The sequence below is a fragment of the Balaenoptera musculus genome, chromosome 18 (genome assembly GCF_009873245.2).
Source record: "Balaenoptera musculus isolate JJ_BM4_2016_0621 chromosome 18, mBalMus1.pri.v3, whole genome shotgun sequence".
Classification (NCBI taxonomy): Eukaryota; Metazoa; Chordata; class Mammalia; order Artiodactyla; family Balaenopteridae; genus Balaenoptera; species Balaenoptera musculus.
In genome coordinates, this window is record NC_045802.1 from 35,171,823 (window position 1) to 35,316,001 (window position 144,179).

The following is a 144,179-nucleotide window of genomic DNA, read 5'->3' on the forward strand; positions in this document are numbered from 1 at the left end:
CATTCAGTGGGTGTTCTATAGGAGCAGTTCCACGTCTAGATGTATTTCTGATGTATCTATGGGGAGGAAGGTGATCTACATGTCTTACTCTTCCACCATCTTCTCCTCTCTCCTCTTCTGATATTTTTAATAAGGAATAGAATATAATAGCTTATTAGAATTCCTACATTCAGCAAATCAAAGAGCCTCTGTGTCCCTAAGTTGAGTTGCACCTCTTAAGGTTAATCTAAAAGACTTTCTTTCTCCATAACAAAGACATGATTGATTCAGCTTCAGTTTGAGAAATGATTAAGAGTTCACAGCACCAATATATGGCTTGATTGTTATATAATTTTTCTTGCTTGCTTGCTTTGTCACTTTCTCTTTCTTGTAATGAAAAAGAAAAAGGAAAGTTAAAATATTATTTAGCTGCTCAAGGATTTCACATTTCAAAAGTAATTTGTTCGTTCAGGGATATCAGCAATATGGCTTTTTCATATCTAGCTTTACCTTTGACTCAGCAGTCTTGTTTTATAACGTGTTCACACAAATTCTACCTGGGAGGAAAAAGTGTTTCTAGATTTCTAGTAGGGAGTCATTCATTTTCTCAGTTGTTGAGTATTATCCTGAATCATTTTCCAAACACCATTTACAGAGACTATACTGATGTTTTTGTTCATTTTATTTAAGTTTTTATATGTTTCTAATAACATCTTACATTTTTCAAAATGGTAGAATTTTTTCAATGCTGCAGTTTATAAATGGCCTCAGTTTTTTTTTTTTAATTCTGATTTGTGACTCTACTTTTTTGTAAAAATAAAAGATTGCAGATATTAAATTATGAGTCCATACAATTTAGAATTTATTAAGCATTCTTTTAAAAATATACCCTCTTATTATAGTGTAAATTTAAGCATTATATTGACTTAGTCCTTTTTCTTAACCATCTAGAAAGCCATGGAGAAACAATCATTATTTCTCCAATGTTTTCTTTTCTGTTTGGATATTTTTCTATTTCTTGACAGTCCATAATTCATTATGAACTGTGGAATTTTAAAATATTTTATTCCCTAGTAAGTTGTTTTCTCACCCTATATTTGTGAATGTTTTTATTCTATTTGTCAGTTATAATGCTGTTCTTGAGTATTGTGTCACTTCTGCTGGGTGCTATTCAGCATTTATCATCCCCTCTGTTAACCTCAAGGTAGTATTCCTTGGAGGCATGTAAAATAACAAAAAGCTACTGGTTTGCATCAATATTTGACAAAGAAAGCCTTATTTTGCCAAGCATTTTTGCCCAGAGGCAGATAAAATGGATTTATTGAATATTTATTTTAAGTCTACGAGGACTGAAAATAAAACGTAAATTCATTGTAAAGTAGGCAAAAGAGAACTGCATTTCCAGTGTGCTTCAATTCAACAAATAGTATATCAAGTACAATGGAACTGACAATTTTACATGTGAAAATATACTGTTTAAAATTTTTTTTGAAAATTTAGCACTGGTATTATAAATGCAAAAAATAGAACTAAGCAGTGTAATACTAACAGTGGATTTTAAAATTATCTAGAATCAGATTTCTCATGTAAAAATGACATAAATCTCAATTCATAAATATATAATGTTCATTTAAATGATGCCTCAGGCAACCCTATTATTATTTAAAGATTCAACAGTTTAGTTTTAAATCACTATAATTAAAAAGAGTTGTTTTAACTGAAATTAACTTTTCTTCTCTTACTATATACTAAATAGTTATACTGTTTCAGCTTTTTACAACCACCAAGTAGTATTAGCAATTCTGCTCATGTGGATAAAGCAATGTTATGCTGGTTTATGAGCATCAACTGTTTAATAATTAAATCCCTACTTTTAACTAAAAATATGTCCTTGCTTATTATCAGATATATAAACTCAAAATATGTGTGTGTGCATGTGTGTTGCTCTAAAAATAAGACATCTGAATTTAGGTTTCTGGTAAGTTGTATAATCAAAGTTTGCTGGACACTTCTACCAAAATAGTAAAGTGGAATGTTAAATTCTTTTTGTTCAAAACAGAGTGTTTCTTCTTATATATCAAGGCTCCCACCATTCTAATTTTACTTTTAGAGCACAATATAATTATATACGTATATTCAATCCAAACTCATAAGTAGTCAAAACACCTCCTTCTTATTTATTCGTACTTCTTACTTATTTACTTTCACTCATTCATCAAGTCACCAGACTTAACTAGCTTAACTATCAATATTCTACCACTTGAAATGTACAAAATTTTTTTAGTCTCCACTCAGTTAGTTTAATTGTTGTTTCATCAGTCTCTTTAATATTTGCTATCTATCAGTTTAGAGTCTTGGTTGAAACTCCTATTTTAACATCACTTTATACATATTACATGATGTGTATGTGAATTCATGAATGTGTGAAATGCACAAATATTAATATTACAATTTTGATTAATAGATGAACTTGTTTGTTCCACACCTTATGAAGTTTTCAAGCCAGGAAATTCCATCATGTAACTTTCTTCATACCTTCAGAGGCTATGGTTAAATATATGTGTGTAGCAGTTATATATGTATGTATGTATGTATGATCTATCTATCACTTATCTATCTACCTATCTTTTGCCTGCTCTAGAAATTTATATAAATAGAATCATATAATATATCTTCGGTGTCTGGCTTCTTTAGTTCAATATATTTGTAAAATTTGCCCACGTTGTTTCACGTAACAGTCTTTTTTGTTTGTTTTTACCCCTGAGTGTGTATCATTGTGTGAATATGGCAGAGTCTATTTTCCTATAGATGGACTTTTTGGTTGTTTCTAGTATTAGCCATTATAAATAAAGTTGTTATTTTCATTTCTCTCAGGTACATACCAACACATGGTGTCATTGATCAAAGTATAGGGATGTATTTCAGTTTCTAAGGAACTGACAAAATATGTTCCTAAGCATTTGTAAAATTTTACATTCTCACTAGCAATATATAAGAGTTCTGGTGACTCTACACATTCACTAGCATTTGCTGTTATGTGTATTTTTAATTTTTGTATTTCTAAAGGATGTATAATAATACAACATTGCTTGAATTTTTATTTCCCTAATGACTAATGATTTTAGCATTTTTATATATCTTTATTTGCCATTGATACATCTTTTTAAAGTGCTTATTAAAGTCTTTGGCTCATTACACTGAAACCAAACAGAACCCTGCAGCCCACTCCCCCCCAAAACACACTCAAGTATAAAGGCCCCTCCATGTCTCCTGCCTCTTGTTTGTAGAAAAGCTGAAGTCTCCCAATCCTCTCAGAGTCATGAAAGAGCAGGCTCAAGCAGTTAATGATTAACACAATAGAGTCACAGAATCTTTCAGGATCTGATGCACATTCCTGAGTCATTTTACAGATACTATAATATAACTGCCACCAGAGGCAAAAAGCTAACTGCATGATGACCAGACTGCAGCCATGACATAACCTGCTCCATCTTGAGCAGTACTGAATCTATGGCTAGCACATTTCTTAGAACTGGCCTTAAGAAAATGGGATTAACACTACTGTTCATGAAAATCTGTATCATTGTGGGAATGAAAATAATCATAGCTTGTTCTGCCTGTACGTAAATGAACAACTAAAATTGTTAGCAAAGAGATGCTACAGACCCATGTCAACATCTTCCACTCTGAGAATATGGCACTCTGTCAGCATGAAGAAGTTACAGAAAATGGACATTTGCCCATAATCCCATAGAAACGGAATGATGTTCTGTTAAGTAGGGATTTGTAAGCAGCTTTTGGCAAGAAAAAGCTCACTGCAGGAGACCCCATTTATCTTCTTACTTTAGCAAAGCTATACTGTAACTCACCTTAAACCAGGCACCCCCATGCTCTACTCATCCCTTGCCCAAGAACAATTTTCAAATTTTTTTATCACACAATACCTTGCCTAATCTGTTGGTTCTTTCCTTAGATCAAAGAAATAGAAATGAAGAATAATAATTAACAGATAATTAGATCTATTCCCTAGCTTCCCCTTCAGTAATCTTGTGAACACACTGTGTGAACAAGATAGCATTTACAGAAGGAATCACAGAGTCTACAAGCCTGCATGCAGTGGGATATGGCGATGAATCTGACTCCACATCTCAATGATTAATTGAGATTACGTCCCCTTTTTCTCTTTAAAAACATTCATGGCCAAGCAGAATCTTCAGAGTTGGTTTTAGGACATGAGTCTGTCTTGTCCCCAGATTGCTGGCTTTCTGATTAAAGCAAACTTTTCTGTTTCTACCAATAGTTGTCTCATATTGACATTTGAGCTGTGTGCAGTGGGACCTGAGTTTGGTAACAATACTTCTAAAAACCTTTTGTCTTTTTGTTAACAGCTCATAGACTCTGATACCAGACGTTGCCAGACATAAGTTTTACAAGTATGTTCCTTCAGCCTGAGGCATGCCTCTTAATTTTCTTAAGTGTATTTTGATGAGCACAATCTCTCAGTCTCTCTCTCTCTATCTCTCTCTCTCTTAGTCTTCTAAAGACATTATCAAATTTAATAATATTTTCAAAAAATATAATTATATTCTATTTCATTTGTTTTTCTCTCTTCCATATTATTTATTTCATTGTAATAATGGGATTTTTATTTGAACGTCCTTCCAGAATTTTAAAACATAAATTTAAATAATTTATATTAAGCCTTTACTTAAGGATGCAATTTTTGTTTAATTAGAACTTCAGTTTCATCCCACAAATTTAAAAGTATATTTTCTTTATAATTTAGTTTACCTTTTGATTTCTTCTTTAATATAAGGGTTATTTAGAAGTGTATACATATATATATATATGCACATATATATTTATGCACACGCTTTTTGAGTCAATTAAAAAAAGAAAATTAAAAAAATATAGTCAGAGACTTGAATAGGCAAAAATATGTAAAAGTGCTAAGATCAGTAGTCATTAATTTTAAACAATCCAAACACCAATGTTACACTACTATGCATCCTTTATAATTGCAAAAATTAAATAAACATAACACCAAATGTTAACAAATATGTAAAGCAACCATAACTACCATATATTGCTAGTAAAAATGTAAATATATATAATTGTCCAAATATTTTAAAATTTTCAGGGTTCTATTTTTAGTTTTCACTAAGTACAATATAGTCAAGGGACATAGTTTATATTATTTGAGAGTTTTAAATGTATTCAGATATTAGGACCATAATACAGTTTACTTGGTGTATGTTCATATAAAAATTCTATTCACCTCTTATTTCATTTAGTGTTCTATAGAGAGAAGTTAATTAGGTCAGCTGGTTGATCAAGTTTTCTATGATCTTACTGGTTTTCTACTTTTTCTAACAGTTGTTGGGAGAAGAGTTTTGAAATTTCTAGCTATAATTGTGGATTTCTCAATTTCTTCTTGTAGTTTAATTTATTTAATGCATTTTGAAGTTCTGTAATTAGTCCTTTAAATATTTTGAATTGTTATGACCTGTTAATGAATTGATCCCTTTATCATTATGAAATGGTCCTCTTTATTGCAGGAAATATTTTTTTGCTATGAAATATACTATTATTAATACACATTCCACCTTTCCTTCAATTAGTATTATCATGCTATATCATTTTTTTAATCCTTTTACTTCTAGATATTTGGGTCTTTTATTTAAAATGTTGTTTCCTTTTGTAGAAAATAAATTTGGTTCTTTGTTTTCAACTAATTTTAAACTATCTGCCTTTTAATAGAGAGTATTTTCCATTTTAAAATTAATATGATTTTTATATGATTGAGGTTGTTTGTCTTTTTCCCTCTTTTTCTGACTGATTTTGAGTTATTTGAAATTTTAAAATTATTTTTTATTTCAAGTTTCATTGTGAAAACTTACTTATTAAAAGGGTTAATTTATGAAACTTTACTAACTTATTTTTTTCTACTTTGTTGGCTTATTTACTATATCTATTTGTTGTGTTCTTTTGGTGGTAGATTTAGGGTTTCTAGTCTAGTTTTAATGTATCACAGTCTATCTTCAGGTAACATTATTCTATTTTATCTGGGGTATAATAATTTTGCATATTATGGGTATATTTCATTTCCCCATCTCCTACTCTTTGTGCTAGTATTTCTCATGTATTTTATTTTTACATGTTATAAGCCTATATATGTTTACCAGGTATAAAAGTGTAGTTTGAAGGTTTTTTTTTTCTTTCCAGTACTTTAAATGTATTTCTTCGGTTTCTTCTCATTTTTGTTGGCACCAATGAGAAGTCTGCTGTAATTCTTACCTATTTCTTCTGTACAAAATGTCTTTAATTTCCTGACTGTTGTTACGGTTTTCTCCTTATAAGAGGTCTTCAGCAATTTGATTATGTTTTCATATCATTACTTTTGCTTGGGTTGATTGATCTTCCTGAATTTATGGGTCCTTTTTTAAATCAAATTTTTAATCTTTTGGACCATTATTTCTTCAAATACTATTTATTTCTCCTCTCTCTTCTCCTGTTGGAATGCTAATTGCATGAATCTATTTGACTGCTTGAAGTTGTTCCACAACTCATTGGTCTCTGTTCTTTGTTGTTATTGTCCCACCCCCTTTTTTTCTGCCTCTGTTTCATTTAGATAGTTTCTATCTATGAATTGAGTTCACTCATATTTTACCTGCCATGTCTTATCTTCTGTTAATTCAATATAATGTATATTTTGTCTGAAAAATTATATATTTTTACTTCTAGAATTCAAGTTGAATATTATCGATCTATACCTTATATGCCTCTAATGAATAGGGTTCTGATTTCCTCTATCTTCTTGAACATATGAATATAGTTATAAAAACTATTTTAATGTCTTTGTCTATGAATTTAAACCTGTGTTATTCCTAAGTCTGTTTACATTTATTTTTTTCTTTATGATAGATTATAGTTTTTTGTTTCATTCTGTGCCTTGTAATTTTTGAGTGAATACCATACTTTTCTTCTGTGGACTAGATATTTCTGTAATTCTTTCAATATTCTGGTAGTTTATCTTGGAGATAATTAAGCTACTAGGAAGCAATTTGATTGTTCTGAGGTATGCTTTAAGTTTTGTCACTCAGGACTTAAGCAGTCTTTAAGGCTATTTTTTCCTTTCTACTGAAAAAAAAAGTCCTTCTTTTTATATTACCTGATTCTTCATGTTGTGTGAGGTTTTCTCCCATGTTGCTGATGAGAAGATGAAATTTACTCACGTGTGAGAAGCAAAACAATTTTCTTCTCTTTTAATCTGGTGTGTGTGTGTGTGTGTGTGTGTGTGTGTGTGTGCATGTGGGTCCTTATCTTTGGTTAATTTCTCACACACATGAGATGGTCAATAATCAACTGAACATTTTACAGAAATTATTTGCAGTTCTTCTGAGATCTCTTTTGGTGCAATTTTTTTCAGTAATTTACTTTTTTCTGAGTCTCTTATCCATATATTTTAGCTACTGTGGCCTCCAAGAAACTTTTTTTCTGTTGTTCCAACTTAAGGGGACTCCTAAGATTTTTTGGGCTTTCCAGTCTATGTTGCAGCCTCCCTCCAGGCAATAATATGGAGCAATTGTAGGGCTTACCTAATTTGTTTTCCTTCCTTAGGAGACACTGTCCTTCTCTGTCTGTTTTCCAATACCTGAAAGCTGTTTTTGCTTATTTGTTTCTCTGTTGTCATATGTTTTGTTTTTGTTGTTTATAGCCGGAGGAGAAATCTGGTTTCCATTCTACCATCATAGCTTTAATAGTACTCTCATCTTTAATTTTAAAGGATTGTTTTGCCAGATATAGACTCTGCTTTGGCATATGTTTAAATTTCTCCCTGCATTTAAAACTGCACTTATCTTCTTGCCCCCATTCTTTCTGATATATAATCAGATGTCAAGCATATTTTAGTTTTCCTGAATGTAACGTGTGAATTTTCTCTGAGTACTGTCAAGGTTTTGTCTCCATCTTTCAATTTTCTCAGTGTGATTATATTTGCTTAGGTGGATTTTATTTGTATTTATGTCTCTTTGGGAGATTCATCTCATTGACTTTGCTGAATATCTAAGTTTAAAGTTTTTACTAATTTGGGGATATTTTGAACTATTGATTATGAAAATATTTTATTCTGTTCATTTATTCTATCCCCTTTTTCTGGAACTCCAATTACATGTATGTTTGATATCTTGATATTTTCCCACTTGTCACTGAGTCTTTTTTTTTTTGAATCATTTTTTTCTCTCTAATTTTTTATTGGATTATTTCCAATAATTTATTTTAAAGTCTAATGACTCTAGTATCTGCCATCTTCAATCTGCTGTTAAATACACAAGTGACTTTTATTTTTTTAGTTCTTTTCTTCTAATGGCAACATCTTGGTGCTTGGGCTCATTCCCTTTTGACTTTTTTTTAATCTCAACAATGATCACATTTTTCTGTTTATTTACAGGTTTAGTAAGTTTATAATTCTTAATTGGATATTGTGGATGGTGTCAACTGAAAAAAAATGCACAACCTAAAAGTTGAGAATTATGTTTTATTTGGCGGGCAAAACTGAGGACTTGATCCTGGGACACAGCCTCTCAGATAACTCTAAGGGACTGCTCCCAAGGGGTAAGGGAGTACACCAGTAAATACAGGAGTTTTTGCAACAAAAACTAGAGAGTCAGAACATAAAAAGATTACTGTTAATTAAGGAAAACCAGATATCTCAAGTTAAGGAATTTAACATTTTTCTATGTATGGGAAGATGAAAGATTCTGGGCTCACTGAAATCATCCCCTTCATGTGCACCTCAGCTATCTGGGTCCAGTATGCTGTGCTTTCTCATCCTGAGTCTCCTCAGGGGGTACCACTGGAAGTGGCTGCAGTGACTGACTGCTAGATGGTGGGCATCCTGTTTCTACCCTGAGTTTCCTCAGGGCTTACCACTGGGGCAGTTATAATATGATGGCTTAAAGACTGCAACACCCTTCATTTACTGATATGGCAGGCAACATTTTTTCATTGATAATGGCATATTGCAAAGGTTCTGAATTCTATTATATTCTTCTGAGGAGTATTTATTTTTGTTCTATCAGGTCATTAACTGGTTAAAATCAAATGTGAGACCATGCCTCCCTCAGATGTTTAGCAGCTGAAATATCCACTCAGTGATTTCAGCTTTCTGTTTTTGTTCTTTTTATAGTCCTACTTGTAACTCCCCTACACATTTGTAGTTTAGTAATCAGCCCAATATTTGGTGTTTGTATGCATAAACACTTTCCCACAGCTGTGACTATCTTTCATTACCTCTGTTGATTTGTTCTGCTTGTCCTGACAAGTGTCTCTGACCATTCAAGTCAGTAGGGCTGCAGCTCGCCACTGCCTCTAGCAAGTTTTCTGTGTTGAGAAATGACCTAAATCAAAAAGTGCAAACTGGCAAATCTCACTCATTGCAGTTCGGTGTTTTCAGGGCTAAACTTTTGTTATAGAATGAATGCTTTGTCCCTTCCTCCCACCTTCACCCCTGCAAATTCATATGTTGAAACCTAATCCCCAACGTGATGGTATTTGAGGGTGGGGCTTTTGTGAGGAGATGAGATTAGAGGCTTATGAAAGAGAGCTCCTTCAACTCTTCCCCTATGTGAGTACAGAGAGTAAAGGCAGCCACCAATGAACCAGGTTCTCACCAGAGAGTAAATCTGCCAACACCTAGACCTTTGACTTCCTAGCCTCCAGAGCAACATGAAACAAATTTCTGTTTTTTATAAGCCACCCTGTCTATGGTATTTTTATTATAGCAAGCCCAAATGGACATCTTTCAAGACTAACTCTTTTTTTAGTTCTTGCCTTATATTTGTTACTCCATAGGGCCTTCAAATATTTGTTTTCTTTATCTATCTTTCTATATATTTATCTATCATCTATCTCAAATTCTATAGTTGTTATCTGTGAGAATGTTAGTACAAACAAATCAATGTGCCATAACTAGAAATCAGAACGCCAAACTGAAAAGTACCTCACTTCCTCAAGTTTGCTTTTCTCATGTGTATCTTTCATTCAAGTTCCCAAAATAACTAAAATGCAAATTGTTGCTTCACTTTTCACAGTATTTTAATTAGGTCCCACATTGATTTTGTGAACCATCATATGCTTTAGTCTTATCATAAAATTATTCATGATTTGTTTACTGTTAATTCTATCCTCTCAAATTGTACCATTCCTTTCATTTATACCCTACATTGTAATTGCACTGAAATACTTACAATTTCTTATTCATGTGATAGAGTGATACTCTTCCATACTTCTGCAGATGCTTTGCCCTATTTTAAAAGTCTTTCCTCAATAACCAACTACATTATGACTACATGTTTTTAAAAATAGAACTTAGACCTCACCTTTTTTGGAAACTTTCCTAGGTCATCCCTTCTATTGCCTTTCCTTGGAGGTGCTCTTATGATCTCAGTCATAACATATTTCAGAACATTTAAAACTGTACTCTATTTGTTGATTTACTTGTCAATCTACTCATTCACATTTAAGCTTTATTAAGGCATTATCTGCAGTATCTAATAAATAGGTATTAAGATAATAGATAAATGAGAGAGTATAGATGTGTCTTTGCATTCATGTTTGATATCCAAAGAATTTGCTGAGAATTTTAAATTTACCTCTGAGAAACTTTATTAAGTAACATGTTAGCCAAGGACATGCTTCTTTACTTATTAAGTTTATTCCATAGTGAAGTTAAAGTGCTCAGGACACTGTAAAACTCTTGTGTCATACTCTGTCCTTTAACTCAAAACACAGTCCCTTTTTAGCTGAAGGAATTGCATTCTGAATTGTAAGTGCTGTTTCCTATACATTTTCAGAAATATCACACAGTATTTCCTTTATATTTTCTAAAAAAGAAATATAAAAACAAAACTACATCAAACAAATAAAAATACTATTAAGGCTATATTTACTATGATTTAAGGAATACCCTTAATCATCTATGCAGATGTAGAAAAAAAATCAAATAGTGTGTCAGAAAGGTTTTAATATTCTCATTGTATGACAGAGAAATATTTTCACCATTAATGTCACCGGGTGGACGTGCGTTGTAACAAAATAGCTTTAACTGAGGAGATCAACGGAAGGCCCAGACCAGCAATCTTGGTTCACAATACCAAAGAAAGATTGCAAACTATCATGTTAAGCTTAAGCACAAAGCAAAGTTTATTAAAGCATAGGTATACTCTCAGAGAAGGAGAGAGAGAAAGAGAGAGAGAGCAGGCTGTTTCAGCGAAGTGAAGCAAGCCCAAATCAAAGTTCATCAAAGCAAAAGTACACTCCCAGAGAGAGAGAGAAAGGACTGTTTCTGTGAATTGAAAGCAGCATTCCCATACAGGCTTAAAGGCACTTTTAAGGAGCATTTTCCAGGGAGGCGCGGGTGAGTGACAGGGGATCATTATTTGATTGACAGTCCTGAGCTACGGAACAAGTTTACTGTTGCGCATGCTCTCACCCTTGAATCACTAAGAAATGCCCACTCAGGGGTGCAAAACCACATGTAGATTTTATTATAATTAAGGTATAATGAGTTTGGGTTTACTATAGGTTGTATGCCTGTCTGGTCTGGGCAAGTGCAGCCCAGGGAAGTCCCCTAGTGTTACTGTGCCCCTCTTTATCAGGATAAGCTTCCCACCACATGACCATAGTTTCACCCGTTCTGGGTGTGGTCAAGGGAGAGTCCACAGATGGCTGGTGTGTGACTCGATTTCCTCTTGTCTTTCTCACCACTGTTACTTCCTTGCTGCTAATGTCTGACTAACTACCTAACATTAATACCATTTAATTTTTAATTTACTGCTAACAGTTTGAGCTTCTGTTTTTATTTGATATGCAACTATATTTATACAGAGTCCAACACACACACACACACACAATATCTTCCTTATTGTTTTACATGGAGGAGTTCCCTCTCTTTCTGGTGGGTTTGGAGATGCATGAAGATGAAGATAATAAACCTCATGTTAACTCAGGCTTGGGAAGCAAACAGTCATTATTTTTTAGTGTTTATTCATTTACAAAAGGAGAGTTGCTGTTTTGGCATTCAAGAACATATGCTGTTCTCATTCTGAATTGCACCCTGTTTTCTCGAATAAAAAGTTGGTTTCAAGCAGTTCTTTAATTGAAGAGAGATGCAATTATTTAATACTGAGCTGTTACAAAGAAGTTGAGAAATTAACTTATTGACAAAAGCTAACTTCAACAAATATTTTAAATTACTAATAATATGTTAATTTTGTTTTGTTAAATTACCAGTTTTTACTGGAAAAATAATGAAATACATAGAAAAATATAGAAGAATAAAGCAACTATCTTTATATAGCAGACAATATCTTAGTATCAAAAATGTTTAATTTCTGTTTTTACAGTCAGAGAAAAATAATAACTTCTGGCATAATTTCCTTTTTTTTTTTTACAATTGAGGATATTGAACCATATAATTTTTATAGCTTAAAAAAATCTATGACTCTAGGGTATTAAATCTCAACAGGGGCAATGTAACTCTAAAAGGGAAGGAAATAGGTTCTGGGGAAGAAGCAAAAAAACACTTATACATGATTATAGCCTCCAAAGCTTTACTGCACCAACAAAATCATATTCCTTAAAACTTACTCTTGTTTGGTTTTCTTGGGTTAGACATGGGCATCATTGGCACTGAGTTATGAAAGATACATTAGTATATATATATGACTGTGATCAGACAGACAATTGTGACAGGTGGTCTGCACATGCTATGGGCTACTATTGGATGCTTTGTGGACATTATTTATGTTTGAGCTTCAGTGTTTTTGTGGGTGACTTGGATTTTGATAATTAAATAGAAATAATTTATATGTTATTGTTTAATTCTATAAAATTTATTTACTCCATAATTCATTATGCCAGGTGTTGAAAACAAAAATATGTCAACAGTATCTGAATGAATATCTTGCAGTTAGTTAAGGTATACATTTGTTTCTCATTTTGAGCAAAATTAAAAGCTAAGTGCATTAAAAATATTTTTTTTGGAAATTTACTTACTATTTAATTTTTTTTTTTAGTTTTGCTTGGGAAAATAATTTTGGAACATTTTAAAACTTTACACTGTTATGTATTTATATAATATATTAGCATAATTTTCATAAGTAATTTCATACATTCCAATTTGTATATGCATATAAATTACATTAAAATTACTCAGCAAATACATTTATAAAGTTAAGTTAAATGTTACCACCTTTTAAATTTTAAGTTTACTTTTAACTTGAAAATTTGATTTTGTCATTCTTAATATTATTCTAGTAACTCTTAACCATGTGTTGAATTAAATAATGTAATCTTTTTACTGTGTTTTTTGCATACAAAGCATAGATATACATGCAGTTTTTCATAAACAGATATTCAGTATACCTATTTCAAAATTTCATGGAGGGATATTAGGAAAAAATAGAGCTCAAGAAGCTCTATATACAGCTACCCTAAAAAAAAAATTTAAAAATTGCTACTAAGGCAAAAACAAAAAACACTCATGATTTTTACCAAATTTCTTCATATTAAATTCTCAGAAGGGAACGAACATAAAATGTAATTATTCACAAAGTTCTAAAAAATGGAGGTTTTTTTTTTTAATGAAATTGAATTTGGATTACATGATGAATAGTGAAAACAAAAAACACTTCTGATATGACGATTTGGATTTGTAATAATTTTTCTGGTTGAGATTTTCAAGTCTATTTTTCCCCTGAGATACCATCTTAGTCTCTTTGGGCTTTTATAACAAAATACCATAGACAGGGTGGCTTAAACAGTTCTGGAAGCTGGGAAGTCCAAGATTGAGGTGCCAGCAGATTTAGTGTCTGGTGAAAGCCTGACTATCTTCTCACTGTGTCTTCCATGGTGGAAGGGGCAAGAGAACGCACCGAGGTCTCCTTTATAAGGGCACTAATCTCATTCATGAGAGCTTTGCCCTTATGACTTAGTCACCTTCCAAAAGCCTCACCTCCTAATACTATCATACTAGGGGTTAAGATTTCAAAACATCAATTTTCGGGGGACAGACATCAACCTATAGCAAATACTATGCTTAAAATTTGGAACATTGCCCTCAGATGGACTGTGATACCTAAGTTATATAAGTAGGTCAGAAAGAAATCTTCTATTAATAATTAACTGAGTCGTAGTATATTAACCACTCTTCCAGGTAGTCAGGTCTTTGTTAGAAAATGAATGACATTAAAATAGTTAATCATTAGTATTAATTGTTAATATTGTATAATCTAACCTCTAGGAAGAATTCAAGACTGACTTGCTATAGCTTCTTCTGCCCGTTTCAATCCTGGCATTCTAAATCCCTAGGAAAATGGAGTCTCAGCAAAAATCAAGGAAGCAATATCTCCACAGTCCTCAGAAGTGAAGCTTTAGTTTTGGTGAAGAGGAGAACAACACTGGTTTATCTTTAATATATAATGCCCACCCCTCCCCCTTCCTTTCCCTTCCCTTCCCTTTCCTTTACTCCTTTCCCTTCCTTTTTCTTCCTTCTTTTCCTTTCCCTTCCCTTTCCTCCCTTCCCCTTCCCTTCCTTTCCCTTCCCTTCCCTTCCTTCTCTATCCTGCCTTGCTCTAGCCCTTCTCTCTCTCTCTCCCCACTAATTTTCCTCCATCTTTTCCTTCATTACTTTGCATTCTTTCTAAAGATATCATGTTTTTAAATTCTTTTCTCAAAGAATTTCTTTTCATAACTGGTGAAGTAACATACTCAAGGAACTCTATTCACTTAAGCTGAGAAGCCCTCATCTTCTTAACATTTTCTTTCTATAACTGCCCCTTATTTATTTGGAAATACAAGTATAAACTAGAGAGTGATGCCAGGGTAAGTATTAGAGCTGACTAATTCTAAAAGTTGATTTTAAATTTTAGGCCTTAAGCTAGAAGATCAAAGGAGTATTAAAGGCATGTTTCAACTGAATTCACTAGGAAGCTGACGACAGAGGAGTTGGTGGCCAAGTTTCTCCCTAGGAATGAAGTATCGCATATTCTGTAGTGCCTTCTGTACACTTATCCACCAATAGAGTGACAAGGGTGGCTATAGCCACAGTGTACAGCTAACTGGCAATTCAGAGATTTAAGAAACTGGCCAAATCTTCTCAAGGGATGCCTCTGACATCTGGTGTAGCTTGGCAAACTTAGGTGAGGATATGTGAGGCAGACTCACTCAGGAACTTCAAACTTCAAAAGCAGCTGCATCTCTTAAATGTGCAGCTCCTTACATAGGAGAAAGTACCTAAATTGCTAGATAATATGTATCACTATATCTTTTTATGATCTTCTGTTATTCTAGAGCCAACTCATCTGAGACTCTCAAAATATGAATTAGGGAAGATTTTATAGTAATTCATGTACACAGAAAGTGAGACATGTGTAAAGCTACATCGGGATTAATTTATACTTAAATAGCAAGAATATATGCATGATAATTGGTCATACATGATATCCAGCAAGCAGAATATAATATTAGCAGAGAAATAAAGCTGTGATGTATTCTGTTTAAAATAGGCAAAACTTCATGGTATAAGCATTGCTTCATAGTGTAAACAATCCAGCCCAACTTGATTTTGTTGGGCTCTGGTGGTTCTAGTTCCCTTTTTTTCCCTCTAATTCAGCCAAGGCTCAAAGCCTTGCATTATAAAGAATAAAAGTCATTAATTTCTGTTGGAATATTCATGTCAAACATGTGAGTTCATGTGTTCACTATATTTCAGAGGATTAAAGTAACAAATGGGCAGAAAAGAGAGCAAGGGAACTTTTGGGCAAATGAGGTATCTACTATTGCATATTTCTAGATCTTAAAGGAATTTACATTTTTTTTTTCCCAAGAGAGGCATTAAAAGTTCACCAGGTCCTTATTGCATGTAAGTGAGCCATTCATTAGTGGATTAGATTACATTTGATATATTTCCCTCTTAGGCACATTTTAATATTTGAATTGCTTCTAATTTTTGAATATATATAATATAATAGATACATTAAGATTTATCAGGACCTCTGTCTTTTGGGTGATTCCCTGTCACTATACTTTTTGAATAAGAGAGTCAAGATATTATTTTTCTTACTTAATATTTGGGCCTGAAGCTCAAAACGTAAACACATGGCTTATAGTTTGACCTAAGTAGTGTACCGGTGTAAAAATTTAACCTAGAACACATAGACCAGTTCTTGCAAAATAATAAACTTTGCCCTTTTTAGGCAATATAAATGGTATTATTACCCTCTTTAGAATGCAACTGGATGGGAGAAAAGAAGAGAAGCTTTATTTTATGGCATTGTATGCTGTCATGGGAGCACATGATATTTGTTATTATCTAACTCATCTTACAAATGTGAATGGAAATGTTGGAACACACTGAAGTTGGAAGAGTCGAAATGTGGAGAGCACTAGATACTTGATCACTGAGTCAATAAATCAACATCAGAAGGCCTCCAGATCTTATCTTATTATCTGAGTAAATAAATTACTTCATTGTTTACTGTGACTTTGGTTTGTGTAAAAATAATCTTGATACACCTAGAAAAAAAATATGTTTCAAGACAAAGAGAGTGTTCTACCACATTAAATAATATTGAGAAGTCATTTAAGTAGCCACTCAAGAAGTAAAAACTGTTTTTAGAAAGATGATCATACCAGGAAAGGGGCTAGAGCTCCCAAACACATGAATTCAGAGCTGGCAAGATAGGCCTGGAACCATGAAACTGCTATATCGTGGCGATATTGTGACTTGGTCCCTGTTTATGCTACAGAATGAGTCCATGCTTCCCTAATCTTGCAACTTAAAAGCCACAGAACAAGCATAATAATCCTTCTCCTAGAGTTAGTGTCACCCGCTGTTAGATCTCCATTAATTGCCATAAAAGAAAAGGATGGCCCCATACCTGCTGACTCACATACCAACTGATCCTGTCACAATGAAATATACATATATATGTATGTATATATGTATTATACATATTCATATATATATATTATTATTCTGAAAAAACTTTATTGGAGTATAGTTGATTTACAATGTTTCTGCTATACAGCAAAGTGAATCAGTTATACATATAAATATATCCACGCTTTTTTAGGTTTTTTTCCCAGATAAGCCATTACAGAGTATTCAGTAGACTTCCCTGTGCTATACAGTAGGTTCTTATTAGTTATCTATTTTATATATAGTAGGGTGTATATGTCACTCACAATCTCCCAATTTACCCCTTCCCCCATTTCCCCCTGGTAACCATAGGTTCTTTTCTACATCTATAACTATATTGCTGTTTTGTAAATAGTTCATTTGTACTATTCTTTAGATTGCACATATAAGTGATATCATACAATATTTGTCCTTCTATCTGATTTACTTCATTCAGTATGACAATCTCTAGGTCCATACATGTTACTGCAAATTACATTATTTCATTTTTTTATGGCTGACTAATAGTCCATTGTATATATGTACTACATCTTTACCTATTCCTCTCTCGATGGGCATTTATGTCGCTTCTATGTCCTGGCTATTGTAAATAGTGCTACAATGAACATGTGTCTTTTCAAATTATGGTTTCCTCCAGATGTATGCCCAGGAGAGGGATTGTTGGGTCATATGGTAGTTCTATTTTTAGTTTTTTAAGGAACCTTCATACTGTTTTCCATAGCTGTTGTGTCAATTTACATTCCCACCAACAGTGTAGTAGGGTTCCCTTTTCACAACACCTTTTCCAGCATTTATTGTTTCTAGATTTTTTGATAATGGCCATTCTGACCAGCATAGGTGATATCTCATTGTAGTTTTGATTTGCACTTTTCTAATAATTAGTGATGTTGAGCATATTTTCATGTGCCTCTTCGCCAACTGTATGTCTTCCTTGGTGAAATGTCTACTTAGGTCTTCCACCCATTTTTGGATTGGGTTGTTTGTTTTTTTTGATATTGAGTTCCATGAGCTGCTTGTATATTTTGGAGATTAATCCTTTGTCCATTGATTCATTTGCAAATATTTTCTTCCATTCTGAGGGGTGTCTTTTCATCTTGTTTATGGTTTCCTTTGCTGTGCAAAAGCTTTTAAGTTTCATTAAGTCCCGTTTATTTATATTTCTGTTACTCTAGGAGGTGGGTCAAAAAAGATCTTGCTGTGGTTTATGTCAAGAGTGTTTTTCCTATGTTTTCCTCTAAGTGTTTTATAGTGTCTGTTCTTACATTTAAGTCTTTAATCTGTTTTGAGTTTATTTTTGTGTATGGTGTTAGGTAGTGTTCTAATTTCATTCTTTTACATGTAGCTGTCCAATTTGCCCAGCACCACTTATTGAATAGGCTGTCTTTTCTCCATTGTATATTCTTGCCTCCTTTGTCATAAATTAGGTGCCCATATGTGTGTGGGTTTACCTCTGGGCATTCAATCCTGTACCATTGGTCTATATTTCTGTTTTTGTGCCAGTACCATACTGTCTGGATTACTGTAGCTTTGTGGTATAATTTGAAGTTGGGGAGCCTGATCCCTCCAACTCTATTTTTCTTTCTCAAAATTGCTTTGGCTATTCAGGCTCTTTTTTGTTTCCACATGAATTGTAAAATATTTTGTTCTAATTCTGTGAAGAATGCCATTGGTAGTTTGATAGGGATTGCATTGAATCTGTAGATTGCTTTGAGTAGTATAGTCATTTTCACAATATTGATTCTTCCAATCCAAGAACATGGTATATTTCTCCATCTGTTTATGTCATCTATGATTTCTTTCATCACTGTTTTATAGTTTTCTGAGTACAAACATTTTACCTCCTTAGGCAGTTTTATTACTAGGTATTTTATTCTTTTTGTTGCAGTGGTAAATGAGAGTGTTTCCTTAATTTCTCTTTCTGATTTTTCATTGTTGATGTATAAGAATGCCAAAGATTTCTGTGCATTAATTTTGTATCCTGCAACCTTACCAAATTCATTGATTAGTTCTAGTAGTTTTCTGGTGGCATCTTTAGGATTTTCTATGTATAGTATCATGCCATCTGCAAACAGTGAGAGTTTTACTTCTTCTTTTCCATTTTGTATTCCTTTTAATTATTTTTCTTCTCTGATTGCCATAGCTAGGATGACCAAAACTATGTTGAATAAGAGTGGTGAGAGGGGATATCCTTGTCTTGTTCCTGATCTTAGTGAAAATGCTTTCAGTTTTTCACCATTTAGTATGATGCTTGCTGTGGGTTTGTCATCTATGGCCTTTATTATGTTGAGGTAGGTTCACTCTGTGCCAATTTTCTGGAGAGTTTTTATAATAAATGGGTGTTGAATTTTAGCAAAATCTTTTTCTGCATCTATTGAGATATCATATGGTTTTTATTCTTTAATTTGTTAATGTGGTGTATCCATTGATTGATTTGCATATATTGAAGAATCCTTGCATCCCTGGAATAAATCTCACTTGATCATCATGTATGATCCTTTTAATGTGCTGTTGGATTCTGTTTGCTAGTATTTTGTTCAGGATTTTTGCATCTATATTCAACAGTGATATTGGTCTATAATTTTCCTTTATTGTGATCTTTTTCTGGTTTTGGTATCAGAGTGATGGTGGCTTCATAGAATGCATGTGAGAGTGTTTCTCCTTCTGCAATGTTTTGGAAGATTTTGAGAAGGATCAGTGTTAACTATTCTCTAAATGTTTGACAGAGTTCGCCTGTGAAGCCATCTGGTCTTGGACTTTTGTTTGTTGGAAGATTTTTAATTATGGTTTCAATTACATTACTTGTGATAGGTCTGTTTATATGTTGTAATTCTTCCTGGTTCAGTCTTGGAAAATTGTACCTTTCTAAGAATTTGTCCATTTCTTCGTGGTTGTCCATTTTATTGACATATAGTTGTTTGTAGTAGTTTCTTATAATCCCTTGTATTTCTGCAATGTAAGTTGTGATTTCTCCCTTTTCATTTCTAATTTTTTTTATCTGTGTCCTCTCCCTGTTTTGTTGATGAGGCTGGCTAATGGTTTACCAATTTCGTTTATCTTCTCAAAGAACCAGCTTCTAGTTTTATTAATCTTTGCTATTGTTTCCTTCATTTCTTTTTCATTTATTTCTGCTCTGATGTTTATGATTTCTTTCCATCTACTGACTTTGGGTTTTCTTTGTTCTTCTTTCTCTAGTTGTTTTAAGAGTAGGGTTACATTGTTTATTTGAGATTTTTCTTGTTTCTTGAGGTGAGATTGAATTGCTATAAACTTTCCTCCTAGAACTGCTTTTGCTGCATCCCATAGGTTTTGTGTCATCCTGTTTTTGTTGTCATTTGTTTCTATGTATTTTTTTATTTCTTTAATTTATTCAGTGATCTCTTGGTTGTTTATTAATGCACTGTTTAACCTCCATGTATTTGTATTTTTTACAGTTTTTTTTCCTATAATTGATTTCCAATCTCATAGTGTTGTGGTCAGAAAGATGTTTGATATGATTTCAATTTTCTTAAGTTTTCTGAGGCTTCATTTGTGAGCCAAGATGTGTTCTATCTTGGAGAATGTTCTGTGCACACTTGAAAGATAGTGTATTCTACCACTTTTGGGTGGAATGTTGTATAAATATCAATTAAATCTCTCCGGTCTATTGTGTCATTTAAAGCTTGTGTTTCATTATTTACTTTCTGTTTGGATGATCTGTCCATTGGTGTAAGTGGGGTGTTATAGTTCGCTACTATTATTGTGTTCCTGTCAATTTCTCCTTTCATGGTTGTTAGCATTTGCCTTATGTATTGAGGTGCTCCTATGATGCGTGCATAAACATTTATAATTGTTATATCTTCTTCTTGGGTTGATCCATTGATCATTATGTAGTGTCCCTCCTTATCTCTTGTAACAGTCTTTATTTTAAAGTTTATTTTATCTGATACAAGTATCACTGCTCCAGCTTTCTTTTTGATTTCCATTTGCATGGAATACTCTTTCCATCTCTTCACTTTCAGTCTGTATGTGTTCCTAGGCCTGAAGTGGGTCTCTTGTAGACAGCATATCTCTTGTTTTTGTATCCATTCATCCAGTCTGTGTCTTTTAGTTGGGGTATTTAATCCATTCACATTCAAGATTATTATTGATATGTATGTTCCTATTACCATTTTCTTAATTGTTTTGGGTTTGTTTTTGTGGGTGTTTTTCTTCTCTTGTGTTTCCCGCCTAGAGAAATTTCTTTAGCATTTGTTGTGAAGCGGTTTGTTGGTGCTGAATTCTCTTACCTTTTGCTTGTCTGAAAAGTTTTTGATTTCTCCATCAAATCTGAATGAGATCCTTGCTGGGTAGAGTAATCTTGGTTTTAAGTTTTTTTCTTTCATCACTTTAAGTATATCCTGCCACTCCCCTCTGGCCTGCAGAGTTTCTGTTGAAAAATCTGCTGATAACCTTATGGGGATTTCTTTGTATGTCATTTTTTGTCTTTCCCTTGCTGCTTTTAATATTTTTTTCTTTGAATTTAATTTTTGATAGTTTGATTAATATGTGTCTTGGTGTGTTTTTCCTAGGGTTTATCCTGTATGGGACTCTGTGCTTCCTGGACATGGATGAATATTTCCTTTCCCATGTTAGGGAAGTTTTCCACTATAATCTCTTCAAATATTTTCTCAGACACTTTCTATTTCCCTTCTTCTTCTGCAACCCCTATAATTTGAATATTGGTGCATTTAGTGTTCTCCAAGAGGTCTCTGAGATTGTCTTCAATTCTTTTCATTATTTTTTCTTTCTTCTGCTACTTGGCAGATATTTCCAGCATTTTGTCTTCCAGATCACTTATTCGTTCTTCTGCCTCAGTTATTCTGTTATTGAATCCTTCTAGTGTATTTTTCATTTCAGTTATTGTGTTGTTCATCTCTGTTTGTTTATTCTTGAGTTCTTCTAGGTCTTTGTTAAACATTTCTTGTATTTTCTCAATCTGTGCTTCCATTCTATTTCCGAAATTCTGGATCATCTTTTCTATTATTACTCTGAATTCTTTTTCAGGTAGACTGCCTATTTCCTCTTCATTTATTTGGTCTTGTAGGTTTCTATCTTGCTCCTTCTGTGACATATTTTTTTGCCCTCTCATTTTTTTTTTTTTTAAGTGGGATTGTGTTCCTGTCTTTTGTTTGTTTGGCCTGAGTTTTCCAAAACTGGAGTTTGTAAGCTGTTGGGTAGAGCTGGGTCTTGCTGCTGATGTAAGGACCTCTGTGAGACCTCACTCCGATGAATATTCCCTGGGGTCTGAGGTTCTCTGTTAGTCCAGTGGTTCAGACTTGGAGCTCCCACTGCAGGAGCTATAGCCTGATGCCTGGTTCATGAACCAAGGTCCCACAAGCCATGTGGGGTAGCAAAAAAAAAAAAGAAAAAAGAAAAAGAGTACAATAACAAAGTAAAAAATAAAATTAGACTAGGAAACTAACAGATATGTTAGAAAGAATATAAAAATAAAAATATAGAAGAATCAACAACTGGAATGTACAACAGTACCACAATAGTAAAAGGGAGGAGGAGAGAAAATAATAAAAAAGAAAGAAAGAAAGAAAAAAATGTGGGGAAAGGCCTTAGCTTTGGAGGGTGGGGCCTAAACAAGGGCAAGGTTAGGGTGGTGTGCGGGGCCTTTGCTTAGGACCCACATTGCTGGAAAAGTCCCTGGGTGCTGTGAGGAGTGGGGCTTAGGCTCAAGGAACAGAAAGGGCCCAAGCATGCCCTTCACCCCTGGTCTCAGTGGGTGGGGGACCTCACCTGGCACCCCAGCATGCTTCCTGGCCCTGAGTAGGAGGGACAATCACCCTCCACTCCTCTCCTGCTCCTCCTGGATGGCTCCTCCTACCTGCCTCTCCTGATCTCTCTGGCCTCCCTCTTATGCCTCCAAGGACCCATGTGGCCTGTTGTGGGCTTTTGAGGGCAGGGGCCTGGCCTGGGAGTTCAACAGGCTCTCCGGCCTGAGTGGGACAGCCAATCGTCCTCTGCTCCTCTCTCTCTCTTCCTATAGGGTCCCTTCTGCCTGCCTCTCCTGATCTCCCTGCTTCAGGGGCGCCAATCCTGTCTGACCTCCACTTCTCCTCCCCCCTAAGTACCCCCAAATCCTACAGGTTCACTTCGGGGTTCCTCCCATCTCCTTGAACATCAGGGTCCTCCATCAGCAGCAAGCAGGTGCCCTAGTTGTGGGGAGATGCTAACTCAGTGTCTTCCCACACCGTCATCTTGACTCCACCCCTCTGTAGATTTTTTGATGATGGCCATTGTGACTGGTGTAAGGGGACACCTCACTGTAGACTTGATTGGCATTTCTTTAATAATTAGTGATGTTGAGCATCTTTTATTGTGCTTTTTGTTCATCTGTATGTCTTATTTGGAGAAATGTCCATTTAGATCTTCCACACATTTTTTGATTGGTTTTTTTTTAATTGACCTGCATGGGCTGTTTTTATATTTGGAGATTAATCCCTTGTCTGTTGCTTCTTTTACAAATATTTTCTCTTATTCTGTGGGTGCTTTTCATTTTGTTTATGGTTTCCTTTCCTGTGCAAAAGCTTTTAAGTTTCATTAGGTCCCATTTGTCTATTTCTGTTTTCATTTTCATTATTCAAGGATGTGGGTCAAAAAAAGATCTTACTGTAATTTACATCAGAAAATGTCTGCCTATGTTTTCCTCTAAGAGTTTTAGAGTATTTGGCCTTACATTTAGGTCTTTAATACATTTTGAATTTATTTTTGTGTATAATGTTAGGGAGTGTTCTAATTTCATTCTTTTACATGTAGCTGTCTGGTTTTCCCAGCAACACTTGTTGAAGAGACTGTATTTTCTCTATTGTATATTCTTGCCTCCTTTGTCATAGATTAGGTGACCTTAGGGCTTGGGTTTATCCCTGGACTTTCTATCCTGTTCCATTGATCTATATTTCTTTTTCTCTGCCAGTACCATATTGTTTTGATCACTGTAGTTTTGTAGTATAGTCTGAAGTCAGGGAGACTAGTTCCTCCAGATCTGTTTTTCTTGGTCAAGCTTACTTTGGCTATTTAGGGGCTTTTGTTTTTTCATACAAATTGTAAAATATTTTGTTCTAATTCTGTAAAAATGCTATTAGTAATTTGATAGAGAGTGCATTGAATATGTACATTGCTTTGGGTAGTATAGTCATTTTGATAATATTGATTCTTCCAATCCAGGAACATGGTATATCTTTCCATCTGTGTCATCTATGATTTCTTTCATCAGTATCATAATTTTCTGAGTATAGGTCTTTTGTCTTCTTAGGTAGGCTTATTCCTAGGTATTTATTTCATTTTGATGTAATGGTAAATGGGATTGCTTCTTTAATTTCTCTTTCTGATCTTTTATTGTTAGTTTATATGAATGCAAGAAATTTTTGGTTATTAATCTTGTACCCTACAACTTTACCAAAATCATTGATGAGCTCTAGTAGTTTTCTGGTAGCATCTTTAGGATTTTCTATATATAGTACCATATCATCTGCAAACAGTGACAGTTTAAATTCTTCTTTTCCAATCTGGATTTCTTTTATTTGTTTTTGGTGTCATTTAAGGCCTGTGTTTCCTTACTGATTTTTAGTCCTGATGATATGTCCATTGGTGTAAGTGGGGTGTTAAAGTCCCCCATTATTATTATGTTACTATCGATTTCTCCTTTTATCATTGTTAGCATTTGGCTTATATATTGAGGTGCTCCTATGTTTGGTGCATCTATATTTATAGTTATTATATATTCTTCTGGATTGATCCCTTGATAATTACACAGTGGCCTTCATTGTCTCATGTAAAGGTCTTTATTTCAGTCTATTTTGTCTGATATGAGTATTGCTACTCCAGGTTTGTTTTGGTTTCCATTTACATGGAATATCTTTTTCCATCCTCACGTTTTCAGTCTGTATGTGTCCCTAAATCTGAGGTGGGTCTCTTGTGGACAGCATATATATTGATCGTGTTTTTATCTTTCAGCTAGTCTATGTCTTTTTGTTGGAGCATTTAATCCATTTACATTTAAGATAATTATCAATAAGTATGTTCCTATTGTCATTCTCTTAATTGTTTTGAGTTTGTTTTTGTAGGTGTTTTTTCTTCCCTTCCTCTTTTGTTGTCTTCTCTTGTAGTTTGATGACCACCTTTATTATTGTGTTTGGGTTGCTTTTTCTGTTTTGTGTGTGTATCTATTGTACTTTTGGTGTTTGCTGTTCTTATGAGGTTTTGATATAGCAGTCTATATAAGTACAAGGTTGTTTTAGGTTGCTGGTCTCTTTCCTCCCTAGAGAAGTTCCTTTAGCATTTGTTGTAGAGTTGGTTTTTTGGTGCTGGATTCTCTTTGCTTTTGCTTGTCTGTAAAGCTTTTGATTTCTCCATTGAATCTGAATGAGAGCCTTGCTGGGTAGAGTATTCTTTTTTTTATTTTTAATTAATTAACTAATGATTTTTGGCTGCATTGGGTCTTTGTTGCTGCACACGAGCTTTCTCTATTTGTGGCGAGCGGGCACTACTCTTCATTGCAGTGCACGGGCTTCTCACTGTGGTGGCTTCCCTTGCTGTGGAGCATTGGCTCTAGCAGCACAGGCTTTAGTAGTTGTGGCTTGCAGGCTCTAAAGCACAGGCTCAATAGTTGTGGCACACAGACTTAGTTGCTCTGTGGCATGTGGGATCTTCCTGGACCAGGGCTCAAACCCATGTCCCTTGCATTGTCAGGCGGATTCTTAACCACTGCACCACAGGGGATGTCCCAAGGGTAGAGTATTATTGGTTGTAGGTTTTCCCTTTCATCACTTGAAATATATCATTCCACTCCCTTCTGACCTGCAGAATTTCTGCTGAATAATCAGCTGATAATGTTATGGGCATTCCCTTATATGTTATTTGTTGCTTTCCCTTGTTAATTTTCATATTTTTCTTTGTCTTTAACTTTTATCAGTTTGATTAATATGTATCTCAGCATGTTCCTCCTTGCTTTCATCCTGTCTGGGACTCTCTGAGCTTACAGGACATGAGTGAGTGTTCCCTTTCCCACATAAGGGAAGTTTTTGTCTATAATATCTTCAAATATTTTCTCAGGCCCTTTCTATTTCTCTTTTCCTTCTGGGACCTCTATAATATGTATATTGGTACGTTTAATGTTGTCCCAGTTGTTTCTGAGACTGTTCTAATTTCTTTTCTTTTTTTTTTTTCTTTATTCTGTTCTGTTGCAGTGATTTCCATCAGTCTGTCTTCTAGCTCACTCATTTCTTCTTCTGCCTCAGTTTCTGCTATTGAGTCCTTCTAGTGTGTTTTTTATTTCAGTTATTGTATTGTTCATCTCTGTTTGTTTTTTCTTTAAATCTTCAAGCTCCTTGTTAAATATTTCCTGTGTCTTCTCAATGTGTGCTTCCAGTCTTTTTCCGAGTTTGTGGATCATCCTTACTATCATTATTCTGAATCATTTTCAGGTAGATTGCCTATGTCCTCTTCATTTATTTCTTCTTGTAGGTGTTTATCTTGTTCCATTTTTTGCAACATATTTCTCTATTATCTCACTTTGTCTAAATTTCTGTGTTTGTGGTCTCCTTTCCACAGGCTGCAGTACAGTAGTTCCTCTTGCTTCTAGTGTCTGTCCCCTGGTTGGTGTGGTTGGTCCAGGGGCTTGTGCAGGCTTCCTTTTGGGAAGGACTGGAGCCTGCCCTCTGGGGAGTGGGGCTGGATCTTTTTCCTCTGGTGGGCAGTGCCATGTCAATGGGCTTGTTTTGAGGTGGCTGTAGGCTCAGGATGAATTTAGGCAGCCTGTCTGCTGATGGGTGGGGTTGTTTTCCTGTCTTGCTTGTTGTTTGGCCTGAGGTGTTCCAGCTCTGGAGCCTGTAGGCTGTTGGATGGGGCCTGCTCTTGGTGCTGAAATGGGCAGCTCCGAGAGAGCTCACACCAATCAGTATTTTCTGGGGCCTCTGCCATCAGTGTCCTTGCCCCCACAGTGAGCTACAGCCAACCCCTGCTTCCCCATGACACCCTCCCAGACACCTACTTAGGTCTAGGCCCAGTTCTTATGAAGGTACTGCTTTGTGCTCAGCCCAGGGCATGTGAGTTCTTCTGTGCATCCTCCAGGAGTGGAGCTCTCACACTCAGGCCCCTCTGGCCTTCAAGGCCAAGTGCTCTGCAGCTTATTCCTCACAATGCCTGACCTTCAGACTGTCTTGCAGGGCTATTTTTATGTGAGAACATCCCTGTGTAGTCTCTGTGTGTTTAATATTTTTGCTGTGAGGGCTGTTTTTAGTATGGATGTCTGCCATCTCTTTCCTCAGTGTATGCTTGTCATTATCCCCTTGATAGAAGGTGTGACTTATGTTGTGGTGACCTGAATCTGCACTGATTATTGAGCAGGGCCTCCCTTTTGCTCTGTGGTTATTACTGCCCTGTCATGGGCAGGGTTTGCTCTCTAGTGTTTGGAGTAGAGGCCCCCAGATCTGTTCCTGAACTGTGTTTCTTATCTGCAATGCCAAGTAGGCGGGATTGGAGCACTCTCACTGGGAGAAAAGCTACTGAGTATTCCTCCTATGTAGTTGTTCATCTGTGGGTGTATTCTGTTGTGTCACTTTTCACTCATTGTGCTGGCTTACAAATTACACTATTGTTGGATCTACTCTCAGCTCCACCTTAACCATGGTTATGCCAGCAATTAGGCCCTGGTGTCACTCAGGTGATTTTTTCGCCAAGTCACCAGCATAGATCCACCAAAGTCAAGTCCTAGGACTGCAGTAATTGTGTATCTGAACCCACCATGGGCACTATGGAAGCAGCTCAGATTCTGGCCTGGTCCAATCCCCACGTATATGTGCCCACAAAGTCCACAGCTGTTAAAACTAGACCTGTCTCAGCTGCTGGAGCACTCATCATTTTGGACATTCCACAGGCACTGAGTTCAAATCCATGGTTCCCACAGCTGTGAGGAGAGGTTTCAGATCTTCTTCCTTAGTTGCACAGCTGCTGGGGCTCAGCTGTGGTTTAAGCCCCACCTCTGCATAAGTTTCTCCCACGGTCATCTGCTCCCATGGCTGCCCCAGAGCACACATGTCCACTCAGGTGTGTGGCAGCAGAGGTGGCATTGGGAGGAGCACACAAGATTACCAGAGTCAGTGGGGTCAGAGGAGGTGTTGGTGGGTGGGGAGCATGAGTCCACTGGCACCAGCGGGACCAGAGGAGGCACTGGCAGGAGGGGTGGCAAGCCTACTCAGGTGGGTGTCCCTCCTTGTGCGAACAGAGGCAGGGGTCAGCTCACAGAGTCAGGGGTAAGCTTTTGTGTCACTCAACAATGGTGCCCTGTTTACATGCTGGCCCAAGCTTCTTCCAGGAACATTCCCAGTTGTGGAGCTCCTTACTCCTGCCTCTTCAGGCTATTTCTTCACAGCCAACAGACGTCCCCTCCCTGGGTCCTCTCTCCAAACCCCACATCCCAGCAGTCAGCCCCCCTCCCTACCAGCAGACACATGACTTAGGCTGGGGTGCACAGTGTTGTGGTATGGACAAGTCATGTTGGTCTTACTCTGTGCTGCCTGTCACTGACTGGTTGCTGTGCTCTTCTCCAAGCCCCCGAAGCTCCCTCTCTGTCCCAGCTGATCTCTCCACCAGTGAGGGGGCTTCACTGAGTGCAAGCACCTCTCCTTTGCTTCAGCTCCCCACCAGGGATTCAGGTCCTGTTCCTTTTCCTCTTGTTTTTTTTTTTTTTTTCTTTCTTTCATCCTACCTTGTTTGTGTGGGGATTTTTCTTGCACTTTTAGGTGTCCAAGGTCCTCTGTTAGTGTTCAGCAGCTGCTCTGTGAGAATTGTTCTATTCATAGATGTATTCTTGATGTACTTGTGAGGAGAGGAGAACTCTATGTCCTCCTATTCTGCCATCTTGACCCTGCCCCCTAAATATATTATTCTTAATAATACTCTAATAGATAAGTTTTGAGAACACACCGAGATAAAATATTTGTAAAATAAATATTTGGAAACTAGCTTAACTGACCCATTGATATATTTCAATATATGACAAATAATACCTGGAAAATACTTACTAGAAAATATTTTTTTTTGTTTTTTTGTTTTTTTTTTGGAAGAGGTTGATTCTAAGCCATTTTTTTCTGACAGTGATTAGAGAGATGGGCCCAGTTTTCTGTTAGAGCCACTTTATATTTACAATTAAAAGGACTATTTTTTAATTTCAGTTTTATTGGCATATAATTAAACATACAACATTGTATAATTTTAAAGTGTACAACATAATGATTTTTGACTTACAAAAATCATAGAAGGATTAACACAATAAGTTTAGTGAACGTCTATTTTTTATTTTTTTTAAGATATACATTTTTTCCTCTTTATTTTGTAATTGGGTAGAGAGTTAAAAATATAACCAACTCATTCAGAAATTTTTCAATTTATTAAAATATGAAGAAGGAGCCCCAAAATATATCTGCTTATACACCATTTGCATAGTTCAAATCCAATCTCTCAGAACTCATCAGAGAATCAAAAACACTCAAAAGTTCAATAAAAATTCAAATAAAAGCATAGTTTTCCCCTCATAGTCTTCTCAATACTTATGATTGGTAAACACAATTGTGAACAGAAATAGACTCATTCGCTTATCATATGTAATATTTAGAGTAGAAATTCTTCATTGAAATGTTTCACACACTTATAATTAAGTGCATTGGTATACAATTGAAGACTTCAGTTATTAAATGAATAACTCAAGGAAACATCAATGGCATAGAGAAAAATGAAAAGTAACATATAAGTACTTAAGTTTCAGTGAAAATATTCTCATTTTATAAAATTGTCCTTTTCTTTTCTAACTCTACTCAAAGATTATCTCCTCCCTGAAGTCCTTTCAATGCCCCAAGTACAGATAACTGTTTCACCCATAGGACTTTTACAACATTTAGCTTAATACACTGCATGAACTGTGAAGGAGACAAGTATTATTCAACTGTTCATCCATAGATTCTCTATGCAAGTTTCTTCAGTGTGTTAGTGTGATGAATACATAGCAGATGGATGTATACATATTATGGGGAATGTTTAAGAACTTTATAATCTGAGAGTCACTAAGGAAGCTCCCAAACACTCACATAAAATAAGGAAAGGGATAGCAATTTTGATGTGACGTTTCACAAAGATATCTGCAACAGTCAAAAGATACCATTACTTTAACTGAAATACAGTCACATTATTTTAATACATAATTTTTCTGTTCCAGTAAATGGTGACTCACAGGCAAGTCACATGTATGCAAAGAAGTAAAAAACAAAGTGTCTATAATTCTCTTTGCCAGAAAACTGACAGAATAGAGTGAGGAATTTAAGCTCTACTGTAATTAATTAAATAAAGGTAAGGTAATACTTTTTTTTTTTTTATTGAGGACTTTTATGGAAAGTCAGAAATGTCTAGACCCAAAAGAAGATCCATGCTGACATCTATGGAAATTGGCCTAGAAATTGATATTTTCCTCTCACTCAGCTTCAGGCCTTTGTACACGACTGTTTTTTTGTGCTTCTGGATTTTTCATGGTTACCTACAGTTAGATCTACTTTGTCTAAGAAGGCAACCATCCTGCTTTTAGCATAATTTAACTCCTTATTCTAATTTTAATATCTTATTAACAAATTGAATGTGATTGTGAATATATGCCTTAAAGTTAGAATTATGATATAATCTATTTTCTTTGTGCAAAAACTCCTCAATTTTTAAATTAATTCTTACTACATTCTTTGGTAACTTGTAAACATTATAACAAATATTTCTTGAATTCATAATTTATGAAACAATTACACCAAGTTTTATTGGGGTTACATGAGCAAGTAAACAGAAAATAAATTAGAATTTCATATAAATGATTATGGGTATATATGAACCTAAAAAATGATTTTCAGTTCACATATTAATTTCTTCTCTTTTTCTAGACTGACTTAAATGTTAAATTATTTTAATGTGATAATTTTCCCTTTTAGGAGATATTAGTCAAAACTGTTTCTCATTAGAAATTTATATCATCAACAAATAACAATACTAATTTTTATCTCTAGATATGGTTTCAGGACAATGTTAATTGTATCCCAACTCCAAATAAATACATTTTAATCAATGATGCTCAAAATCCCACTCTCAAAGCCTAACAATGAGGTTTTTGATTCATGTTTAAATACAACTACACATAATAGTACTTTTTTTAAGGTACACAGAGACACTTTAGTACTTAAAATCTTGAAGTATTTAAAAATAGATTCAACTATGATATGGGATTAGTAATGAATAGAAATACTGAATATAAGAAAAGGAAGATGAGGGGGAGGAGAGAAGATGGCGGAAGAGTAAGAGGCAGAGATCACCTTCCTTCACACAGATACAGTAGAAATACATCTACACGTGGAACTGCTCCTACAGAACACCCACTGAACACTGGCAGAAAACGTCAGACCTCCCAAAAGGCAAGAAACTCCCCCCCGTACTTGGGTAGGGCAAAAGAAAAAAGAAATAACAGAGACAAAAGAATAGGGACGGCACCTGCACCAGTGGGAGGGAGCCGTGAAGGAGGAAAGATTTCCACGCACTAGGAAGCCCCTTCGTGGGCAGAGACTGCAGGTGGCAGAGAGGGGAAGCTTCGGAGCCACGGAGGAGAGCGCAACCACAGGGGTGCGGAGGGCAAAGCGGAGAGATTCCCGCACGGAGGCTCGGCGCTGACCAGCACTCACCAGCCTGAGAGGCTTGTCTGCTCAGCCGCCGGGGCGGGTGGGGCTGGGAGCTGAGGCTCGGTCTTCAGTCGGATCGCAGGGAGAGGACTGGGGTTGGCGGCGTGAACACAGCCTGAAGGGGTTAGTGCACCACAGCTAGCCGGGAGGGAGTCTGGGAAATCGGATTGCAGGGAGAGGACTGGGGTTGGCGGCGTGAACACAGCCTGAAGGGGTTAGCGCACCACAGCTGGCTGGGAGGGAGACAGGGAAACAGTCTGCAGCTGCCGAAGAGGCAAGAGACTTTTTCTTGCCTCTTTGTTTCGCGGCGCGCAAGGAGAGGGGATTCAGAGCGCCGCCTAAACGAACTCCAGAGACTGGTGCGAGCCGCAGCTATCAGCGCGGACTCCAGAGACAGGCGTGAGATGCTGGGGCTGCTGCTGCCGCCTCCAAAAAGCCTGTGTGCGAGCACAGGTCACTCTCCACACTGCCCCTCCCGGGAGCCTGTGCAGCCCGCCACTGCCAGGGTCCCGGGATCCAGGGACAACTTCCCCGGGAGAACGCACTGCGCACCTCAGGCTGGTGCAACGTCACGCCGGCCTCTGACGCTGCAGGCTCACCCCGCCTCCTCTGTACCCCTCCGTCCCCGCGGCCTGGGTGAGCCAGAGCCTCCGAAGCAGCTGCTCCTTTAACCCTGTCCTGTCTGGGCGGGGAAGAGACACCCTCAGGCGACCTACATGCAGAGTCGGGTCCAAATCCAAAGCTGAACCCCGGGAGCTGTGCGAACAGAGAAGAGAAGGGGAAATCTCTCCCAGCTGCCTCAGAAGCAGCGGATTAAAACTCCACAAACAACTTGATGTGCCTGCATTTGTTGAATAACTGAATAGACAACAAATCATCCCAAATTCAGGAGGTGGACTTTGGGAGCAGGATATATTAATTTTTCCCCTTTTCCTTTTTTTTTATGAGTGTATATGTATATGCTTCTGGGTGAGATTTTGTCTGTATAGCTTTGCTTTACAATAGCTTTATTTTACTTCACTATATTATAGCCTCTTTCTTTCTTTCTTTCTTTCTATATTTTCTCCCTTTTACTCTGAGCCGTGTGGACGAAAGGCTCTTGGTGCTCCAGCCAGGCATCAGGGCCGTACCTCTGAGGGGGGAGAGCCAACTTCAGGACACTGGTCCACAAGAGACCTCCCAGCTCCACGTAATACCACATGGCAAAAATCTCTCAGAGATCTCCATCTCAACATCAAGACCCAGCATCACTCAATGACCAGCAAGCTACAGTGCTGAACACCCTATGCCAAACAACTAGCAAGACAGGAACACAGCCCCATCCATTAGCAGAGGGGCTGCCTAAAATCATAATAAGGCCACAGACACCCCAAAATACACCACCAGACGTGGACCTGCCCACCAGAAAGAAAGACAAGATCCAGCCTCATCCACCAGAACTCAGGCACTAGTTCCCTCCACCAGGAAGCCTACACAACACACTGAACCAACCTTAGCCACTGGGGACAGATACCAAAAACAACGGGAACTACGAACCTGCAGCCTGTGAAAAGGAGACCCCAAACACAGTAAGATAAGCAAAATGAGATGACAGAAAAACACACAGCAGATGAAGGAGCAGGGTCAAAACACACCAGACTTAACAAATGAAGAGGAAATAGGTAGTCTATCTGAAAAAGAATTCAGAATAATGATAGTAAGGATGATCCAAAATCTTGGAAATAGAATAGACAAAATGCAAGAAATATTTAACAAGGATGTAGAAGAACTAAAGAGGAACCAAGCAATGATGAAAAACACAATAAATGAAATTAAAAATACTCTAGAAGGGATCAATAGCAGAATAACTGAGGCAGAAGAAAGGATAAGTGACCTGGAAGATAAAATGGTGGAAATAACTACTGCAGAGCAGGATAAAGAAAAAAGAATGAAAAGAACAGAGGACAGTCTCAGAGACCTCTGGGACAACATTAAACGCACCAACATTCGAATTATAGGGGTCCCAGAAGAAGAAGAGAAAAAGAAAGGGACTGAGAAAATATTTGAAGAGATTATAGTTGAAAACTTCCCTAATATGGGAAAGGAAATAGTTAATCAAGTCCTGGAAGCACAGAGAGTCCCATACAGGATAAACCCAAGGAGAAACACGCCAAGACACATATTAATCAAACTGTCAAAAATTAAATATAATGAAAACATATTAAAGGCAGCAAGGGAAAACCAACAAATAACACACAAGGGAATCCCCATAAGGTTAACATCTGATCTTTCAGCAGAAACTCTGAAAGCCAGAAGGGAGTGGCAGGATATACTTAAAGTGATGAAGGAGAAAAACCTACAACCAAGTTTACTCTACCCAGCAAGGATCTCATTCAGATTCGATGGAGAAATTAAAACCTTTACAGACAAGCAAAAGCTGAGAGAGTTCAGCACCACCAAACCAGCTTTACAACAAATGCTAAAGGAACTTCTCTAGGCAAGACACACAAGAGAAGGAAAACACCTACAATAACAAACCCAAAACATTTAAGAAAATGGGAATAGGAACATACATATTGATAATTACCTTGAATGTAAATGGATTAAATGCTACCACCAAAAGACACAGGCTGGCTGAATGGATACAAAAACAAGACTCATATATATGCTGTCTACAAGAGACCCACTTCAGACCTAGAGACACATATAGACTGAAAGTGAGGGGATGCAAAAAGATATTCCATGCAAATGGAAATCAAAAGAAAGCTGGAGTAGCAATTCTCATATCAGACAAAATAGACTTTAAAATAAAGACTATTACAAGAGACAAAGAAGGACACTATATAATGATCAAGGGATTGATCCAAGAGGAAGTTATAACAATTGTAAATATTTATGCACCAAACATAGGAGCACCTCAATACATAAGGCAAATACTAACAGCCATAAAAGGGGAAATCGACAGCAACACAATCATAGTAGGGGACTTTAACACCCCACTTTCACCAATGGACAGATCATCCAAAATGAAAATAAATAAGGAAACACAAGCTTTAAATGATACATTAAACAAGATGGACTTAATTGATATTTATAGGACATTCCACCCAAAAACAACAGAATACACATTTTTCTCAAGTGCTCATGGAACATTCTCCAGGATAGATCATATCTTGGGTCACAAATCAAGCTTTGGTAAATTTAAGAAAATTGAAATCGTATCAAGTATCTTTTCCGACCACAACGCTATGAGACTAGATATCAATTACAGGAAAAGATCTGTAAAAAATACAAACACATGGAGGCTACACAATACACTACTTAATAACGAAGTGATCACTGAAGAAATCAAAGGGGAAATCAAAAAATACCTAGAAACAAATGACAATGGAGATACGACGACCCAAAACCTATGGGACGCAGCAAAAGCAGTGCTAAGAGGGAAGTTTATAGCAATACAAGCCTACCTCAAGAAACAGGAAACATCTCGAATAAACAACCTAACCTTGCACCTAAAGCAATTAGAGAAAGGAGAACAAAAAAACCGCAAAGCCAGCAGAAGGAAAGAAATTATAAAGATCAGGTCAGAAATAAATGAGAAAGAAATGAAGGAAACAATAGCAAAAAGCAATGAAACTAAAAGCTGGTTCTTTGAGAAGATAAACAAAATTGATAAACCATTAGCCAGACTCATCAAGAGAAAAAGGGAGAAGACTCAAATCAATAGAATTAGAAATGAAAAAGGAGAAGTAACCACTGACACTGCAGAAATATAAAAGATCATGAGGGATTACTACAAGCAACTCTATGCCAATAAAATGGACAACCTGGAAGAAATGGACAGATTCTTAGAAATGCACAACCTGCCGAGACTGAACCAGGAAGAAATAGAAAATATGAACAGACCAATCACAAGCACTGAAATTGAAACTGTGATTAAAAACCTTCCAACAAACAAAAGCCCAGGACCAGATGGCTTCACAGGTGAATTCTATCAAACATTTAGAGAAGAGCTAACACCTATCCTTCTCAAACTCTTCCAAAATATTGCAGAGGGAGGAACACTCCCAAACTCATTCTACGAGGCCACCATCACCCTGGTACCAAAACCAGACAAAGATGTCACAAAGAAAGAAAACTACAGGCCAATATCACTGATGAACATAGATGCAAAAATCCTCAACAAAATACTAGCAAACAGAATCCTACAGCACATTAAAAGGATCATACACCATGATCAAGTGGGGTTTATCCCAGGAATGCAAGGATTCTTCAATATACGCAAATCAATCAATGTGATACACCATATTAACAAATTGAAGGAGAAAAACCATATGATCATCTCAATAGATGCAGAGAAAGCTTTTGACAAAATTCAACACCCATTTATGATAAAAGCCCTGCAGAAAGTAGGCATAGAGGGAACTTTCCTCAACATAATAAAGGCCATATTTGACAAACCCACAGCCAACATTGTCCTCAATGGTGAAAAACTGAAACCATTTCCACTAAGATCAGGAACAAGACAAGGTTGCCCACTCTCACCACTATTATTCAACATAGTTTTGGAAGTGTTAGCCACAGCAATCAGAGAAGACAAAGAAATAAAAGGAATCCAAATCGGAAAAGAAGAAGTAAAGCTGTCACTATTTGCAGATGACATGATACTATACATAGAGAATCCTAAAGATGCTACCAGAAAACTCCTAGAGTTAATCAATGAATTTGGTAAAGTAGCAGGATACAAAATTAATGCACAGAAATCTCTTGCATTTCTCTACACTAATGACGAAAAATCTGAAAGTGAAATTAAGAAAACACTCACATTCACCATTGCAACAAAAAGAATAAAATATCTAGGAATAAACCTACCTAAGGAGACAAAAGACCTGTATGCAGAAAATTATAAGACACTGATGAAAGAAATTAAAAATGATACAAATAGATGGAGAGATATACCATGTTCCTGGATTGGAAGAATCAACATTGTGAAAATGACTCTACTACCCAAAGCAATCTACAGATTCAATGCAATCCCTATCAAACTACCACTGGCATTTTTCACAGAACTAGAACAAAAAATTTCACAATTTGTATGGAAACACAAAAGACCCCGAATAGCCAAAGCAATCTTGAGAATGAAAAATGGAGCTGGGGGAATCAGGCTCCCTGACTTCAGACTATAGTACAAAGCTTCAGTAATCAAGACAGTTTGGTACTGGCACAAAAACAGAAATATAGATCAATGGAACAGGATAGAAAGCCCAGAGATAAACCCACACACATATGGTCACCTTATCTTTGATAAAGGAGGCAAGCATATACAGTGGAGAAAAGACAGCCTCTTCAACAAGTGGTGCTGGGAAAATTGGACAAGTACATGTAAAAGTATGAAATTAGAACACTCCCTGACACCATGCACAAAAATAAACTCAAAATGGATTAAAGACCTAAGTGTAAGGGCAGACACTATCAAACTTTTAGAGGAAAACATAGGCAGAACACTCTATGACATACATCACAGCAAGATTCTTTTTGACCCAGCTCCCAGAGGAATGGAAATAAGAACACAAATAAACAAATGGGACCTAATGAAACTTAAAAGCTTTTGCACAGCAAAGGAAACCATAAACAAGACCAAAAGACAACCATCAGAATGGGAGAAAATATTTGCCAATGAAGCAACTGACAAAGGATTAATCTCCAAGATTTACAAGCAGCTCATGCAGCTCAATAACAAAAAAACGAACAACCCTATCCAAAAATGGGCAGAAGACCTAAATAGACATTTCTCCAAAGAAGATATACAGATGGCCTACAGACCCATGAAAGAATGCTCAACATCATTAATCATTAGAGAAATGCAAATCAAAACTACAATGAGATATCATCTCACACCGGTCAGAATGGCCATCATCAAAAAATCTAGAAACAATAAATGCTGGAGAGGGTGTGGAGGAAAGGGAACACTCTTGCACTGTTGGTGGTAATGTAAATTGATACAGCCACTATGGAGAACAGTATGGAGGTTCCTTAAAAAACTAAGAATAGAACTACCATACGACCCAGCAATCCCAATACCGGGCATATACCCTGAGAAAACCATAGGTCAAAAAGAGTCATGTACCAAAATGTTCATTGCAGCTCTATTTACAATAGCCAGGACCTGGAAGCAACCTAAATGTCCATCGACAGATGAATGGATAAAGAAGATGTGGCACATATATACAATGGAATATTACTCAGCCATAAAAAGAAATGAAATGGAGGTATTTGTAATGAGGTGGATGGAGTTAGAGTCTGTCATACAGAGTGAAGTAAGTCAGAAAGAGAAAAACAAATACAGTATGCTAACACATATATACGGAATCTAAGGAAAAAAAAAAGGCCAAGAAGAACCTAGTGGCAAGACGGGAATAAAGACACAGACCTACTAGAGAATGGACTTGAGGATATGGGGAGTGGGTGGGGTGAGATGTGACAGGGTAAGAGAGTGTCATGGACATATATACACTACCAAATGTAAAATAGATAACTAGTGGGAAGCAGCCGCATAGCACAGAGAGATCAGCTCGGTGCTTTGTGACCACCTAGAGAGGTGAGATGGGGAGGGTGGGAGGGAGGGAGATGCAAGAGGGGAGAGAAATGGGAACATATTTTATATGTGTAACTGATTCACTTTGTTATAAAGCAGAAATTGTCACACCATTGTAAGTCAATTATGCTTCAATAAAGATATTTAAAAAAAAAAAGAAAAGGAAGATGAGAGAATATATAAATTAGAGGATCTGTCCAATATTACAAGGACGTGGTCTTTATTCTTGCAATCTAGCTATTACTGGGAGTTCTTGACTATGTATTCTGCTGAATACTTCAGAGGCTATTATCCTACTACTCATCATAATCATATATTTGACTGACAGTCTGTTTTTACTATTATTTGTCTGTTACCTCCTTGATGCACCTGGGAACAAAAAGAAATATTTTGAATCTAGGACATAGTTGATTTTGAGTAAATAGTTATAAAATATTTCACTTAGTTATTGCTTATGGTAAGATTTATAGTATTTAAATGTATATACTGCCCTTGCATTTGTGGTCACTGTCCTTGGTACTCAATTTATCTCTTTCGTAGACTATATCCTCAATGAAAGGTGTTGCACTTGGAAATTTTGTGTACCCCTAAAAATCTAGCAAAGTTTTGGTCATATGGTTAATATCCATAAGTATTGCCTGATTGATATATTTATTTAATAGGATACTTTTATAGTTAAAGATGCGTCTGTTTGTATACCTTGTAGGTATATCAAAAACCCCATGATAAACTCCTACCCATATTCACTTAACCATAAATAGTCATCAGTTTTTCTTTAGTAGTCATATAAAACGGAACCATTTTTGAATATTACATTACAATTAAGCTTAAATACTGATAATCCACAGAAAATTGTGTAAAAAGAAGGTTTGAAAAATAACTATTATAGAATCAAAGATTAAATGTGAATGATATTTCATAGTAATATAGCAAATACATCAGTGGAACCAAGAATATGCAATCAGGAGAGAATAGTCTTTTCAATAAATGGTGTTGAGAAAATTGCCTATCAACATGCTAAGAAATGAAACTGGACTCTTATATTACTCCACTCACAAAAATCATCTCAAAATGGACTAACGACCTGAATGTAAGTCCTGAAATCACAAAACTCCTAGAAGAAAACACAGGTGGTAAGCTTCTTGACATTTGTCTTGGCAGTGATTTTTTGACTATGACAAAAAAGCAAAAGCAACAAAAACAAAGATAAGCAAGAGAGACTATATCCAACTATAAAGCTTCTGCACAACAAAGCTAACAATCAACAAAATGAAAAACAACATATGAAATGGTAGAAAATATTTGTAAACCACATAAACAATAAGAAGTTCATATCCAAAATATACAAGAAACTTATACAACTCAATAGTCAAAACAAAAACAAAAATAAAAACCTGATTAAAAAATGGCCAGTGGGTAAATGAAAAAGTCCTCAATATCACTAATCATCATGAAAATGTCAATCAAAACCACAATGACATCACCTCACACCTGTTAGGATGTCTGTTATCAAAAAGACCAAAAAAGACAAGATGTAACAAGTGCTGGTGAAGATATGGAGATGGGAACCCTTTCTCCAGTGTGTTTTTTGTGCACTATTGGTAGTGATGTAACTTGATACAGCCACTATAGAAAACAGGGTGCAGGTTTTTAAAGAAATTAAAAATATAACTAGCATAATGACCCAGCAATCCCACTGTTGATTATATACCAAAAGGAAATGAATTCACTATTTCTAAGAGATATTTTAGAAACAACCTAAGTGTCCACTGATAGGTAAATGGATACAGAAAATATGGGATATATAAATACACAATGAAAAGTTTTCCAGCCTTAAAAAACAAAGAAGTCCTGCCACTTGGTAAAACATAGATAAATTGTAAGGTATTATGCTAAGTGGAAAAAGCCAGACAGAGAAAAACAAATACTATAAGTTATCACTTATATGTGAATCTAAAAAAAAAAAAAATCAGATTCATAAAAACAGAGAGTAGAACTGTGGTTTTTAGGAACTGAGGGGAAGTAGGGAGAGGCTGGTAAAAAGGTATACATTTTCAGTTATAAGATGATTAAGGTCTGAGGATCTAATGTGTAGCATGATGACTATAGTTGATAATACTACACTGTATACTTGAAAGTTGGTAAGAGAGTAGATTTTAAGCTTTTTCATGCATACAAAAAACTAAATATGAGAAGTGACAGATATGTTAAATAACTCATTTGTGGGAGCCCTTTTCACAATGAACATGTACATCAAATTATCACCTTGTACACTCTAACTCTATTTAATTTTGTACGTAAATTATACCTTTATACATCAATAGAGCTAAAAAAGAAAAAAAAAAAAAAAGCTTCCTTCTTTGAATTTTAGCCTTGCTTCCTCTGTATACATAATGATTGTTTTTGGTTGTGTCCATGTTGCCATTTCATAAATGGGCTTTGTTTCAATGACTTGGAACTACACTAAACAGTTCTAGGTGGGATAACGTTCCTCAAACTCAGCACTATTGACATTTTAGGCTTGATAACTTTTTGTTCTGGGAGCTTTCCTGTGTATTGTAGATGTTTAGTAGCATCCTTGGCTTCTACACACTTGTAGAACTTGTATCCTAGTCCCATCACAGTTTTGATAATCAAAAATGTTTCTAAACATTGTGAAATGCCTCCTGGGGGCCAAAATCATCCACAGTTGAGAGACATTCAGGTAATAGAACAGAAATATCCCCATTGGTTTTGTTTTGTTTTGCTTTGTTTTAAGATTAAAGAGATAATGAACTTAGAATTTAGCACAGAGCTTAGTACATAGTAGGTTCAATAAGAGCTAATGTCATTCTTAAATTAACAACTTACAGGTAGTAATTATGGCTTAATATCAGTTGCTCAACTGAACTTATTTTTAAAAGTATTTCCCTAGATACAACAAAAATTGTTTATATTAGCAATTACTCCAACTGTAATTTATTGTGAATTAGAACTCTGAGTAAAGCTGAGAGCAGTCATCTAAAGCCATAGAATATCTCCATTTATCCTTAGCTTATGGTGGCCATCTGAATTTGAGGCAAAATAACAAAACATACAAACCTTTATAGTTCAGGCCTTATCAATTAAAACTTATAGTGATGGCAGATAGAATTTGAATGGTTAATATTTATGGTTTAAGGCTTGGGATGTTTAAATTTATATAGCATATTCCTTCAAAATCCCTTCAGGCCATTGATATATGATATGCTCTATTTTTACATCCCTATTAGATACTTCAGGTCTATAAATTAAAGTACATATCTGAAAATAGTCTATATTTACTAATCAACTTAACAGTCTTGATTGATCAATCCCTCCACAGTTCTACAATAAATAGGATATTTCTTCTTGAAAAAAATACTTATGTTAATATATTTATTATTATTATTAATAAGCACTAAATGAGATCATGAAATCATCATCCAAATAACATAAGGTGACTTGAATGATAATCTCAGTTCAAACAGAAACATTTGTGAATGGTTAAGGGAGTAAGTGGGGGCTAACAATAAGAGGAAAAACTGAGGAGAAATCTGACATCATCCTGTTTAGAAGAGGTAAGAATTGTAAATGTCTTCAGGTTTAAATTTCTTAATCCTAATACAATGAATGCTGATTTTTCATTTGGAATAGATGTTACTATGACTCAGAGGTTTTCACAGGATATTATATTTTATCCACTTTATAAAAATTAGAAAAGTTTTTATCAGTACCAGCATAAATATATTTTGGTAACCTGTCTAGCTGGCAACAATTTGCATATTAAAACAACTCCATACATTTTGTTGGTAAATTTAATTCAATTAAATTTAAGAAAATAATGGGAGGCTTAAAGTGATATCTCAGAAGAAAATAATAATGAATTTCTCCATTTCTTTTTAAAGTTAAAGCTTGAAACAGAAGTTGAAAATTTATAGTTTCATTATTTAGGAAAAAGACAACCTTGGAATTCATAGTAGGAAAAAAAAAAACCTTGTGCTTTATGTTTTTAAATTAAAAATCTACTTAAATATAACATAATTGGTGTATCACAAATAGTAGCAATGTATCACCTTAATGAATTTAATGCAAATAAAATGGAGTTACATATAATCATCTTGTAAACAAAATAATTACATTTTTAAAAGATCTCACAACTTTTATATACTGTATAAGGTGTTGAAAATACCTGTAATTATTTTTAACATGCTGGAGAACTGCAAAATATTTTCAGTCTTCATTGAGTTGAGAAAAAAAAACCCATAGGCCTTCAATCAGATTAATGGCCCTAGAGACTAGATAATAACAGTAGAAATGTTTGATAAAGTCAAAAATGGAAAAATTTCCATCAAGCACCATGCTCTTAAAGTAACCAAGGCAGCCCCAGAACTTAGAACTACAAATAAGCCAGGAAGTAGATAATTAAATAGATCTAAGAAAATGTTGACACCTCATGCAATACCTGGAAAATTATGTGTGTTAAATAAATGAATAATCATAAATATCTCAGGAGATTGGTTGGATCTGAAACTGTGGATGTTAAGATAAAGGTAAGCAATGGGCAATGAGTGTTGAAACTCCTTGAATGAACAGTTTTTTTCCAGATTATACCAAAAGAGGAAATGAGATTTCATTTGCTTCCTTCAATTATATCTAGAGACAATTTTACTAAACTGGAAAACAAATGATGTGTACATTAACTGCTCAAACATTCTGATTTCATAAAAACCAGAATTATGATAGCAGACCCTATGACACCAGATAGCTAGTTGCATGTGTTATATCCTTTTAAAAACTACTTTTGTTTTGAGGTTAGTGTAAAAAGTCATGACTTTTGACATTGGTGATAATGGGCTCAGGGTTTAGAAGATAACCTGGTATAGTGATAAAATATGGGTTTTGGTGTCAGAAAACTTTGGAAGGAGGGAAATTCTGGTTCATTCATTAATCTATTCATTATTTAAGGCTAAGCATCCTTTATATAATAGTGAAAAATGTTAATAGTCTTTGATCTCAAGAAGTATATAATTTTATGGGAAATCCAGATAATCCACAGGTAAATGAAAATAGAGATATTAACTATACATTGTAATGAAAGAAATGAATGGATTTCTATGATGAAAATAATAGAATGCAGCTTTAGATTGGATGGTTTGGAAAGTTCTTGCTAGGAAGGAACATTTAAAATGAGAAAAGAAAAATGAGAGTTAGCCATGGGATGAGTTGAGAGTTTACAATTTCAGGAAGAGAGACATTATGCAAAGTCTGAGTGACCTGCTCATAGAAATCAAGGAAAAATGATGTGTGAGTGTTGAAGAGGTGGGGGGTGTATTTTACTGTAAGTTTTAAAGTAAAATGATTTCAAATCTATGGGAATAAATCTGATAATTGAGAGGATGCAGATAAATCACAAGGCCTAGGAATTCCAGTATTTAGAATTGGGATCAAAGGAAGGATATAGTAGATATCTTAGAAAACTCAAGCTTCAGTAGTATCAGAAAGCAAGAGAAATAAGCATTTTTAAATGATAACATTTGTAACATTTTAGAATAGCAATAAAAGGTCAAGAATGATGACAAATGAAAGGGGTTCAGGATTTCAAGATATTTTTGTTAACATTGGTAAGACTAGAATGAAATAGTAAGAGGGGAAGTTACGTTAGAATAAATTAGATAAATAACAGCATAAGGGAAAATTAAATAAAGACAATGACTTCTAAGTTTTATTTATGAATAGAAGAGGAAGGTTGTGGTAGCTGAAAGAGAATTTGAGATAACAATAGGAAATTTTAAATGCAGGAGGTATTGGACACTGACCACAGGTTTATGGAAAGGAAAGAATAGAGATGAAAATGATGATGATTGAGGAGAGAAGTAATAACCAATGAAGCCCCAGAGAAAGGTGAGATAATTAAAATCAAGGAGAGTCTTTGATAGGAAGTGTGGTACTTCTTCTACATAAAGAAAAAAAAAGGAAGGTGGGTACAGAAAGGTGGAAATTTGCAGATTTTTTTTGATAGGAAAACGAAGATGCTTCAATTAGATGGCTTCTATATTTTCAACCAAGTACCATGAAGATTGTCTGCTAAAAGATGTCTCATGACCCCATATATATGTTGCCTACAAGAGACTCACTTCAGATCTAGAGACACATATAGATTGAAAACAAAGAGATGATAGAAAAAGGTAGTCTACACCAATGGAAATCAAAAGAAAGCCAGAGTAGCAATACTTATATGAGACATAATGACTTTAAAATAAAGACTGGTAGAGAAGACAAAGAAGGACACTACATAATGATCAAGAGATCAATCCAAGAAGAAGATATAGCAATTGTAACTATATATGCACCCAATGTAAGAATACCTCAATATATAAGGCAATGCTAATAGCCATAAAAGGAGAAATCAACAGAAACACAATAAGTGTGTTTAACACACCACTTACATCAATGGACAGATCATCTGGACAGAAAATCAGTAAGAAAACAGAGGCCTTAAAAAACACATTAGACCAAATGGACTTAATTGATATTTATAGAGCATTCCAATTGAAAGCAGCAGAATACCTATTCTTTTCAAGTGTATATGGAATATTCTTCAGGATAGATCATGTGTTAGGTCACAAAACAAGCCTCTGTAAACTGAGGAAAACTGAAATCATATCAAGCACCTTTCTGACCACAGAGTTATGAGACTAGAAATCAACTACAAGAAAAAAAACTGCAAAAAAACACAGAAAGCACGGAGGCTAAGCAGTATGCTACTAAACAACAAATGAATCACTAAAGAAATTAAAGAGGTAATTTAAAAATACCTGGAGACAAATGAAAATGGAAACACGAAGATCCAAAACCCATGGGACAAGACAAAATCAGTTGTAAGAGGGAAGCTTATAGTGACACAAGCTTACCTCAGGAAACAAGAAAAATCTCAACAAAACACCTAAACTTACACCTAAACCAACAAGAGAAAGAAGAACAAACGAAACCCAAAGTTAGCAGAAGGAAAGAAATCATAAAGATCAGAGCAGAAATAAATGAAATAGACACAAAGAAAACAATAGAAAAGATCAATGAAATGAAAAGCTGGTTCTTTGAAAAGATAAAGAAAATTGATAAACCTTTAGTCAGACTCATCAAGAAAAAAAGGTAAAGGGTCCAAATCAATAAAATCTGAAGTGAAAAAAAAAAAAAAAAAAGAAGTTACAAATACCACTTAAATACGAAGGATCATAAGAGACTACTATGAGCAACTATACACCAGTAAAATAATCAATCTAGAAGAACTGGACAAATACTTAGAAAGGTATAATCTCCCAAGACTGAATCAGGAAAAAATAGAAAATATGAGCAGACAAATTACAAGTACAGAAATTAAATTAGCAAATAAATAACTCCCAACAAACCAAAGTTCAGGACCAGATGGCATCAGAGATAGATTCTACCAAACATTTAGAGAAGTGTTAACATCTATTCTTCTGAAACTCTTACAGAAAACTGCAGAGGAAGGAACACTCCAACACTAAATCTACGAGGCTACTATCACCCTGATACCATAGCCAGACCAAGATATCACAAAAAAAGGTAATTACAGGCCAATATCACTGATGAACATAGACACAAAAATCCTCAACAAAATACTAGAAAACAGAATCCAACCATACATTAAAAGGATCATACACCATGACCAAGTGGCATTTGCCCCAGTGCTGCAAGGATTTTTCAATATCTACAAATCAATCAATGTGATACACCACAATAATAAATTGAAGAGGAAAAACCATATGTTCATCTCAATAGATGCAGAAAAAGCTTCTGATGAAATTCAACAACCACTTATGATAAAAACTCTCCAGGCAGGCATAGAGGGAACAAACCTCAACATAATAAAGGTGGTATATGACAAACCCACAGATAACATCATACTTAATGGTGAAAAGCTGAAAGCATTCCCTCTAAAAATAGGAACAAGACAAGGATGCCCTCTGTCACCACTTTTATTCAGCATAGTTTTGGAAGTCCTACCCACAGTAATCAGAGAAGAAAAACAAATAAAAGGAAACCAAATTGGAAAAGAAGAAGTAAAACTATCACTGTTTGCAGATGCCATGATACTATACATAAAACATCCTAAAGACATCACCAGAAAACTACTAGAGCTCATTAATAAATTCAATAAAGTTGCAGTATACAAAATTAATATACAGAAATCTGTTGCATTTCTATACACTAACAATGGACTATCACAAAGAGAAATTAAGGAAATAATCCCAATTACCATCATGTCAAAAAGAATAAAATACCTAAGAATAAATCTACATAAGGAGGCAAATGATCTGCACTTCAAAAACTATAAGATGTTGACACAAAAAATTGAAGACAGCACAAACAATTGGAAAGATATACCAAGTTCTTGGATTGGAAGAACAATATTGTTTAAATGACCATACTATCCAAGGCAATCTACAGATTCAGTGCAATCCTTATCAAATTACCAATGGTATTTTTCACAGATCTGGAACAAAGAACTTTTAAAAACTTATATGGAAACACAACAGAGCCCAAATAGCCAAAACAGTCTTGAGAAAGAAGAAGAGAGCTGGAGGAATCATGCTCTCTGACTTCTGATTATACTATAAAGCTACAGTCATCAAGACAGTATGGTACTGGCACAAAAACACATAGATCAATGAAATAGGATGGAAAGCCCAGAAATAAACTCACACACTTATGGTCAATTAATCTATGACAAAGGAGGCAAGGATATACAATGGAGAAAAGACAGTCTCTTCAATAAGTGATGCTGAGAAAACTGGACTGCTACATGAAATTACATCATTCTCTAAGACCATATACAAAAATAAACTCAAAATGGATTAAAGACCTAAATGTAATTCCTGATACTATAAAGCTTCAAAAAAAAAAAGGCAGAACACTTTTTGACATAAATCTCAGCAATAGCTTTTTGGATCTTCCTCCTGGAGTAATGGAAACAAAAGTAATGAAAAGCAAAAGTAAACAAATGGGACCTAATGAAACTTAAAAACTTTTTCACAACAAAGGAAACCATAAATAAAAAGGCAACCCGCAGAATGGGAGAAATATTTGCAAGCAATGCAACTGACAAGGAATTAATCTCTAAAATATACAAAGAATTCATACAGCTCAATATATATATATAAAAAAAATCAAAAAGGGCAGAAGTCCTGAATAAACATTTCTCCAAAGAAGACATACAGATGCTCAATAGGCCAGGGGTCCCCAAGCCCCGGGAACCAGGTCGTACAGCAAGAGGTGAGCAGCAGGCAAGTGAGCAAAGCCTCATCAGCATTTACAGCTGCTCCCCATCACCCTCATTACCACCTTAGCTCCGCCTCCTGTCAGATCAGTGGCGGCATTAGATTCTCATAGGAGCATGAACCCTACTGTGAACTGCGTGTGCGAGGGATCTAGGTTGCATGATCCTTATGGGAATCTAATGCCTGATCATCTGAGGCAGAGCTGAGGCAGTGATGTTAGCACTGGGGAGCAGCTGCAAATACAGATTATCATTAGCAGAGAGGTTTGGCTGCACAGAGACCATAATAAATCAATTGCTTGCAGATCCATAGCAAAACCCTATCAGTGGGGCTTCCCTGGTGGCGCAGTGGTTGAGAATCTGCCTGCCAATGCAGGGGACACGGGTTCGAGCCCTGGTCTGGGAGGATCCCACATGCCGTGGAGCAACTAGGCCCGTGTGCCACAACTACTGAGCCTGCGCTCTGGAGCCTGTGCTCCACAACGGGAGAGGCCACGATAGTGAGAGGCCCGCGCACCGCGATGAAGAGTGGCCCCCACTCGCCGCAACTGGAGAAAGCCCTCACACAGAAACGAAGACCCAACACAGCCATAAATAAATACATTTAAAAAAAAACAAAAAAAACAAAAAACCCTATCAGTGAGTGACAAGTGACAATTAAGCGCATGTCGTGGCAAGCTTTATAGTGGCAAGTGAGTTGATATAATTCAATTGTACAGCTGCATCTGGTGGCAGGCTTTAAGTCAGAATCTGAGAATTATTTTAGTCCATGCATGGCCTGCCCATTATTTTATTTACCACTTCCGTCTGCTCCCCTTTCCCTCACTGTTCACTTGTCCCAGTCACAGTTTTGGTAAGCCCACAAGCTAACCCGAGCCAAAATGAGTAAAAACCAAATGTCACTGGAGAGCTTCTTTGAAAATGGGTAAGACCCAATCATGAGACAGCAGAAGACTCTAAGACTGCAACAAAAAGAAAGCTGCATTTAAAAGAAAATATCAAGAGTCCCACTTAAATTATGGGTTCATTGAAAGAGGTGATTCACATTCTCCAAGCTCGCTTTGTATAATATGTGGTGACCGGCTATCCAACAAAGCCATGAAACCTTCAATGTTGCTTCACCACAAGGAGACAAAGCACACTGCATTAAAAGATAAGCCTTTGGAGTTTTTCAAAAGAAAAAAACGTGAACAGGAAGAACAGAAGCAATTATTGAAGGCCACCACTTCATCAAATGTGTCTGCACTGAGAGCATCATTCTTAGTGGTTAACCACATTGCTAAAGCTAAGCAGCCCTTTACTATTGGTGAAGAGTTGATCCTGCCAGCTGCTAAGGAAATTTGTTGTGAAATTTTAGGAGAGGTTGCAGTTCAAAAGGTGGCACATATTCCTCTTTCAGCTAACACCATAAGTAGACGAATTAATGAAATAGAGCACACTGAGGCACAATTGTTAGAGGATTAATGAGTCACTGTGGTATGCAATCCAGGTTGACGAGTCTATTGATGTTGACAAGGCAACAATGCTTGTTTTTGTGTGATATATTTTTCAAGAGGATGTGCATGAGGATATGTTATGTGCACTTTTGTTGCCAACCAACACTACAGCTGCAGAACTATTCAAGTCTTTGAATGATTACATATCAGGAAAACTGAATTGGTCATTTTGTGTCAGTATATGCATGGACAGAGTGGCGGCCATGACAGTATGTCTTTCTGGTTTCACTATTTGGTCAAAGAGATAGCTTTTGAATGTGAGTTTATGCAATGCGTCATCCATAGAGAAATGCTGGCTAGACGAAAAAAGTCACCTGAACTTAACAACTTTTTGCAGGATGTGATTAAAATTATCAACCACATTAAAGTACATGCCCTTAACTTAGGTCTGTTCACGCAGCTCTGTGAAGAGATGGACGCGGAGCACATCCACGTCTGTGTATAAGAGAAGACACTTCTGTGTCTTATACACAGAAGTGAGATGGCTTTCTAAAGGTAGATCACTGGCCAGAGTTTTGAGTTACGAGAGTTACGAGAGAGCTGCTCCAGAAACTTCTTTTAGAAAAACAGTCACCACTGGCAGCACATTTCAGTGACATAGAATGGGTCTCAAAACTTATTACTTGTGTGATATATTCAACCTGCTCAATGAATTCAATCTGTCACTTCAGGGGAGAATGACAATTATGTCCAAGTAGGCAGATAAAGTGGCTGTATTCAAAGCCAAACTGGAATTATGAGGAGGACGAGTGAACATTGGGAGTTTTGACATGTTTCAAACATTAGCAGAGGTTTTGAAAGAGACTGAACCAGGGTCTTCTTTCTCCTGGCTGGTGCATGATCACCTATCTTAGCTTTCAAAAAACTTTGAGCATTACTTCCCAACCACAAAAGACCCCCAAACTGGGAAGGAATGGATCTGAGACCCATTTGGGAGTAAGCCAGGTAAATTGACTTTGTCTGTGCTAGAAGAGGATCAACTGCTTGAGACCGCAAATGACAGTGGCCTTAAATGTTTGTTTGAGACAACCTCAAATCTCCATATGTTCTGGATTAAAGTCAAGGCAGAATATCCTGAGATTGCCACAAAAGCACTGAAAAGCCTGCCTCCATTTCCAACATCCTATCTTTGTGAAGTAGGGTTTTCTGCAGTGACAGCAACCAAAATGAAATTACGGAGTAGACTGGACATAAGCAACACACTTTGGGAGTCACTGTCTCCCATCACCCCAAGATGGGACCAACTAGTTGCAAGAAAACAAACTCAGGACTCCCACTGATTCTGCATTATGGTGAGTTATATAATTATTTCTTTATATATTACAGTGTAATAATAATAGAAATAAAGTGCACAGTAAATGTAATGCACTTGAATCATCCCAAAACCATCCCCCACCCCAGTCTGTGGAAAATTGTCTTCCACAAAACCTGTCCCTGGTGCCAAAAAGATCATGGACCACTGCAATAGGCATGTGCAAACATGCTCAACACCACTAATTATTAGAGAAATGCAAATCAAACCACAAGTTATCACCTCATACAAGTCAGAATGACCATCACCAAAAAGTCTACAACTAATAAATGTTGGAGAGCATGTGGAGAAAAGGGAACACTTCTACACTGTTGGTGGTAGTATAAATTGGTGCATCCACTATGGAGATCAGTATTGAGTTTCCTTAAAAAAACAAAAAATCAAGTTACCATATGATCCAGCAACTCCATTCCTGGGCATATATCTGGAAAATATGAAAACTTTAATTCAAAAAGATACACTCCTTGGGGCTTCCCTTGTGGCGCAGTGGTTAAGAATCTGCCTGCTAATGCAGGAGACACAGGTTCGAGCCCTGGTCTGGGAAGTTCCCACATGCTGCGGAGCAACTAAGCCTGTGCACCACAACTACTGAGCCTGCACTCTAGAGCCTGTGAACCACAACTACCAAGCCCACGTGTCACAACTACTGAAGCCCACGTGCCTAGAGTCCATGCTCCACAACAAGAGAAGCCACCACAATGAGAAGCCAGCACTGCAACAAAGAGTAGGCCCTGCTTACCCCAACTAGAGAAAGCCTGTGCAGCAACGAACACCCAAAACAGCCATAAATAAATAAATAAATAAGTTTATTAAAAAAAAAAATACATTCCAATATTCATAGCTGCACTATTTACAATAATGAAGACATGGAAGCAACCTAAATGTCCACCAACAGATGAATAGATAAAGATGTAGTAAATACATACAATGGAATATTACTCAGACATAAAAACGAATTAAATAATGCCATTTGCAGCAACATGGATGGGCCTAGAGATTATCATACGAAGTGAAGTAAGTCAGACAGAGAAAGAAATATCATATGATATAACTTGTATGTGGAATCTAAAAGAATGATACAAAGGAACTTACTTACCAAACAGAAACAGATTCACAGACATAGAAAACAGACTTATTGTTATCAAAGGGGAAAGGGAAGGGAGGAATAAACTCGGAATTTGGGATTAACAGATACACACTACTATATATAAAATAGATAATCTATACCTACTGTATAGCACAGGGAACTATATTCAATATCTTTTAATAACCCGTAATGGAAAATAATCTGAAAAAGAATATATATGTATATACATAACTGAATATACATATATAAGTATAACTGAATCTCTTTGCTGTACACCTGAAACATTGTAAATGAACTATACTTCAATTAAAAAAAAAAAAAAGATTAGGGAGTTCCTTGGTTGCCTAGTGGTTAACATTATGGGCTTTCACTGCCAGGGCCAGGGTTCAATCCCTGGTCAGGGACTGAAATTCTGCAAGCTGCATGGTGCGGCCAAGAAAAAAATGATGGCTCATGAGAAGATGTGAAAATGTGGAATAGATTTAATGTTTATGAACCTTAATTATTTGTTAAACATTGGGCTAATATTAATTACCACTCAAAAATTGGGGGCTGTAAAATGAGACATCATATAAATTCATGCCAAGTAAACTATCCGCCACATAAATAAATCTTAATTTTACTTCTCAGTCCTCCCCAAGCTTCAGGTAGTACAACTGGGTTTCCATTGAGCTCTCTTAAAATCCAGAGATTTTTTATATCATTCTAACATCTCAATTTTATTAGTGGGGAAGTTATGAAACAGGCTAAATTATTTACCCTAAGAATTTACATTAAACCTCGGATGAACTAGAAAATCATTGAACATTTTGTCTATCATTTAATCATTTTATTTCTCTATGGATAATGCCAATAACAAAGGTTAACTGAGAAAAAATTTACAGTAGATAATGGAAAATTAGACAATGTATTTAAATACACTTGGTGTCACCATATTTCATGTAGACTCTATGTTTTAGACATAAATAAATATAGAAAAGATTTGTCTTTTTTCTTAAAGTCTTCAGGTAGTGAAAAGAAATGCTGCAACTAGAATTTAAGACTCCTGATCTCCAGTGCAATGTTTTCATTACAAAACATTAACTTCTAGTTTTAAATTATGTGTTGAGAACTTAAAAGAGATGTAATGTTTCAATATATTTTTTGCCTTTGGAAACAACTGCCAGGTTATTAGTCTATCTGACATATAACCATAAAATAATTGGTACTATTGCCTTGGTTATTTAGTTGATTTTACCTACTAATTCAACAATTGTCAACACATTAATTAATGTATATTAATGATAGTAAGAAATAGAAAAAGTTGCTTAACGAAATTTATAATACTTTAATGTTTAAAATTAAAATACTAATATACTGAAAATCTTTTTAAAGTACATTTTACACCTTCAATGATGAGACGGTTTACATATAATTTTCTGGCTCTTCTTGAACATGTGCAAAAAATAGTCATTCTTTTTCTCAAAATAACACGAGAATGAAATTTACCACCTACACTTGCAATCAAGGCTCAATTTATAAATTGTCATATTGAACTTCAAAAAATATTGCAGTCATAAAGATGATCAAAAGAAGTCTATAGGCCAGAAAGTCAAATTGGTTCAGATGTCAGGGTACATAAAGACTATTAAAAACAAGAGTACCAAAAGTGTGTAGGATTGTATTTTTAGTGCTGATGGAATGCACTCTCCCCACAGTAGAATTATATTAAATTTAATCAAAGTTAATTTTAAGAAACAACTTTAAATAATATGTTAAATAATATTTTGTAAGCTGTATAAGAAGCCAGGAGATCAACAAAGTGATTGTGCTTACAGTTATGAAGGTAGCACTTCCTTAGGTTAACACTTTAAATTTTCTACAAGTAATTTCTATGCAAAGAACAGAGTTTAAGCTAACAATCAATCCAAAAAATCCATTAATATCAGTAACATCAATAACCAGAACATTTTAGATTTTACATATTAGTGTTTTTTAATTTTGCTACCTACAGTATTTTAATTTTTCCAGATGTGTGTATAGCACAAGCATTCACAGATATTTTGTGTGCATGTGTGTGTATGTGCACATGCATATATACTTATTCACATTCATATACCCATACAGGGATCTGGTGTCTGTGAAACATCAGTTCTTGATTTAATTTTTACCTATATTCCATTTTTACAGGCAGTTCTAATACCCCTATTTAAGTTATATCTACAATCTTTGTGACAAGAAAAATGAAATATATGAACAATAAATTCATCTGGCAAAATGGTATGGAACTTGAGGTACTCTACTGATTTCCTTGAAATAACATTCTACGTAACTGCAATTCTATATCCCCAAATCTGCTGAATGAAATTCCAGTCCTATTCACAATGTAGCACATTAACTTACTGCAAAATATGAAGCAAATATCAGGAAGAACATACCTTACTGTCATTGGATTTATAATATCACACTTTTTCTAGGATAAACAGATACTGCAAGGAGAACATGAGCTTTGGGGATGTGTAGAACTATGTTTGATTAAGGTTCTTCTACTAACACGCTATGTGAAACACACCAGGTGAAATAGTCAGTAATTCTTAAATGATAAGATGAAAATATTAAGAAACCTGAGTACAGAATCCATGTGAGTACTGAGATAGAGTGTATATTGCATTTAATCAAGTATCTATTCCATGATTTAGAATTCCCATCTTTTAAAATAAAAACTTGGTTTCATTTTTCTCATATTCAGCTACACACATGGGTGAGTTAATGAGAACACATAAAATAAAGGATTGATCTAATTTCTTTGGAACTTGAATTCATTAGAATCTATACCTTTTGTCCACTCATCAAAAGGTTTTTGGTTGTTTGTTTTTGTTTTTACCCTCTGGGTATTTAGTAAAAGAAATTGATTTATATACCCTGAATCTGGCCTTCAGTCAAACAGAAAATGACGTTTGGAAATTCGTGAAGATTATGACCAAGCAAACTGGTCCAAATGAAATGAGAAAGTGCCAAAAATGTTCTTTATTACTGGGGATGGGTTTTTCTGCCAGTGAATGTCACAGATTAATGCTGCTACTGAATAGCCCAGTGACTTCTGTAGGACCATTAAGGATCTCAGTAAGTTCTAAAACCTCTGAATCCTTAAAGCCAACGTGGGAAATATTCTAATGGTCAGAAAATAAGCAAATCCAAAAACTGAACACTAAACTGAAGAAAATACCTCTTGTTATACTCTCAATTCTCAGAATTTAGAACCTGAAAGTGCCTTAGAGTATTCTAGCATTCTAGAGAAGAAAACCATAGGGCTAAAGACTAATGGTTTGAATGAAAACTGTGAAGCCAACTTGATAAAAAAAGGTTTTTAACATCTTTATTGGAGTATAATTGCTTTACAATGGCATGTTAGTTTCGGCTGTATAACAAAGTGAATCAGCTATGTATATACATACATCACCATACCTCCTCCCTCTTGGGTCTCCCTCTCACCCTCCCTATCCCACCCCTCTAGGTGGACACAAAGCACCAAGCTGATCTCCCTGTGCTATGCGGCTGCTTCCAGCTAGCTATCCATTTTGAATTTGGTAGTGTATATATGTCCATGCCACTCTCTCACTTCATCACAGCTTACCCTTCCCCATCCCCATGTTCTCAAGTCCATTCTCTGTGTCTTTATGCCTGTGCTGCCCCTAGGTTCTTCAGAACCATTTTTATTTTTATTTTTAGATTCCATATATATGTGTTAGCATACGGTATTTATTTTTCTCTTTCTGACTTACTTCACTGTGTATGACAGTCTCTAGGTCTTCTGCCCATTTTTGGATTGGGTTGTTTGATTTTTTGATACTGAACTTCATGAGCTGCTTGTAAATTTTGGAGATTAATCTTTTGTCAGTTGCTTCATTTGCAAATATTTTCTCCCATTCTGAGGGCTGTCTTTTCACCTTGTTTATGGTTTCCTTTGCTGTGCAAAAGCTTTTAAGTTTCATTAGGCTCCACTTGTTTATTTTTGCTTTTATTTCCATTTCTCTAGGAAGTGGGACAAAAAGGATCTTGCTGTGATTTATGTCATGGAGTGTTCTGCCTACGTTTTCCTCTAAGAGTTTTATACTGTCTGCCCTTACATTTAGGTATTTAATCCATTTTGAGTTTATTTTTGTGTGGTGTTAGGGAGTGTTCTAACTTCATTCATGTACATGTAGCTGTCCAGTTTTCCCAGCACCACTTATTGAATAGGCTGTCTTTTCTCCATTGTATATTCTTGCCTCCTTTATCAACAAGAAGGTGACCATATGTGTGTGGGTTTACCTCTGGGCTTTCTATGTGTTCCATTGACCTATATTTCTGTTTTTGTGCAAGTTCCATACTGTCTTGATTACTGTAGTTTTCTAGTATAGTCTGAAGTCAGGGAGTTGATTCCTCCAGCTCCATTTTTCTTTCTCAAGATTGCTTTGGCTATTTGGGGTCTTTTGTGTTTTCATACAAATTGTGAAATTTTTTGTTCTAGTTCTGTGAAAAATGCCATTGGTAGTTTGATAGGGATTGCACTGAATCTATTGAATGCTTTGGGTAGTATAATCATTTTCACAATGTTGCTTCTTTCAATCCAAGAACATGGTATATCTCTCCATCTCTTTGTATCATCTTTAATTACTTTCATCAGTATCTTATAGTTTTCTGCATACAGGTCTTTTGTCTCCTTAGATAGGTTTATTCCTAGGCATTTTATTCTTTTTGTTGCAATGGTAAATGGGAGTGTTTCTTTAACTTCTCTTTCAGATTTTTCATCATTAGTGTACAGGAATGCAAGAGATTTCTGTGCATTAATTTTGTATACTGCTACTTTACCAAATTCATTGATTAGCTCTAGCAGTTTTCTGGTAACATCTTTAGGATGCTCTATGTATAGTACCATGTCATGTGCAAACGGTGACAGTTTTACTTCTTCTTTTCCGATTTGGATTCCTTTTATTTCTTTTTCTTCTCTGATTGCCATGGCTAAAACTTCCAAAACTATGTTGAATAATAGTGGTGAGAGTGGACAACCTTGTCTTGTTCCTGATTCCAGTGGAAATGGTTTCACTTTTTCACCATTGAGAACAATGTTGGCTGTGGGTTTTTCATATATGGCCTTTATTATGTTGAAGAAAGTTCCCTGTATGCCTACTTTCTGGAAGGTTTTTATCATACATGGGGGCTGAATTTTGTGACAAGATTTTTCTGCATCTATTGAGATGATCATATGATTTTTTCCTTCAAACTGTTAATATGGTTTATCATATTGATTTGCTTATATTGAAGAATCCGTGCATTCCTGGGATACACTCCACTTGATCATGGTGTATGATCCTTTTAATGTACTGTTGGATTCTGTTCGCTAATATTTTGTTGAGGATTTTTGCATCTATGTTCATCAGTGATATTGGACTGTAGTTTTCTTTCTTTGTGACATCTTTGTCTAGTTTTGGTATCAGGGTGATGGTGGCCTCATAGAATGAGTTTGGGAGTGCTCCTCCCTCTGCTATATTTTGGAAGAGTTTGAGAAGGATAAGTGTTAGCTCTTCTCTAAATGTTTGACAGAATTTGCCTGTGAAGCCATGTGGTGAGCTTTTTTTTTTTGGAAGATTTATAATCACAGTCTCAACTTCAGTGCTTGTGATTGGTCTGTTTACATTTTCTATTTCTTCCTGGTTCAGGCTCAGAAGCTTGTGCTTTTCTAAGGATTTGTCCATTTCTTCCAGGTTGTCCATTTTATTAGCATGTAGTTGCTTGTAGTAATCTCATGATCCTTTGTATTTCTGCAGTATCAGTTGTTACTTCTCCTTTTCATTTCTAATTCTGTTGATTTGAGTCTTCTCCCTTTTTTTCTTGATGAGTCTGGGTAATGGTTTATCAATTTTGTTTATCTTCTCAAACAACTAGCTTTTAGTTTTATTGATCTTTGCTATCATTTCCTTCATTTCTTTTTCATTTATTTCTGATCTAATCTTTATGATGTCTTTCCTTCTGCTAAATTTGGGGTTGTTTTGTTCTTCTCTCTCTAATTTCTTTAGGTTTATGGTTAGGTTGTTTATTTGAGATGTTTCTTGTTTCTTGAGGTAAGAATATGTTGCTATAAACTCCTCTCTTAGGACTGCTTTTGCTTCATCACATAGGTTTTGAGTAGTCGTGTTTTCATTGTTATTTGCTTCTAGGTATTTTTTGATTTCCTCTCTGATTTCTTCAGTGACCTCTTGGTTTTTTAGTAGTGTATTCTTTAGCCTCCATGTGTTTGTATTTTTTACAAATTTTTTCCTTTGATTGATATCTAGTCTCAAAGCATTGTGATCAGAACAGATACTTGGTATGATTTCAATTTTCTTAAATTTACCAAGGCTTGATTTGTGACCCAAGATATGATCTATCCTGGAGAATGTTCCATGAGCACTTGAGAAAAATATGTATTCTGTTGTTTTTGGGTGGAATGTCCTATAAATATCAATTAAGTCCATCTTTTTTAATGTATCATTTAAAGCTTGTGTTTCCTTATTTATTTTCATTTTGGATGATCTGTCCATTGGTGAATGTGGGGTGTTAAAGTTCCCTACTATGATTGTGTTACTGTCGATTTCCCCTTTTATGGCTGTTAGTACTTGCCTTATGTATTGAGGTGCTCCTATGTTGAGTGCATAAATATTTACAATTGTTATACCTTCTTCTTGGATCGATCCCTTGATCATTATATAGTGTCCTTCTTTGTCTCTTGTAATAGTCTTTATTTTAAAGTCTATTTTGTCTGATATGAGAATTGCTACTCCAGCTTTCTTTTGATTTCCATTTTCATGGAATATCTTTTTCCATCCCCTCACTTTCAGACTGTATGTGTCCCTAGGTCTGAAGTGGGTCTCCTGTAGACAGCATATATATGTGTCTTGTTTTTGTATCCATTCAGCCAGCCTGTGTCTTTTGGTGGGAGCATTTAATCCATTTACATGTAAGGTAATTATCGATATGTATGTTCCTATTCCCATTTTCTTAAATGTTTTGGGTTTGTTTTTGTAGGTTTTTTCCTTCTCTTGTGTTTCTTGCCTAGAGAAGTTCCTTTAGCATTTGTTGTAAAGCTGGTTTGATGGTGCTGAACTTTCTCAGCTTTTGCTTGTCTGTAAAGGTTTTAATTTCTCCATCAAATCTGAATGAGATCTTTGCTGGGTAGAGTGATCTTGGTTGTAGGTTTTTCTCCTTTATCACTTTAAATATGTCCTGCCACTCCCTTCCAGCTTGCAGAGTTTCTGCTGAAAAAATCACCTGTTAACCGTATGGGGATTCCCTTGTGCGTTATTTGTTGGTTTTCCCTTGTTGCTTTTAATATGTTTTCTTTATATTTAATTTTGGATAGTTTGATTAATATGTGTCTTGGCATGTTTCTCCTTGGATTTATCCTGTATGGGACTCTCTGTGCTTCCAGGACTTGATTAACTATTTCCTTTCCCATACTAGGGAAGTTTTCAACAATAATCTCTTCAAATATTTTCTCAGTTCCTTTCTTTTTCTCTTCTTCTTCTGGGACCCCTATAATTCGAATGTTGGTGCGTTTAATGTTGTCCCAGAGGTCTCTGAGACTGTCCTCAGTTCTTTTCATTCTTTTTTCTTTATTCTGCTCTGCAGTAATTTTTTCCACTCTTTTATCTTCCAGGCCACTTACCCATTCTTCTGCCTCAGTTATTCTGCTATTGATCCCTTCTAGAGTATTTTTAATTTCATTTATTGTGTTTTTCACCGTTGCTTGTTTCCTCTTTAGTTCTTCTAGGTCCTTGTTAAATGTTTCTTACATTTTCTCTATCCTCTTTCCAAGATTTTGGATCATCTTTACTATCATTATTCTGAACTCTTTTTCAGGTAGACTGCCTATTTCCTCTTCATTTGTTAGGCCTGGTGTGTTTTGACCCTGATCCTTCATCTGCTGTGTGTTTTTCTGTCTTCTCATTTTGCTTATCTTACTGTGTTTGGGGTCTCCTTTTCACAGGCTGCAGGTTCGTAGTTCCCGTTGTTTTTGGTATCTGTCCCCAGTGGCTAAGGTTGGTTCAGTGGGCTGTGTAGGCTTCCTGGTGGAAGGGACTAGTGCCTGTGTTCTGGTGGATGAAGCTGGATCTTGTCTTCCTGGTGGGCATGTCCACGTCTGGTGGTGTATTTTGGGGTGTCTGTGGCCTTATTATGATTTTAGGCAGCCTCTCCGCTAATGGATGGGGTTGTGATCCTGTCTTGCTAGTTGTTTGGCATAGGCTGTCCAGCACTGTAGCTTGCTGGTTGTTGAGTGAAGCTGGGTCTTGATGTTGAGATGGAGACCTCTGAGAGATTTTCACCATTTGGTATTACGTGGAGCTGGGAGGTCTCTTGTGGACCAGTGTCCTGAAGTTGGCTCTCCCAGCTCAGAGGCACAGCCCTGATGCCTGGCTGGAGCACCAAGAGCCTTTCATCCACTCGGCTGAGAATAAAAGGGAGAAAAAATAGAAAGAAAGAAAGAAAGAAAGGGGATAAAATAAAATACAATAAAATACAATACAATAAAATAAAGCTATTATAATAAAAATAAGAAAAAAATTATTAAGAAAAAATTTATTAAGAAAAATTTTTTTATTTTTTTAAAATAAAAAATTAAAAAAAATTAAGAAAAAAAATTTTTAATTTTTTAAAATAAAAAAAAAATTTAAGAAAAAATTTATTAAAAAAAAAAATTTTAAGTAAAAAAAAAAGAAAAAAAAAACGGACGGACCAAACCCTAAGACTAATGGTGAAAGCAAAGCTATACAGACAAAATCTCACCCAGAAGCATACACATATACACTCACAAAAAGAGGAAAAGGGGAAAAATTAATATATCCTGCTCCCAAAGTCCACCTCCTGAATTTGGGATGATTCATTGTCTATTCAGGTATTCAACAGATGCAGGTACTTCAAGTTGTTTGTGGCGCTTTAATCCACTGCTTCTGAGGCTGCTGGGAGAAATTTCCCTTTCTGTTCTTTGTTCGTACAGCTCCTGGGGTTCAGCTTTGGATTTGGACCCGCCTCTGCGTGTAGGTCGCCTGAGGTCGTCTGTTCTTTGCTCAGACAGCACAGGGTTAAAGGAGCATCTGCTTCAGGGGCTCTGGCTCACTCAGGCTGGGGTCAGGGAGGGGTAAGGAGGCGGGGCAAGCCTGTGGCGGCAGTGGCAGATGTGACGTTACAGCAGCCTGAGGCATGCTGTGCGTTCTCCCAGGGAAGGTGTCCCTGGATCACGGGACCCTGGCAGTGGCAGACTGCACAGGCTCTCAGGAGGGGCAGTGTGGATAGTGACCTGTGCTCGCACACAGGCTTCTTGGTGGTGGCAGCAGCAGCCTTAGCGTCTCATGCCCGTCTCTGGGGTCTGCGCTGATAGCCGTGGTTCGCGCCTGTCTGTGGAGCTCATTTAGGCGGTGCTCTGAATCCCCTCTCCTTGCGCACTGGGAAACAAAGAGACAAGAAAAAGTTTCTTGACTCTTCGGCAGGTCCAGACTTTTTCCCGGACTCCCTCCCGGCTATCTGTGGTGTGCTAACCCCTTCAGGATGTGTTCACACAGCCAACCCCAGTCCTCTCCCTGTGATCCGACTGAAGCCCGAGCCTCAGCTCCCAGGCCCTGCCTGCCCCGGTGGGTGAGCAGACAAGTCTCTCGGGCTGGTGAGTGCTGCTCAGCACCGATCCTCTGTGCGGGAATCTCTCTGCTTTGCCCTCCGCACCCCTGTTGCTGCGCTCTCCTCCGTGGCTCCGAAGCTTCCTCCCTCTGCTACCCGCAGTCTCTGCCTGCAAAGGGGCTTCCTAGTGTGTGGAAACATTTCCTCCTTCACAGCTCCCTCCCACTAGTGCAGGTCCCATCCCTATTCTTGTGTCTATGTTATTTCTTTTTTCTTTTGCCCTACCCAAGTACCTGGGGAGTTTCTTGCCTTTTTTGAGGTCTGACGTCTTCTGCCAGCGTTCAGTGGGTGTTCTGTAGGAGCAGTTCCACGTGTAGATGTATTTCTAATGTATCTGTGGGAAGGAAGGTGATCTCCGCGTCTTACTCTTCCACCATCTTACCCAGACCCCCCTGTTTCCTTATTTATATTCCTTTTGTATGGTCTGTCCATTGGTGAAAGGGAGTTGTTAACGGCCCCCACTACGATTGTGTCACTGTCAATTTCCCCTTTTATGGCTGTTAGCATTTACCTTATGTATTGAGGTGCTCCTATGTTGGGTGCATAAATATTTACAATTGTTTTATCTTCTTCTTGGATTGATCTCTTGATCATTTTGTAGTGTCCTTCTTTGTCTCTTGTAATATTCTTTATTTTCAAGTCCATTTTGACCGATATGAGAATTGCTCTTCCAGCTTTCTTTTGATTTACATTTGCATGGAATATCTTTATCCATCCCCTCACTTTCAGGCTGTACGTGTCCCTAGGTCTGAAGTGGGTCTCTTGTAGACAGCATATGTAAGGGTTTTGTTCTTGTTTCCATTCAGCCAGTCTATGTCTTTTGGTTGGAGGATTTAATCCATTTACTTTTTTAAAAAAATTTTTAAAAAATTATTTATTTATTTATTTATTTATTTATGGCTGTGTTGGGTCTTTGTTTCTGTGCGAGAACTTTCTCCATTTGTGGCAAGTGGGGGCCACTCCTCATCACAGTGCGTGGGCCTCTCACTATCGCGGCCTCTCTTGTTGCAGAGCACCAGCTCCAGACACACAGGTTCAGTAATTGTGGCTCACGGGCCTAGTTGCTCTGTGGCAGGTGGGATCCTCCCAGAGCAGTGCTCGAACCCGTGTCCCCTGCATTTGCAGGCACATTCTCAATCATTGCTCCACCAGGGAAGCCCTTCATTTACATTTAAGGTAGTTGTTGACACGTATGTTCCTATTACCATTTTCTTAATTGTTTTGGGTTTGTTTTTGTAGGTCTTTTCCTTCTCTTGTGTTTCCTGCATAGAGAATTTTCTTTAGCATTTGTTGTATAGCTGTTTGATGATGATGCATTCTCTTAGCTTTTGCTTGTCTGTAAAGGTTTTAATATCTCTGTTGAATTTGAATGAGATCCTTGCTGGGAAGGTTATTCGTGGTTGTAGGTTTTCCCCTTTCATCACTTTAAATATGTCCTGCCACTCCTTTCTGGCTAGCAGTGTTTCTGCTGCAAGATCAGCTGTTAACCTTATGGGTTTTCCCTTGTATGTTATACGTTACTTTTCCCTTGCTGCTTTTAGAACTTTTTTTTTGTATTTAATTTTTGATAGTTTGATTAATATGTGTCTTGGCATGTTTATCCTTGGATTTATCCTCTATGGGTGTCTCTGCACTTCCTGGTCTTGATTGACTATTTCCTTTCCCATATTAGGGAAGTTTTCAACTATAATCTCTTCAAGTATTTTCTCAGTCCCTTTCTTTTTATCTTCTTCTTCTGGGTCCCTATAATTCAAATGTTAGTGTGTTTAATGTTGTCCCAGAGGTCTCTGACACTGCCCTCAATTCTTTTCAATGTTTTTTCTTTATTCTGCTCTGCAGTAGTTATTTCCACTATTTTATCTTCCAGGTCCCTTATCTGTGCTTCTGCCTCAGTTATTCTGCTCTTGATTCCTTCTAGAGAATTTTTGATTTCATTTATTGTGTTGTTCATCATTGTTTGCTTGCTCTTTAGTTCTTCGAGTTCCTTGTTAAACATTTCTTGTATTTTATCCATTCTATTTCCAGGATTTTGAATCATCTTTACTATCATTACTCTGAATTCTTTTTCAACTAGACTGCCTATTTCCTCTTCATTTGTTTGTTCTGGTGTGTTTTTACCTTGCTCCTTCATCTGCTGTCTATTTCTCTGTCTTCTCATTTTTCGTTACTTACTGTGTTTATGGTCTCCATTTCACCGGCTGCAGGTTCATAGTTCCCTTTGTTTTTTTGGTGTCTGCTCCCAGTGGGTGAGGTTGATTCAGTGCATTGTGTAGGTTTCCTTTTGGAGGGGACTTGTGACTGTGTTATGGTGGATGAGGCTGAGTCTTTTCTTTCTGGTGGGCAGGACCACATCCGGTGTTGCCTTTTGGGGTGTCTGTGAACTTACTATGATTTTAGGCAGCCTCTCTCTTAATTGGTGGGTTTGTGGCTAGTTGTTGGACATAGGGTGTCCAGCACTGTAGCTTGCTGGTCGTTGAGTGGAGTTGGGTCTTAGCATCGAGATGGAGATCTCTGAGAGAACTTTCACCATTTGAAATTACATGGGGCCAGGATGTCTCTGGTGGACCAATGTCCTGAATTCAGCTCTCCCACCTCAGAGGCTCAGACCTGACACCAGCCAGAGCACAAAGAACCATCAGCCATATGGCTCAGAAGAAAACGGAAAAAGAAAGAAAGGAAAAAGAAAGAAAGAGAGAAAGAAAGAAAGAAAGAAAGAAAGAAAGAAAGAAAGAAAGAAAGAAAGAAAGAAAGAATAAATTATTAAAATAGAAAAAATTATTAAAAATAAAAAAGAAAAGCATAATAAAAAATGAAAGAGAGAAAGAAAGAAGAGAGCAAGCAAACCAAAAAACCAATCCACCAATGATAACAAGTGCTAAAAACTATACTAAAAAAAAAATCATAAAACAATAAATGGACAGTCAGAACCTTGGACAAATGGCAAAAGCAAAGCTATACAGACAAAATCTCACAAAGAAGCATACACATACACACTCCCAAAAAGAGAAAAAGGAAAAATATATATATACATATAAAATATATATAAAGGAAGAGAGCAATAAATCAATAAACAAATATACCAATGATATTAAGCTCTAAATACTAAACTAAGCTAAACATAAAACCTGAAACAAACTAGATGTGGAAAGCAAACCCAAAGTCTACAATTGCTCCCAAAGTCCACCACCTCAATTTTGGGATGATTTGTTTTCTATTCAGGTATTCCACCGATGCACGGTACATCAAGTTGATTGTGGAGATTTATTCTGCTGCTCCTGAGGCTGCTGGGAGAAATTTCCCTTTCTCTTCTTTGTCCACAGAGCTCCTGGGGTTCAGGTTGGATTTGGCCCTGCCTCTGTGTGTAGGTCACCTGAGGGCATCTTTTGGGAAGTCTGAGGACTTCTGTCAGTGTTCAGTAGGTGTTCTGTAGGAGTTGTTCCACATGTAGATGTAGTTTTGATGTATTTGTGGGGAGGAAGGTGAACTCCACGTCTTACTCCTCCGCCATCTTGAAAGCACCTTGACTTGATTATATTTTAACAGTTGGCAGTGTTCCTGACATCCAAGTGAACAAGTTTAATTTCCCTGATAATTAATTGTCTTTCCTCAACTTTAGCTATGGGTAAAAACTCATACTTTTGCCATTTTGGGGGATTTACTTTCTCAGAAGGAATACTAAGGTATGATTACTAGGTATGATTACATGATTTACTAACTCTTTAATTTAAGAGACCAGAGTACAGTAGATATCAGTTAAGCCTTGATCCTGATTGCAAAAGGACTCACAAAAAATTTGTTTTCAAATCTGTTTCTTCTCTCTCTCTTTCCCCATTGTGCTCTGATGTAATATTAACCTCATTCTTAACTCTAGAGGGACTTTTTGAAAGCTTTAAGGATGTAGTTCGTAGCTTCATAATTTTATATATCTAAGGCAATTGGAGAGAGCTAATGTATTTTATCATATCTCTAGTAAATAACAGTAAATAATTAAACATACCTTTTGTTTGAAAAAGCTTATGTCATTTGTCCAACTCAATAAATCACTGTGGCAAATATATTCAGAACCCACTCTGGAATTGGGAGGAAGAAAGTGAATTCTGCCCGAACCTTATAGTTCATGAATTTAGTGCTATTAAGAAGGGGAACAAGAAAATGCATGTTAAAAAAAAAAAAATCAAGAGATGATCTTTAAACTTCTTTATTTCAATTCAAAATAACCACACAAACTGTGTGCTCTTAGTTTTTCAGGCAAATATCCAATATGCCAATTTAAAATATTTAAATGTTTAAAATTTAAACATTTTACTAAGTGTAACATTTAATGAAGCAGATAAATAGTAAAATAAAAAAAAATATATACAATTTCACAGTATCCACCTAAAAATAATACAGTTTCACAATATCAACTTTTATAGTCAAAGAAGATGACACTGATAATGTTAGTCATTATTTAATCAGTATTGGCTGAAAAGAAAAATGTTTTATCAAATCTGTTTGCAGACCTATAGACAGATGTAATGGTCTTTTATTTTGAAATGATAACTATCTGCAAAATTATACTTAATATTTTCTTTTCTTGATGTACTTGCTAAAAAACAATTCTTACAACAGAGAACTTTTCTAAAGAGTAGTGATTTTTCAAAACCTTTATGAGAAACATTTTGAATTTTTGTTTCAGAAAGATCCTTGAATACTTTTGACAGAGAGCCAAATGATTGTGCATAACTATACGTGTTTCCATTACCCAGACTTATTAGAAATGCCATGTTTTATGTTTTTAATTAGCCAGACAAGTGAAAGCATTTGAAAGCACTTGAGCTATGAGGATATCTTGATTTGTTAATGAAAGAAGGATAATAAAAATATGTACTAACTTAATTATGGGAATCATCATTTCAACATTTCTTTTTTTAAAAATTTGTGCTATCAGTGAAAGCAAAGACAAAATATAATAATCATAACATGTAAGGCACATATGTACTTTACTAATCTACTAATCTATATCTTGATATACACAGATATAAGAATCCTTCCAATACCCCCAAAACATAACCATTATTGCCCTATTTTATAGATCAAAAAAACAAAAATGTTAAAAAATTAAAATAACTTACTTAAAATATGCTATGGTCTGAATGTTTGTGTCTTCCAAAATTCATATGTTGAAATCCAAACCTCCATGTAATCCAGGCAGCCTCATGCTTAATGTCTGTTAAAACTGTCCTCAGAAACAATGATTCATATCTCTTAGAAAGTAAAAAAAAATACAATTTTGATTTTGAGGATTTTTTTTTTACATTGAGTTGCTGTTTTCATATGTGGCTTTATATAGCTACTAATTTCGAATCATGAACAATATTCAGGGAAATGATTTGAAAACCTAGTATAAGCACCTATTTTTGGCCATCTTAAGCTGCTCCAAATGACCAGTTTGGCTGTCAGTGAGAGATATAGCAGTAGCATCCATGCCACATTTTGGAAAAATTTTTATTTGAATTGACTATACATTTAGAAACCCCATCCCATAGCACTTTTTGCTATTTGTTTATCTTGACATATTTTTGTTTGATTGTTTTTGTCCTGAAGAGAGGGAGTCACATTCTATAAGCTTGCCCTTATAATATACTGGCCTGGTAGTAAGAAATGGAAGTATTTATGAATAGAGTGTTAATGTTATAAAATTCAAAAAGGAATTCAGCAACTTCTTTGAAATTAATTTTCTTATTAAAGTACTGTCACAATATATTTCTCTTATTAATTTTTATTTATTTGTCCTGTTTAAAAACCATTGACTTGGGGACACAGATGGCTGAAAAGAAGATTATGCCACTAATAATCTTGTGGAAGAGATAACAAGAAGCAGGTTTTGGAAAAAAGGAAAAAACTTGCAAAGGTCTTGTCAGGTCTTCTAAGTTACTTAAAAGAACACAAAGAAACAAACATGTTTAATTGTATCCAAATATACTGTGACGATTCTTCATTTCTTGTGACCCAGTTTAGGAATTTAGCAATTTCACATCATTACTCATAATCCACATAGCATAAATAAAATTGTAACCAAAAAACCCCCAAAAATAACCCTAAGTACATTGATTTTTGCCTGACTCATTATTTCATAGCATACTATTAAAAATTATTTTCTGATGGCAATGATATAAAATAGTGAAAAAATATTTCTATATAAAAGTACTAATATTATTCATTTATAGAAATACCTGGCAATTGGGCAAGTAAAAAGAATAACTTCATGCTATGTCATTATATCATAAATCATGCACAGATATTGAAAATGGATATAGATATAATCTAATAATATTTAAGAAAAAGATTATTTCATTTGGAAAAATTATTTATTTATTCATATTTAAATACTTAATTTTTTTAGAGCAGTTTTAGGTTTACAGCAAAATTGAAAGGAAGTTACAAAGAATTCTCATATACTCCTTTCCCCCACACATGCATAGCCTCTGTCATTTTCAACATTCCTCGCCAGAGTGGTAGACTTTTTACAATTGATGAACCTACATTGATATATCATAATCTCCCAAAGTTCGTAATTTACAGTTCACTCTCGGTGTTGTATTTACATTCTTTGGGTTTAGACAAATGTATAATAACATATATCCATCATTAGAGTATTGTCACTGCTGTAAAAATGCTCTATACTTCACCTATTCATCTTCACTCTCAGCAAGCACTGTAATTTTTATTGTCTCCATAGTTTTGCCTTTTCAAGAATGTCATATAGTTGAAATCATATAGTTGGAGTCATAATTTTTTCAGATTGGTTTCTTTCACTTAGTAATATGTTTTTAAGTTTCCTCCATATCTTTCCTTATTACTGTGTTTTAAGAGTTCTTTGTATATTTGGGGTAATAATCCTTTATCAGATGTGTCTTTTGTAAATACTTTTTCCCAGACTGTGGCTTGTCCTCTTATTCTCTTGACATTGTCTTTAACAGAGCAGACTTTTAAATTATAATGAAGTCCAGTTTATCAATTTTTTTTCATGGATTAGGCCTTTGATGTTCTGTCCAAAAAGTCACTTCCATACACAAGGTCATCTAGGGATTTTTTCTATGTTATCTTTTAGAAATTTTATAGTTTTACATTTTACATTTAAGTCTGTGATCCATTTTGAGTTAATCTTTGTTAAGGGTGTCATGTCTATATCTAGATTGATATTTTTTTGCATGCAGCTCTCTAGTTGTTCCAGCACCATTTATTGAAGAAGCTATCTTTGCTTCCTTGTACTGCCTTTGCTACTTTGTCAAATATCAATTTATATGGGTCAATTTGGGCTCTTATTCTGTTCCATTTACCTTTTTTTCCATTCTTTCACAACACTGTCTTGATTACTGTAGCTCTAGAGTATGTATTGAAGTTGGATAGCATCAGTTGTCCAACTTTTTTCCTCTCATTCAATATTGTGTTGGTTATTCTTGGTCTTTTGCCTCTCCATATAAATTTTTAAAATCAGTTTTTAATATCCACAAAATAGCTTGCTGGTATTTTGATTGGGATTATGTTGAATCTATAAATCATATAGGGAAGAACTGACGTCTTGACAATATGAGTCTTCCTGTCCATGATTATGGACTCTATCTCCATTTATTAAGTTCTTCTTTGATTTCATTCATCAGAGTTTTGTCATTTTCCACATGATGTTCTTGTACATGTTTTGTTAGATTTATACCTATTTCACTTTCTTTGGGTGATAATGTAAATGGTATTGTGTTTTTAATTTCAAATTTCACCTACTCATTGCTAGTATACAGTAAAATGATTGACTTTTTTATTCTAACTTTGTTATATTTGCTTATTAGTTCCAAGAGGAAAACTTATTTTTTTCAAAACTGAGCATACTCCACAAAGGGGTAAATTCAGATATCCAGCAAACTTTTGAAAAAGTTCTTGACATCAAAATGCATTAGGTAATTAAAACTGCAGATACCACCTCACACATATCAGAATGGTAAATAGAAAAGAATGTACCAAAATTGGCAAGGGGGAGGAACGACTGGAATACTCTTCAAAAGTTGAATTAATTAAATTTAATATATGCTTAAAGTTAGAATGAATAGTATTGCCTTTGTTCAGGAGATAGGTGGTAACTGAAAAAGGGCTTGAAATGTTTTGGGGTAGTGCAGTGATCCATTTCCTGATCTGGGCTGTGGTTACATATTTGTGTTCACTCTGAAAAGATATTTAGCTACACATATATGATTTTTATACTTGCCTCTTAGGCATGGGTTATTATAAAAGAATTTTTTTCTCATAAAAAATTAAAGAACATATGATTCAAATATAAAATATGGACCTCAGGAGAGGATTCTGAAATCTAGACAGATATTAAGGGTCCTGAGCACATACATAGGAATTGAACACTTGGAAGAAAATTTAATTCTCAAGGAGAATAGATAGAATGAAGAGATAAAAGCCAGAACTCTGAGATAAATCAGACTTCAAAGAGCAGAACATAAAGCCAGAAAGTAGAATAAGGATGAATGGTGAGATTTAAGAAAAAATTAGGAGGAAGTTGTCAACAGTGTCAGATACACAAAGATGTACAATTATTTAGAGAATTAATCTTTGAATTTAATTACAAATATGCCACTAGTGATCTTCCTGAGAAATGTCATTGTAAGTTAGAGATAAAACCCTTATTGCAACAGATTGGAGAAAGTAGACTCATTATTCACAATGTCTGTCCACAAAAGAGATGTTAGAAATAAGACAGTATCAACAGAAGATGTGTCTTTGAGGAACAGATGAATAGCTGCTTTACAAGCTATACAATATTGAGCAAATTACTCAACTTTTCTGAGGTTTAAAATCCATATAAGCAAAAAAGCATAATAAAACCTAAGTAAAATTATGAAATATATGTGAAAGTGACTTATAATTCTATAAAACATTTTGCAAATTCCACTTAAATGCTACATTCAATAATAGGAAATATAGTAAGATAGACCTATGTTTTATCATATGGAATATTTTTTCAGGTAAAAGAGTACATTTGAAAATAACTGTATATTTGAGTAGTTTTTGAGGAGCTATATGAATGTGGGTTCCATTCAGCTTGTGTTTTAGATTTTTCTTTTACTATTTACATCTAGAATTTGTACTAAATTTATGTCATTTTAAAAAGTAGATTTATGCCAAATGGTAGCAGAATTGTAAATTAAGGGCAGTGAAATCTGAATTATGTTAAGGAGTCAAGGAAGTAAAATAGTGAAGCAAGCTGTTGTTATTATAAATATAGAGCTCTCTAGAGAAAGCCTAAGATGATACTGCAGCAGAAATATCGTGACCTAAAAAAACACAGGCCATGCTACTTTAGATATCAACAATAAACTTTGTAGTTTATTTCTCATGTTTTAAGTAAGAGAATAAAGTGCATAATAAATTCATGCAACTGTTCATCACACAGCTGAGATTAATGAGACAATCTGCATTGACTTCTTCATAAACAAATATAATCACCAGTACTAATCCCTTCTGGCTTTTACCTTAACCACGTTTTTTTTTTCTTTTTTTTAGAAATTTTATTCCTGCTATTTATTTATTTATTTATTTATTTATTTATTTATTTATTTATGGCTGTGTTGGGTCTTCATTTCTGTGCGAAGGCTTTCTCTAGTTGCGGCAAGTGGGGGCCACTCTTCATCGCGGTGCGCGGACCTCTCATTATCGTGGCCTCTCTTGTTGTGGAGCACAGGCTCCAGTCGCGCAGGCTCAGTAATTGTGGTTCACGGGCCTAGTTGCTCTGCGGCATGTGGGATCTTCCCAGACCAGGGCTCGAACCCGTGTCCCGTGCATTGGCAAGCAGATTCTCAACCACTGTGGCACCAGGGAAGCCCCCTTAACCACGCTTTTAATGCAAATTGTATTTCTTGCCAATATATTTTTTTACTTCAATGCAGAGGAGATTATATAACCCCTGATGTAAAAAAAATATATACATATGCACATCCCAAAGTCTCTATAGAAGTTGTATTTTTATCCAGCAGTCCAGCGACTGGTGATTCTGCTTCCCCTTCCTATTTTATGATTCTTTATAATGCTGGTGAATGTCTCAGAAAAATTTGGGACCTTTAATTTACGTATCAAAATTTTTAACATTTTTCCTATGTAGTATATGCTACTGGCCATTTTAAATTAATGGGATTTGGTGAAAATGTGCTTCTTCTCCAAAATCCTATTAGAGGGCTTCCTTGGTGGCACAGTGGTTAAGAATCTACCTGCCAATTCAGGGAACATGGGTTCAAGCCCTGGTCTAGGAAGATCCCACAAGCCATAGAGCAACTTAGCCCATTCACAACTACTGAAGCCCACGCACCTAGAGCCCATGCTCCACAACAAGAGAAACCACAGCAATGAGAAGCCCTCCCACCACAACAAAGAGTAGCCCCTGCTTGCCACAACTAGAGAAAGCCTGCATGCAACAATGAAGACCCAATGCAGCCAAAAATAAATAAATTAATTTAAAAAATCCTATTACAGGTTTCACAATGAATTGATGTGTTAACATGGTAGTAAGATCATTAACTTTATCTCTCTTTAATGATATTATCTGTTTCAGTTTTACTGATAAATTTGGTGCATATATATTTTAAAATCACTAGAGATTTTAAAGGGGGCATGGAATTATTTAGAACAGGTCCTTATATAGACACAACCTCCAGCATCTGGGATGCCAGTAATTCTTGGTGTTTTGTGTGTTTACTTTGGAAATGACCTTAGGTATCAGTATGAGCTACACAACATAGATCTCAGTTAGAGTTAGAAAATCTGACAGCAGAGGCACCAGCCTGCAAAAAGGAATAAAAACTGAGTACAAAATCATGTTCTTCTAGCCTCCAGAACTGTGAGAAAATAAATGTGTGTTGCTTAAGCTACCCAATCTGTGTTACTTTGTTAGGGCTACCTCAGTAAACAAATTCAAGTATAAACTTCAGTAATAGATCCTGCATAGACCTTTGCAAAATATGTATTAAAGAGTTATTGGAGCTATAACTCAAAACATGAGTCTTAATCTATGAATTCAATTGCTCCCTTATGGACAAATGAATTAAAATAATCAATAAGGCAAAACATAAAATAAATCCTATATCCATTATGAAAAATAGAAAAGGTCACAACAGATATTCCAGCAATATTAAGAAAGTTTCCTGATACATAATTCAAGAGAGATCAATCTACCGGAAAGGCCAACCAACCAACAATTCTTGACTAATAAAAATGTCTGGCTGGATGAGAACTGAAATGAACACTCAGAAGAATGAAACTAATGGGGCTCAGTGTAAATGCAAGTCTTGAGCCAGTTGATGAAGCTTGGGTGGGGAGATACATTTCTTTTAAATTGTACTTTATTTAGTTTAACAAATTTAATAAATATAATTTACATACCATAATATTCACCTGTTTTTCAGGTAAAATTCAAGAATTTTTAGTAAATTTAAAGAGTTAACCAACATACAATCAAGGTAGAACATTTCCATCACCCCTGAAAGATCTCTAGTGATCTATTAGGTCTGACCTCACAAATGACTTTGGAAAGTGCAGTGGATCCCAGAATTCAGAAGGTAAGACTGAGTATTTGTTCTCATAGGCTACGTGGTGGTGTCACCTAGCTTACACTTTCTCCTTAATTAGAAGCACTGCCATTATGTGCTTCTAATGAAGAGAGAGATTTGAATATTTTCTAGTTTGTTTTTTCTCCTGCCCATGATACATGTTTTTTGTTTGTTTTGTTTTGTTTAGGGGAGCTGGTGTGGCTGTCAATTACATGACCTTGCCTTCATATATGACATACATGCCACAGTTCAATCATAATACCCCATTCTCCTGGATGGAGTCATTGTCCAAAAATAGGTATTTGCCTAAATAAGGGCTGATTTAAATCTTTTAGAGGGAACTGGTATGCCTATCTACCAGCAAATTTTTGGTATGCAAGAAAGAGCTTTGTTAAGAGCAAGTCACCCTAGGAAAATGAAGCATACTGGCTGAAAGATACAGAATCCCTTGCCTGAAAGAAGTCAATTTCTTAAAATTTCCAGTCATGTGAGTCAATAAATAACTCCCTTTTCATTCCATTGATTCTCGCTTCAAATTTACACTATCTATGAGTTCCAGGACATCCCAACCAGAGAAATTAATGTATAATGTAATCCAGGGTACTTGGCAGAAGCAAGTATAAATCTCTTTGAAAAGATATATGCTCAACACTGGATGCAGACCTATATCAAGCATGGACCACAGGAACTCACTAACAAAACAACAAATACAAGGTAACGAGCTACCTTGAATGCCATTCAAAGGCAACAACAAACACAGACCTAAAACCCTTTAGGTCTATGGTAATGGAGATATGAGGTAGAAAATATAAAATAACTATTTTTAAGTAAAATAAACAATAAAAACACAAGAGTGTCAAAAATGACAATGCTCTTCTTTCATTCTCATTTAAAGACTTTTTTTTAAACACAAGAAATTATGCTTATTCAGAGATCAGTCTTAACCAAAAAGGAGCCTACACAATCACATACGGTTCAGGAAAGAAAATACATTTTTCTATGAAGAGAATATGTGCACGAGTTGTCCTAGGTAGGAGGAAATGCCTTGATAATTGTGTTATTATTTTATTTTTATTATGGTCTTTAACTATAGTATAGCCCACAAAATAGTAATATTTCTATTTGATAGATGGGCTCATTTAGTTAAAAATATTAATTTATTGTGGCTCATATACAAGAAACAAGACAAAGCTAACTTGCCTGGAGCTTCTACCTCTGATCTTTATCCTGGGATCTAGGTGTCATTCAACATGACATCTGTTCTTGGATATGTGATATGCAGTGAGCATTACTGATTTCTTAATAATATAAAATCTTCCAGTTGTTATGAAGAAGAAAGGAGTATACTTTATAATATAAGAGAAAGATGGAGGTGAAGTGATGTTGTATACAAAGAAGAAGGTTAAGAACAGGCAGAGTTTTTTTGGCTGTGAGCAATGGGAAGCACTCTGTATATAACTCTTTAAATGCTATGATGTGTCCCTTACTGTGAGTCCTCCAAAAATTTCAAAACAATTCAAAATTATGTGCTCTAGTGTATTGACATAGGTGAAATACTCAAATTTTATATAGTAGTTTACTTTTTACATCAAGGTTTATATGAATCAAAACAGAGTCAAGCCATAAGTTCAAAGGCAATAGCTGATATAGATGTTAGAAAAACCACAAAGAAGAAACTACATTAAAAAACAAACAAATAAACAATTAACTAAAATAAAAATGAAATTATGAGAGAAATTAAAATAGTGGTAGTAAATATGACAGGCATATGGCTAATATATATATATATATTTAGTTTATTATTTTTTTTTAATTTATTTTTGGCTGTGTTGGGTCTTTGTTGCTGTGCACAGGCTTTCTCTAGTTGTAGTGAGCGGGGGCTACTCTTCATTGCAGTGCGTGGGTTTCTCATTGCGGTGGCTTCTCCTGTTGAGGAGCATGGGCTCTAGGCACATGGGCTTCAGTAGTTGTGGCTTGCAGGCTCTAGAGCACAGGCCCAGTAGTTGTGGTGCATGGGATTAGTTGCTCCACAGCATGTGGGATCTTCCCAGGCCAGGGATCGAACCCACGTCTCCTGCATTGGCAGGGGGATTCTTAACCTCTGCACCACCAGGGAAGATGGTTAATAAATTTGCTGTATTGGTAGATACATTGGTAGATATGTATGGAAAGATATCTTGAAATATTAACCTTTGTGATTTTTCTCTTCTGTACTTTCTTTTATGTTTTACTTCTCAATGAGAGCCAAAGTCATTCAGATTACCCAAGTATAACTGGAATAATTTACAGCAGAAATTCAAAGGGGAAAACTGTCTATATTTAGTTTTTGGCTTCAAAAGCAAAATTTTGGTGCTCCAAAGGGTAAAAATACTTTCAAAATTCTGTTTTTAATATTCAAGTCCTGGGTTTTCTTGAATCAGGCTAGCAATTGGAGTGGAAGAAGACTCTTGAAAAATTAGCAGTAAGACTTTGACAGAGGTAGTAGATAAAACTAGTACAATGACAATGGATTGGAAGGAGGAAGGAAAAATGTCCAGACTACTTTTTTTCACAAGAAAAGGAATCAATGGCATGGGGAAGGAAAAGAAGGTGGGGATGGTATTATTTGGGCACATACAATTATACCAGAATGAAGGGTACCATATGGACAAAAATAAAAGTATATACCTTATGGGGTTGGGAGAATTAAATTAGATATTATTTGTGGGTAGAGCAGTGCCTGGTCCTCAGTAAGTGCTCAAATATATATTAGTAGACATAATTTTATAAATTAATTTGTATTTGTATGATCACCTAATAAAATGTTTTAAAAAAATGAAAAGCATATGGGTAAAACTGTTAATAAGGATCTTTCTGAACTATTGCTAAGGACTTTCATGTTTTGTATTACATATTTTTGTGATGGTTGATGAACAAGCTATGACTTTTTAATTAGAAAAATATGTAAATAAAACACCCACAAAATACATACACATTCAATAGGAAACTGAGCAACCACTATGAGCAGAAAATTTAAAGACAAATGTCATGCCTGAAGTTTACAAACTTACAGGTAGAAAAAAACCATCTAAGTAACAAAAGAGAATGCAAGCACGGTGACTGGTATATGGCAGGTCCTCAATAGTGAATTGTAAATAAATAATGAATGAAACACAAACCAACAACTTAGTGCAATTTGTCTGTAAGAATGTCAATAATTCTGAGAGCATAATGTGTTTATTTTCATTTGGAAACTAAATTGCAATATACAGTATGCATTTTAATATATTCACATACTTCTTCCATCAATTCCATATCTGCTAAACTATTTGGAAGTGATAATATTAAATATAAAGAAAAATATACTATTTCACAAACTTTCATATAATTTATTCTAATTTGTGCAATAAAATAAGCAAATTAAAAAGGAATACATAAGAATTTATATAGTTGCAGTATAAATAAAATGTCCTCAATAGCATTTCTATTGCATTTTTTGTTATATTCAACTGCTTAAATGAAATAAGATGAATTTAAAATCTGGAATTCTTTAGTCCATCAACTTTTAATGAGTGCAGATATTACAGAAACAGACTGAAGAAGGGGCCAGTCATTGTTCTTGATCTCACATAAGTGGAAGTCTCAGACGGGGCAGGCCTGACCAGTGGAAAGTGGAAGTCCTGTTGATACACTATACTTCAGAATAGCTCTATCATTGGCCTTAGGTTCATGACTAGACAAGTAATGTTTGTGGCAGTATCTGGGGGTAATGTTTAGTAAAACTGAATCAAAGATTTGTCAAGAAAAGAAGAATATAGGTTTGTTTATTTTTTAACATCTTTATTGGAGTAAAATTGCTTTACAATGTTGTGTTAGTTTCTGCTTTATAAAAAAAGTAAATCAGTTATACATATACATATATCCCCATATATACTCCCCCTTGTGTCTCCCTCCCACCCACCTTATCCTACCCCTCTAGGTGGTCACGAAGCACCGAGCTGATCTCCCTGTTCTATCTGGCTGCTTCCCACTAGCTATCTATTTTACATTTGGTAGTGCATATATGTCCCTGCCACTCTTTCACTTCATCCCGGTTTACCCTTCCCCCTCCCCATGTCCTCAAGTCCATTCTCTACATCTGTGTCTTTACTCCTGTCCTGCCCTTGGGTTCTTCAGAACCTCTTTTTTTTTTTTTTTTTTTTAGGTTCCATATATATGTCTTAGCATAAGGTATTTGTATTTCTCTTTCTGACTTACTTCTTTCTGTATGACAGACTCTAGGTCCATCCTCCTCACTACAAATAACACAATTTTATTTCTTTTTATGGCTGAGTAATATTCCATTGTATATGTGCCACATCTTTTTTATCCATTCATCTGTTGATGGACACTTAGATTGCTTCCATGTCCTGGCTATTGTAAATAGAGCTGCAATGAACATTTTGGTACATGACTCTTTTTGAACTATGGTTTTCTCAGGGTATATGCCCAGTAGTGGGATTGCTGGGTCATATGGTAGTTCTATTTGTAGTTTTTTCAGGAACCTCCATACTGTTCTCCATAGTGGCTGTATCAATTTACATTCCCACCAACAGTGCAAGAGGGTTCCCTTTCCTCCACACCCTCTCCAGCATTTATTGTTTCTAGATTTTTTGATGATGGCCATTCTGACCGGTGTGAGATGATATCTCATTGTAGTTTTGATTTGCATTTCTCTAATGATTAATGATGTTGAGCATTCTTTCATGTGTCTGTTGGCAATCTGTATATCTTCTTTGGAGAAATGTCTATTTAGGTCTTCTGCCCATTTTTGGATAGGGTTGTTCGTTTTTTTGTTATTGAGCTGCATGAGCTGCTGGTAAATCTTGGAGATTAATCCTTTGTCAGTTGCTTCATTGGCAAATATTTTCTCCCATTCTGAAGGTTGTCTTTTGGTCTTGTTTATGGTTTCCTTTGCTGTGCAAAAGCTTTTAAGTTTCATTAGGTCCCATTTGTTTATTTGTGTTCTTATTTCCATTTCTCTGGGAGCTGGGTCAAAAAGAATCTTGCTGTGATGTATGTCATAGAGTGTTCTGCCTAAGTTTTCCTCTAAGAGTTTGATAGTGTCTGGCCTTACACTTAGGTCTTTAATCCATTTTGAGTTTATTTTTGTGCATGGTGTCAGGGAGTGTTCTAATTTCATACTTTTACATGTATCTGTCCAATTTTCCCAGCACCACTTATTGAAGAGCCTGTCTTTTCTCCACTGTATATGCTTGCCTCCTTTATCAAAGATAAGGTGACCATATGTACGTGGGTTTATCTCTGGGCTTTCTATCCTGTTCCATTGATCTATATTTCTGTTTTTGTGCCAGTACCAAACTGTCTTGATTACTGTAGCTTTGTACTATAGTCTGAAGTCAGGGAGCCTGATTCCCCCAGCTCCATTTTTCGTTCTCAAGATTGTTTTGGCTATTCAGAGTCTTTTGTGTCTCCATACAAATTGTGAAATTTTTTGTTCTAGTTCTGTGAAAAATGCCAGTGGTAGTTTGATAGGGATTGCATTGAATCTGTAGATTGCTTTGGGTAGTAGAGTCATTTTCACAATGTTGATTCTTCCAATCCAAGAACATGGTATATCTCTCCATCTATTTGTATCATCTTTAATTTCTTTCATCAGTGTCATAATTTTCTGCATACAGGTCTTTTGTCTCCTTAGGTAGGTTTATTCCTAGATATTTTATTCTTTTTGTTGCAATGGTAAACGGGAGTGTTTTCTTAATTTCACTTTCAGATTTTTCGTCATTAGTGTATAGAAATGCAAGAGATTTCTGTTCATTAATTTTGTATCCTGCTACTTTACCAAATTCGTTGATTAGCTCTAGGAGTAGAGATTTCTTTTAATGTAACATTTTGGAGGGAGTGGAGAAAACAACGTTTAACAAAAGATGTGGCTAATTAGAGCTAAAAATATAATAATATCACCCATTAAAAATTAATTATCGGGCTTCCCTGGTGGCACAGCGGTTGAGAGTCTGCCTGCCAATGCAGGGGATGCGGGCTCGGGGTCTGGTCTGGGAGGATCCCACATGCCACAGAACGGCTGGGCCCGTGAGCCACGATTACTGAGCCTGCGTGTCTGGAGCCTGTGCTCCGCAACGGGAGAGACTGCGATGGTGAGAGGCCCGCCCACCGCGATGAGGAGTGGCCCCCGCTTGCCGCAACTGGAGGGGGCCCTCGCACAGAAACGAAGACCCAACACAGCCATAAATAAATAAATAAATATTTTTTTTTAAAAAATTAATTATCTACATCATTAATAACTAAATGCCACCAAAAAATATAGAACATTAATTAGATGAATATTATGTAACTCATAAAATTTTGTGTACATGTTTATCATGTTTAAAACATGCTTCAATTATAATGTTTGATAAAAAAGATCAAGATACAAAATTATAAAATATCTTATTATTACAATTATATAAACTATATTTATAGGAAAAATACCATAATGAAAGAAAGCATCCTAACAGTTATTAACTTTAGGTATTTGAAATTTTGTTACTTGTGTTTCTTCAATTTTCCATATTATTTGTCAATATTTTCAATGTATTTATTTAATAAAAATAATTTCAAGTAATTACTGAGCTTTATTTTATGTTAGGTTTTACATGTTATTTTTTTAAAAAAACTAAATTCTAACAAGCCACATACTTGTCATATGTTCCTTAGCTGAAACACCTACTTTATTCTTACCTATGAATTTCCACTGTGTGCCAACTAAATTGAATAGATTTATTCTATGAGATGAACTTATAAATTAAAAGTTAAGAATTAACAATTTATTTTGATTAGTATTTTGCTGTTTGGATTCTTATAACATTTTTCATCAAAATATGTGAAGTCACACAAATAATTCAACCAAATGCAATATTCTAACATTTACTTTTTTGGTAGAATTTGATGGAATAGAAAACTGATATATAGACCTCATTTTATATTTACGTTACAAATGATAAAAAAAAGATAATAGTATGTGTATGTCCTAACACTACTACAGTGGATGAGCACAAAAGGGTGGCTAATAATATAGCTTCAACATTTTTTTTTTCTAAAAGCTTTATTCAAACCCCTGTGATCATCAACAAAGCATAGTGTATGCATTGGCATTCATGAATAGTTTCTGTGTCTGTTTGTCTGGCATTAAGAAAATGGCATTGAGTAGCCAGGCTGTAGAGAGCAGGATGATTCCTCTGTCTGTGTATGGCTGGGGCAGTGGGATAGGAGGTACAACAGCATAAAGTTTGCAGTGAAGATTTATCAGACTCAGCTCAACTGGAATGGGAACTATTATCTGAGGTCAGCCTCATGAAATTTACAGACTTAGGGCTCATAGTTCAAGGATGGAAGTAACCAGAGGACCTTATAGAGGATAAAATTACAACCTGGTTTTTGCAACGTGGAAACCTCTTCACTTCATTCAGCCTTACTGTAAATGCAATTTCCATAGGGTAATACTATGATTGCATCATCCTCCTATGACCAGGAATAGGCAAGCACATCCTAGGAACAAGTGGAATGGATTGCTTAGCTACCAGGTACCAGACTTGATCTGGGAAAATGACAAAGATGATTTCACATCTTCTGCCCAACAGCACTATGAGGGAGGTACTTTACCCCTATTTAGAGCCGTGTGGCTGACAGAGTCTTGGTCATCCGTCCTGTTGTCAGACCTGAGCTTCTGAGGTGGAAGAGTCAAGTTCAGGTCATTGGACCACCTCCCAGCCCCACATAAAATCACTCAGTCAAAGGTCACCCAGAGATCACCATCTCGATGCTATGACCCAAATCCACCCAAAGTACAGCAAGCTCTGGTGCTGGACGCCAAATGCCAAACAACCAGCAAGACAAGAACACACCCCACCCATTAGCAGAGAGGCTGACTAAAGTCATACTAAGTTCACAGATACCCCAAAACACACCACGGGACATGGTGCGGCCAACCAGAAAGATAAAATTCAAGCCCACCCACCAGAACACAGGCATCAGTCCCATCCACCAGGAAGCCTATACAAGCCAACGAAACAACCTCACCCACTGGGGGCAGGCACCAAAAACAATGAGAACTGCAAAATGGAAGCCTGCAAAAAGGAGACCACAAACAGGGAAAGTTAAACAAAATGAGATGACAGAGAAAAATACAGCAGACGAAGGAGCAAGGTAAAGCTCACCACACCAAAAAAATGAAGAGGAAATAAGCAGTCTAACTGAAAAAAAAATTCAGAGTTATGAGAGTAAAGATGATCCAAAATCTTGGAAACAAAATGGAGAAAATAAAAGAAATGTTTAACAAGGACCTAGAAGAACTAAAGAGCAAACAAACAATGATGAACACCACAATAAATGAAAAAAAAAAAAAACTCTAGAAGGAATCAGTAGCAGAATAACTGAGGCAGAACAAATAAGTGACCTGAAAGAAAAAATAGTGGAAATAAGTGTCACAGAGCAGATTAAAGAAACAAGAATGAAAAAAAGTGAGGAGAGTCTCAGAGACATCTGGGACAACATTAAACACACCAACATTTGAATTATAGGGGTCCCAGAAGAAGAAGAGAAAAAGAAAGTGCCTGAGAAAATATTTGAAGAGGTGATACTTGAAAATTTCCCAAACATGGGAAAAGAAATATTCAATCAAGTCCAGGAAGTGCAGAGAGTCCCATACAGGATAAATCCAAGGAGAAACACAACAAGACACATATTAATCAAATTATCAATAAATAAATACAAAGAAAAAAATATTAAAAGCAGTAAGAGAAAAGCAACAAAAAATATACAAGGAAATCCCCATAAAATTAACAGCTGATCTATCAGCAGAAACTCTGCCAGCCAGAAGGGAGTGGCAGGACATATTAAAAGTGATGAAAGGGAAAAACCTTCGACCAAGATGACTCTACCCAGCAAGGATCTCATTCAGATTCGATGGAGAAATTAAAACCTTTACAGATAAGCAAAAGTTAAGGGAATTCAGCACCACCAAACCAGTTTTACAACAAATGCTAAAGGAACTTTTCTAGGCAGGACATACAAGAGAAGGGAAAGACCTACAAAAACAAATCCAAAACAATGAAGAAAATGGTAATAGGAACATGCATATCAATATTTACCTTAAATATAAATGGATTAAATGATCCACCAAAAGACACAGACTGGCTGAATGGATATGAACATATCCATATGTACATATCTTGTACATATGTTGTCTACAAGAGACCTACTTCAGACCTAGGGACACATACAGACTGAAAGTGAGGGGATGGAAAAAGATATTCCATGCAAATGGAAATCAAAAGAAAACTGGTGTAGCAATTCTCATATCAGACAAAATACACTTTAACATAAAGACTTTTGCAAGAGACAATGAAGGACACTACATAATGATCAAGGTATCAATCCAAGAAGATGATAAAACAATTGTAAATATTTATGCACCGAACATAGGAGAACGTCAATACACAAGGCAAATGCAAACAGCCATAAAAGGGGAAATCAACAGTAACAGAAAAATAGTAGGGGACATTGACACCCCAATTACACCAATGGATAGATCATCCAAAATGAAAATAAATGAGGAAACACAAGCTTTAAAAGACACATTAGGCCAGATATACTTAAAGATATTTATAGGACATTCCATTCAAAACAACAGAATACATTTTCTTCTCAAGTGCTCATGGAACATTCTCCAGGATAGATCATATCCTGGGTCACAAATCAAACCTAGGTAAATTTAAAAGAATTGAAATTGTACCAAATATCTTTTCTGACCACAATTCTATGAGACTGGATATCAATTACAGGAAAAAAAAAACTGTAAAAATTACAAACACGTGGAGATGAGACAATATACTAATAAATAACCAAGAGATCATTGAAGAAATCAAAGAGGAAATCAAAAAATACCTAGAAACAAATGACAATGAAAACACAATGACCCAAATCCTATGGGATGCAGCAAAAGCAGTCTAAGAGAGAAGTTTATAGCAATACAATCCTACCTCAAGAAACAAGAAACTTCTCAAATAAACAGCATAACTTTACAGCTAAAGCAATAGGAGAAGGAAAAACTAAAAGAATCGCAAAGTTAGTAGAAGGAAGGAAACCATAAAGATCAGATCAGAAATAAATGAAAAAGAAATGAAGGAAACAATAACAAAGATCAATAAAACTAAAAGCTGGTTCTTTAAGAAGATAAAAAAAAATTGATAAACCATTAGTCAGACTCATGAGGAAAAAAAGGGAGAAGACTCAAAGCAGCACATTTAGAAATGAAAAAGAAGAAGCAACAACTGACACTGCAGAAATACAAAGGATTATGACAGATTACTACAAGCAACTATATGCCAATAAAATTGACAACCTGGAAGAAATCAACAAATTCTTAGAAAAGCACAACCTTCCATCTGAACCAGGAAGAAATAGAAAATATTAACAGACCAATCACAAGCACTGAAATTGAAACTGTGATTAAAATACTTCCAACAAACAACAGCCCAGGATCAGATGACTTCACAAGCAAATTCTATCAAACATTTAGAGAAGAGCTAACACCTATCAATCTCAAACTCTCCCAAAATATTGCAGAGGGAGGAACACTCCCAAACTCATTTTACGATGTCACCATTACCCTGATACCAAAACTAGACAAAGATGTCACAAAAAAAGCAAACTACAGGCCAATGTAACTGATGAACATAGATGCAAAAATCCTTAACAAAATACTAGCAAACAGAATCCAACAGCATATTAGAAGAATCCTACATCATGATCAAGTGGGGTTTATCCCAGGAATGCAAGGATTCTTCAATATATGTAAATCAATCAATGTGATACACTATATTAACAAACTGATGGATAAAAACTATATGATCATCTCAATAGATGCAGAAAAATCTTTCGACAAAATTCAACATGCATTTATGATAAAAACTCTCCAGAAAGTGGGCATAGAGGGAACATATCTGAACAAAATAAAGGCCATATATGACAAACCCACAGCCAACATTGCTCTATACATTGAAAAAATTAAACCATTTCCTATAAGATCACTAACAAGACAAGGTTGTCCATTGTCACAACTGTGTTTCAACATAGTTTTGGAAGTTCTATCCCACAGCAATCAGACAAATAAAAGAAATAAAAGGATTCCAAATCTAAAAAGAAGTAAAGCTGTCACTGTTTGCAGATCACATGGTACTATACATAGAGAATCCTAAAGATGCTAATAGAAAACTACTAAAGCTAATCAATGAATTTGGTAAAGTAGGAGGATACAAAATTAATGTACAAAACTCTCTTGCATTCCTATACATTAATGATGAAAAATGTGAAAGAGAAATTAAGGAAACATTCTCATTTACCACTGCAACAAAAAGAATAAAATACCTAGGAATCAACCTACCTAAGGAGACAAAAGACCTGTATGCAGAAAACTATAAAACACTGATGAAAGAAATTGACGATGTTACAAACTGATGGAGAGATATACCATGTTATTGGATTGGAAGAATCAACACTGAAAATGACTATACTACCCAAAACAATCTACAGATTCAATGCAATCCCTATCAAATTACCGATGGCATTTTTCACAGAACTAGAAAAAAAATTTCACAATTTGTATGGAAACACAAAAGACACCAAATAGCCAAAGCAATCTTGAGAAAGAAAAATGGAGCTGGGGGAATCAGGCTCCCTGACTCCAGACTATACTATAAAGCTAAAATAATCAAGACAGTATGGTACTGGCACAAAAAAGAAATATAGATCACTGGAACAGGATAGAAAGCCCAGAGATAAACCCACACACTTATGGTCACCTTATCTTTGATAAAGGAGGCAAGAATATACAATGGAGAAAAGACAGCCTCTTCAATGAATGGTGCTGGGAAAACTGGACAGCTACATGTAAATGAATGAAATTAGAACACTCCCTAAAACTGTATACAAAAATAAACTCAAAATATATTAAAGACCTAAATGTAAAGCCAGACACTATAAAACTCTTAGAGGAAAACATAGGCAGAACACTGTATGACATAAATCACAGCAAGATCCTTTTTTGACTCACCTCATACAGAAATGGAAATGAAAACAAAAATAAGCACATGGGACCTAATGAAACCTAAAAGCTTTTGTACTGAAAAGGAAACCATAAACAAGACAAAAAGACATCCTTCAGAATGGGAGAAACTATTTGCAAATGAAGCAACAGACAAAGGATTAATCTCCAAAATATACAAGCAGGTCATGAAGCTCAATATCAAAAAAACAAACAACCCAATCCAAAAATGGGCGAAATACATAAATAGACATTTTTCCAAAAAAGATATACAGATTGCCAACAAACAAATGGAAGGATACTCCACATCATTAATCATTAGAGAAATGTCAGAATGGCCATCAACAAAAACTCAACAAACAGTAAATGCTGGAGGGGCTTTGGAGAAAAGGGAACCCTCTTACTGTAAATTGTTACAGCCTCTATGCAGAACAGTATGGAGGTTCCTTAAAAAACTAAAAATAGAACTACCATATGACCCAGCAATCCCACTACTGGGCGTATACCCTGAGAAAACCATAATTCAAAAAGAGTCATGTACCACAATGTTCACTGCAGCACTATTTACAATAACCAGGACATGGAATCAACCAAAGTGTCCATCAACAGATGAATGGATAAAGAAGATGTGGCACATATATAAAATGGAATAGTACTCAGCCATAAAAAGAAATGAAATTCAGTTATTTGTAGTGAAGTGGATGGACCTCGAGTCTGTCATACAGAATGAAGTAAGTCAGAAAGAGAAAAAGAAATACTATATGCTAACACATATATATGGAGTCAAAAAAAAAAAGATTCTGACGAACTTAGGGGCAGGACAGGAATAAAGATGCAGAGATAGAGAATGGACTTGAGGACACATGGAGGGGGAAGTGTAAGCTGGGACGAAGTGAGCAAGTAGCATTGACATATATACACTACCAAATATAAAATAGATAGCTAGTGGGAAGCAGGTGCATTGCACAGGGAGATCAGCTCAGTGCTATGTGACCACCTAGAGGGGTAGGATAGGGAGGGTGGGAGGGAGATGGAAGACAGAGGGTATATTGGGATATATGTATACATATAGCTGATTAACTTTGTTATACAGCAGAAACTAACACAACATTGTAAAGCAATTATACTCCTATAAAGGTGTTAAATAAATAAATAAATAGAAAATGGCATTGTTTGAAAAATTCATTGAGTATGAAATTTCCTAAGTAGTGATTTTATGTTGCCACAACAGCTTCAAAAGCTGTAGATACAGTTAGATATTGCATTCAATTACTTTAGTCCATTATTTATGAAACAATCTAATGTGCACACATGAGCACACACACATATTATATATAATTTCATAAGTATTTTTAATGACAATTATTAAACCAAACAAGGAAATAGCTCTTCAGTTACACAATAAGGTAATTTGCTAATATATGTAGAAGTAAAAATAAAAGCATAGAAAGCAATGATGAGATTATTATTCAAAATAATGGAGCAAAAGAAATTTTGACAGAAAAGCATGATCAATGTGTTTTTCAATATTTTAAAAGTACACTAAAATTTTATGTAGTCTATGTATCTAAATTTTTTTTAAAGTTTAAATTTGACAGAATCTATAATCATATGCATGATTATATAAAGTTTTTGTAATATTGTGGATATGAAAATATATAACTTCATTAGTATATAATTTCTATCAAAATCGCCAGTAATGCTAATTCTCTAATCAGAATATTGTTTTAAAAAGTTCTGCAAGAAACAAAGTTAGAACTAGAGTGAAGAGGGTATAATACCAATTACTAATAGAGAAAGTAATATATATCTCTAAATTAAGAATGAAGGAATGCTAGTTACCAAAATTCGAGAAACTAAGGAAAGAGAAACAAATCCACATAGAGTTGGTAGATTTCCCATAGACTACAAATTGTGCATCTGCACTCATCAAGATGCAGTCAGTTTCTCCATTCCTCAAATCCACTCTAACCTTTTATTGACAGAATGAAATAGAAATGACATTGCATGAGTTACAAGCCCAGAATGAAAATGGCTTTGCATTCTACTCTTCTGCTCTTGGAACACAGCAGCCATATGATCCAGCTTTGATGAGCCTGTGAGATGATTAGAAATGATGAAGGGCTGATGCAATTTCTCCCTGTTGAGGCCAGCATAATGCTGCCAGGAAGCTGACTGCAAATACTTAAGGGAACCCAGCTGAGACCAAAGAACTATTCACCTATGTCCAACTCAAACTGCTATCCTACAACATTGTGATTAAGCAAATGCATCTCCTTTTAAGCCACTGAATTTTACGATTATTTTTTATGCAGCAAATGCTAATAGACCAGAAAAAGTTGTGCCATTATTAGGGTGTTACCATAAGAAAAAACTTTAAATATGTGATATTGGCTTTGGGCCTGAGCTATAGGCAGATACTAGAAAAGCAGCAAGAAAAACTGTTACAAAAAATAGTGAGCTGCTATTAGTGGAGCCTTAAAAAAGTGGTGAGAAAATTGCCATAGCAGGTGGAAATGATATTGAACCTGATAATTTTAACTGATTTTGGAAAACAATAAAAAAATTATGTTTACTGTATTTGAATATAAACTGTTTAGGTCTGCAAAATTGTGCAACATATTAGGGCTCCAAACTCCTGTTTCTCCACAGAAACATTGAAAAACTTGCAGAAACTGTCAAAACCAAATTTGTCAGAATCATGGAAAATAGTCAATGGTTAACAGGAAAAAAGTGAATACTGAATCAATAAAAAGCAACTTGGAAAATGATAGGAAATCTTTGTGGTGTTTCTTTTATCCTTTTGCCGCTCTGTCCTTGGCTCACCAATGGTCTTAAAGACAGCAATCCATATTCCCAGTGTGGAACCTTGGATCCTGGTTTCAGAGGGAAAAGCATAGATCCTATTCACAAATTTTTGTGTTCACCTACTCTAAACTTTCTGGGGCTACTTAACGGACTGATGCAAGACACCCATCTCTGTTATGCATAACTCAAATCTTGTCCTCAAGGAAAAGGGGTGGGCATTATCAGAAAATATGGTAAGGGGAACAAAAACCCACAGCTGCTTGCATACAGTTGAGACATACAATAGACTCTCTAAAGCATGGGAGAAAAACCTGGGGAGATATTTTCTAAGGGATATTAGGACATTCAAACTTGCCTGTGTATACTGTGGAATTTAGAATGCCATGTACATGCCCAGCGAAGGATGCATGCTCACAAAAGAACTGAGGTCTTTGTGACCTGAGAAAACCCTATAAGAAATGCTTTATGTAGAGCAGTTAAGAAACAATCACAATGGGGTGAGGAATTAAGTTTTCATCAGAAGGGAAGACTAAATTTATAGAAAAAATATCTGGTAAAGTATATCTAAAAATTCTGAATTACAAAAATGTAAATGGGTACCTTACATCTAGTAATGGATATCTTTCATATGAAAAATATGTAATATTTCCAGGGCTCAGAAACAATGAAAAAGAGAAAATCAGAAAAGTATATGAAAGCTAAGTATCTCATATTTCTAAGGATGTATCTGGCTAGATCTTTGTAACTTAAAGTTTGGCCTGTAAGTACCTCACATAAAAGATAAAAGGCTATGAATAAAAAAAATGCTTGGAGATTAAATGAGAGACACCACACAAAGGAAGAACGCTTGAAATGAAGAGGGAGACTTTTAAACCAATCTCAAATAATAACTGGGGCCTGAGAACCTCGTGGAGTCTGGACTGATTGGGATACTCTGCCTGGACAAATTTACCAGCTTCATCTATAAAAAAATCAGATAGTGATTTTTACTAAATCAGATAAGAAAAACTTTAAATGATCATTAATGAAAGAAAATGACAATATTTGCTTTCTGAATCTTGTATCTCATTGAAGTAAATAAAGAATAATTAATACCCCATGAGTATCCCTACACAAAGTTCTGAGGAAAATGATTTCACAATAAAAATTCAAAAAACGCAAAAAATTCTCTTCCATGACGTGGCAAAATCCAGTGGAGAAACAAACTTTTCTTTGTGAAGAACAGCTTCATAAAAGCTGCATGTATTGGAATCATCTATCATAACATAAAAATAACATAATTAAAGGAATAATCGCAATTATATATCAAAAACTAACTGATTCACTTCATTGTACAGCAGAAACTAACACAACACTGTAAAGCAATTATACTAAAATAAATAAATACAATAATAAACAATTTCTTGAAATTAAAACCTAAAATTTTAAAATAAACTACATAATATGCAAATATAGTAAAAAAATAAAGATTAAAGCTGTATAGTCATTTGATATATTTAGCACAGATAAAGACAGGTTAACTGAACTAGAATATAGAGTTAAAAAAAATAAGCAGATTGTTATGTACACAGAAAAAGAGATAAAAAATATGAAAAATGTTGACACCAAGTTCTCAACATTTTGTGTAAATTCTTATTGCAGAACCTGAAGAAGAGAATGGAGAAGAGGATAATACGTCGGCAGTGGGAAATTTAGACATGTGAGACCTAAAACTATTGCAAGATGATGAACAATACACATCATCTAAATTGGAAAATGCAATTTTCTCTTAGGAGAAAGAGAGAGAAAGATGATGAGGGAGAGATACACATATAAATACCTTGAGTAAAACTGTAGAAAAACAAAGAGAAAGGGAAGAACACCAAAGCATCAAAGGGAAAACAATGTAGATGATCTAACATGGGGTAATAGTTAGACTGACAAAGGATTTCTAAACAAACAACAAAAAAAATAGAAGACAGACAACTTGGAAATAATATGTTCCAAATGGTGAAAAAAATCAACATAGAATTGTTATACCCAGTGGAACTATGTTTTTAAGAATAACACTGACTAATGATGTTTCAAAAAAGCACATATTGAGAGTAAACTCAAAATTATAAGAAAACATTCATTTTAAAAAGAAAGTAGAGGGATACCTTCAAGATGGTGGAGGAGTAAGACATGGAGATCACCTTCCTCCCCACAATACATCAAAAACATATTCACATTGGAGCAACTCCTACAGAACACCTACTGAATGCTGACAGAAGACCTCAGACTTCCAAAAAGGCAAGAAAGTCTCCACATACCTGGGTAGGGCAAAAGAAAACAGAAGGAAAAAAAGAGACAAAGGAATAGGGATAGGTCCCGCACCTCTGGGAAGGAGCTGTGAAGGAGGAAAATTTTCCACACATTAGGAATCCCCCTCACTGGCGGGGACAGGGGGTGGGGAGATTCAGAGCCACAGGTGAGAGCACAGCAACAAGGGTGCAGAGGGCAAAATGGAGCAATTCCCACACAGAGTATCAGTGCTGACCAGCACTCACCAGTCTGAGATACCTGTCTACTCACCAGCCAAGATGGATGGGGGCTGGGAGCTAAGGCTTGGGTTTTGGAGGTCAGACCCCAGGGAGAGGACCAGGGTTGGCTGTGTGAAGACAGCCTGAAGGGTGTTAGTGTGCCACAGCTAGCCAGGAGGGAATCTTGGGAAAAGTCTGGAACTGCCAGAGAGGCAAGAGACCATTGTTTTGGGTGGGCAAGGAGAGGGACTTCCTGCTCTGTGTGTCCACAGATGGCAGAGCACCACCTAAGCAAGCTCCAGAGATGGGCGTGAGTCATGGCTATCATCTTGGTCCCCAGAGGTGGGCACAGACTGCTACCCCTGCTGCTGCTGCCACCAAAGGTCCTGTGTGCAAACACAGGTAACTACCCACACCCTCCTGGGAGCTGGTGCAGCACACCACTGCCAGGTTCCCGTAATCCAGGGCCAACTTTCCCAGGGGAACACACAGTGCTCCTCAGGCTGTTGCAACTACCCACTGGCCTCTGCCACTGCAGGCAATCCCCACTTCTCAATTATAACTATTGTAACCCTCCTTCTGCCTGGCCTGAGTAAACAAGAGAGCCCTAATCAGCTGCTGCTTTAACCTGCTCCAATCTGGAAGGGGAACAGACCCCTGAAGGTGGCTTAAATGCAGAGGTGGGGCCAAAACCAAAGCTGAACCCCAGGAGTTGTGTGAACAAAGAAGAGAAAGGGAAATTTCTCTCTGCAGTCTCAGGACCAGCAGATTAAATCCTCGGAACTGGCTTGGTAAGCACTGCATCTGTGGAACACCTGAATACACAATGAGTGTTCCCAAAATTGAGGCAGTGAACTTGAGGGGCAAATGTGGACTTAGGGTTTGCTTTCTATGTTTGATTTGTTTTCAGTTTTATGTTTATCTTAGTTTAATTTTTAGGGTTTGTTTTCATTTGTAGGTCTGTTTATTGGTTTGACTGCTCTCTTCCTTTCTTTTTTTTTTTTTCTTTGTTTTTTCACTTTTTGTGAGGACCTGTCTGTTTCTTTGTGAGATTTTCTCTGTTCAGTTTTGCTTTTACCATTTGTTTTGGGGTTCTGTTGGTTCTTTTTGTTGTTGTTGTTGTTCGTTAGTTTGGGTTTTTTTTTTTTTCTTCTTCTTTTTCTTCTATGCCGTGCAGCTGGCAGGGTCTTGGTGCCCCAACCGGGTACTGGGCCTGAGCCTCTGAGGTGGGAAAGCCAACTCCGGGACATTGGACCATGAGAGACCTACACGCCCCATGTAATATTAATCAGTGAGAGCTCTCCCAGAGATCTCTGTCTCAACACTGAGACCCAGCTCTACCCAAGGGCCAGCAAGCTTCAGTGCTGGATGTCCCATGACAAACAACTACCAACCACACCCATTAGCAGACAGGCTGCCTAAAGTCATACTAAGTTCACAGACACACCAAAACACACCACCGGGTGTGGCCTTGCCCACCAGAGGTACAAGATTGAGCCTCATGACCAGAACACAGTCACCAGTCCCTCCCAACAGGAAGCCTACACAAGCCAGTGAACCAACCTCACCCACTGGGAGCAGACACCAGAAATAAGAGGAAATGTGAACCTGGAGCCTGCAAAAAGGAGACCCCAAACATAGTAAGTTCAAAAAAATGAGGAGACAGAAAAATATGCAGCAGATGAAGGAGCAAGGTAAAAACCCACCAGACCAAACAAATGAAAAGGAAATAGGCAGTCTATCTGAAAAAGAATTCAGAGTAATGATAGTAAAGATGATCCAAAATCTCGGAAATAGTATGGAGAAAATACAAGAAACATTTAATAAGGACCTGGAAGAACTAAAGAGCAAACAAACAATGATGAACAACACAATAAATGAAACTAAAAATACTCTAGAAGGAATCAATAGCAGAATAACTGAGGCAGAAAAATGGATTAGTGACCTGGAAGATAGAATAGTGGAAATAACTGCTTCAGAGCAGAAAAAAGAAAAAAGAATGAAAAGAAATGAGGACAGTCCCAGAGACCTCTGGGGCAACATTAAACACACCAACATTTGAATTATAGGGGTCCCAGAAGAAGAAGAGAAAAAGAAAGGGTCTGGGAAAATACTTGAAGAGATTATAGTCAAAAACTTCCCTAATATGGGAAAGGAAACAGTCAATCAAGACCAGGAAGGCCAGAGAGTCGCATACAGGATAAACCCAAGGAGGAACACAATAAGACACATACTAATCAAACTATCAAAAATTAAGTACAAAGAAAAAGTATTAACAGCAGCAGGGGAAAAGCAACAAATAACATACAAGGGAAGCCCCATAAGGTTAACAGTTGATCTGTGAGCAGAAACTCTGCAAGCCAGAAGGGAGTGGCAGGACATATTTAAAGTGATGAAAGGGAAAGACCTACAACCTAGATAACTCTACCCAGAAAGGATCTAATTCAAATTCGACAGAGAAATTAAAACCTTTACAGACAAGCAAAAGTTAAGAGAATTCAGCACCACCAAACCAGCTTTACAACAAATGCTAACGGAACTTCTCTAGGCAAGAAAAACAAGAGAAGGAAAATACCTACAAAAACAAACCAAAACAATTAAGAAAATGGTAATAGGAACATACATGTCAACAACTACCTTAAATGTAAATGGATTAAATGCTCCAACCAAAAGACACAGACTGGATGAATGGATACAAAAACAAGACCCTTACATATGCTGTCTGCAAGAGATCCATTTCAGACCTAAGGACACATACAAACTGAAAGTGAGGGGATAGAAAAAGATATTCCATGCAAATGGAAATCAAAAAGAAAGCTGGAGTAGCAATTCTCATATCACACAAAATGGACTTTAAAATAAAGACTATTACAAGAGACAAAGAAGGACACTACACAATGATTAAGGGAACAATCCAAGAAGAAGATATAAGAATTGTAAATAGTTTTGCACCCAATATAGGAGCACCTCAATACATAAGGCTAATGCTAACAGCCATAAAAGGGGAAATTGACAGTAACACAATAGTAGTAGGACACTTAAACACCACATTTACACCAATAGACAGATCATCCAAAACGAAAATAAATAAGGAAACACAAGCTTTCAATGACACATTAGATCAGATGGACTTAATTGATATTTATAGGACATTCCATCAAAAAACAACTGAATACAATTTCTTCTCAAGTGCTCAAGGAACATTCTCCAGGATAAATTATATCTTGGGTCACAAATTAAGCCTCAGTAAATTTAAGAAAATTGAAATCGTATCAAATATATTTTCTGACCACAACGCTATTAGACTAGATATCAATTACAGGAAAAAAAAACTGTAAAAAATACAAACATATGGAGGCTAAACATTACACTACTAATTAACCATGAGAACACTAAAGAAATCAAAGAGGAAATCAAAAAATACCTAGAAACAAATGACAATGAAAACATGATGACCCAAAACCTATAGGATGCAGCAAAAGCAGCTGTAAGAGGAAGTTTATTGGAATAAAATCCTACCTCAAGAAACAAGAAAAATCTCAAATAAATAACCTAACCTTACACCTAAGGCAACTAGAGAAAAACAAAACAAAACCAAAGTTAACAGAAGGAAGAAATCATAAAGATCACAAGAGAAATAAATGAAAAACAAATGAAGGAAACAATAGCAAAGATCAATAAAACTAAAAGCTGGTTCTTTGAGAAGTTAAACAAAATTGATAAAGCATTATCCAGACTCATCAGGAGAAAAAGGGAGAAGATTCAAAGCAACAGAATTAGAAATGAAAAAGGAGAAGTAACAACTGACACTGCAGAAATACAAAAGATCATGAGAGACTGCTACAAACAAATATATGCCAATAAAATGGACAACCTGGAAGAAATCAACAATTTCTTAGAAAAGTACAACCTTCCAATTCTGAACAAGGAAGAAATAGAAAATATGAACAGATGAATCACAAACACTGAAATTGAAACTGTGATTAAAAATCTTCCAACCAAAGCCCAGGACCAGATGGCTTCACAGATGAATTCTACCAAACATTTAGAGAACAGATAACACCTATCCTTCTCAAACTCTTCCAAAATATAGCAGAGGAAGGAACACTCCCAAACTCATTGTACAAGTCCACCATCATCCTCATACCAAAAACAGATAAAGATGTCACAAAAAACGAAAACTACCGGCCAATATCTCTGATGAACATAGATGCAAAAATCCTCAACAAAATACTAGCAAACAGAATCCCACAGCACATTAAAAGAATTATAAACCATGATCAATTGGGGTTTATCTCAGGAATGCAAGGATCCTTCAACATATGTACATCAATCATTGTGATACACCATATTAACAAATTGAAGAATAAAACCATATGATCATCTCAATAGATGCAGAAAAAGCTTTCAACAAAATTCAACACCGATTTATGATAAAAATTCTCCAGAAAGTGGACATAGAGAGAACTTACTTCAACATAATAAAGTCAATATATGACAAACCCACAGCCAGCATCATCCTCAAAGGTGAAAAACTGAAACAATTTCCTCTTAGATCATGAACAAGACACAGGTGTCTCTCTCACTACTGTTATTCCACATATTTTTGGAACTTTTAGCCACAGGAAACAGAGAAGAAAAAGAAATGAAAGGAATACAAATCAGAAAAGAAATAAAATCGTCAGTGTTTGCATATGACATGATACTATACATAGACAATCCTCAAGATGCTACCAGAAAACTACTAGAGCTAATCAATGAATTTGGTAAAGTGGCAGGATACCAAATTAATGTACAGAAATCTCTTGCATTCTTATACACTAATGATGAAAAATCTGAAACAGAAATTAAGGAAACACATTTACCATTGCAACAAAACAATAAAATGCCTAGGAATAAATCTACCTAAGAGGATAAAAGATCTGTATGCAGAAAACTATAAGACATTGATGAATGAAAGATTATACAAAGAGATGGAAAGATATACCATGTTCTTGGATTGGAAAAATCAACACTGTGAAAATGACTATACTACCCAAAGCAATGTACAAATTCAATGCAATCCCTACCAAACTACCAATGGCATTTTCCACAGAACTAGAACAAAAAATTTTACAATTTGTATGGAAACACAAAAGAACCCAAAGAGCCAAAACAATCTTGAGAAAGAGAAATGGAGCTGGAGGAATCAGGTTCCCTGAATTGAGACTATACAACAAACCTACAGTAATCAAGACAGTATGGTACTGGCACAAAAACAGAAATATAGATCAATGGAACAGGATAGAAAGCTAAAAGATAAACCCATGCATATATGCTCACCATACCTTTGACTAATGAGGCCAGAATATACAACGGAGAAAAGACAGCCTCTTCAATAAGTGGTGCTGGGAAAACTGGACAGCCCTATGTAAAAGAATGAAATAAGAACAATTCCTCACACCATACACAAAAATAAACTCAAAAGGGATTAAAGATCTAAATGTAAGACCAGACACTATAAAATTCTTAGGCAGAACACTCTATGATGTAAATCACAGCAAGATCCTTTTTGGCCCACCTCCTAGAGTAATGAAAATAGAAACAAAAATGAACAAATGTGACCTAATGAAATTTAAAAGCTTTTGCACAGGAAAGGAAACCATAAAGAATACAAAAAGACAACACTCAGAATGGGAGAAAATATTTGCAATGAAGCAATGGACAAAGGATTAAAATCCAAAATATACAAACAGCCCATGTAGCTCAATATCAAAAAAACAAACAACTCAATTTAAAAATGGACAGAAGACTTAAATAGACATTTCTCCAAATAAGATATACAGATTGTCAAAAACACATGAAAGGATGCTCAACTTCTCTAATCATTAGAGAAATGCAAATCAAAACCACAGAGAGATATCACCTTACACCGGTCAGAATGGCCATCATCAAAAAATCTACAAACAATAAATGCTGGAGAGGGTGTGAACAACAAGGACCACTCTTTCACTGTTGGTGGGAATATAAATTAATACTGACACTATAGAGAACAGTTTGGAGGTTCCTTAAAAACTAAAAATAGAATTAGCATATGACCCAGCAATCCCACTTCTGGGCATATACCCTGAGAAAACCATAATTCAGAAAGAGATATGTACCACAGTGTTAATTGCAGCACTATTTACAATAACCAGGACATGGAAGCAACCTAGGTGTCCATCAACAGATGAATGGATAAAGAAGATGTGGCACATATATACAATGGAATACAACTCAGCCATAAAAATAAACGAAATTGAGTTATTTGTAGTGAGATGGATGGACCTAGAGTCTGTCATACAGAATGAAGTAAGTCAGAAAGAGAAAAGCAAATACCATATGCTAACACATATATATGGAATCTAAAAAGAAAAAAAACAGGTTCTGATGAACCTGGGGCAGGACAGGAATAAAGACGCAGATGTAGAGAATGGACTTGAGGACATGGGGAGGGGGATGTGAAGCTGGTCGAAGTGAGAGAGAGTAGCATTGACATATATACACTACCAAATGTAAAATAGATAGCTAGTGGGAAGCAGCTGCAAATCACAGGGAGATCAGCTCAGTGCTTTGTGACCACTTAGTGGGGTGGGATAGGGAGGGTAATAGGGAGGCTCAAGAGGGAGGGGATATGGGGATAATATGTATACATAGAGCTGATTCACTTTGTTATACAGCAGAAATTAATGCAACGTTGTAAAGCAATTATGCTGCATTAAAGATGTAAAAAAATAAATGCATAGCAATTTAAAATAAAATAAAATAAAGAAAGTAGATAATGCAATAGGAAGTTCAGAGAGGCTGAGCAAATAGTAACTTTCTAAAACAAAAATAATCATTTATAATTTATGACATAAAATAATAATAAATAACATATAATTTGGAATGAATGGCTGGAGTTGAAGTTTTAGAGTTAAACTTGCTCTGTGTTAAATTAAACAAGTACATTTTTTTCCACTGTAAAATAAAAGAGTAGAAGTGAGACTTTTTTTTAGTAAGAGGAAAAGGCAGGAAAGTAGAGCCAAAAGAAACAGAGAAAATTTGAGAGAAACAGAATGGAGAGAAACAATGGCAGGTATGATGCAGATGTAACATTTATTATGAGTTAGATAAATTCATAAAGCCCTTACATTATAGGATGTATTCTCTATTTAAATACTCAATCAGAAATTCCTTCTTCTATTAACTATACACTAGTTTTGTATCAGACTAAACTTCCCACTGAGAAACATGTAAATACTTGGTAAAATCAAGCAACAACAACAAATGGAATGTTACAGTCATTGCAGGTTAATAAAACCACACAGGATTTAAGTGAACAAATCTGGAGAAAAGGCAGCACAGTGGGGTGATTCACTTTAACCTTTTTATTTGGTGATTGTGTTAAATTTTGACACAGCACAAACACCACTGAATTTAGTGATACAGATGTTTCTCTCACCAGACATCATTTCTGGCTTTTGAACATGATGTATCTTCTGGACTTTACTTGGGACATAATCACCTGCTGGGTTTTTGCATCTTAATTATTATATCCATTTCAGTAGGCTCACTTTCTTGTATCCTTTAATCCCATCATTATCTACTACCAGAGAATTTCTGGCACTTTGATATTCCTTAGTGTGGGAATATTGTTTACTCCAAGTTTCATAGAACTACCTTGGCAGCAGGTTTGGATTATCCTCTAGGTTTATTACCAGGTGCTAAATCTTTATTGGGACGCTGCTCCAAACCATTTACTCTCATATTTAAGTAGGGAGGGAATGCTAGTTCTCAACAGGGAGTGACAGTCTTCTTTGGCAGACTCAGAATTCTAGAATTTAAAGTCACGAACCAAGGTATCTCCATCCACGTTTCAGGGACCTGTTCTTTCCAATCCAAAGCTCTGACTTTTATGTAGTATATCTGCTTAGGTTAGGATTTAAACTTTCCTTGGAGCTCAGCTTTTCTGATGATTAATTATTTGTTCTGATACTCAGTTTTCTCTGCCTTCCTCCTGCAGTTTACAGCAGATTCTTTACATGCTATCAATTAGATAATCTGGCTTTTGCAGCAGACTTTCAAGTGGCAGTTAATCTCTCTCAGATTTGCATTATCTTTCCCTAGTATATCAATCTAGATTAGCAATAGCCTCCTGAATCAATTTTTCTGTGTTTTAAATTTTACATTACTGTATGATTATATTACTATAAGATTCACAGATATTTTATTATTTTCTTTAATTTTTATTGGAGTATAGTTGCTTTACAATATTGTGCTAGTTTCTGCTGTAGAGCAAAGTTAATCAGTTATACCTATATATATATCCACACTTTTAAGTTTTCCTTCCCATTTAGATCACCACAGATCATTGAGTAGAGTACCCTGTGCTATAGAGTAGGTTCTCATTACTCTATACATAATAGTGTATATATGTTAATCCCAATCTCCCATATCGTCCCACCTTCCCCCCTTAGTAACCATCAGTTTGTTCTCTACATCTGTGACTTTATTTCTGCTTTGCCAATAAGTTCATCTGTACCATTTTCTGGATTCCACATATAAGCAATATTATATGACATTTTTCTCTTTCTGACTTACTTCATTCTATATGACAGTCTCTAGGTCCATCCATGTCTCTGCAAATGACTCTTTTTTGTTCCTTTTATGGCTAAATAAAATTCCATTGTATATATATATCACATCATCTTTATCCTCTCTTCTGTTGATGGACATTTGGGTTGCTTCCATGTCCTGGATATTGTAAATAGTGCTGCAATGAACATCAGGGGGCATGCATCCTTTCAAATTATGGTTTCTCTGGACATATGCCTAGGAGTGGGATCACTGGGTCATGTGATACCTTTATTTTTAGTTTTTAAGGGAACCGCCATACTGCTCTCCATAGTGGCTATACCAGTTTACATTCCCACCAACAGTGCAAGAGGGTTCCCGTTTCTCCAAAGCCTCTCCAGCATTTATCGTTTGTTGATTTTTTGATGATGGCCATTCTGACAGTGTGAGGTGATACCTCACTGTAGTTTTGATGTGCATTTCTCTAAGAATTAGCAATGTTGACCATGTTTTCATGTGCTTTTTAGCCATCTGTATATCTTCTTTGGAGAAATGTATATTTAGACCTTCTGTCCATTTTTTGATTGGGTTGTTTATTTTTTGATATTGAGCTGCATGAGCTGTTTGTATATTTTGGAGACTAATCTCTTGTTGGTTGCTTCGTTTGCAAATATTTTCTCTCATTCTGAGGTTTGTCTTTTTGTTTTGTTTATGGTTACCTTTGCTGTGCAAAAGATTTTAAGTTTAATTAGGTCTCATTTGTTTATTTTTGTTTTTATTTTCATTACTCTAGGTGGTGGGTCAAAAAAGATCTTGCTGCGATTTATGTCAAGGAGTGTTCTGCCTATGCTTTTCTCTCAGAGTTTTATAGTGTCTGGCCTTATATTTACGTCTTTAATCCATTTTGAGTTTATTTTTGTGCATGGTAATAGGGAGTGTTCTAATTTCATTCTTTTACATGGAGCTGTCCAGTTTTCCCAGAACCATTTATTGAAGAGGCTGTCTTTTCTCCATTGTGTATTCTTGCCTCCTTTGTCATAGATTAGGTGACTATAGGTGCATGGGTTTATCTTTGTACTTTCTATCCTGTTCCCTTGATAGATATTTCTGACTCTGTACCAGTACCATAGTCTTGATTACTGTAGCTTTGAAGTATAGTCTGAAATCAGGGAGCCTGATTCCTCCAGCTCTGTTTTCCTTTCTCAATGTTGCTTTTGCTATTCAGGATTTATTGTGTTTCCATAGAAACTGTAAATTTTTTCAGTCTAATTCTGTGAAAAATGTCATTGGTAATTTGACACGGATTGAATTGAATCTGTAGATCACTTTGGGTAATATAGTCATTTTCACAATATTGATTCTTTCAATCCAAGAACATAGTATATCTTTCCATCTCTTTGTATCATCTTTCTTTCATCAGTGTCTTATAGTTTTCTGCGTACAGGTCTTTTGCTTCCTTAGGTAGGTTTATTTGTAGGTACTTTATTCTTTTTGTTGTTATGGTAAATGGGACTCTTTCCTTAATTTCTTTTTCTGATCTTTCATTGTTAGTGTATAGGAGTGCAAGAGACTTCTGTGTGTTAATTTTGTATCCTGCAACTTTACCAAATTCATTGATTAACTCTAGTAATTTAGGCATCTTTAGGATTCTATGTATAGTATCATGTCATCTGCAAACAGTGACAGTTTTACTTCTTCTTTTCTAATTTGGATTCCTTTTATTTCTTTTTCTTCTCTGATTGCCATGGCTAGGACTTCCAAAACTATGTTGAATAATAGTGGTGAGAGTGGACACCCTTGTTTTTTTCCTGATCTTAGAGGAAATGTTTTCAGTTTTTCACCATTGAAAATAATATTTTCTTTGTGTTTGTCATATATGGTCTTCATTCTGTTTAGGTAGTTTCCCTCTATACCCACCTTCTGGAGCGTTTTTTCCTAAATAGGTGTTGAATTTTGTCAAAAGATTTTCCTGCATCTATTGAGATGATTGTATGGTTTTTATTCTTCAGTTTCTTTATATGGTGTAACACATTGATTGATTTGTGCATATTGAAGAATCTTTGAATTCCTGGGATAAATCCCACTTGATCATGGTGTAAGATATTTTTAATATGTTGTTGGATTCTGTTTGCTAGTATTTTGTTGAGGATTTTTGCACCTATGTTCATCAGTGATATTGGTCTGTAATTTTCTTTTTTTGTGATATCTTTGTCTCGTTTTGGTATCAGGGTGATTGTGGCCTCATAGAATGGGCTTGGGAGTGTTCCTTCTTCTGCGAGTTTTTGGAAGAGCTTGAGAAAGATAGGTGTTAACTATTCTCTAAAAGTTTGATAGAATTCACTTGTAAAGCCATCTGGTCCCGGACTTTTGTTTGTTGGAAGATTTTTAATCACAGTTTTAATTTCATTACTTGTGATTTTTCTGTTCATATATTCTATTTCTTCCTGGTTCAGCCTTAGAAGGTTATACCTTTCCAAGAATTTGTCCATTTCTTCTAGGTGGTCCACTTTATGGGCATATAGTTGCTTGTAGTATTCTCATATGATCCTTTGTATTTCTGCCATGTCAGTTGCAACTTCTCCTTTTTCATTTCTAATTTTATTGATTTGAGTCCTCTCCCTTTTTTCTTGAAGGGTCTGGCTAAAGGTATAACAATTTTGTTTATCTTCTCAAATAACCAGCTTTTAGTTTCATTCATCTTTGCTATCATTTTCTTTGTTTCCATTTCATTTATTTCTTCTTTGATCCTTATGGTTTCTTTCCTTCTACTAACTTAGGGTTTTGTTTGTTCTTCTTTCTCTGCTTTCTTTAGCTGTAAGATTAGGTCATTTATTTGAGATTTTTCTTGTTTCTTGAGGTAGGCTTGTATTGCTATAATCTTCCCTCTTAGAACTGCTTTTGCTGCATCTCATAGGTTCTGGGTCATCGTGTTTTCATTGTCATTTGTTTCTAGGTATTTTTTGATTTCCTTTTTGATTTCTTCAGTGATCCATTGGTTATTTAATAGCATATTGTTTAACCTCTTTGTGTTTGCAGTTTTTTACATTTCTTTTCCTGTAATTGATTTCTAATCTCATAGCATTATGGTTGGAGAAGATGCTTGATATGATTTCAGTTTTCTGAAATTTACCAGGACTTGATTTGTCGCCCAAGATGTGGTCTATCCTGGAGAATGTTCCATGTGCACTTGAGAAGAAAGCATATTCTTCTGCTTTTGCATGGAATGTCCTATAAGTATAAATTAGGTCTATCTGGTCTAATGTGTCATTTAAGGTTTGTGTTTCCTCATTAATCTTCTGTCTAAATGATCAGTCCATTGGTGTAAGTGGGGTGTTAATGTCCCCCACTATTATTGTGTCACTGTCGATTTCCCCTTTTATGGCTGTTAGCATTTGCCTTATGTATTGAGGTGTTCCTATGTTGGGTGCATAAATATTTACAATTGTTATATCTTCTTGGATTGATCTCTTGATCATTAAGTGGTGTCCAGTGTTGTCTCTTGTAACAGTCTTTTTTTTAAAGTCTATTTTGTCTGATAAGTGTATTGATACTCAGCTTTCTTTTGATTTTGATTTGCATGGAACATTTTTCCATCCCCTCACTTTCAGTTTGGAAGTTTCCCTAGATCAGAAGTTGGTCTCTTGTAGGCAGCATATATATGGGTTTTGTTTTATGTATCCATTCAGCCAGTCTCTGTATTTTGATTATAACATTTAATCCATTTACATTTAAGCTAATTATTGATATGTATGTTTCTTTGCCATTTTCTTAATTGTTTTGCGTTTGTTTTTGTAGGTCTTTTTTCTTCCCTTCTGTTTTTGTTCTCTTCTCTTGTTTTTTTTTTTTTTTTGCCTAGAGAACTTCCTTTAGCAATTGTTGTAAAGTTGGTTTGTTGGTGCCAAATTCTCTTTGCTTTTGCTTGTCTGTAAAGCTTTTTATTTCTCTGTGGAATCTGAATGATAAACCTACTGGAAAGAGCCGTCTTGGTTGTAGGTTTTTCCCTTTCATTACTTTAAATATATCCTGCCACTCCCTTCTGGCCTGCAGAGTTTCTGCTGAAAAATCAGTTGATAACCTTATGGGGATTCCCTTGTATACTATTTGTTGCTTTTAATATTTTTTCTTTGTATTTAATTTTTGTTACTTTGATTAGTATGAGTCTTGGTGAGTTACTCCTTGGGTTTATCCTGTATGGGACTCTCTGCACTTCCTGGATTTGGGTGGCTATTTCATTTCCCATGTTAGGGAAGTTTTTGACTATGATGTCTTCAAATATTTTCTCAGGCCCTTTCTATTTTTCTTTTTCTTCTGAGACCCTTATAATTCGAGTGTTAGTGCCTTTAATGTTGTCCCAGATGTCTCCGAGACTGTCCTCATTTCTTTTCATTCTTTGTTCTTTATTCTGTTCCATGGCAAAAATTTCCACCATTCTGTCTTCCAGGTCCCTTATTCGTTCTTCTGCCTCAGTTATTCTGCTATTGATTCCTTCTAGTGTATTTTTCATTTTGGTTACTCTCTTGTTCTTCTCTGTTAATTTGTTCTTTAGTTCCTCTAGGTCTTTGTTAACCTTGTATCTTCTCAATCCATGCTTCCATTTGTTTCTGAGATCTTGGGTCATCTTTACTATTATTATTCTGAGTTCCTTTTCAGATAGATTGCTCCTCTTCAGTTAGTTGTCCTTTAGGCTTTTATCTTGCTCCTTTGCCTTAACATATTTCTTTGTCATCTCCTTTCGTCAGACTTACTGTGTTTGTCATCTCCTTTCTGCAGGCTGTAGGATCACAGTTCCTCTTGCTTCTGGTGCCTACCCCCTAGTGAGTGAGGTTGATCCAGAGGCTTGTGTCATTATCCCATTGATAGGAATTTGATTGGTGTTGTGGTTATTACAGCCTGCCTTAGATATTGATTGGGGTTTCTCCTTTGCTCTGCGGTCATCTGTGCCCTGTTGGGGACAGGGTCTGCTCTCTAGTTTTTGGGGTAGAGGTCCCCAGATCTGTTTCTTAGTTGCTATTTTGATCTGTGGTTTGAAGTAGACAGGATTGGAATACTCCCCCTGAGCGAGAAGCCACTGAGCTGTCCTTCTTTAGAGCTGTTCACCTGTCAATGTGCTCTGTTGTGTCCCCTTTCACCCACTGTGTGGACCACAACATATATGTTGTTGGCACTGTTATCAGTCCCACCTTAAATGTGGTTATGCTGGCAATTGCCCCTGGTGACTCTCATGTGTTGTTTTTACCCAGTGGACTGGTGCAGGTTCACTGAGGTTAGGTCCCAGAGCTGCACTAGTCATGTACGTGGACCCACTGTGGGAGTTATGGAGACAGCTTGAACTGTGGTCTGGCCCAACCCCCACATGTATGTGCCCACAGAGCTCACATCTGCTAAAGCCAGACTCATCCCAGCTGCAGGAGCACTTGTTGTATTTTTGGATGTTTTGCAGGGGCTGAATTTAGGAAGCTGTCTTCAGGGGTGTAACTCTGCAGTTCATGCAGCTGTGAGGAGAGATTTCAGCTCTTGTTCCTTAGTCATATAGCCCCTGGAGCTCAGCTGTGGTTTCAGCCCCTCCTCTGGGAGAATATCCTACTGAGGTGAGCTATCTGCACACTCCGAGGACAGTGGGGCATGTTCTGGCACCCACTGACAGATTTCCTAGTGGTAAGAGGTTTCTGTGCACTCCCAGGAAGGTAGGGCAGCTCCTAGCATCCACTGGCAGATTTCCAGATAGGGAGAGCTCTCTGTGCCCTCCTGGGACAGCAGGTGGATTCTGGCATCCACCGACAGACCTCCTAGTTGTGAAAGCTATCCATGACTTCCTGGGACAGCAGGGAAGGTCCTGGGGTCTGCTGGTGCAATCCCCATTGGCTAGATCGGTCCACACCCCTCCAGGTCAGCGAGGGTGGGTCCTGCAACCTGCCAGCTGGATTCCCAGTAAGGCAAGCTGTCTGAGCCATTCTGGGTCATCAGAGGTGGGTCCTGAGGCTTGCTGGGAGAATTGCTGGCAGGTGGATCTGTCCACGCCCTTCCAGGTCAGCAGGGGTGGGGCCTGGCCTCTGCCCTCAGGCCCTCAAGAGGTAGCCAGTGCCCACCTCTGGAGCCCAAGATGGCAGTGGCAACTCGTGCCCTACTCCACCTGAGCTCCCATAGGTGGTGTCTTATTGCTGTGTGTTCACAGGGAAAGAAGCTTTTATGGTGATCCCTCTCCTCTCCTCATGCACCTCCCAATATGGTGCCTTGCCTCTCTGGCTGGTCCAGGCTTCTTCCTAGTACACTCTCATTTGCCACATCCCAAACTCTTCAGGTTGTTTCAGCACCTAACCCTGGTCCTCCTCCTGGGACTGAGCTTCAGAGTCTGAGTTTCAACACCCCACACCCATGCTTACTGACAGAGGAGTGTCTCAGGTTAGGGTGTGCAAGGTGGTGGTGCCGACCCTCTGTGCAGGTTACTCTCCATTTTGCCTTCCACAAACCAGTTGCTACTTTCCCCTCTTAGGCTCTGAAACTCCCCATCCATACAGTCTAGTCTCTCCAATAGTGAGGAGCCTTCCCAAGGTGAGGAAAACTTTCCTCCTTCACAGCTCCTAATCCCTTCTTTTTCTTTTTCCTTCTGTCCTACCTGGTAACATGGAGGTTTTCTTGTCTTTTTGGATGTCTGAGGTCTTCTGTCAGCACTCAGTAGCTGTTCTGTGTGAGCTGTTCCACTTGTAGATGTAAATATTTTCAACGTTTCTGTGTAGGAAGGTGAACATTGCTTCCTACTCCTTTGCCATCTTGATCCCAACCATTGGTTTACACGTATTTTAAAATGGCAAATATTCATTATCCTACAGTTTGCTTCAGTTAGGAATCCAGACATGGTTTAGCTGGGTCCTCTGCTTAATGTATCCTAAGGTTGTAAACAAGAATATAGGCTGGCTGCATAATAATAACACTTATATGTGGAACTATTTTAAAAATACTCCAAACTGATAAATATAACAAGAAAGAAATAAATTCAAAGATATAGAGAACAAAATAATGGTTACCAGTGAGGGGAGGACAATATAAGAGTAGGAATTGGGGAGGTACTAACTACTGGGTGTAAGGCTACAAGGATGTATCATACAACGGGGGAATATAGCCAATATTTTGTAGTAACTGGAATATAACCTTTAAAAATTGTATAAAAATAAAATTAAAAATTAAAAATAATTAAAAAGAAAAGAATGTAGGCTGTGCTGCAGTCTCATCTGGAGGCTTGTCTGGGGTAGAATCCTGTTTCCTGTTTGCATGGTTGTTAGCAGCATTCTGTTCCTTGTAGATGTAATACTAAGAGCTTTGTTTCAGATAGTTTTATTGTCTCTTGGGTGGAAGATGCCCTCATCTCCTAGAGGTTATCAGCTAGCCTTGGTCATTTGAGGTTCCCTAATATACCACTTGTTTATTAGGGAGTAAGAGAAAGAGTAAGAGAATAAGAGAAAGAGAGAAACACTAGGAAGATGGGAGCAATGATCTTATATAATATAATCATATTATTATGCACATGTAGGCATGTACATAATATCACCTTTGCCATATTCTATTGATTAGAAGCAAGTGACAGGTCTCACACTCAAGGGGTGGGGATAACACAAGAGTGTAAACAATAGAATGTGAAGATAATGATGGCCACTCTGAGACTCTGCATAGTTACTCTTTAATTCATAGGTTTCATATAGTTTATGCATTGAGCCAGCTTGTACATTCCCTTGCACTGGAATAGTAAAATATTCCAATTAATCACCATTCAAAGTTTTAACTGCCACCCTGTCTCAGTGGTTGTATGTGCTTCATCAACAACAATGATGGGGTCTTTGTTGACAATAAGAAGTTGGGCGATTCCATTCCAAAACACCATTTTATTGTGTGTGATTTTGGGCAACTCCTGGTACCAACTTTATTTTTTTTTCCTAGGAAGCAGATTCTGATAAGAAAATCAGAGTGCTGTGTAATTTTAAGGTGAGTCTTTGAGCCCAACACACATAGAAGAAAGGGGGAGAAAAGCCAGATTGGGTACAGGAAGAAGACCAGGAATTCTGTGATCTTTCTGCAGGGAGATCTGGAACTGAAATGACCCCTCTGAGATTTTCCATCTTCTGCTAGAAGGCTGCCTTTATATATCAACCACATTTAATTATTGGATGTAGGTATCCCTGGGGTGGAATGAGTTAAGGTGATGCAACTTCCTGAAACTCAGTTAATCTCTCCAGGTGCTAAAAGCTGAGGTTATCTTCTGAAAGCACTCCTTGTAACTAGCAACAATCCCTTCCTTAAAGGGAGATTTGAGTCATCTGTCTCTGAGTATGAAACCGCTACTCTCTTACCCTTCTGAACAAAGAAATGCATTCCACAATTTGCTGGGTATATTGGTTTGTAACAATTCCATAGCTGAATCTCTTCCCAGGAATTTCCCTAGTCTAAAAGAACATGCTTTGTCCAGTTTATGCATGGGTCAGCCTGTGGCAATTCTGAACAATGTTGGGTGAGAGGGGAAACATGACCTCAAAGCCTCAATTAAGGCTACTCTGAAAATCTTCTCTAGTCCTTGACTTCCCTGTGGTGTTATCTGAGGCCTTTATTGACTAACATAATCCAGTTGCTCCTTCTGTCTATTCCTTCATAGAAGTTATTCCCAAGAGAACACTACCAAAAACAAAACCCTGCACATATATCTCAGAGTCTTATTGTCTATTTCTGGGGAGACTGACCTAAAACACTAGTCTTCTGATAACTTTCTAATTTTCTGTGAGTTCTTGAGATTATAAGCAGCGGTTTTGATACCATGATTTTAACACTATTTATCATGACATTTCCCTTCTTCCATAGCACCAACATTTCATGACTTTCCTTCCTCCTGACTGGTACCCCCTCGTTTTCTCTCTTAGTGGCTCCTCCTTGTTTGACTAATTACTAATACTGACACACTCTTTGGTTCTACCTTTAGCCCCCTTCTCTCTTCTGTGTTATCTTTCTTTACATATAATCTATATATTGAGGACTTCCAATTGCTGTATATACTAACTTCCTGCCTGAGTTCCAGACCCCTATACCCAACTGCTTATTGACAATTATAGTTGAATGTCTAACAGATATTTTAAACTAAACATGCTCAAAATATTTCATATGACTTCCTCAACACTGTTGTGCTTTAATAAAACTGTTTCATTGACAATATTCTCCATCTCAGCAAATAGCATCATTGTCTTCAGTTTCTCATACCAAAATCAAATATGTCATCCTTGATTCCTCCTCTTTCTTTCAATCTCTATATAGAATGCATTGGAGAGTGTTGTCAGGCCTATCTCCAAAATATAACCAAATCAAATCAATTCTTAGAGTTACCATCATCATCTTTATTCTGGAAGTCTTCACTAAAGATTCTAATTGTTGCAGATGATATGATACTATACATAGAGAATCCTAAAGATGCCACCAGAAAACCACTAGAGCTAATCAATGAATTTGGTAAAGTTGCAGGATACAAAATTAATGCACAGAAGTCTCTTGCATTCCTATACACTAATGATGAAAAATCTGAAGAAGAAATTAAGGAAACACGCCCATTTACTATTGCAACAAAAAGAATAAAATACCTAGGAATAAATCTACCTAGGGAGACAAAAGACCTGTATGCAGAAAACTATAAGAAAATGATGAAAGAAATTAAAGATGATAGAAACAGATGGAGAGATATATCATGTTCTTGGATTGGAAGAATCAGTATTGTGAAAATGACTATACTACCCAAAGCAATCTACAGATTCAATGCAATCCCTATCAAATTACCAATGGCATTTTTTACAGAACTAGAACAAAATATCTTAAAATTTGTATTTAGACACAAAAGACCCCGAATAGCCAAAGCAGTCTTGAGGGGAAAAAAATGGAGCTGGAGGAATGAGACTCCCTGACTTCAGACTACACTACAAAGCTACAGTAATCAAAACAATATGGTACTGGCACAAAAACAGAACTATAGATCAATGGAAGAGGATAGAAAGCACAGAGATAAACCCACATACCTATGGTCAACTAATCTATGACAAAGGAGGCAAGGATATAGAATGGAGAAAAGACAGTCTCTTCAATAAATGGTGCTGGGAAAACTGGACAGCTACATGTAAATGAATGAAATTAGGACACTACCTAACACCATACACAAAAATAAACTCAAAATGATTAAAGACCGAAATATAAGACTGGACACTATAAAACTCTTAGAGGAAAACACGGGAAGAACACTCTTTGACATAAATCACAGCAAGATCTTTTTTGATCCACCTCTTAGAGTAATGGAAATAAAAACAAAAATAAACAAATGGGACTTAATTAAACTTAAAAGTTTTTGCACAGCAAAGGAAACTACAAACAAGGTGAAAAGACAACTCTCAGAATGGGAGAAAATATTTGCAAATGAATCAATGGACAAAGGATTAATCTCCAAAATATATAAAGAGCTCATGCAGCTCAATATTAAAAAAACAAACAACTCAATCAAAAAATGGGCAGAATACCTAAATAGACATTTCACCAAGGAAGACATAGAGGTGGTGAAGAGGCACATGAAAATATGCTCAACATCACTAATTATTAGAGAAGTGCAAATAAAAACTACAATGAGGTATCACCTCACACCAGTTAGAATGGGCATCATCAGAAAATCTACAAACAACAAATGCTGGAGAGGGTGTGGAGAAAAGGGAAGTCTCTTGCACTGTTGGTGGGAATGTAAATTGATACAGCCACCATGAAGAACAGTATGGAGGTTTCTTACAAAACTAAAAATAGAATTACCATATGACCCAGCAATCCCACTACTGGACATATACCCTGAGAAAACCATAATTCAAAAAGACACATGTGCCCCAATGTTCATTGCAGCACTATTTACAATAGTCAGGACATGGAAACAACCTAAATGCCCATCAATAGATGAATGGATAAAGAAGATATGGTACATATATACACTGGAATATTACTCAGCCATAAAAAGAACAAAATTGTGTCATTTATAGAGACGTGGATGGATCTAGAGACTGTCACACAGAATGAAGTAAGTCATAAAGAGAAAAACAAATATCATATATTAATGCATATATGTGGAACCTTGAAAAACGGTACAACTGAACTGGTTTGCAGGGCAGAAATTGAGACACAGATGTAGAGAACAAACATATGGACACCAAGGGGGGAAAGTGGCTGGGTGGTGGTGGTGTGATGAATTGGGAGATTGGGATTGACATATATACACTAATATGTATTAAATGGATAACTAATGAGAACCTGCTGTATAAAAAAATTAATTAAATTAAAATTTAAAATAAAGATTCTAATTGTCTTTCATCCATCTACTGATCCCCACTAGAATCTACTCTTACAATGGAGCCAATTTGATATTTTTCAATGATAAATGATATCTCTCACTCTCATGTTTAACACTTCAATTTCTTCTCCTTCACCTTTGAATAAAATTCACATTTCTTATCACAACTTACATGGCCCTAAATTATCTACACACTGATTCGCCAACTTTGTCTCTTTCTTTCAAGTCTAACTCTGTTTCAGCTCCTCTTACATTTGTCATATTCCATAATAATACAAGTTTGTATTTAACTTGGAGCTTGTGCCGAGACTGATAGCAGAATCCCAGCATCTCACCTACTCTTCTTCCTTTCTGTAACATAGCCACTTAATTGTAGCTGTAACAGGTCTGGCAGCTGCAGATTATGTTCACAATCTCTTTACTGAATTGTGACAAAATTCAGGCCAATGTAAGGCGAGCAGAGGTAATATATATATATATCACTTCCTGTCATCTCCATAAAGATTGCTGTCCTGTGTGTCTCTCTTTCACATTTTTTGCCATGAAATGGTGAAGCCTGGCACAACCTTGGGAGCTTGAGGATGACAGAGCCAGAAAGGAAGGCCTAGACTGCAAATCTTGGAGTTGTTATATGAGAAACAAACTTCTATCTTAGTTAAGCCGCTGTACTAGAAATTTGTTTGCTTAGAATGTTATTTCCTAACACTTTATTTGACTCTGTCCTTTTTATCATTTACATCTATGATCAAATAGCCTCTTAAATGGGACTTCTTCTGCCCCTTCACCTGCTTTAAAAAGCTCTCCATCCATTCACTACTTATTGAAATGCTCTGGTTGTTTTGTTTTATTTTATTTTGCAAAGGCACTGAGAGAAGAAATCTTATTTGCTTTATTCACCATTGTTAACTTTGCAGTCACAGACCCAGAGTAGATACTCATTTTTTTAAAATATGGTTAGATAGTAACTGTCTTTTATTGGATGATTTTTCTAACTTAAGGTAAATAAATTATGTGGTAATTTAAGTAGTTAATTATATTTTGAATTTTTTTATATGCTTAATAGCCAAGTATTAATACCATGTTTTTGGACAATTATCTGTGGTAAGATTATGCTTTGCTCTGCTCATATTGCTAGAAATATTTAAATATATGAGAAGTAATAGAGTAGGTGGAAAATAGTCAAACAAAAAATGCATTTCATGGAATTTACTATTTATTTAAACATGGTCTAATATATTTTAATAATATTTGTTGCAATTATTTACTTATATGTGGCTTAGAATGTACTAAATCATGCATGGAACTGGAAAAATATTGCTGGGAATAATTTCACTGTGAGGGAATGTCATAACTTCAGTGCAGGGTTTATTTTTTTCTGGGAGCTTTATAAGGAATTTTTTTATTCTGCCAAAGGACTCAGAATAAAATGTTCTCCTGTTTAGTGTTATACACAAAAAAGAATGCCTAACAGAGAACATTGATAATGGCACACAGAATATAGCCAGAAAACCAAACACAAATGCTAGTGCTCAGATAGAGAAATGAATGAAAGCTACGTTATCCCAAGGTCAATCCTATTATCTAATAAATTTTTCAGTAAATATTTTTCCAGAGGATAATGGAGAAAAAGGAGTCTTCCTTTAGAAATCAAAGTTACCTAAATGATGTCTTAAGCAAGAACATAAAGACGAAGAATTCTCCAACCATATTTTTGTAAAAATAATTCTGGAAAATAAATCATTATTCTCTCACATATCCTTTGTTACAAAGAAAACAAAGAAAACAAATGGGGAAAAATGTACACAAGAAAAGAATAGAAATTAAGAGTTATCACTAGTTACTCAATGAAGAAAAAGCTGAAGCTGTCTGAGTTGCATTATACAGTTTCTTTACATATATATTGGCATCAAAACTGCTAAACACAAACATATTTTACAATTTTATATTTACATATATTCAGATAAAATATGTAGAATTATTGTATATAAATATAATTATACATAGGTACTGTAGAAAGTTTGAGAGATTTGAGGGCTGACCAAGGGAAGAGGATAACCATCAGGTGGCAATAGCATACAAAAGTTGATGCTTTGACAGATTTGCTTTTATGGTATTTCCCTCACAGCAGGAATCTGCCCAGAGGCTGCTGCGGATCTTAGAGGGGCCTTCAGTGTCTAAGCATGTAGCTCAGAAGCACAGCAGGGAATTTCTTTGTCAGAGAGCTTTCATGGTTTGTACAAAACAGGCAGGTTCTATGTGGCTAAAAATCTTGTTTGGCATCAAGATTTGTTAACATAATTGGATGTGTAAGAATTTGAGTTTGGCATCAATGGGCTTTTGAGCAAAAAGATATTAGTCTACAGCATAGAAACCAGTATACAGAGACCATCTTTTTGTCTCAATTATATAACACATACATATCTCTCTATATGTTTCTATCTATTTATCTATCAATCAATCTATCTATCTATATCATTTATCATTATACACCCAAGTCTTATTGCAGACTGAGGTTTCAGATATTCTAAACAATTTTTGTTATCTCCATAAGAATAATAATTTTAAACAGTGTTCCGGTGATTTTTATTTTGAGATATTTGGCCTAGATAGACATTGTGTCATGGCTTATACACTCCTTATAGAAGCATAATTGTCTATATTTTATGACAATTAATTTGTTGATAATGTCATGTGTGAAATCTCTAAATCCCCTAAACTTATGATTTTAGTTATAGTAATGTTTTCCTACAAAAATAAGGTAAAATGTTGGAAAATATTTTGGTTCAAGACATTCAAACTCAGTGCTCTTTATAGTAACAGAAATTGAAAACAACCAAAATTTCAAGCAAGGAGATGGTGAGGTAAATTGTAGAAATAATACATTGTACAATTTGCTCTCATTAAAATACTAGAAAATTCTTTCTTTATTTTGTAAGTTCCATGAAACCACAGGCATTTTTTGTTTTGTTCACTGTTGTACAAGTCTTAGAAATTGCTTTTTACATAGTAGTCTCCCAGTAAATATTTATCGAATGATGGATGGCTTCCCCTATATAAATTGCATAGAAAAGTAGCCAGTAAAATATAATAAAATATCTAAAAAGTGTACCTGTAATTTATGGGATTATACATTATTTTAAATTTTGATTAGATTTTACAATAATTTTTAAAAATTGACAATTTTTATGGAATAATCAAACCTCATCAAAATTACATTAAAGTAATCTAGAAGTGCTAAACCAGGGGTTGGTACAATTTTTCATAAAGGGTAAGATAGTAACTACTTAAGCTTTTGGAATTTATGGACTTTGTTACAACTACTCAGCTCTAGTCTGGTAACATGAAAGTAGCCATAGACCGTATGTAAATGAATGAGTGCAGCTGAGATCCTGTTATCTTCAGTTTCTAGACCAGGAAGAGTTTAAGGATTGTGTGTGTGTGTGTGTGTGTGTGTGTGTGTGTGTGTGTGTGTGTGTGTCTGTTTTCCAGCTTTATTGAGATATAATTGACATACAATTATGTAAATTTAAGGTGTATGACATATATTGCAGAATGATTACCACAATAAGGTTAGCTAACACATCCATCACCTCACATAATTACAATTTGTGTGTGTGTGTTTTGAGAGAATATTTAAGATCTATACTCTTAGCAATTTTCAAGTATATAATATAGTATAGTTAACTGTAGTCACTATGCTAAATATTGAATCCCCAGAAGTTAGTTATTCATCTTATACCTTCAAGTTTGTACAGTTTGACCAACATCTCCCCATTTCTCCCAACCTCCAATCCTTGGTAATTCCCACTCTACTCTATGTCTCTATGAGTTTGGCTTTTTAAAAATTGCACATGTAAGTGAGATCATATACTATTTGTCTTTCTCTGTCTGATTTATTTCACTTAGCATAATGCCTTCAAACTCCATCCATGTTGTCACAAATGGTAGAATTTCCTTTTTTTTTTGGCCGAATTATACATATGTGTATACACACACACACACACACACACATATAAAGCACATTTTCTTCATCTTTTCATCCATCAACAGATATTTAGTTTGTTTCCATATCTTGCTATGTGAATAATGCTGCAATGAACAGAGGAGTGCAGATATCTCTTCCATATCCTGTTTTCATTTCCTTTGGGTACATACACAGAAGTGGGAATGCTGAGAGAGACTGGAACAGTTCATGGGCCCTTCAGGGTCCACAGCTGGGACCAAAGTCTATGTGTCTATTACCCAATACAGTAAGTCCCCTACATGTGAATGAGTTCCCTTCCAAGAGCATATTCATAAGTCCAATTTGTTCGTAAGTCCAACAAAGTTAGCTTGGGTACCCAAATAACACAATAGGCTATATGGTACTGTACTGTACCAGGTTTATAATACTCTTCACACAAATAATACATAAAAAACAAATAAACACAAAAAATAAAGAAAACATTTTTAATCTTACAGTACAGCACCTTGAAAAGTACAGTAGTACAGTACAGCAGCTAGCATACAGGGGCTGGCATCGAGTGAATAGGCAAGAAGAGTTACTGACTGGAGCGGGGAGAGGAGGTGGGAGATGGGTACAGCTGAAGAATCGTCAGCAATAGGAGATGGAGGGTAAGCTGCAATTTCACTCACACCTGATGTTGATGGCACAGGTTCTGGTTCCTTGTTGGATTTATTTCTATCTACCCTGTTGAAAAAATGATCCCATGATGTCTGGGTAGTTGCTCTTTTTTTTCTCATCCTAGATGACATGGTGACACTGGATTGCCTTCTGAATGGCTGCTGCAACCTTCGTGTACCATTCTACCTTCAGTCCTGTGCCTCAAAAACTAATAGTGGGGGAGGGAGAGAAGTTGGCGGAAGAGTAAGACGCGGAGATCACCTTCCTTCCCACAGATACAGTAGAAATACATCTACACGTGGAACTGCTCCTACAGAACACCCACTGAACGCTGGCAGAAAACGTCCGACCTCCAAAAAGGCAAGAAACTCCCCCCGTACTTGGGTAGGGCAAAAGAAAAAAGAAATAACAGAGACAAAAGAATAGGGACGGCACCTGCACTAGTGGGAGGGAGCTGTGAAGGAGGAAAGATTTCCACGCACTAGGAAGCCCCTTCGCGGGCGGAGACTGCAGGTGGCAGAGGGGGGAAGCTTCGGAGCCACGGAGGAGAGCGCAGCCACAGGGGTGCGGAGGGCAAAGCGGAGAGATTCCCGCACGGAGGAGCAGTGCTGACCAGCACTCACCAGCCCGAGAGGCTTGTCTGCTCAGCCGCCGGGGCGGGCGGGGCTGGGAGCTGAGGCTCGGGCTTCAGTCGGATCGCAGGGAGAGGACTGGGGTTGGCTGCGTGAACACAGCCTGAAGGGGTTAGTGCACCACAGCTAGCCGGGAGGGAGTCCGGGAAAAAGTCTGGACCTGCCGAAGAGGCAAGAGACTTTTTCTTCCCTCTTTGTTTCCTGGTGCGTGAGGAGAGGGGATTCAGAGCGCCGCCTAAACGAACTTCAGAGAGGGGTGTGAGCCACAGCTATCAGCGCGGACCCCACAGCAACAGGGGCGCAGAGGGAAAAACGGAGAGATTCCTGCACGGAGGCTCGGCGCCGAGCAGCACTCAGCAGCCCGAGAGGCTTCTCTGCTCCCCCGCCGGGGCGGGCGGGGCTGGGAGCTGAGGCTTGGCTTCTGTCGGATCGCAGGGAGAGGACTGGGGCTGGCGGCATGAACACAGCCTGAAGGGGTTGGCGCACCACAGCTGGCTGGGAGCGAGACCGGGAAAAGGTCTGCAGCTGCCGAAGAGGCAAGAGACTTTTTCTTGCCTCTGTTTCGCTGCGCGCAAGGAGAGGGGATTCAGAGCGCCGCCTAAATGAACTCCAGAGAAGGACGCGAGCCGCGGCGATCAGCGCGGACCCCAGAGACGGGCGTGAGACGCTGGGGCTGCTGCTGCCGCCTCCAAAAAGCCTGTGTGCGAGCACAGGTCACTCTCCACACCGCCCCTCCCGGTAGCCTGTGCAGCCCGCCACTGCCAGGGTCCCGTGATCCGGGGACAACTTCCCTGGGAGAATGCACTGCGCGCCTCAGGCTGGTGCAATGTCACGCCGGCCTCGGCCACCACAGGCTCGCCCCGCCTCCTCTGTACCCCTCCCTCCCCGCGGACTGGGTGAGCCAGAACCCCCGAAGCAGCTGCTACTTTAACCCCGTCCTGTCTGGGCAGGGAATAGACACCCTCAGGAGACCTACACACAGAGGCGGGTCCAAATCCAAAGCTGAACCCCAGGAGCTGTGCGAACAGGGAAGATAAGGGGAAATCTCTCCCAGCAGCCTCAGAAGCAGCGGATTAAAACTCCACAAACAACTTGATGTGCCTGCATCTGTTGAATACCTGAATAGACAACGAATCATCCCAAATTCAGGAGGTGGACTTTGGGAGCAGGATATATTAATTTTTCCCCTTTTCCTTTTTTTTTATGAGTGTATATGTATATGCTTCTGGGTGAGATTTTGTCTGTATAGCTTTGCTTTACAATAGCTTTATTTTACTTCACTATATTATAGCCTCTTTCTTTCTTTCTTTCTAATTTTTCTCCCTTTTACTCTGAGCCATGTGGACGAAAGGCTCTTGGTGCTCCAGCCAGGCTTCAGGGCCGTACCTCTGAGGTGGGAGAGCCAACTTCAGGACACTGGTCCACAAGAGACCTCCCAGCTCCATGTAATACCAAACGGCAAAAATCTCTCAGAGATCTCCATCTCAACATCAAGACCCAGCTTCACTCAACGACCAGCAAGCTACAGTGCTGGACACCCTATGACAAACAACTAGCAAGACAGGAACACAGTCCCATCCATTAGCAGAGAGGATGCCTAAAATCATAATAAGGCCACAGACACCCCAAAACACACCACCAGAAGTGGACATGCCCACCAGGAAGACAAGATCCAGCCTCATCCACCAGAGCTCAGGCACTAGTTCCCTCCACCAGGAAGCCTACACAACCCACTGAACCAACCTTAGCCACTGGGGACAGATACCAAAAACAACGGGAACTACAAACCTGCAGCCTGTGAAAAGGAGACCCCAAACACAGTAAGATAAGCAAAATGAGACGACAGAAAAACACACAGCAGATGAAGGAGCAGGGTCAAAACACACCAGACTTAACAAATGAAGAGGAAATAGGTAGTCTACCTGAAAAAGAATTCAGAATAATGATAGTAAGGATGATCCAAAATCTGGGAAATAGAATAGACAAAATGCAAGAAACATTTAACAAGGACGTAGAAGAACTAAAGAGGAACCAAGCAATGATGAAAAACACAATAAATGAAATTAAAAATACCCTAGATGGGATCAATAGCAGAATAACTGAGGCAGAAGAAAGGATAAGTGACCTGGAAGATAAAATGGTGAAAATCACTACTACAGAGCAGGATAAAGAAAAAAGAATGAAAAGAACTGAGGACAGTCTCAGAGACCTCTGGGACAACATTAAACGCACCAACATTCGAATTATAGGGGTCCCAGAAGAAGAAAAGAAAAAGAAAGGGACTGAGAAAATATTTGAAGAGATTATAGTTGAAAACTTCCCTAATATGGGAAAGGAAATAGTTAATCAAGTCCTGGAAGCACAGAGAGTCCCATACAGGATAAACCCAAGGAGAAACACGCCAAGACACATATTAATCAAACTGTCAAAAATTAAATATAAGGAAAACATATTAAAGGCAGCAAGGGAAAATCAACAAATAACTCACAAGGGAATCCCCATTAGGTTAACATCTGATCTTTTAGCAGAAACTCTGCAAGCCAGAAGGGAGTGGCAGGATATACTTAAAGTGATGAAGGAGAAAAACCTACAACCAAGATTACTCTACCCAGCAAGGATCTCATTCAGATGTGATGGAGAAATTAAAACCTTTACAGACAAGCAAAAGCTGAGAGAGTTCAGCACCACCAAACCAGCTTTACAACAAATGCTAAAGGAACTTCTCTAGGCAAGAAACACAAGAGAAGGAAAACACCTACAATAACAAACCCAAAACATTTAAGAAAATGGGAATAGGAACATACATATCGATAATTACCTTACATGTAAATGGATTAAATGCTCCCACCAAAAGACACAGGCTGGCTGAATGGATACAAAAAGAAGACCCATATATATGCTGTCTACAAGAGACCCACTTCAGACCTAGAGACACATACAGACTGAAAGTGAGGGGATGGAAAAAGATATTCCATGCAAATGGAAATCAAAAGAAAGCTGGAGTAGCAATTCTCATATCAGACAAAATAGACTTTAAAATAAAGACTATTACAAGAGACAAAGAAGGACACTATATAATGATCAAGGGATCGATCCAAGAGGAAGGTATAACAATTGTAAATATTTATGCACCCAACATAGGAGCACCTCAATACATAAGGCAAATACTAACAGCCATAAAAGGGGAAATCGACAGCAACACAATCATAGTAGGGGACTTTAACACCCCACTTTCACCAATGGACAGATCATCCAAAATGAAAATAAATAAGGAAACACAAGCTTTAAATGATACATTAAACAATATGAACTTAATTGATATTTATAGGACATTCCACCCAAAAACAACAGAATACACATTTTTCTCAAGTGCTCATGGAACATTCTCCAGGATAGATCATATCTTGGGTCACAAATCAAGCCTTGGTAAATTTAAGAAAATTGAAATAGTATAAAGTATCTTTTCCGACCACAACGCTATGAGACTAGATATCAATTACAGGAAAAGATCTGTAAAAAATACAAACACATGGAGGCTACACAATACACTACTTAATAACGAAGTGATCACTGAAGAAATCAAAGGGGAAATCAAAAAATACTTAGAAACAAATGACAATGGAGATACGACGACCCAAAACCTATGGGACGCAGCAAAAGCAGTGCTAAGAGGGAAGTTTATAGCAATACAAGCCTACCTCAAGAAACAGGAAACATCTCGAATAAATAACCTAACCTTGCACCTAAAGCAATTAGAGAAAGAAGAACAAAAAAACCACAAAGCCAGCAGAAGGAAAGAAATTTTAAAGATCAGGTCAGAAATAAATGAGAAAGAAATGAAGGAAACAATAGCAAAAATCAATGAAACTAAAAGCTGGTTCTTTGAGAAGATAAACAAAATTGATAAACCATTAGCCAGACTCATCAAGAGAAAAAGGGAGAAGACTCAAATCAATAGAATTAGAAATGAAAAAGGAGAAGTAACCACTGACACTGCAGAAATACAAAAGATCATGAGAGATTACTACAAGCAACTCTATGCCAATAAAATGGACAACCTGGAAGAAATGGACAGATTCTTAGAAATGCACAACCTGCCGAGACTGAACCAGGAAGAAATAGAAAATATGAACAGACCAATCACAAGCACTGAAATTGAAACTGTGATTAAAAACCTTCCAACAAACAAAAGCCCAGGACCAGATGGCTTCACAGGTGAATTCTATCAAACATTTAGAGAAGAGCTAACACCTATCCTTCTCAAACTCTTCCAAAATATTGCAGAGGGAGGAACACTCCCAAACTCATTCTACAAGGCCACCATCACCCTGATACCAAAACCAGACAAAGATGTCACAAAGAAAGAAAACTACAGGCCAATATCACTGATGAACATAGATGCAAAAATCCTCAACAAAATACTAGCAAACAGAATCCAACAGCACATTAAAAGGATCATACACCATGATCAAGTGGGGTTTATCCCAGGAATGCAAGGATTCTTCAATATATGCAAATCAATCAATGTGATACACCATATTAACAAATTGAAGGAGAAAAACCATATGATCATCTCAATAGATGCAGAGAAAGCTTTTGACAAAATTCAACACCCATTTATGATAAAAGCCCTGCAGAAAGTAGGCATAGAGGGAACTTTCCTCAACATAATAAAGGCCATATATGACAAACCCGCAGCCAACATTGTCCTCAATGGTGAAAAACTGAAACCATTTCCACTAAGATCAGGAACAAGACAAGGTTGCCCACTCTCACCACTGTTATTCAACATAGTTTTGGAAGTGTTAGCCACAGCAATCAGAGAAGACAAAGAAATAAAAGGAATCCAAATCGGAAAAGAAGAAGTAAAGCTGTCACTATTTTCAGATGACATGATACTATACATAGAGAATCCTAAAGATGTTACCAGAAAACTCCTAGAGCTAATCAATGAATTTGGTAAAGTAGCAGGATACAAAATTAATGCACAGAAATCTCTTGCATTTCTATACACTAATGACGAAAAATCTGAAAGTGAAATTAAGAAAACACTCCCGTTTACCATTGCAACAAAAAGAATAAAATATCTAGGAATAAACCTACCTAGGGAGACAAAAGACCTGTATACAGAAAATTATAAGACACTGATGAAAGAAATTAAAGATGATACAAATAGATGGAGAGATATACCATGTTCCTGGATTGGAAGAATCAACATTGTGAAAATGACTCTACTACCCAAAGCAATCTACAGATTCAATGCAATCCCTATCAAACTACCACTGGCATTTTTCACAGAACTAGAACAAAAAATTTCACAATTTGTATGGAAACACAAAAGACCCCGAATAGCCAAAGCAATCTTGAGAACGAAAAATGGAGCTGGGGGAATCAGGCTCCCTGACTTCAGACTATATTACAAAGCTTCAGTAATCAAGACAGTTTGGTACTGGCACAAAAACAGAAATATAGATCAATGGAACAGGATAGAAAGCCCAGAGATAAAACCACACACATATGGTCACCTTATCTTTGATAAAGGAGGCAAGCATATACAGTGGAGAAAAGACAGCCTCTTCAATAAGTGGTGCTGGGAAAATTGGACAGGTACATGTAAAAGTATGAAATTAGAACACTCCCTGACACCATGCACAAAAATAAACTCCAAATGGATTAAAGACCTAAGTGTAAGGCCAGACACTATCAAACTCTTAGAGGAAAACATAGGCAGAACACTCTATGACATACATCACAGCAAGATTCTTTTTGACCCAGCTCCCAGAGAAATGGAAATAAGAACACAAATAAACAAATGGGACCTAATGAAACTTAAAAGCTTTTGCACAGCAAAGGAAACCATAAACAAGACCAAAAGACAACCATCAGAATGGGAGAAAATATTTGCCAATGAAGCAACTGACAAAGGATTAATCTCCAAGATTTACAAGCAGCTCATGCAGCTCAATAACAAAAAAACGAACAACCCTATCCAAAAATGGGCAGAAGACCTAAATAGACATTTCTCCAAAGAAGATATACAGATGGCCTACAGACACATGAAAGAATGCTCAACATCATTAATCATTAGAGAAATGCAAATCAAAACTACAATGAGATATCATCTCACACCGGTCAGAATGGCCATCATCAAAAAATCTAGAAACAATAAATGCTGGAGAGGGTGTGGAGGAAAGGGAACACTCTTGCACTGTTGGTGGGAATGTAAATTGATACAGCCACTATGGAGAACAGTATGGAGGTTCCTTAAAAAACTACAAATAGAACTACCATACGACCCAGCAATCCCAATACTGGGCATATACCCTGAGAAAACCATAGGTCAAAAAGAGTCATGTACCAAAATGTTCATTGCAGCTCTATTTACAATAGCCAGGACCTGGAAGCAACCTAAATGTCCATCGACAGATGAATGGATAAAGAAGATGTGGCACATATATACAATGGAATATTACTCAGCCATAAAAAGAAATGAAATGGAGGTATTTGTAATGAGGTGGATGGAGTTAGAGTCTGTCATACAGAGTGAAGTAAGTCAGAAAGAAAAAAACAAATACAGTATGCTAACACATATATACGGAATCTAAGGGAAAAAAAAAAAAAAAAAGGCCATGAAGAACCTAGTGGCAAGACAGGAATAAAGACACAGACCTACTAGAGAATGGACTTGAGGATATGGGGAGGGGGTGGGGTGAGATGTGACAGGGTAAGAGAGTGTCATGGACATATATACACTACCAAATGTAAAATAGATAACTAGTGGGAAGCAGCCGCATAGCAAAGGGAGATCAGCTCGGTGCTTTGTGACCACCTAGAGGGGTGGGATGGGGAGGGTGGGAGGGAGGGAGATGCAAGAGGGAAGAGAAATGGGAACATATTGTATATGTATAACTGATTCACTTTGTTATAAAGCAGAAGCTAACACACCATTGTAAGGCAATTATACTTCAATAAAGATGTTTAAAAAAAAAAAAAACTAATAGTGCCTCCTCAAATAAAGACAATTCCCTTGTCATTTCTCGTGTTGTGAATCTCTGCGGTTCTTCGGTTAATTCTTCTTCTTGTTTCTCTTCATGCTTTCTCTAGGCCTCCAATTCCATCAGGTCTTCCTTAGTAAGCTCCTTGTGTTGCACAGCAACAGTACTGTTCAGTAAACTGCACAAATCACAACCACTTGTAAAGGAGGAATGCACGTGAAAATGTATGCCAGACACGTGAACTAACTTACATGATTGGACATGCGAATGCAGGTTTGCATTTTGAAAGTTAGCAACTTGAAGGTTCCTATGTAGGGGACTTACTGTATATGGTGTGACTCATCCTGGGTCAATTGGTATATCGTACTGGGGGCAGGACCAGGGCCAAATGGTGCTGTAGCTGAGTTCACAGGGACATGGAGCGTTTCGAGGTCTGTAGCTGGGAACAGCAGTTGATGAGTCAGCTGCCTAGGTATGAGCCTTCCTACTTGAAATAGCTCTCCAAGTCTTGGAGTGCACCAGAGTTTCACAATCTCCTTCTTGGATCCCAAAGCTCCCACAAAGTTACTTTTGTTTGAGGATAGATGTCAAATTACTGCTGTTGAGAGATAGGAGCAGGGGACATCTTATTTGGCCATCTTGCTGATGTCCCACAAAGTGTTGTTTTTACACTTTGATTCATTCATATAATTTACCAGCATCTGTTTCTGATATATTAGCTTATTTTTCTTTTACTGTGATCAAATTTCTTCAGTTAAGAATTAAACCAAACCAAACAATCACACAGTAACAAGCTTGATATTTAGAAGAATTTCTAATATAATCTACATGGGTTTTTCATATGGGTCTGGCCATCTCTGCTCAATTTGAGACAAACTGATGATATTTTAGCTCAAATTTCCTGTAGGGTTGCCCAAAACTATGGTGGAGCTCACATCACTACTTGATGTCTCCTTTGCCTAGCCCTGCTTCCTTCCTTTCTCTTCTACAGATGTTGATCCCAAGGGCACTCCTGAATAAGCCTGTGGTGCCATAAGGCCTGTCTTAGAGGCTGCTTTCCAGGGAACCTAAAGAGCAGCACATATTGACTAACTGCCATGCTAGATTAAAACTCTACAGCAGCGGGGACAATTTTTTGTTTAATTTATCAGAATAATTAGCCCCAGCACAACGGGTAGTACTTGGTAGATTCTCAGTAAATATTACCTGCAGAGATGAAATATTATGTAATTATTAAAGTGAGTTGTAGAATATATACTAACTTAAAATGTGTTCATAATTTAAATCTTAGGTAAAAAGTATTTTATAAGATTAGTAATGTAAATCAATTTATAAAATATGTATACAAGTATAATATATATATCAATAGGAAACTATTAACATTGTTTCTGATTGTGGATAATTTCATCTTTTTAATCATCTCTATCAAAAATTTCTACAATTACAATTTCTACTATTGGATTATTACAATTTCTACAATTAATTCATTACATAAATGACAGTTGAGTGCCTTTCTATAGGTAGTTTTAGACATTGGGTATGAGTGAGCAAATCTGATGACAATTTGGTCAGGAGACAACTGAAGGGTTCATCACTCACATGTCTGCTGTTAGGTCTGAATTGGCTGAATGAGTCCAGTGTTGGTCCCACGTCAATCTCTTTCTACACTTGGCTTCCTCATGTGGCCAGCTTGGGCTTTCTCACTGAATAGAGGCTTAAGGTATAAGGATATTTTTACGTGGCAATTGCTTTCCTCAGAGTGTACAGAAGATTCAGATAGTAGATGCCAGGTTTTTTATGATCTAGTCTCAGGAGTCTTCCAGCATCACATCTGCTGCATTTTTCATCAAAATACACACAGACAAGGGGAGGGCAGGAATGAATTCTAATTTCCAATGAGGAATGGATTAAACATAGAGAGAGAAGGACTTGATGACTCCCATCCTGGAGAGGAGCGAATACAAAACGTTTCTGACTATTTTTGCTTAGGTATGTATCCAGTTTTCTGATCCAGTCTTAAAGCCTTTTTATTTTGATAATGAGTTTTTTTGATACACATATTGCTAAGTCAGATATGTTTGGACCTAGTTCTATCATAACATTTTGGGATACATTTTCCCTTTTCTATATTTTCTTTAAAATATTTGATATGTAAGGTACTACTTATTTTTGAGGTGTTGAAGATTAATATTCATTTCCTTTCTATAATTTGGAAAGCTTATAATCTGTTTTACTTGTTGTAGTGTTTGCCTGTAAGAAATTTATAATATACTAGTATATCTAAATATTAGTTTACACAAATTTATTCTTGATACAGCAACTTTAGTAACTCTATAATGACTTTCTGTACTGAGAAGTAGAAAAATAAGTACATTTAATCTATCTTATCTATTATCACTCTGCTGATCATTTCTTGATTCTGGTTGATTACTTTGATATTTTTACTTCTTTTACTTATATGTTTCTATTTAAATAATACATTTTGATTTGAATTACTTGTGTCTTCTGCTTTTCCTAATTCTAAATATTTATAGTATTTAAATTTTGTAATTAAAATTATCCCCAATATTTAGCCTTATTTCTCTGTTTAAATGGATTCAAATTGTAGTACTTTTAGCAGAAGTTCTACTTTCAACTGCTGATTGGCTGAGGCTCAAAGAAATGATGTTTCTTTTCTTTGGGCATGTGAGCAAATATCTACAAATTGTCTGAACTTTAATGACAGCTGTTACCATACCTGTATCATATCTTTTTCTCCGAGAACACTATAGGTATATAGGTATTACTCCACTCTCATCTAACATTGAACATTCTTCATAAAATGTCATTTTCTATTAATTTGGATATTTAAGTCACAACTTATTGACACATTTTATTTTGTTTGTCTAACCTTTTAACTCTTATCCTTTAACATTATTTTTTGGTTGCTTTGTTATGCTTGATTTTCTTTGTGTGCAACATTTGGATGGATGTGCATAAGAATATTGAAACTATATTCTTCCAAAGCTCCCAGAATTGATCTTCACCTTATTGTTTAAGTTACTTAGTATGAAAGCACTCACTTTATCTCAATATCTGTAGCTAGCTCTGCTGAGCACCTCTATTTTAAACTTTTTTTTATTTTATATTGGAGTATAGTTGATTAACATTGTTGTGTTAGTTTCGGGAGTACAGCAAGGTGATTCAGTTATACACACACGTATCTATTCGTTGTCAAATTCTTTTCCCATTTAGGTTATTAGAGAGTGTTGAGCAGAGTTCCCTGTGCTATACAGTAGGTCTTGTTGGTTATCTATTTTAAATATAGCAGTGTGTACATGTCAATCCCAAACTCCAAATCTATCCCTCCTCCCCACCCTTACCCCCTGGTAACCATAAGTTCTTTCTCTAAGCCTGTGAGTCTCTTCCTGTTATGTGAATAAGCTCGTTTATATCATTATTTTAGATTCTGCATATAAGCTGTATCATATGATATTTGTCTTTCTCTGTCAGACTTAATTCACTAGTATGATAATCTACAGATCCATCCAAGTTGCTGAAAATGGCATTATTTCATTATTTTTAATGGCTGAGTAATATTCTATTGTATATATGTACCACATCTTCTTTATCCATTCATTTGTCGATGGACATTTAGGTTGCTTCCATGTCTTGGCTATTGTAAACAGCATTGCAATGAACATTGGGGTACACGTATCCTATTGAACCATGTTTTTCTCCAGATATATGTCCAGGAGTGGGATTGCTGGATCATATGGTATCTCTATTTTCAGTTTCTTAAGAAACCTTCACACTGTTCTCCAAAGTGGCTGTACCAATTTACATTCCCACCAACAGCGTAGGAGGATTCCCTTTCCCCAAACCTTCTCCAGCATTTACTGTTTGTAGACATTTCATGATGACCATTCTGAGTGGTGTGAGGTGATATGTCATTGTAGTTTTGATTTACGTTTCTCTAATAATCAGCAATGTTGAACATCTTTTTGTGTGCCTCTTGGCCATCTGTATGTCTTCTTAGGAGAAATGTCCATTTAGGTTTTCTGCCCATTTTATGATTGGGACTGTAGCTTTGTAGTGCAGTCTGAAGTCAGGGATCCTGATTCTTCCAGCTGGTTTTTTCTTTCTCAAGGTTGTTTTGGTTACTTGGATTATTTTTTGTCTCTATACAAACTTTAAGATTTTTGTTCTTGTTCTGTGAAAAATGCCATTTGTAATTTGAGAGGGATTGCATTAAATCTGTAGATTGACTTGGGTAGTATAGTCATTTTCACAATATTGAATATTGTGAATAAGAATTGATTGTTCCAGTGCAAGAAAATGGTTTATCTTTCCATCTGTTTGTGTCATGCTTGATTTCTTTCATCAGCATCTTATAGCTTTCAGATTACAGGTCCTTTGCCTCCTCGGGTAAGTTTGTTCCTACGTATTTTATTCTTTTAGATGCAATGGTAAATGGGATTGTTTCTTTAATTTCTCTTCCAATCTTTTGTTGTTAGTGTATAGAAATTCAAGAGATTTCTGTGTATTTATTTTGTATCCTGCAAATTTACCAAATTCATTGATGAACTCTAGTAGTTTTCTGGCAGCATCTTTAGGATCTTCTATATAGAGTATCATGTCATGGGCAAACAGTGACAGTTTTTCTTTTCCAATTTGCATTCCCTTTACTTCTTTTTCATCTCTGATTGTCATGGCTAGGACTTCCAAGAATATGTTGAATAAAATTAGTGAGGGTGGACATCCTTGCCTGGTTCCTGTTCTTAGAGGAAATGCTTTCATCTTTCACTGTTGAGTATGATGTTAGCTGTAGGTTTGTCTTATATAGCCTTTATTATGTTGAGGTAGGTTCCCTCTGTGCCCACTTTCTGAAGAGTTTTTATCATAAATTTTTGTTGAATTTTGTCAAAAGGTTTTTCTGCATCTATTGAGATGATCGTATGGTTTTTATTCTTCAATTTGTTGATGTAGTGTATCATCCTGATTGATTTGTGGCTATTGAAAAATCCTTGCATCCCTGGGATAAATCCTTCTTAATCATCATGTATGATCGTTTTAATGTATTGTTGGATTCGGTTTGCTAGTATGTTGTTGAGGATTTTTGTGTCTATGTTCATCAGTGATATTGGCCTGTAATTTTCTTTTCTTGGGTGTGGTATCTTTGTCTGGTTTTTGTATGAGAGTGATGGTGGCCTCATAGAATGCATTTGGGAGTGTTCCTTCCTCTGTGATATTTTGGAAGAGTTTGAGAAGGATAGGTGTTAACTCCTCTCTAAATGCTTGATAGAATTCGCCTGTGGAGCCATCTGGTCCTGGACTTTTGTTTGTTGGGAGTTTTTAATCACAGTTTCAACTTCAGTATTTGTGATTGGTCTGTTTATATTTTCTATTTCTTCCTGGTTCAGTATTGGAAGGTTATACCTTTCTAAGAAGTTATCCATTTCTTCTACGTTGTCTATTTTATTGGAATATATTTGCTTGTAGTAGTATACAAATCTTTGTATTTCTGTGGGGTCAACTGTAACTTCTCCTTTTTCATTTCTAATTTTATTGATTTGAGTCCTCTCTCTTTTTTTCTTGATAATTCTAGCTAAAGTTTTATCAATTTTGTTTATCTTTTCAAAGAACCAGCTTTTTCATTGATCTTTCTAATGTTTTCTTTGTCTCTATTTAATTTATCTGTGCTCTGATCTTTATGATTTCTTTCCTTCTTCTAACTTTGGCTTCTGTTTGTTCTTCTTTCTCTAGTTGCTTTAGATGTAAGGTAGGTGGTTTATTTGAGATTTTTCTTGTTTCCTGAGGTAAGACTACATTGCTATAAACTTCCCTCTTAGAACTGCTTTTGCTGTGTCCCATAGATTTTGGATCATAATGTTTTCATTTTCATGTGTCTCTAGGTATTTTTTGATTTTCTCTTTGATTTCTTCAGTGATCCATTGGTTTTTTAGCCTCCTTTGTGTTTGTGTTTTTTACAGTTTTTTTCTTGTAGCTGATTTCTTTTTTTTAAATTAAAGAAATTTAACAGAGCTCAGATAGGAATTTTATTATTTATTTATTTATTTATTTACTTACAATGATTTTTTTTTTCTTTTAGGTTCTCACTAGTTATCTATTTTATGCATAGTAGTGTATATATGTCAATCTCAATCTCCCAATTCATCCCACTACTGCTTTCCCCTTGGTATCCATATGTTTGTTCTCTACATCTGTGTCTCTATTTCTGCTTTGCAAATAAGATTATCTTTATCATTTTTATAGATTCCACCTATATGTGTTAATATACGGTATTTGTTTTTCTCTTTCCAACTTACTTCACTCTGTATGACAGTCTCTAGGTCAATCCATGCCTCTGCAAATGACAAAATTTTGTTCCTTTTTATGGCTGAGCAATAGTCCATTATATATATGCACCACATCTTCTTTATCCATTCCTCTGTTGATGGACATTTAGTTTGCTTCCATGTCCTGGCTATTGTAAACAGTGCTGCAATGAACACTGGGGTGCATGTATCCTACCGAGCTATGTTTTTCTCCAGATATATGTCCAGGAGTGGGATTGCTCGATCATATGGTCGCTCTATTTTTAGTTTTTTAAGGAACTGACATACTGTTCTCCATAGTGACTGTATCAATTTACATTCCTACCAACAGTGTAAGAGGGTTCCCTTTTCTCCACACCCTCCCCAGCATTTATTGTTTGTAGATTATTTTGATGATGGCCATTTTGACTGGTGTGAGGTGATACCTCCTTTTAATTTTGATTTACCTTTCTCTAATAATTGGTGATGTTGAGCATCTTTTATGTGTTTGTTGGGCATTTGCTTGTAGCTGATTTCTAATCTCATAACGTTTTGGTTGGAAAAAATGCTTGATATGATTTCAATTTTCTTACATTTACTGAGGCTGGCTTTGTGATCCAGCATGTGATCAGTCCTGGAGAACGTTCCATGTGCACTTGAAAAAAAATGTGTATTCTGCTACTTTGGATGAATGCCTCTTTATAAGTAACTATGGGCAAGTCTCAACATAATCTAAGCAGTGAAAATGAGTTATTTTGTAGGAGGAATAGATAATTCAAAAAATAACTACAGGTCCCAGTAGTTTCTGAAATTTCTTCTTAAAATTTGGAAATAGTGATAGAATTGTCTTGGCAAATAAACATGGAATATAAGGAGGCTCAAAAAACTGGGCTTATTAGAATGAATTTACCACATCAGACAAAACCAAAAGGATACTGAATTGACTTCCCTCACTGAAAGAATACAAAATGAGTACAGTAAGGTGCTCCACACTTCCTGTCCTCTGTGAGCTAGAGCTGACAGTGAAAGGGAATTAGTGAAGGTTTTAGAATTCCAAGGTCTGGATATTTTGTGGTCATTCATTCTGAGGCCACAACTTACTGCACCTTATCCTTTCCTTCCTGAAGAAATAGGCATAGTATTGGTGAGCCATTTGGATTTAAGAGGCAGTATTTACCTCACTTTTCAACACTGACCTCACCCACTTATCAGGGAATCAGAATGCTTACCAGTTTTGAGTGTTACCTAGTGCCACTTGGCACTAGGGCTCTGTAGCAAGTACAGGTTGTTCAGTTTGCACTGTTTCTTAGCAGATCCAGTGATGCTAGGGAATCCATAGTAGGTAAGGTTCAAGTATTGAGTCTCTGGAAAGTCCCAATTGTAGAACTGCACTACACACTCCTAAAATTCTGTGTCTTCCACAGCATAGAAGTTCTCCCCATTTGTTAAGTATCTCCTAAAATTTTTGGATGTTGGTAGAACCTGAGTACTTACCATGGAATATTAAGTGACTATGTAACTGTAGATGCCTGCTTTGAGCTGGAAATTTTCATAGCATAGCATCCAACTTATAAAATTTGGGAGATAAGTAGCAGCAACCTATTATATGATGGAAGTACCATATTCATTGTCAGGGCTAGGTAGATTAGAATTAAGATAATACAATTCAGTTACATGAATAGGGACAAAGAATATCATGTTATTTATCTCTTTTTGAATGGATACCTCTGCCTCAGCTTACATCTATAGACTCTGAATGTAGTTCCTTAATATCAGCTATGGAAGTAAGGAAGTATTTCCTAAGGAAGTAGGAAATAACACATGCCTGTTCCACAGATAGATCGGTTTGATATGTCTGCATGGCCAAAATGTTACTTCATACAGCCTCACTGAAGGTGACACTGAAAGTTAATGGTGAGAGGCAATGATACTCTTTGAAGAGAGTTTCAGAAAGCACATTTGATCTTGTCATTTGTGTGAAGAGAAAAAAATGTTTGAGATAGAATATTTATGGATTTCTGGCCAGTGGCAAATGGCTTGACTGTTCTGTCAGAGTCCTGGATAGGACAATAATCCTGAGGAAGAGGCATGCTTATGGACCAATGAATGTAAGAATATCTTGTTCAAATCTTGGTTCTGATGCTAATGCCCACTAAGAAGCACTCACTAGAAAGGTGGCACTAAACATCCAGGTGGGCAAGATGAACCTTCTGATGGAGGCCACTTAGCCTGTCTTTTCAATCTACCCAGTGCTTACTCAATGGGCTTTGAAAAAAGTAGTCATGAAAAAAAAAAAAAAAAAAAAAAAGAGTAGTCATGGTGATAGGGACAGAAGGTTTATATCAGCCCCCAAATATGGACTCCCTCTCACCTAGGCTAGGCTAATCTAGTTGTAACACTACTGAATGTCTAAACTATCAGTATACAGACACTGAGATTTCCATAGAGTTCTGTCATTGAGGAGGTCAACAATCTACTTTTTTTTTTCTTTTTTTTTTTTTAATTAATTAATTTATTTATTTATTTATTTTTGGCTGTATTGGGTCTTCGTTTCTGTGCGAGGGCTTTCTCTAGTTGTGGCAAGTGGGGGGCCACTCTTCATCGCGGTGCGCGGGCCTCTCACCGTCGCGGCCTCTCTTGTTGTGGAGCACAGGCTCCAGACGCGCAGGCTTAGCAGTTGTGACTCACGGGCCCAGTTGCTCCGCGGCATGTGGGATCTTCCCAGACCAGGGCTCGAACCCGCATCCCCTGCATTGGCAGGCAGATTCTCAACCACTGCGCCACCAGGGAAGCCCCAACAATCTACTTTTATGTTTATTTTAGAGGAGGCAGAAATTTCTGTTTCTGTGATCAGTATAAATTTTTAATGTTGTTTTGCTTTTCATGCCTGATAACACTATATAATAACCTATAGAATACATGGCTCAGTGACATGGATTACACATGAGATAATTTCATATCAAGGGGCCCGGTTTTGTGTGGATGAGTTATGATAGATTTATAATCATAGAAATTACTGGTGCCACAATATTGTTATCATCCAATAACCATCAGTCACATGGTATATTGCAATGACCTGTTTAAGGCCTAAGGGATCAACTTGGACAAAATCCTATGGGAAAGGGATGTTCTCTTCTAGAACATGGTATTTATATTGAACCAATGGCCATTAAATAATGCTGTGTCTCACTTCATGAGTATCAGAACTAAGGAGGAGAGGATCGACCTCAGTCATAACCACTTGGGAAATTTGTTCCTCCTGTCTCTAGAATATAAACCACACTAGAATTAGAGGCCTGATTTGGAAATGGTGTACAATAAGCGTTCTACTAAATTTAAAGTTATGTTTGCCATCTGATCATTTGGGATTACTAATGTTATTAGACTAGCAGACAAAGTAAAGGATTATTATATGTCTAGGGTGATAGACCCTACTTGTAAGGAAGCACTAGAGAAACTGCTACATAGTGGGGATAGTCAGGAAAATACCTGGAACTTGAGGGATTCACTGGGGCATATTTGGGTGTTTCCATACTTAGAAGTAACAATAAAAAGCTTGGCTCAGTGGTTTGTGACAACTTAGAGGGGTGGGATAGAGAGGGTGGGAGGGAGGGAGACGCAAGAGGGAAGAGATATGGGGGCATATGTATATGTATAACTGATTCACTTTGTTATAAAGCAGAAACTAACACACCATTGTAAAGCAATTATACTTCAATAAAGATGTTAAAAAAAAGCAATAAAAAAAACCATTACGTTTTGAAAAGGAAAAGGATTCCGACCTCATGTTAATAAAGATTTGTGTCACTCCACTGGGCAGGCAATATAGACAAATGGAAGTTCTGGGTGAGGGCTAAAGGAATCTAAAATGAGTAGCATAGAAGGAAAATGATGTATAAGGGCATTTAAACATTTTTCCTCTGACCCTTCACTTTTAAGGGTTTTTTTAAAAGACTATAGCCAGCCTCTGTCTATAAGCATCATTAAGAGAGTAGATTCAGTTCAGAGTATGAGCAGATCTGGTTTTCAGACTATAGCCTACTCTGTTGATATGCTACCACATATCCCTTCACTGCATTTGCTCTTGAAGATATTTTCCAACATAATATAAATTTCCAACCTACAAATCCTAGGAGCTTAAGCAGCCATATTAAGCTGCAAAATGGAAACATGCAGGAGTTAATACCCCCTGGGGTAATTCTTAACCAAGAGACTAAGGGATTTGGTTTAAAAAATGTCCCAGGCTCCTTATTCTCTTTTAAGACAATTCTGAAAAATGTTCCATATGGTTTTTCAGAAGGTCTAGGGAAGGATTCAGTCCCAGTACCCCCACCAGTAAGGAATATGTCTATTCATGCAATTTGTATTGATTTTTCACTCTCTCATGTCTCACTTTGTTCACTTCCATATATATGGATAAATAAATATATAAAATCTTGGGTTGCTTAAAAAATAATTGTATATCATTATATTTCATACAACACTTTTGTCTTCTTATTCATATGAAAGTCTACTTTAATTCTCAATGCCATCAAGCAATTTAAGTTAAAAATTATTATGTAAATGAAAGCATGGACCAACAAAGGGTAATTTGACCATTTATTTATTTAACATGTATATATAGCAAAAGCAGATTTGCTGTCACAAGGTTAGTTCTGAAAACAAAAGATACCTCCATGAGAAAGGCATACTGTTTCTTGTAAAGATTTCAACTTTGCTAAATTATTTAACAAGAGAAAAGTTACAATTAGACAATGGGAAAGCATGATAATTTTTTTCCTATCGAGTTTAGGCTCATTATCTGAACAAAATGAGTATTAAATAGGGTGCCTTAGGCCTTAAACTTGCATAGAACAAGTGAAATAGTGAACAGTATTGATGTTATATATGTTTCAGATTTAATTGCCTTACTCAACAACCTGAAGCCACCCTTGACCATTGGACACTTGATTTCTGCAAGAATACTATTAGTTATTCAAAGCATTATGCATTTTACCACGACTTGCAATATCATGTATATCTTAAATTATATTATAAGCTTTTCTAAATTTTAAATAAACCTCAGAAAATCCTGCCTCAATACATAACAAAATAAAGATTTTAATGGAATCGAATTAGATAATTAGAAAGATAAAGAGAGGGGATTATGCTTCTAATTTTATTCTTATTTAATATCTATATGGATTAAATTTTTAAATAAAAATACATTTAACTTTAATATACATTAAATATGTATTCATAAGTGAAATGCAAATTACATTGCTATTTTGTTTTAAAATTCTTTTTCTACAAAAATTTTGTCATTTTAATTTGTAGATCATTGCATAGATATAAAATATGTATCATGCACTTTTCCATGCCTCATTTTTCTGAACTGTACAATAGATATACTATTATATAAACCCATATGTGAGAACTACATGGGTTAATATTATAAAACCCTTAGAACAGAATCTGGCAATATATAAGTGTTCTGAGCGAAATATTTACTTTAATTTTTAAGTATAACATTTACCAAGGGTGGAGGATGAGGCATTCAATCAGATATCCAGGATAATCAGATTTCGAGGGTGGAGGTTTCCTTTAAACTGATTAGCAAAAGTCTTGCTATAACTGGGTGATGCAAGCCCAACAATGACTGATGACAAGTCAAAGCCTAGAGGGCTTAGGGGAGCCTGACCAGGGTTAGGTCAAGGAGAGAGTTTTTGCCAAGCTGTAAACAAAAGCACTTTATTATGTAAAAGGTGGACTCAAAGATAGGAAGTGATACTTCAGAGGGCAGGGGCAAACCATATAAAGGATCTGACCCAGAAAGCAGCTCTGAACTCTACTGAAGAACTAGAAACATGTTTCATTCCAGATTTCAGAATTGTTATGGATCATTTACTGTTTGTTTCCTATCCCTTCGCTTTTTGAAGAGGAGTGTTTATTGTGTTCACCCTGTCTCTGTCACACCACTGCATGTTGAGTGTATGGGGGGGGGAAGATAACTGGTTTCTACTTCACAGGTGTTCAAGGTGAGAAGAACAGTAAGGAAATCTGGATCTGTTTAAAAGGTGAGAGATCTTGGATGTGCATCTAATTCCAAATAAGACTTTTGGGCCCCTTAGGAAAGGATAAGGTATTTTTCAAGTGGGAAGTATGTAAATGATTATTCTTTCTCAGTGGCAGATTAGATAAGATAATAAATTATTTGCTACTCATCCCATTGTGAAGTAGAATCTAATCCCCAGCCTCCTGAATGTTGATTAGGCTTGGTGACCTTTTTGGTCCACAGAATATGGTGGATAAGATATTCTGGCACTTCCAATGCTAGGTCATAAGAAGCTCATTGCTTCTGCCTGTTCCTCTTGAAACATTCTCTCTGGGAGCCATGCGGTAGCATATAAGTTTGACTACCCTGAGACTGCCCTGGTGGAGGGCCAGGTTAGGCACTCTCTTTGGCAGTCTCAGTAGAACTAATTATTTTCCTCCTTAAAGAAGATAAAGTCAAAGTGTGTAAGAAGGAGAGATCAGGGGACATGGAGGGAGCAAGATGTTTTCATTTACTTTGGTTTTGAGCAGGATGGTGGTTGCTTACATCTAAATCAACTGAATTTCTGATATCTTTGGTCCAATCCAAGCCCTATGTCAGTGAGTAAGGTCTTCATTACTGATATTGTCTATTACTGCTTAGGAGAATTTTTACCTAATTAGCCACAGACACTTGGCTTTCTGGCTGGGGCCTGTGGTTTATGCCTCTTTGCCAGGATAAGATCTTTCTCCATCTATCTGGAGAAGAATGAGCAACAAGCAAGACATCATTTAGGTGGCTTGTTTAAACCCTACCTCTTGCCACTCAGCCTCTACTCATTAACTCAATTCATGTGCATTAACAGGAAGAATTGTGAAAAATACCCTCACCCACCTCCCACACACAGTCTAACACTCTGTGTGGAGAATTTGCTACTGGATCCTAGGGAATCATTCCATTTCCCAAAATCTGGCTCTGTTCCAGAAAGCCATGTCTCTGTCAGCATACCATTCTCATTATTAAAACTGACAAGAACTGTGAAGGACCTGAGATTTACCCTACATAGGTGCTAATTAGTCTGTTACTAGTTCTTGGGTGCTGTCAGAAGACATGAAACTCCTGGCTAAGAAGCAAAAGGACATTATTTTTTATGACACAGAAAACAGCATGAACATCAGCATATTTATGTGTGTACTCCTGGGATAGCCCCAAGTCCCTGATGTGCCCAAATGAATTGCTACATGCATGGTGGATTTGTGTGGCAGATGCAAAGCACTGAGATTTGTATGCAAGCAGAAAGAAAGTCTGCTTTTGGCCCAGATGGAGCTGCTACCTTATCTTTCAAGGTTACCAATTGTATAAACAACCCTGAGAAATGGCCCAGGTAAAATGATAAGGGCCTTGACTGGAACATCAAAAAACTGTGAAGGACCAAAGGAAGTCCAAAGCAGATTCTACCTCCCAACCAGGTGATACCTATCTAATTACTATATGTAATGAGTTTTCACTCTTGGTGATAAAGAAATAAACAATTTCCAACTCTTCAGGAGCACCAAGATTTATTCACCTTTGATTTCCTTTGGTTCCCTTGGAAAACTCTGACCTTTGGGTGATTTTGTCTCAAATATATACGGATTAGTATTCAGTCAAAAACTTAAGATCACACTCCAGATTTTTGAGGTTCTCTCTTTGTGTTACAACCTTCCATATAGTATTCTACTCTAAAAATTCTATCCACCTAGGTCTCCCTGAATTCTGGTTTCTTTCTCCTCAAACCAGAAATTCAGCAGGCTTTGGTTTGGTTTCCCTTTATAACACTGTGTAAACTATCTTTAGGAAGTAAGCAATTTGTAGGGCTCACTTTGCCTATTTCCCAACTCTCAGAGATCATGGTCTTTGTGACCTCATATCTAATATATAACAAATATTTTTTCATGTATGTTAATGTATATTCTCTTTGACACATCTTTCTGACTTTTTCTTTTTCTAACAGAGGGAGGTTAAAACGTGTCCCTGTTGATCCAAAAGCAGTAACTTCTGTTTTCTTGTTTAGATAAGCTATAAGGGTGATTGATAAGAAGTGTTACTATGTTATACCTATTTTTTATTCTCCATGAATCAGAAATAAGTAGATGGTATTTTTATCATTTCCAATGTTTGAATCTGATATTTTAAGAAGAGTATTTGAAATTATGCATTACTACCACTTAGTTGATGTGTCTGCACCTTAGCTATCATGATTTAATAATAAAGATTATTCTTTTTATTATACAATTCACGGTCTCAGGAAACTAGAAAACTGACTGTTAATTGTGTGTGTGTGTGTGTGTGCGTGTGTGTGCGTGAATGAAGTAAGCTCTGTAATTTCTTTTCCTTCACCATTATATATATTCTTGTTTTATCCACTGAGAAACTGGATTCTTTAGTAAGTCACTGAAACTGATTAGCTAACATCTTATTTTGGGAATTTAACTATACTTTGAAATGTGGGAATAAGTGGTATTTTTCAAAAGTGATTTTCTTGAACAACTGAAAACATTGTTATAAAACTGCAATTTAGACAAGAAGTATTCTCAATGACATAATAAAAAGAAAAATCCACCTTTGACAGAATATTGCCCATCAATGAAAAAGTGTCTTGATAATGGATATCTATTAATAGAACACACTACATAAATAGAAAAGTGAAGAAATATGCTGAAACACATTTGATAAAATTGAACATATATTTATGATAAAAGCTTGTTGTCTACTAGAAATAGAAGAATTCATTGTTAACAAGATATCTTAAATCAGCAGCTCACATTCTATTCAACAATAAAAAGTGTTAGGCTCTTTAAAATTCAGAATATGACAAAATATATCTTCTAGTGCTTTTATTAAAGAAATGAGATATAGTTTAGTAAATGTATCAAAATTATTTCTACTGTAGATTATTTGAATGTCTACCTAGAAAATTTCAGGAAGTAAACAAAATATTACAAAAGTTACACTAAAGTATATTAAGTTGTTTGACACAAATGTGCCCCAGATTATCCATACCATAGTAACTGTCAGTTAAAAAAATATACTTGAAATATTCAAAAGTTAAATGTGACAGAGAAAACATGTCAGATATGCTTGTTTCAACTTTTTCAACAAATTCATGTAAATTACACCTGAAATTGCAAAGGAATCATAAATTAAATCCAAAAAAAAGGCCAGAGATCAAAATCCAGGTAGATTCCTCACTGATCACATTATAGATTAGTGGATTAAACTAGTAAAAGACAGAAACACATGAGTACAGACAGAAAGAAAGTGCGTTAGTGTTCCCCTTTTATGCACCAACTAGAAAAAAAGGTAAATGTAAACATTATTTGATCCAGCTGTATAAAGAATATAGCCCTTCTAGATTTTTAGTACTTACTAAATATTCCCTTACTACAATAAATTAGAGAATGCAAGTCCCCAAAAATAAGTAAGGAGGAAGATAATGAAAAGGTATTTCATTTATGAACCTCATCAGTTATCCCAGAAATACTGTGAATTTGGTACAGACAGGAAAATAACTGAGAAGAGTATATGCTGAGAAGCATTGTATTTCATATGCAGGAGTTTTCCTCTTACTTAGAAAATATGCCATTGAAACAGGAAATTTCATGAAACTCTATTCAACTAAATGATTGCCTGCTGTGATGTATAGATTGAAACAGTGGGATTTTAGTTAATCTTGAACTTCATCTAGTTAAAAGGAACATGCAAGAAACTATATGGACAGTGAGGTGTACAAGGACAATCCTCCACATTGGTTTATTGTAAAACATTGGATCAAGTGAATTTGTCCTCAGTCAAAAATCAATACAAAGAAAACCAAAACAAGAATCAAACTAAGAGAATTATTGTGGCATAAAGAACAAGAAATATTTTTTCCTATAAATTTAAATAAATATTGCATATCTGAGAATAACATCACCCTAACAGCTAAAAACATCAGATGCTATTTGACTTGCTTTCCAAAAAGAAATGTTACATAATGAAACTTGTAAGAAATAGCAGTGACAAGAAATTTTAAGAGTAAAATAGGAAGAGATTGTGGCAGACATAAAAGGAGTTTCCTGAAAAAATAAAATAATAGAAGAAAAAAATAATAAAACAGAGTTAAAATTCACATGAGGGATGTTAGTGATGTGGAATGAAGTTGCTGTGTGTAAGAACCAGTTACACATGAGTTAACACTGAGTCTCTCTACATATAAAAAATTTAATGGTCGATAAGTTATTTATCTTTTTGAATCTTCTTTTCTTCAACTTAAAAAATATATATGTGAATATACAAAATATACATACTTAGCTCTCAGAATTGTGTGTGTAAAGATTTAATGAGATAATAAATGTAAAAAATTAGCATAGTAATAACAAAATAAATAATATTTTATTACTATTTTAATATTTATAAATCCAATATACGTTTTTATCATGGACACATTTTCCACTTGGGGAAAGAACTGACAAAATATGGTCATTCAAACTAGGTATTGGCAAATATTTCCCAAAATAAATGTCACAATTTAATTAGATAATAAAAACTATTAGCATAGTATTGGCTCAAAGTTAAAAGAAACAATAGTGATAATATTATGAAAATGTGTAAAATACAGAATTTTGTAAATCCTATATGTGACTATATGACTTGACAGCTCCTCAATACTTGGATTTTCAGATGAGATTCGTTGTTTTAATAGCAAATGTAATTTTTTATATTGTATAATGAAATGTATCAATACTTGAAAGATATTCATTACTAAGTGAACCAATATAAATTCATTCAAAGTGCAAGATAGACCAATGGATTTTAATGAAACATTACAAAAAACTCATTGATTTGGGTTTAGACTTGTGTTAAAACTATCCTTTAGGAAACTACTGCTTCTCCAGTTGGTGGTGTTTTGTCAGAGACTAATTGCCACAACTACCTTTTAAAGATCCTAATAGCTTTCTTTCCTCCTTTCCAAATGCATATCTGAGCAAGGCCAGAATTTTTAATATACTTAAAACAAAACAACATATCACAACGGATTGACTTTGAAAAATATATGAAAATCCAGAAGATTCTCATTGATTCAGGTGTTAAAATATATGTAAAAATGTAAAGGAGTGCCGTTGTTCTCACTAATTTATTGTTTTACATATATTTATTTTTACATAAGTATGTTACTTGTATTAACATGTAATGGACTTATTATTTCTTTAAATGAATTAATGTTTTACTTTTTTCTTAGTTTTAATTTATTATACCAATTACTACTTATAAGTATAACCCACATAAACAATATCACATTGAGTCTTTAATAATTTCTAAAAGTTTATAGTGGTCATGAGACCAAAGTGATTGACATAAAATAATAATATACATTTAGCTGGATTCCTAGCAGAATGTGCTTAGTACAAAATCTGATACTTAGTGATATTTTATACTACTGTATTTTTTTTTCCTCCATAATCATAATATTCACTATAATTCCTTATCTGAGAATAACTGTTCGAAAATGATATATTTAAGGATTCTTGAGTTGTATCAAAATATATTAAATAAATGTTACTTTAATATCTGTTATAAAAAAAACAAGTATTAAAACAATTATTTACAGTTTTATTCACAGCCATTATGAATTGTATGCAAGCAATTCCAGCTGCAACATCTATGCCTTTTGGGTATTTAAATTACTAACTTTCTGTTACATAATATCTATTAGTGCTTCCATTGGTCATTATCTTCCCTTGCAGATTCAGTAAGGAAGATATAAGCAACAAGTATTTTGGAAGAAACTTATACCTGCTGTTAGTGGACAGACAACAGTTGGGGGCTGTAAATTCTATTTTCACCATCAAAGGCAAATGAGTGTGACCAGGGCTTGGCATAATTTGCTTTAATATCCTTCCCTATAAAATGGGAATGTTGCTAATGGTTCCTCATGGTGCTCTGAGAATGGAAGGTTGCTAAAACTGTGAACTGTTCAGATTTGAAGTGTCACCCTGGAGCAATGTATTATTAAGAATTTATAGAATTATGAAAGTATAAGTCAGTTTAAAGGAAGACTATCATCACAAATGTGACTCCTCTTATGGAAGGAATTTTAAATATTGAATGTCATTCAGTCTGGAATTAGAAAAGTTTAGTACTTATCATTAGGTTATTGAATATAAATAGTATTCAATAACAGTATATTCAATTGACTCTAAACAATATTCAAACCTAAACAAAAGGATGCTGAATGCATTATTTGCTTATTCTAAGAAAGAGTGAAAGTTGGAATAACATATTACTTAACATTGATTTTGTGGCACTTTCCTGAGTAAAATGTTCCCCAGCACTTTGCACACACTCACACACAGTGGGATGCATTCAGGGACATCCCATCTATGCCAGAACATAGATCTAGTCATAGTACATTTTGAATTTTCTGTCATGTCTTGAGATGTGATTGACTAGGCCTGTGTATTTATGCTAAGTGAATCAGATCGGGAGATGACTTAAATAGAATAAGCCCTGCTTGTTGAGGGAGGAACCTGATGAGAGAAAAGAAAAACAGGTGTTTGTTCTGAGGCGAAGTTTAATATGAGAGATAATGCATGGTATCTAAAGAAAGCACGATAACAGATTTCTAGGCATGACATTAGAATCCAGGGCAACTTGAAAGAGAGGAATCTCAGTAGGCAGGAGTAGGAGTAATGAGTGGGAAATAGTGGGAAGGCTAGAAGACAAGAAGTAGAAGGGGGATTTTTTTTTCTGCAGTGTTTAAATTCTTCAACCTTTGTTGTAATTGTCATAAATAGAGTCAAATCAATAATAATGCTTTCGATTATTTTTATCTTATTGATCCCTTTTAATGTTTTAAGCACCATTCTAGGTGTTTTGTAAGCATTAGCTTATTTAAAACTCATAACCACTGATGTGGATAAGAAAACTAAAGCACAAAGTGTTGTTTGCCCACAGTCAGAGAGTAAGTATGAGAATTATTTACTACTATCATCCCAAATTAAATCACTGTGAGTTTGACACCAACAGTCATGCTTTCCCCAATACAATACAGTATTTCCAGAATCATGGGCACCAAATGAAATGCAAAAAATCAGAGATTTTGAAAATTCTGATGTGAAAACACTCCAAACAGGATCTTGGCAAATGGAGTTGTTTCCACTGAAAAGTGCATACTTTCCAGAAAAGCAGCAATGTGTCAAATGACATTCTTTAGGAAGAGACACTACTCATAGATATCTTTTGTACTAGATATGAACCATTGAGGTAGGCAGAATAATGGCCCCCAAAGATGTTCATATTCTAAACCGGAAACCTGTGAATATGTTATCCTACATGACTAAAAGGACTGGACAGATGGGATTATGTTAGGATCTTTATGTATGAAGATTATCCTGATTATCTGGGTAATCACAAAGATCTTTAAAAGTGAAAGAGGGAAGCAGAAAAGTCAGAGAAGGAGATGTGATATCAGAACAGAGGCTACAGTGTTGGGATTGCTGGCTTTGACGATGGAAGGAGACCATGAACCAGAAATGTGGGCAGTCTCTAGAAGCTAAGGAAAGGTGAGTAAGAGATTCTCCTCTAGAACCTTCAGAAGGGTGCAGCCCTACTAATTTTATGCCCATAAGACCCATTTCAGACCATTGATCTCCAGAAGTGTAAGAAACAAATTTGTGTTAAGCTGATAAGTTTGGGATAATTGTTTATAGCAATAAGATGAACCCAGTAAGTATATTCAAATACCGAAATTAATATTTTCCTTGAATACTTTCCCAATTCATTTTCAGTTCACAAGCCTTGGATTTTGGATAGCAGATATTCTGGTCTCCTGGTGAAATTAATACCACTCCGTATCTGTTACGATCTCTGAAAATACTGACTACTGAATTTTGCAAACATAGTTTAGTCTGAGATAATTATTTTAGGAATTAAGGTTTGAATTGTTTTCTAAATTGCTCAGGCCTTGGGTCACTGCTTTGAAAATATAGTGTGTCCTTTTAAGTAGTGAAGCTACTGAGGAATTTTTAATTAATACACCTCCCAGCACCCCCATAGAACCATACCTATTCAGCAGGAGAGGAAAACCCAGGCTGGGTGCAACTGATATTAGTTCCAGTTCCATTCAGGAATCAAGAAACCCCTGGCAGACTCTAGCTACACAAGAAATTGGGTCCTAATGCTTTAGATTTTATTTAATTCAGGGATTTAGATCTGAAGTTTTTAATACTCAAGGTTTGAAGCAAATGATCTTGGACTTCAATTCCTATGATCATTGAATTTTAATTTTCAAAGTAATGTACTATTTTAATTTATAGTTCTCTTTTGGAAAGTCATAAAAATAAGGGACTTATATTTACATTGGGTTCATCTCTATGTTGTTTGCATGCTATTGTTGGAGTATGGCTATATGTTTTATCTTAATGTGGTATTTTATGTGCAAGACTTTGCTTAAAACTGCAAGAAAACAGCTTGAGAGTGTAACCATTGAGTGCGTTATGGGCAATGCCTCTTATCTGCTCTTTGCAGCTGCCTAACTCAGAAAGAGTAGCAACTGCTGTCCCAAATTGTCCACCATAACAGAAGACAAACTATGGTGTACTTGCATGTCTATATTCATGGACGTCCTCATCTTTCACATGATAATATAATAATCAGTTTTTTGAATTCAGGCATTGTAGACAAATTTGATAATCCATAGACTTATCCATGATGATATACACTCTTGGAACTGCTTTTTATAGTTCTTTTTAAAATACGTGTAGATTGGCTACACTGTACTATGTAATCTTATATGTTGGGCAATATGGGAAGGAAAATAGAGAGGGAATGCTCCCAGGTTTGAGGACAACTTGGCCTTGACATGGGCTTAATGAAAGTAGAGTTCTGACCCATTGTAGAGTGTGCTGGAAACTAGTGGAGCACCCACTGCAGTCCCCAGGAAGATCTGGCAGGGGCAGTGTTTGGGAAATAGTCTCATGAGTGGTAGCAAAAAAAAAGCATTGACTTACCTGATTGATAGATTGGCAAAAATAACTGAGTATTCTAAGCACAGCTATTTTTCTTCCTTTTGAGAGGAAGTCTGCTCAGTGTTTTCTTCTTGGTCCTTCCACATAATTGTATCTGGGTACCTCTCTACATCAGGAAGATTTAATTCTACAAAGTAGCCTACAGATATAAATAACTTCTTCCAACCTGGTCTCTATTTGTAGTGAAGGTGATGCATCAACCTCCATCTTCACTCTTTGTTTTATGTATCAACTTTTTCAGACATGGACAGGGTGGAAAAGTGCCATTTATGGGATCTACTTCAGAAACTCCACCTTATTTTTATGTTAAAGAATATAGTCTAAAATACAAATAATGTCCAGTATTTTAAACCAGACCATACAGGGATGGAAAAGTGAGGCTGCCCAGACACTTGCCTGTGTGCATGTGTGCACACACATACACACACACACACACCCCACACTGACTCCTATTCTGGATGTGAATGGGTCTGTGCTGTGCTTTTCATGTAGGTATATTTTTCCTTTGAGACACTAAACTCAAAAAATAATATGGTTACCACAGAAAATGCTAAGGATAGAACTTGCACAGGAATAT